The sequence below is a fragment of the Salarias fasciatus genome, chromosome 18 (assembly GCF_902148845.1).
Source record: "Salarias fasciatus chromosome 18, fSalaFa1.1, whole genome shotgun sequence".
In the NCBI taxonomy this organism is placed as follows: Eukaryota; Metazoa; Chordata; class Actinopteri; order Blenniiformes; family Blenniidae; genus Salarias; species Salarias fasciatus.
In genome coordinates, this window is record NC_043762.1 from 5,192,429 (window position 1) to 5,336,607 (window position 144,179).

Here is a 144,179-nt window from a genome sequence, read left to right on the forward strand (position 1 = left end):
CAGCCACTGGACGAACAGACACAAAAAAGGTATTTTTGAGCTTATCTCACTCTGTAAATGATCGGGATAGGGCGTGGGTCCAAAATCTTCGGAGTATTCCTTTAAGAGTAATGTTGATTTATTTCTGTACATATGTATGTATATATACATATATATATATATATATATATATATATATATATATATATATATATATATATATATATATATATATATATATATACATATATATATATACTGTGGTCTCGCCACCCCGGTGGTATTGTGTCTGGTCTGTCTCCTTCAAGCTCGGGTCCTCTACCAGAGGCCTGGGAGCTTGAGGGTTCTGCTCAGGATCTTAGCTGTTCCCAGGATTGCGCTCTTTTGAACAGAGCTCTCAGATGCTGTTCCTGGGATCTGCTGGAGCCATCCTCCCAGCTTGGGGGTTACTGCTCCCAGTGTCCCGATCACTACTGGTATCACTGTTGCCTTCACGCCCCACACTCTCTCTATCTCTTCCCTCAACCCTTGGTATTTCTCCAGCTTCTCGTGCTCCTTTTTCCTGATGTTGCCATCACTTGGGATTGCTGCATCTATCACCACAGCTGTCTTCTGCTGTTTATCCACCACCACTATGTCAGGTTGATTGGCCGTCACCTGCTTGTCAGTCTGGATCTGGAAGTCCCACAGGATCTTGGCTCGATTGTTCTCGACCACCTTTGGAGGTGTCTCCCATCTTGACCCTGGGATCTCCAGTCCATACTTGGTACATATGTTCCTGTACACTATGCCCGCTACCTGGTTGTGCCGTTCCATGTCTGCCTTGCCTGTCAGCATCTTACCCCCTGCTGTGATGGTCTGTACTGTCTCTGAGGCTTCTTTGCACAGTCTGCACCTGGGGTCTTGTTTGGTGTGGTAGATCCCAGCCTCTATTGATCTTGTGTTCAGGGCTTGTTCTTGTGCAGCCATGATTAGTGCCTCTGTGCTTTCCTTCAGTCCAGCCTTTTCCAGCCACTGGCATGTTTTCTCAATGTCAGCCACTTCTTCAATGTGTCGGTGGTCCATGCCATGCAGGGCTTTGTCTGTCCATGATAGCTGCTCTGGTTCCTCCTTACTGGGCTTTTGATGTCTGAGGCATTCACTTAGTAGATCATCACTGGGGGCCATCTTCTTGGAATACTCATGGAGGCTCTTGGCTTCCTCCTGGATAGTGGCTCTGACACTCACTAGTCCTCGGCCTCCCTCCTTTCTCTTGGTGTACAGCCTCAGTATGCTGGACTTAGGGTGGAACCCTCCATGCATTGTAAGGAGCTTTCTTGTCTTGATATCAGCGGCTTGCATTTCTTCCAGTGACCAGGATATTATGCCAGCAGTTTATCTGATTACTGGTAGGGCATAGGTGTTTATGGCCTGGATCTTATTTTTGCCATTCAGCTGGCTCTTCAGGGCTTGTGTTACTCTCTGTAGGTATTTGGGTGTGGATATATACATATGTTTCTTAATGCCTACCTCTTGTCCTGATTGCAGGTTAAGGGATATTGCACATTTATATCTGTTTACCACTGTTTACATTTTGTTAAGTTATGAGTGATGTTTAACTTTAAAAGAAAATGTTATAATTTCTTCTTGAGTACCACTTCATAATTGCCAGCTAAGGCCCATTGCTAATTGCACATTTTGCAACGTTTACAACAATTGAAATTTTATCAAGAAATGTTCAAAACATTTACAAAATAAACAGTATTTTATTAAACTCACTTGTATGCATCAATTTACATATCACACAACACTAAACCAAACATGACAAAAAGAAATTGCCCCTCACTGAAATTCACAGTGCAGAAAAGTATCTACATAGTGCATCTCTGATTATGTGCTGTTGCTGAGGTCCCTGCTGCCATCCCGCTTCATCTCCCTCCTCGGCTTCCTCAACTTCTCTGCCCATGTATTCCTCATTGTTAACTTCACAGAAGTTGTGCAGAACACAGCAAGTAGACACTATCTGGCAAATAAAAGTGATGTGGGTCTCATTTACTTTTAGAAGACAACAAAATCTGCCTTTGAGTCGGCTTATGCTCGTTCCACTGCCATGTGACATGATGACAGTTCACTGTTGAAGTTAAGTTGGTGGGGTGTCACTCCAGGTGCTTCTTGGAATGGTTTCATGAGCCATGTTGATAGAGGGTAGGCCGAATCCCCCAGGAGGAAAATGATAGCATGTCGATGCTCTCATCCCTTCTAAAGTCTTTCATTACTGTCTTATCAGGTCTGTCTCTCTACTTAACAATCAGTTCTGTCTCTGGCTTTTATGTGTCCAAGATGTACTCCAGCTGATGAATGACAATTAGAAAATAAACCAATAAGGCTCATGAAAACACATAACATTGAAATATTAGCTGGGTGGCTGGATAAAATGACAACACTTCTTGAAATTTCCTAGAACCATCAACCTCTATGAGATTTAATACTTACCAGCAGGATGAGTTTGCACTGTCCATGATGCTCGGCATGGTGCTATTTGGTCAGATTTTGTGAATAATTCACATTGTATTCCACATGGGTCAGTGTCTATGAAGGATAACATAAATGAGTCACAAACATATCAGGTGAAAAAAGGAATATAATTTTCTAATCGTACGACCCACCTATTTTTTTTTTTTATCGAAGTGAAGACATTGTGTCTGTGGAGCGATATCACCTGGAAGGGGTTGATGCACTGCAGACTGTCCAGAGGGTGGTGTTCGAAACTCAATGCTGAAAGAATTAACAGCAAGTTACAAGACATGTTTCTCTGACTTGATATTTACAGACCACTGCTTGTCCCAACTCATTTAGGGTGATATCCTGCCAATGATGACATTCACATCCTCTTATTAGCTGTTCCTCCATTAGCGTTGCATTTGTATTGTTTTTGTGATGGATGAGGTTTGTCATAAATAAAATGTAGGTTGAGGGTGCCATGTTATTGAGGTAGTAGTTGTTCTTTTGAAAGCTTGAAAATAGCTGTCCTGCTACCTGACTATATGTGACTCCTGACGTTCAGGGATCAATCTGATCCTCCTTAAGACTTTTTGGGGGTCTCTGGTACTGGCTTTATGGAACTTGTCATATAGCACATAATAATCTGAGGAACCAGTCGGTGGATGACCATCTTTCTCAGGACATCACAGCTTCTCAGTTAGTCACAGCAGGGAGATGCTGAGTTTATTTTGCAGTGCTACTGTAAAATTTTTCTTGAGTAGATATGGCCAGTCTCCCCTCCTGAGATTTAAAAGTTGGTGAGGCTGGAAGCCAGAGGTTTGCAGGAGTAGCCAAGCCCCTTGCAAAATCATACACGCACTCATTCGGTAGATGTTTCCAGGACAAAAGCAGCTAAGCAAAATCCCTTGGTGACTCAAGTTAAATTTTAAACTGTAGACTACTCCATGGGGGTAGAGGATTAAAACAGAAAAGCTAAATGTACAAATAATTCATCTCAATGTTAACATCATCTACTGTTGGAGTAACCCTTACCAGATACTCCCCAAATCTTTTGAAAGATCTGGTCATAGGAGTGCTTCGTCTTCCTTTCCTCCCTTAGTCGGAAAACAAGATCCAGCCACGATCCCTTAGTATCCAGATTGCATGCCTTGCACAGGTTCCGCACCATCAAGACCTTTCGATAATGCATCAGATAAAAATTGAAATAACAAACGACAAAACCTGAAAGGGTACCTGTCCCCACATAGCATTTATCTCAACAATAAAAAACTGAGTGAGGTGAAAATCAATTCTTGCCACTACAATGTCACTGTTTGTGTTTTCCTGAAAGAGTGTGAAGCTACTTTTATGACAAAAAAAAAGATTGCATATAATGGTGAGTTTTTAGTTCATAAAGTGTGCGTGTTGTACCATAAACACTGGGACCCTGGAAAGAAACTGGTGTGGTGGTTTAACACAAGGCAGTCACACTCACGCACTTTCCACAGACAGAAATACACACACACACACACACACACACACACACACACACACACACACACACACACACAAGCATGCCTACCTTCAATAGCTAATCGACAAGCCGGTCCTCTGACATCAGACTGATTCAGCTTCAGCGGAGGATTTTGGGGATGAGAGTTTTGAAAACTCTGTGTTCAACACTCGGACAGATTTATGTGTATCTTTGTCTATCCATGGACTCCAATGTTCAAAACACGGATTCACAGCAAAAATGTTTTTTGTACGACCAAGGGAAAAAAACATACCCAACACAGTATTGATAAAGTCATGATATCACATCATCAAATTCAAAGTTCAACTACAGACACGCTGAGTATGACAGTACTTGGGAAAAATCCACGAGCAATCATTTCAAAATTCATTTCAAATTTCTTAATCCCAGAACTTTTGGATGTGCCCGTCACCAGTGAAGTTCTCACAGGGTTCTTTTATGTCCCTCCCTAACAAGGCATGTAAGTCCATCACTACTACTGGTGGGAAGAAGTCACAGAAAACACAGGAGTAAGAATAGTCATGATTTGTTAAAGCCTCAAAGTGGCAGTATGCATGAAGGATCGTGTCTCTGGCTGGATATTTTACTTTCATCAAGCTTTCAAGTGAGTTTATCACTTTTGACACAGACACGTTCTGGAGGAAAGAAAGAAGGAGAGACAGAAAGAACTGTCACAATATATATATTTGCTTTAAAAATAAATAATTATTAAACCTACTGAAGCCCTTGTTACAAAAAAAAAAGTTCCATTGTACATGCATACCTGCCAAGATGTGTCTTAAGTATAGACAAAACTCAAGAGTCAATATGGTCATCAAAGTTGTGAAGAAGGTGTTGTACTGGCTGCCTCAGTTCTGAAGATGTCTGGGTTGGTCTGGAACAAGTGCGACTTACCGACATTTTTGTGCACACATGACCTTCAGGGTTTTGCACAAGGACAATGCCAAGTATTGTCCTTTGTGTTGTCAGACACCATGACCCTTCCAAAGCAACTGTAATGATGCACTGATGGCTCGTGGATGGGTAAACATGGTAAACAGAAGTGTTTGTGGCTCTCTTGAAGACATACTTGAACACATAGAGGCACATGATTTGCTCTGCCATATCTTTGTCTTTTCAGGCAGATTGTCTTTGTCGGTTCACAAAAAAAAAAAAAATTCAATCCCACCATCTCAGCGAAAACTTCCTCTTTAAGGAATTACTCTGTTGCCATTTCAGTACAGTAGTCCCGTGAACGAACGTGGTCACAGTGCCAGAACGGTAATCCACTCCTAACTGCCATCAGGTGATATTGCCTGCATTCTTCTAATTCCCACATTATTTTGTGAACATCACCCCAGGTCTTCTCCTGCACGTATGTGCACAGAAAATCCATGCCTTGTTTTCTGCACTGCAGAAATCTCATTGGTAGCTTTGACACAGACACTCTTTAAGTGATTACTCATGGTTACGTCGTTTGATTGTCCACTGTGTTTTCTCTGAAAATGTTTGCCCATGTTTTTATTGTAAAATATCATGTGTCATTGAGGGCATTTAACTTTTTTTCTGAGATAATCGTGAACTTCTATTCTCTTTAACAGCAGGTGAAACCAAGGAGGGCACTGCAGCTGTATCTTGGAAATCTTAAGAGGGTGACACTGTGGCTTGCAAGTGTGGACAAAGGTGCAGCTGTTGAGCTTTGCTGCTCTGCTGAAGGTGAACTGGAAGAGGAGAGTTGCGGCACCAAGACCAAGATGGAGAGTGCAGCTGAGGTTGGGAGGAGAGATCTGTTCTGGAGAGGCGGCGGTCATGGCACCCTGGCAAGTCTGCAAGAGTTTTGTCATGTCTGTCCTCCTCAAAACTGTTTTAGAGCAGATAGGGCAATGGTAGTCTCCCCGATCTCTGCAGTTCAGTCCACATCTGCAGATAAGTTTGTCTAGAATAAATTCATGTCCCCCCAAAAAAACATCTTAGTTAAGGACCAATGACACTACACATTATAAGTACTGTTTATACTCTCTCTAGTCACATGTGCACACACACCCCACATTCTAACTTTTTCAACTTTTAACTGAACATTTTCATTTTCTGCTTATGTAACTGTGCCAGCAGGTTCAGTTCTTTCTAGACTCTGCGTTGTGTTTTGTTTTTTTAATAAAAGGAAGAAGACGGTGGTTCAGTCTCGCCCACGCCGGCCGTTTTTTAATGACAATCACCTTGAACATCTCCAACCCTAAACTAACTAATATATATGCACAATATGCATACAGTTACCTGCACAACGAATGAGAATGCCAGTCAGTCTCGGTTGGCTTGTAGCATACACAAAACACACTCTGTAGGACAACGGAAAGATTTAACACTGCATCATATTAATTACTATAGCCTACATCATTCAAATATTCCTACATACAGAGTGCAGAGAGACCCAACCTACCCTGAACGTCTCCAACCCCAAAGTGATGGGAACCAGCGCGCTGAGGCGTGATTACGTCAGGAGAGGGAGGCGTTCAAGGGCTAACGCGAGACTCATAAAACTAAAATAATGACAGCAAGTGAAATAACGGATTACCCCGTTACAATTATCATTTGACTCACATCACTCATGCAAATTCTGACTTGCATGGAATTTGACAACTTAACTTTTTCATTTTTGGAAGTGACTCTCTAATGCTTAAGAGTTCATCATTCCCCGGTTACCAGCCAAACCTCAACCTGCCAGAAGTTAGGTGCTTTGGCTCATACTGAGGTACAGTATGCTAACCTTTAAATAAAATGCCACTTTTTTAATGTGCCTTTACGTGGCTCTGCAACTTAAAAAATTGTGCAGGTTTGAACGTGAGGCACAGTGGAGAGTGAAACTGCTTGCAGTATGTCCCGCAGCCTTCGATTCTGGGCATTGTGTCCCCTTTGATAATTGAAACTTGCATCTGTAAGAGAAATTATTTTCGTGGTCAGTAAAACAAAACTATACAAAATATATGGTGACTCTGTTTTCTGGGTTTTCTAGCAGGAAAATAGCACATTAAAGTGAGCACTATTACTTGCACAAGATAACTTTGGCATGAAATTAAAATGCACCAGACATCATAATTTCTATGCAAATGCTATTTGCAAACGACAGTGAAAAATTTTCTGATGTCAAGCTAATCCCATAGACATATCTAAAAAAGGTGTTTTTGTGCTTTTAGAGGCTAATAAATTTAACCTGGTTAGTGCGAGCCACCGTTAGCCTAACTACGATAACACTGCTATAAGCTATGGTTACGTCGAAGCTCCACTCTCTTGAATATAACTTCACAGGGCAATGTCCAGTGTGCAACGTCATGTTCTACTGAATAAAGGCAACTTTTGTATCTCCGTATAACGAACAGGTGTCACTTGACTTTTACTCACCTTGCCGTCTCCACACTTTACGGGGAAAATGAATTGTTCGGGTGTTAGGAGGGTTTTGGGATTGGAAACTTCCACCTGATTAGTCTTTTATGCTCGCTCTGTCCGTAGCCACAGCTGGTTCAGCTTCAGGCTTTCCAAAAGACTCCAAAAATGAAACTTTGATTTTGAGGTAAATACAGAAAGTCATTCAAATATTTGCTTCAACACTTTGACAGGCTGAGAAAAACTCAATGTTGCTTGTAAATTTCGGAGCAGTATCATAGGGGAGACGAGCGGCAGCAGCTGCTGTGAATTTCTGGACAAATTATTGATTTTTTTTCTGTTATTCAAGTATTCAATATGAACTTGAGACACGTCCTTTACTCATGAGACCTTTATTATTTTTGGGCCAGACTTGTTTAATATGATTGTATTTAATAACCACAAATCTGCCTTTTGTTAACGTATTGTGTTTGCCATGCCCGACGAGAGGGGCGTAGGGTGTATAAAGCAGCCATGTTGGAGTTTGTCAGAGGTCAACAGACTTCACAGTATTTGACCGAGCTGAAAGAACAAGTGCAGGAACTGAGAGAGTGAACTGACTGCAAACGTCTTGCTGTGTTTTTTAGTGTTTATAGGTTGATCTAGGAGCCACGGAAGAGTTCAGAACAGACCAAAGCCTTCTGTAAATACTTTCTTTTTCTGCTTTATTTATTTATTTTATTTATTTATTTTTTTTTTAGTTTTGCCAGTTTTTTTTTCACCACGGACGTTTGTGGAGCGGTGAAATAAACACTTTAAACAGTCATCTTCACCCATGCCCCTATTTTTGAGGCATTTTCCAGAAAGAACCCCAAAGCAATCTCCCTTTTGCTTTTTCTTTTTAGTTGTGATACGAAATGTGGAACCTAAAGATGAAAATTAAAATGCAATCTGAATGATTGAACATAAATTTTAGTGAAAAGTCACATAATGCAGCCAGAACCTTAAAATGTCAAAGCATTTTGACTAATGCATTTTAATTTGATATTTGGACCATATTTGCTTCCTTACTGACGGCCCAGAGAGGTACTGATGGGCAAATGAAGCCAAATGAACCACTGAGGCTTTCCAGCCAACTGTTCCACCAAAAGGTTGACTGCTTGAGACTGGGCAAAACAGGGAACACCGCCACCTGCTGGACAAACTAACACTGCAAACATTCGGAGAGGACCATGAGCTGAAATGCATGAATGAGATCAGTGTGCAGAAACAATAAACAATGGATCTTCTGTGGTAAATTCATGTGTGTTGATTAATTGGCCACCAACACAGACAAACTAAACACAAATATCAACAAAAACTTGTCAAGAGTTTGAGCTATTATTCCCAAAACAATTTTTCCTTCATGCTGGGCTTCAGGAGGTTTGCTCCTGCCTTTGAAAATACTCTTTCACGCGGAACTCAACACGCTGAGCAACACAACCATGATTCTGCCTTCCTGTACAGGTGGGGGTCCTGGCTTTAAGGTTCCTTCCATCGGTTCCAGTCCTCAGGTCCTGTAATGTTCACCTCTGCCAGACAGCCATCCTCTTCAACCGCAGGATCGGCCACAACAGCTGCTGCTGCTGCTGCTGTTGATGGAGTCCAGCGGTTCAGCTGAGGACAAGCAGGGCGGGTGTCATTGACAACACCAACACCAACAACAACAACCACCACCAGGGGCCTGCTGTTCAAAACCAAGATCAGGGATGAAGCCGGGATTTCTTGGTTATCCTGGATCATCTAATCCATTAACTGTGTATGGAGTGTCCAAAAGGGTGATCCATCCCACGAAATCATCAACCCTGAGTCAAATAAACCCAATTTTGGGTAAAAGTGACCCAATCTGCACAAAATCCAGGGCTACTCAGAAAATGGGTTGGGGAAAATAACCCAGCAGTTTCAAGTCCATGCACTTGACTGACAGCCCGGCATCCAGTTACTGTTCAGTCGATTTTATGTTCTCTCAATAATTCTTTAATTTTTGCTGTGTATTTTTCTTTCTGGCTACAGAAATGATGTGCCTGGATCAGTCATTGATCCTGGAGGTCTGAATGTGCAATATTGCACAAACGTAGGATTCAGACCTCCAGGATCAATGACTGATCCAGGATGAAGCCCCCACCCAACCTTCACTCACCCGCACTGCTCCCCCACACCGGACTCGGTCTGGACCGCATTTTGACTCAGTCTTGTCTGGGTCGAGGAAACCAACCTTGACGACGGCTGCAAAGACAGATCTGCCGTCAAAATGGCGTCACCAGTCACACTTTACAAGCTTATATCATTACATGCTGCTGAATAGCTACATCTATACGTTTAATCATTGAAACATTCAGGTCGAGGCTGTAGTTATAGAGAGGGTAAATCAAAACAATTTTTTAAGGTGTTCTGATTGACGACAGTATCTGCTGGAAACCTCACATAAATCTAATCCAAAACGAAATATCCAGAGGCATCTCAGTTCAGGACTTACTGGACCACAAATCTCTCTATAGTCCATATTATTCACTGACACTAACATTTATAATGTGGGGGGAAACACATATGTTATTTCCCTGAAAAGGTTTGTTTTTCTGCAAAAAGAGCAACAATAATTGTGCACAATGCTGAATTTCGTGAACATACAAATCTACTCTTGTCAAAATCAAAAGTTTTAAAATGTATGGATTTTGTTGAGTTTAAAACTATTCAAATAATCTATAGAGCAAAGAATAACTTATTACCTGATAATATTCATAAAATGTTCTGTAGCAGGGAAAATACTTGTTCACTTATTTTTTTTACATGTTCAAAATAAAGTTTTCAAATCAAATATGCCCGTGCGGTCGCCCAAAACCGTTACTCTTGGCTCCTCCCATGGGCGGCACACCGGCGTAGTGAGTGGTACTGCTGACAGACAGGAGTGCCACTATTACTAGTGTTTCCTTTAGACAGTCGCTTCTGCCTGCTCATGACGATCTGTTGGGCTTTCTCTGTAAAAGTGTCGAAACATTACTGTGTTATAATTGACGTTATATAAATAAAGTTGAAATGAAAACCGATGGTCATGAGCTTTGGGTCATAACCTAAAGGACAAGATCCCGGATACAAGTGGCTGGAATGAGCTTCCTCTGTAGCTTCCTAACCCTGCCGTAGAAACAGGGAGAGGAGCTCCGTCACCAGGCAGGAGCTCGGAGTAGAGCCGCTACTCCTCCACATCCAGAGGAGCAGCTGAGGCGGATCAGGCATCTGTTTAGGACGCCTCCCTGGGAGGAGTTCTGGGCATGTCCCACCAGGAGGAGGCCCCAGGGAAGACCTGGGACACTCTGGAGACACTATGTCTCTGGGCTGGCCTGGGATTCTCCACGAAGACCTGGAGGGAGAGTCTGGGGACAGGAAGTCTGACTGCTGCCCCCAAGGCCCGGTCCTGGATAGGTGGTGGAAGATGGATGGATGAAAAAAGAATAGAAGTTAAATTTTATGTGATTTTGGTCTTGACTTGGTCTCGACCCCTCAAAGTCTCGGCCTCGGTACACTGCGTTCTCGGCCATGTCTTGGTCTGGGATTATGTAATCTCCACTACAGAACTACTTCGCAGCAACTGGAAGCCCAGACTGCAGCTGGTCGTGTTGGAGAACCGTACAGGTGACAGGAACATTTATCTTTGAGAACCTGAGACACAAAACACACACCATGAAACCAGAAACACAAACACCAACCGCAACAACAACTACAACAACTACAGCAACAACTGCAACACCACCACCACCACCACCAACAGCAACTGCAACAACACCAACAGCAACTGCAACAACAACAACTGCAGCAACAACTGCAACACCACCACCACAACACAACAAAAACAAGTGTTACTACACTGGCAAGAACACCACCACCAACAGAAACTGCAACAACAACACCACAACACAGCAACAGAAACAACCGCTACTGCAGCAACAGCTGAACCACCACCACCACCACAACACCAACAATAACAACCACTACTGCAGCAACAGCTGAACCACCACCACCAACAGCAACTGCAACAACAACAAAAACAACATGAACTACAGCAACAACTGACAATGACGCCACTACCAACAAACAGCAACAACTGACAACACCAACAACAGAAACAATTACTCCAGCAACAACTGCAACACCACCACCAACAACAAAAACAAAAATAACGGCAACATCACCACTGCCAACACCAACAACAACTGGCAACACCAACAACACCACCAACAACAACAACAGCATCAACAACAAGTGCAGCGACAACACCAACTACAACACGAACAACAATAACAACACAACAATAACAGAAATGGCAACAACAACTGCAGCAACAATAACAACTGCAACACAACAACAACAATGGAAATGGCAACAACAGTTGCAACAATAATAAGAGGAACAAAAACTGACAGTAACACGAACTGCAACAGCAACAACACCGACAGCCTCACCAACACAACAGCAGCTGTGGCAAAAACAACATCAACTGTAATACCACCAACAGCAACTGCAACAACTACCACCTCACCATCAACAACAGCAGCTGCAACACAACAACAACAACAACAACAACAGCAGCAGCAGCAGCAGCAGCAACAATAGCAGCATCAGTCTCCACACAGTGCTCCTCTCTGCTGCAGCTCCTTGTTGTGTAACCCCCCCCCAGCCTGACGTGCTGGCTGACGTTGGAGCGGAGGAGGGGGAGCGGGGGGAGCGGGGGGAGGAGCAGCTCTGGACGGGGAGGACCGCGCAGAGTTCCGTCGGAGCGCAGGAAGGAGCGTCGCAGGCAGCGGGTCCGGGGCGTGAAGCCGACACAGCCCATTGTCTCCACCGGAGAACCGGAGCGCCGGAGCGAGGCTGCCGGGGACGCGGAGCGAGCAGGCCGGGGGACGGGACATGAGTCACGGACGAGTTCTGCTGCAATGAGCCGCGTTTCGCTGCAGCTGGAGACCGACCGTTGATGCGCCGGGAGCGGATCCAGCTCCTCCGGTCACCGCGCCGCTTTTGTTCGCATCGCGCCCCGCTCCAGCCGTGAAACGCTTTCACACACACACACACACACACACACACACACACACACACACACACACACACACACACACACACACACACACACACACACACACACACACACGCGCGCGCGCGCTGAGACATGAATTTCCAGTCCGGAGTCCCGGGGTCCGGCATCTCGCAGCAGTCCCAGCCGGCCATGCCCACTCCGGGTACGGTCCCGGCGCCCGTCCCGGTCCCGGTTCCCCAGTCCATCCCGTCCCAGTTCGGGTCCGGATCTTCCGGCGGTTCCGGGGCCGGACAGTTCGGGTCGGGGACGGTGTCGGGCCCGGCGGCTCAGCCCGGCGGCTCCGCAGGCTCCCAGTTCGTTCTGTCCAACTCGGCGGCCATCCGGGCCGAGATCCACCGGTTCGAGTCCGTCCACCCGAACATCTACGCCATCTACGACCTGATCGAGCGCATCGACGACCTGGCACTGCAGAACCAGATCCGGGAGCATGTGATCTCCATCGAAGGTGAGTCTGCTCATTCATTCAGTCTGATCCGGACCCATCCGGACCCATCCGGACCCATCCGCCCCACAGTCCTCCTGTCCACCCTGAAACAGTTATGACTGTAGGACCAGAGCAGAACCAGGATCTCAGAGAGACTCAACCATAACAAATAGGAATGAGGAATGAGACATACAGCCAGCATGAGGTCCAGAACCAGTTTAATGTGGACCGGGTCAGTTTGGGCCGCAATTCTACTGTGGGTCTGATGGAAAGATTTAAAATGATCACGGTTCACGAAGACACGGCAATTCTCATTTGAATTCATTAAAAATAATGAAACCATGTTCAGTCCTGTTTTCCTTCAGTCGTCAGTTCTGGGGGAGGTAACCCTGGTCCTCCAGGTCTGGTCCTCCAGGTCTGGTTTTCCAGCTCTGGTCCTCCAGGTCTGGTCCACCAGGTCTGGTCCACCAGGTCCACTGTCCTGCAGGTTTACGGTCTTTCTGCTGCTTCATGGAAGTCCGGGTCTCTGCCTTGTTCAGAATCCCCTTTGAAACCAGAATTAATGGACAGACACCCGAGACAGGACAATGTGTTGACCCATGGACTGAATCGGCGCGTCTCTGGACGGCGGACAATTCTCTGCTGCACCAAAACCTCAGATGAACACTTTGAGATCAGCTTTGAGATCTGGATGTTGGGTTCTGGAGGATCAGTGAAGGCAGCACGGGGGTTCTGGAGGGTCAGTGAAGGCACCATATGGGTTCTGGAGAGTCAGTGAAGGCAGCACGGGGGTTTTGGAGGGTCAGTAAAGGCAGCACGGGGGTTCTGAAGGGTCAGTGAAGGCACCACATGGGTTCTGGAGAGTCAGTGAAGGCAGCACGGGGGTTTTGGAGGATCAGTGAAGGCAGCACGGGGGTTTTGGAGGGTCAGTGAAGGCAGCATGGGGGTTCTGGAGGGTCAGTGAAGGCACCATATGGGTTCTGGAGAGTCAGTGAAGGCAGCACGGGGGTTCTGGAGGGTCAGTGAAGGCACCATATGGGTTCTGGAGGATCAGTGAAGGCAGCAAGGGGGTTTTGGAGGATCAGTGAAGGCAGCACGGGGGTTCTGGAGGGTCAGTGAAGGCACCATATGGGTTCTGGAGAGTCAGTGAAGGCAGCACGGGGGTTCTGGAGGGTCAGTGAAGGCACCATATGGGTTCTGGAGGATCAGTGAAGGCAGCACGGGGGTTTTGGAGGGTCAGTGAAGGCAGCACAGGGGTTCTGGAGTGCCAGTGAAGGTAGCACGGGGGTTCTGGAGGGTCAGTGAAGGCACCATATGGGTTCTGGAGAGTCAGTGAAGGCAGCACGGGGGTTCTGGAGTGCCAGTGAAAGCATCACATGGACTCTGGAGAGTCAGTGGAGGCACCACATGGGTTCCGGTGGGTAAGTGCAGGTACTACAGGGGTTCTGGAGGGTCAGTGAAGGCAGCACTGGGGTTCTCGAGGGACAGTGAAGGCAGCACGAAGGGTGACTGGATTGGTTGGTAGAGCTGTCGTCTCCCAATCAGTTGTTGGTTCGATTCCCTGTCCCCCCGGTCTACATGCTGCAGTGTGCTGGTGTGTGAATGTGACTGACAGTGAAGTGCTTGGCAGTGGGGGAGCCAGGTGAAATCTGTTTACTGTTTGCGTTTGACGTTTCGTGGTTCCCCTCAGCATCCAGGGCCGCTGGGAGCTGTGCTAACCTGACAGGAGCCGGCGGCTGAGGGACATGAGGTCCATGAACGTCAGGACTTCATTATGACTGATTGAGTGTAGAAGTTGACTAGAAGTTACTCTGGGATAGTTAGAAACTCTCAGATACTGGCTGAGACTCAGAGGTCCATCCAGGACCTGCAGCTGGATCTAGACCAGATCCATCCAGGACCTGCAGCTGGGTCTGTGTTCCCACTGTCTAAACACCATTTTCAGGAAGTACTGTTCAGTTGTCTCTGGGAGTTTTGTGTTTTTGAGAATGTGGTTGTCTCGTGGGACCTGATGGGGGCTGGACCCTGGTCCTGGTCTGTCGTGTGGCTGTGGGTGTGTGTTGACTGTCACGTTGAGTCGGAGCTCCTCGATCCAGCTGCTGCTGGCGTACATTCAGAAAGCTTCCGAGCTCAGAGCCGACACGCCGCCTTCCTGAGCGCTGTGACTCTGAAGAGCTGCAACAGGAGCTGACTGTGTTCACCTGCGCTGTGAAACTGCAGATCTGCTCCTCTTCAGTGCTGCATCATCACCCGGGCTGTTGCTAAGAGACGGGCGGCTCGCACATTTACCCAAGAAAGAGTGAATAGAAATTACAGCTCTCACAAAATGAATCCTCGTCCATGCTGAGGTCTCCCTGTTGTCTGGCTGATTAATGGGACCTTTATGCGAGGATGACACACCTCGCTGCAGTGTGTGTGTGTGTGTGTGTGTGTGTGTGTGTGTGTGTGTGTGTGTGTGTGTGTGTGTGTGTGTGTGTGCTTTTACTTCAGTGGAAACTGAAGGGAGACGAGTTGCTCTGAGCATGTGCAGTAAAATTGAGAAGATGGAGTGTCGACTGCAGAGACGTCTTATTCCTGCAGAGTGTCCCTGAAGGCATCATCCTGCCAGTTTCCTGCTCAGCCAGCCAATCAGAGGCTTCCTCTGGTTCCTCAACCTCCAGGGTAACTTCAGGCAAATATTCAATAAATAGGCAGCTACAGTACAGATACAACCAGCTACATGACCTCACATCACGACAGAATGGTCACATGACCTCACATCACGACCGAATGGTCACATGACCTCACATCACGACCGAATGGTCACATGACCTCACATCACGACCGAATGGTCACATGACCTCACATCACGACCGAATGGTCACATGACCTCACATCACGACCGAATGGTCACATGACCTCACATCACGACAGAATGGTCACATGACCTCACGTCACCATCCTGCAGTCTGAATCCAGCCCAGAACCAGAGTGAACTTGTCTGAATTCTACTTTTTGTGAAAATTCTGTAGCCGAGCTGTTTGTGCGGCAGCTTTATTCGGTCTTCTGTACGTGTCGGTCGGCTCTGCTGGTGGATGTTTGTCCTGCTGACCGCTCTCCTCCACCCTTGTGAGCTACACCCTCCACACTGTTTAGGTGCTTCATGTCATTTCCTCCACAGGTGGAGTTTGGCTGATGACAGGTGATGGAGCAGGGATCAGTTATCAGCTCAGAGTGAGTTATCCCGGATAACTCACTCTGAGCTGAGATCTGTGTTGGTGGAGGCAGTAGACAGCTGGATGACTGACACCTCCTGATGGAGCAGCTGTTGGAGGTGTGTGGGTCCATCATTTCAAGCTGTGCGAGTTTGGTTTGGAGCTGTGTGGGTCTGTAGTTTGTAGTTTGGAGCTGTGTGGGTCTGTAGTTTGTAGTTTGGAGCTTTGTCAGTCTGTCATGATCATGTCAAAATAGTGACGATCAGTGGAAAGTTGATTGCTGGTTTTCTGAACAGTGTTTCTGACTTTCTGCTCCTTTGTTGCTGAGTGTTGAAGTTGACATGTTTGACTGTGCTGATGACACTGCGTTGACATTGTTGTGTTGATGTTGCTGTGTTGAAGTTGCCGCGTGAATGTTGTTTTTGCTTTGCTGAAGGTTCTGCATCGGCGTTGTATTGCTGCGTTGACGTTGTTCTTTAAATTACCACTAGAGGGCTCTGTCTCCATTGAAATGCCTCATAATGGAATTAAATCAGAAGTATTCATTAGTTATCAGACAGAAACATCGATTAACATCCTCAGCCATGGAGGCAGGCTGCATGTCGAGGGCCTCCGTTTCAGCTAATACATCTCTACAAATGCAAATTTCATCATGCTAGCCTGTGAACTGCTAGTAGCTAGCTAGCGGTAGCACCAATGCTAGCAGCAGCGTCTCCTCCTCCAGCTTGTTGGGGTGTTTCCATGGCAGCTGGTCTCTGGTGGATCCTGCAGCTGTAGTGAAGCAGCTTTGCCTGACACAGCCTCCACCCAGCACTGTTTCCACCGGTAGTTTGTTTGACAAACCACCACGCAGTGCTCTGCTTTTCAACGTGAATGCAAAATTGAGTGTTTTTTTTTTTTAACCTAACATTGCGCCACATGTATCTGTTATGTATTTGGGTAACTGGAGGGAACACTGAAGCAAACAGTTCATGTTATTGTAGAGAAATGAACGAGGAGGAAAAACTGAAGTGTAAACAGTAGGGATGGGACGAGATCTCGTGTCACGAGATCTCGCGAGATCGAATGCCGCGAGATTAAGTACGTTTATATAAAGGCAAAAACTCTTTATTAACTGTAATATTGATGGAATGATACATTACAAGGCGCACAGCCATATAAGCACGTGCAAAACCCTGAATGTGCTCATATTCATATTTAAAAACCCGGTCGAAAAGGACATGAAATACTGTTCTGCGCATGTTCTATCTGCAAGGAATCTTGGTCTTTTGAGTACACAAACTACTTGTGATACAGTTTAATTGATACGACGTAAAGAAAATGTGCGGAAACGATCGTTCAATTCTTCTCTTTTATTGAAAAAACGGTGCATCGCATCAATGAACATTTTACCACGTCTTACCGGCTCACACTCTGTTTCTAACAGCATGCAGAGAGAGCCTGCAGCGGCTGCGGCGCCCTTCTTCCTCTGTGGTGTCTGTGTAAAATAAGGTTGAACATGCAAACAGCGCACCTAGTGGCATGAAGTGCAAATGCAGTCATGGCGTCGTCTGTGCGCCGCGGTTTGAATGGGAATAGGGGAACTAGGCGGCCGCCTCGGGCGCAGTGTAGAGCGGAGGGCAATGTGGCCGTACAAGGGGCACTCCGACCCGACACTCCATGCTCCGACGCTGCATGTGAGTACCGCGCTGCCCCCCCCCCCCCGGTCTCGTGTCGTCTCGATCTGGTGGACTCAATCTCGCGAGACATCTCGTCCTGTGAAATTTGTGTCTCGTCCCACCCCTAGTAAACAGTGATTGATGTTTGTCGGCTGTACCTGTTTACACGTGTTGACGCTGACACGCTGAGTGCAAGTTCCTGCATGGACACTGTTGTTTTGCTGTTGAAGTTGTTAGCTGGGTGTGGTGACGTTGTTGACGGTGCTGCACGGACGCTGTTCTTTGCTGTGTGAGCGTTGTTGTTTTGCTGTGTTGAAGTTGTTGAAGTTGCTGTGCGGACGTTGTTTTGTTGACGTTTCTACGTAAATGTTTTGCTGCTGAAGTTGCTGCGTAGACAGCGCGTTGATTTGTTGTTGATGTCGGTGCGTGATCATTTTTGTTTTGCTGTGTTGAAGTTGCTGCGTGAATGTTGTCGTCTTGCTGTTGAAGTTGCTGCATGGACGTTGTTGTTCTGCTGTTCATGCTGCTGTGTGAACGTTGTTTTTTGCGGTGTTGAAGTTGCTGAATGGGCCTTGTCTTGCTGTGTTAAGTTGCTACGTGAATGTTGTTTTTACAGAGAAGCTGCATTGCGGACATTGTAGTTTTGTCACTCAGATTTCTGCTTTAACGTTTCTATGTGAACGTTGTTATTTTGCTGCTGAAGTTGCTTTGCAGACGTAGTTTTGTCACTGAGGTTTCTGCTTGAACGTCGTTGTTTTGCTGTTTTGAAGCTGTTAAAGCTGCTGGGCAGTCGTAGTTTTGTTATTGACGTTCCTGCTTGAACCTTGTTTTTCTGCTGTTGATGTTTCGTGGACGTTGTTGAAGTTGCTGTGTTGAAGTTGTTTGAGGAAATGGATCTGCGGATGATCTAAATAGGACTGTGAGGGTCTGCAGAGGATCTGCAGCGGCCTGTGAGGACTCTGCGGGGTCACAGGGTCCCTCAGGGGTCCGGCCCAGCAGGCTTGCAGCAGAATAAACTCCATTGTGACCAAACAAAGAGCCAGTCTGCCCTGAAGATTGACAGCTGCTGGTTGTCCTGACGTGTGCCAGGCCGAGTCCGGTCTGGTCCTGACGTGTGCCAGGCGGAGTCTGGTCTGGTCCACGTTCCAGTCACGATCAAAACCCTTCACCCTGCTCCTCTCTGAGGCTCGGTTCTGGATGGTTCTGTCTTGTTGTGTCAGTGTGAAGCCGTGAGCCGGACTCTCTGGGTTCCCTGTCAGCTGACTTCAACGGAGCGTCCAGCCAGCATCCGGGGGTGGGGCTTCTCATGTTTCCTGGGGGGGGGCGGGGCCGGCAGCAGATGGCTGCTGACAGAGGACGGGGGTTTGGAAGGCAGCGAGTGAGCAACAGATGGGACGACACATATGCCTGAGAGTCCACCGCCTGCCAGCAGTCCCGTGACGAACTGTGGGAAGATCCTGTGGAGGTCGGGATGGAGAGAGGATCAGAGAGTCAGGAGGGAGAGAGAGAGAGAGAGAGAGAGAGAGAGAGAGGGAAGCCATGTGAACCCACTTGGTCTGCAGACTCAACTGTTCAAGCGTCACTGAGGAAGAGCGGATGAATCAACCTGCTCACAATATCAGCTGCACACAAGGAACACGAGGCAGACCTGCAGTTAGGAAACCGCTTCAAACCCGTCAGGAAACAAGGCTGAACAGCTCAAATTAGAAAGAAGGTCAGTTTAACCCTGTACAGAATCACTACATCTTTTTAGAAGCATTTTAATAGTCTTTAAACAGAAGCATCAAAACGAACAAGACAACCAGAATACTCCAGACCTGGAGGATAGATGGATGGATGTGTGGATGGATGGATGGATGGATGGATGGATGGATGTGTGGATGTGTGGATGTAGGATGGATGGATGGATGGATGCTGCAAAATGAACTGGGAGTTAGGATTAAAGACACAGAGAAGTTTGCTCGTGTTCGTTCCGAGAAATATGGAATTGAGATCAGACTATTTAAGGAAGTAATTGTGTCACAGTTTCCTTTCTCTCTCTCTCCACCTTCAACCACTCTGAGCTTTTCTGTCCTCTGCTGCTTTTATCTCCACCTGCACTGAGTGAAAATGCTGAACTCTGCAGGTCGACTCATCCTCCTCTTCCTCCTCTTCCTCCTGCTCCTCCTCCTCCTTCAGCTGGACTGCAGGTTGACAAGTGGAGAAGGGAGATTCTCTGTGGAGCAGCAGCTCCTCTGGATGCTTCGCTGCCTCCATCAGTGGCCGTGGCTCTGAGGAGCAGTGGTTTGCCCCGTTGTGTGGGAACAAGACCAGCGGAAGTGGAACATGACCCCAGTTTGACTGTTTACTCCCCCGTTTCCTGCGGTGTGACCCTGGATGGGTCTGCTGTGGAGGACAGGGAGTCCAGCCCCCCTCTGCTCCACCACGGCCTCATGCTGCATTAACGCCCACATTATAGAGCATCTTCCTCTGTGTGTGTGTGTGTGTGTGTGTGTGTGTGCGTGTGTGTGTGTGTGTTAGTCAGATTGTACTCGCGGACGTCAGAAGGCAGAAGTGAAGGAGTCATTCATGGTTGTTTAGTGTTTGACAGCAGCAGCGTTACCATGGAGACCTGGAAGGTCTAACTGAGCGACTGTAGCTTCAGCCGCCCCACAGGACTCTTTCTTTGCTGATCAGATTTCTGCACAAGACTTTCATCACCGTCAAAATCACAATCTGAAACCACGTAGACACAGAATGCCTTTGATCGATCTCCAGCGATCGATTGATCTCCAATGATCAATCGACACCTGTACTGTCACGCCTGGCGGTGTTGGCTTAGCGTCGCGGCTCGTTGCTCTTCTGTCAGTTTGAATGTCCAGGTGTGTGGAGGAGAACGGAGGAGTCGACAGATGTTCTCCAGGTGTGAGAGGAAAGTAGAGAAGTCAACTGGGGAACTGTGTGGTGTTTCTGCTGGAGGCTGTCCACTGTTCCACCGTTCTGCTGTCCTCTGTTCCGCCGTTCTGCTGTCCACTGTTCCGCCGTTCTGCTGTCCACTGTTCCACCATTCTACTGTCCACTGTTCCCCCGTTCTGCTGTCCACTCTTCCAACGTTCTGCTGTCCACTATTCCACCGTTCTGTCTGTCCACTGTTCCACCATTCTGCTGCCCACTGTTCCACTGTTCTACTGTCCACTGTTCACTGTTCCACCGTTCTGCTGTCCACTGTTCCACTGTTCTGCTGTCCACTGTTCCACTGTTCTGCTGTCCACTTTTCCACCTTTCTGCTGTCCACCGTTCCACCGTTCTACTGTCCACTGTTCCACCGTTCTGCTGTCCACTGTTCCACCGTTGCGCTGTCCAACCGTTCTGCTGTCCACTGTTCCACCGTCCTGCTGTCCACTGTTCCACCGTTCTACTGTCCACTGTTCCACTGTTCTGCTGTCCACTGTTCCACCATTCTGCTGTCCACTGTTCCACCGTTCTACTGTCCACTGTTCCACCGTTCTACTGTCCATTGTTCCACCGTTATGCTGTCCACTGTTCCACCGTTGTGCTGTCCACTGTTCCACCGTTCTGCTGTCCACTGTTCCACCGTTCTACTGTCCACTGTTCCACCGTTCTGCTGTCCACTGTTCCACCGTTCTACTGTCCACTGTTCCACCGTTCTGCTGTCCACTGTTCCACCGTTCTACTGTCCACTGTTCCACCGTTCTGCTGTCCACTGTTCCACTGTTCTACTGTCCACTGTTCCACTGTTCCTAAATAATCGTGCTAAAGCTGGCAGAGCAGCAGCAGCTGGGTCGAACCAGACCTGGAGCAGTGGATCAGTGTGCTGTGCCGCCGTGCTCTGCTCGGTTCTGTGTTTTGTGAATCGGTCCTCGCAAGAATAGAAAGCAAAGAGATGTTTTCTTTGAACCGTGTGTTGAGCCGCATTTTGTAGTATCAGTGCATTTTGTAAGAAAAAAAAAACATCCAAAATGTAATGACTGTCATTTCATCCTGTCATAAAGCCGCCTTTCGTAATAAGTAATTCAGTTTTGAGAGGATTGTTACAAAATGCACTTGCATGTTTTCTACTTTGAAGAATATGTAACAACATGATGCATTTTGTAATAATACTGATTATTATTGTTCATTAAACAATGAATTTAGACAAGACTTACTTTTATTACCTTGTCTGCAGTTTCTCTTTCTGCTATATAGCCCAATAAAGCTATGCATAACAGCATATTCCAAATATAACATTAGTTGCCTATTTGAAGTTATAAAAAAAGTACAAACTTCGATAAACTGCCCTCCAAAAAAAAGGGAACATTTAAACCACACATCACAATAATTGTGATATTCTGGTTAAGCATAGATATTAGTTACACAGTGGAATGAGTTGAAAGCCAAATGACATGAAGCCTCAGAAGGAAGGGGGGAGGAAGGACTCACTTCATATGGTCTGACACTGGAAGGAACCCTTCATTAGGGACTGAGCCCCTCTCTCAAGGGTCCTGTTGTATTTCTGGTGTTTAGGTATGAGTGATGTTGTAATTTTAGTGTTTCTTTGTTGTTATTCTCCTGACAGAAATAAGCCCCAATTTGACCCCTGAACCACGCTCCAACCCTCACCAAATTTGGCACAAACATCATGACTGTTGAACCATTTGATAAAATTTAAAAATTAACCCCATCACTGTCAACATGTGCTCTCTAGCGCCACCTAGATGCACTAAAATGGCCACCGCAGCCCCTAGGGATGTCGTAGAGAGATCGAACCAACACTCAGTGATTCATCTCATCTCGACCGAGAAATCTTGTGCTGACACCCTTGACCTCAATCCAGCAGGAAGACCGCAACTTGCCTTTCAATGTAAAATTCAGCTCGAATTGGATCCTCACATAAACATGGCAATGTCCTCGTTGCAGTGTCTGCCCATCCTCACAGAGAGAACAGACCGCTGGATTCCTCCAGAGACTCACCAGAACATCTCCTTGAATTCTTGTGCGTTCAGAAACTGGAAGATGAAACTCCTCTCAACTGGATGACTTTTATACATTTCCTGGGTCTTTGCTTGCTGTTGTCCACGGCGTACAATGAGCCTCATCAGGGTGCAGGTCAGGGTGAAAATCAGTCGACCTACAAGGACGACAATAGAGAGAAACTGTTTAACTCCCAGAACTGAGCTGCATTTTCTGACTTTATTATGCATTTTTATTTTATTCATGGAGTTTCATTGCCTCCTCTCCAGTCCCCTGGAATAGACTCCAGGAAGAGGTGGTGGCGGGATTGAGGAGGTCTTCCAAGTATTCACTCCACCATCTTGATAATATCCCCAGTTGAGTTCAACAGCTCCCCTCTCCCACTGTAAACTGTTGCTGGAGACCTGCTTTGTTGGCGGCCAGTGTGACAGAAGATCGTCCTCCTCCTGAACTCCTCTCAGACCCCAGCTTTTGCCTCCACAACCACCTGGACTGCAGCTGACTCGGCCTGCCGGTACCTGTCAGCTGCTTCTGGAGTCCCACAAGCCAACAAGACTCGATAGGACTCCTTCTTCAGCTTGACAGCAGCCCAGCAGCCCAGGAGACGCTCTCCTGGAGGTGGGAGTTGAAGACCCTGCTGACAGAGGGTTCCACTAGACGTTTCCAACAGACCCTCACAACCCATTCGGTTCTGCCAAGTCTGTCCAGGTTCCTCCTCCACGAGTGAAGCCAACTCACCACCAGGTGGTGGTCGGTCAACAGCTCTGCTCTTCTCTTCGCCCGAGTGTCTGAGACACAAGGTCAGAGGTCAGATGACACAACTGCAAAGTCGATCATCGACCTCCGACCTAGGGTGTCCTGGTGCCAAGTGCACTTCTGCACTTATACATAGTGTTATTCTAACACAGAAGTCCAATAACAGAACTCCTGTCAGGTTCAGATCAGGGAGGCCGTGCGTCCCGATCACCCCCCTCCAGGTCTCCCTGTCACTGCCCACGTGGGTGTTGAATTCCCCCAGTAGAACCATGGAGTGCCCAGTTAGATCACTGTCCAGCACCGCTCCCAGTTTTTTGTTTTTGTTTTTTTTTTTTGTTTTCAAATAACTTCAAATAGGCAGCTAATGTTATATTTGGAATATGCTGTTATATATTGCTTTATTGGGCTATATAGCAGAAAGGGAAACTGCATACAAATTAATAAAAGTCACTCTTGTCAAACCTCATTGTTTAATAAACAGTATTATTATGCAACACATCAAGTTATTACATTTTCTTGAAAGTAGAAAAGTTGCATTTTGTAATAATTTTCTCAAAATTGAATTACTTATTACATAATGCGGGCAAATGTCTTACGAAATGTGGCTTTATGGCAGAATAAAATGACAAAGTTATTACATTTTGGGCATTTTGTTACAAAACGCGGCTCAACAAACATGCTTCTGTCTGCAGTGGGACGAGCTTCCTGTCTGGTGGAACCTCACTTATCGAGAGCCCGTTTTCCAAATTCTCCAGCTAGTGTCACTGCTGCAGTTTCTCGACAACATTTACACACACACACACACACACACACACACACACACACACACACACAGACACACATACACACACACACAGAGTGGATTGAGGAGCTCATGTCATTTCTTCTCTCTTTCTTCATGTCTTCCACCTCCAACTCCGCCTGATGAAACCCCCTGTCATGCACCTCTTCAGGTAGACCCTGTGTGTGTGTGTGTGTGTGTGTGTGTGTGTGTGTGTGTGTGTGTGTGTGTGTGGCTCCTCTTGTTCTGTTATGTAATCGTCCCTCCTGGGATGTCGAGGCAGATTTTCTGCGGGTGTGTGTTGGATATCGACCCTGTGTTCCTGTGCGGAGTGCTGCAGAGCCGCACACTGCCGCGGTTCTCACCTTCTCGATCGACGTTGATTTGAAGTGACTCGGTCCCAACAGCGTTTCACTCGCTGCGGTCTGGAGCCGCCTTTTCACAGAACAGATTAAATTCTACACATCTCCAAACCTGCCAAAAGCCCAGTTTTACCGTCATGATTACTGTGTCAGGACCCCAGTCCGGGTCACGGCTGTGTTCATCCAAATTACAGTTTTCCATCAACACTTTTCTCTCTCAAAACACAAAGAATAGGGAAGGCTTGTGAGGCCGCAAGCCATCCTCTAAATGACAATCGACTGCAGCCAGAGAGAACCAGAAGGGTGAGCAGGACCTCTTGGTTGGATCGCAATGCAGGGGACTTGAGGAAGAGTTTCTTCTGTGTCGGTGGGATCCCCGCCACACTTGCAATCTCTCACACCGACCGAATTGAGCTTTCTCGACTGAAAGCCAAGTATGCATACATGGCAATTTTCGGCTGATCCGCGGATTTCCGCCGATTTAATTTCAAATTGAACCATGAACCATGGACCGTGAATCGTCTATATCCGGTGAGAAAATTGTCGAGGGCTGTTAGAGGGGTTGTCGCTGATGTTAAAGGAATACTCCGAAGATTTTGGACCCACGCCCTTTCCCTATCATTGACAAAAAAGTGAGACAAACTCATCAATACGTTTTTTGTGTCTGTGCATCCAGTGGCTGGATCCCAGCTGTTAGCATCGTAGTTAGCTTAGCTCAACTGCTGGAAGTCAATAGGAAACAGAGCCGGACTGACAAAAGTGGACAAAATCCTCCTTCCAGTGGTCCAGGGGACGGCGTATTAGCATGTGAAGTAAATCCGAATGGTTATAAAACATTTTAAAAGATGTGTTTTCTTTTCAATCCGTTAAAATAACATTTTGATACACACAGATCTGCGCATCCGCAGTGCTCCGCGGAAGGATATACCGGAGCACAGCGCCTGAGTCTCTGACTTCTACTGCTGTGCTCCGGTGCGCATGCGCAGATCTGTGTGTATCAAAATGTTATTTTAACGGATTGAATAGAAAACACGTCTTTTAAAATGTTTGATAACATTATAAAATAGGAGTGTTGCAGTGAACAGACTTGTTTATAGTGTACATAGTATTTCACTAAATTTGCTGAGTTAAACAAGTCCAGTGTATGTTTTCTTTTTCTCTACATTTTTTTCAAGTTTAAAATCCCCTTTAACACAACGCAAGCTCAGAGGTCTTTTTCACACACGCATGTACACACACACACACACACACACACACACACACACACACACACACACACACACACACACACACACACACACACACATATACGTATATATATAAGATGATTTTTTAGCTGAGGAGTTAGGCAAAATATATATGTTCATTTGGACAGAATTCAAAGTTCTTCTAGTTAAATTTGCTGACTTAAACAAGTCTAGTATTATGTTTTTGATCATTTTATCAGTGTAACTGACTTCTATTTTTATCTCAGCTTCAGAGCACACCCCCCGCCCCCACTTTTAGCTGAAATCAGAATTTCCTGTTGCCATGTATGAGTATGAAGCGCACTTCACGGTTTCCAAGTCAGCGCTGATCTTGTACCTCAGCGAGGCAGACTGTGAGTGCAGATCCGGAACAATGAGCCATGTCCACAGGAAGAAGATGAGTTCAGGGCCGGTGTTCTGGGCAACCTGACGACACGGTGGCTTCAGGAGGCGAGCGCCATCGTGAGTCCCGTTCCACAGAGCAGCTGGAGGAGGCTCACAGACGCGCTATGGAAAATAGGACAGAATAAACTGGACACTTGACTTGTTTGAGCAGGGAAAAGAACATTTCATGCCAACTCGTGAGTTGTGGAAAAAAATTGAACAGATTCATGTCGATGACTCAAACGTATGACGAGAATGATTGAAACCCCCGAGCGAACACCACCACAAAGAAAGAGGGAGGCAATACGTCGGAGCCGACGCTGTACTTACTCCGAGAGATAGTTCTGGAAAACAACCCAACTCTATTCACAGTTTAGAAAACAAAGTCAAAGCAGGGAAACGCTGTTCTACGCTGTGAAAAGCGGGGCTGGGTAAAGAGATTAAAGACCGAACATAACTTCACGGATATACTGGTGTTTATTTACACGTAGTCAGGTGTTTTTGACTTGGATTAGACCTGCAGATGGAGTTTTTATAGGGTAAGAATTGAGGTTAGAAGTTAGAAGACTGAATGTTTGGCTGATTGTGAAATCTTTTCCCTTCTTAGTTTGTTATGATGGTTGCACGTGCAATGTATGCTGAGAGAAATGTGGTCAGCTTCCACTGATGGAACATTTGTTTAAGGCGTGATTATGCCACAGCGAAGCAGCTGGAAGACGGTGTATCATGCAGCAAGGCCTTGACCTCTTCCATCAGCATATTTACACCGACGGTGGGACGGAAATGGCAACAGGACTGTGGATGAGAGGAGGGTCTGATCTCCTGTGTGTGTGTGTGTGTGTGTGTGGGGGGGGGGGGGGGTGCTGCAGTGATGAAGCTGACTGAACAGCCTCTTCACTTTCTTCTCCTCTCTGGAGGACCGTTTGAGGGATAAATGTGAGGAGCTGGTTAGAAGGAGACGTTTTACCTGGGGGGGGGGGGGGGGGGGGGGTCAGTGAAGGAGGGATTGAATTCCTCTTTTCCACTCAGTCATCTGGCGGCGGGGTTATGAAGACCAACAAGTTTGAAATGCAGAACCTCCTTTCTGTAAATCGGTGGAGTCTTTATTGATCCCACCGGGGAGATTCATTCGGAGCGTCACTACGCATGTCGTCACTCAGTCACATTGATCAGCGACCAGTCTGCCAAGGAAACATCCTGAAGCCTGTGGCAGAGGGCGAAGGCAGAGATCACATCACAGACAACAGAATGAGGTGAACATAAGGCCTTATAAAAACAAGAAATTACGTCTGCAGGTCATTTCAGTGCATTGTGGGATTTTGTATTTTTCAGTTGAGGTGAGTTATGAAGCTCAGATTCCTCCTGCAGCTTCCTGTGTTGTGGTCTGTTCTATGTTCTGGACCAGGGGTCTGCAACCGGGGTCTCTGGAGCCACATGTGGCTCTTCGCTCCCTCTGTAGTTGCTCCATGAAGCCGTCACGACATGATACGTGAATAAACATTTAACTTATTTTTAAATTATTATATGATTTGTCACTCTTGGTTCAAACGGATTCAAAAAAGGTTCAAGTAAAACTGGGTAAAATAGCAAAAACCACAAGAAATGGGGGGGAAAATGATAGAATAGCTTAAAAAACCTGAAATGTCTACAATTTCTAACATAAGAAAATGAAATATGGCTGGGAAAAAGCATTTAAAACTGTAAAAAAAAATAAAAATAAAAAACAGATAAAATTTCAAAACTGTCAAAAGCTTGAAAATAGGAACAAAACTGTTAAAGGTGCATTAAGGAGTTTTTCAACCTTAAAAATACTTATTTTCCACCATAAATATGTTATACATTTTTAATGATGTGTACAATGTGCCCTGACATATTCATTACCAGAACCTCTAACAGCGCTAAATTGTCACTTGAAAGTCACAGTGCCGGTCCGGCACCAGCATTTTTTTGGGGAGAATTTGAAAGGAATGACGTAATGCGCGCTCCGGCTGGTTAGGTTTCATTTTATCCGCCATTACTCCGCCAGATGCTTAGTGAGCAACAACTGAGCAGGATCTTCCAGAAAGTCAGAACAGACTGGCTTCTAGCACTGCCACAGCTCCACACAGACTCCACCAGGTAGAAGAAACTTACATTTTACTCTAGAGCCACTAAACGAGCGAAGACGGAGTTCCCCTCTTCCGTGCACGTGAGCCGCAGGGACGAGTTTTTCACTAAGCTGCATTATGCCCAAGGCCTGCAGGGGGCGCTGTTTCGCATAAAACGTGCAAACTCCTCAATGCACCTTTAAAATAAGGTACAAAAATATGTTCAGTGTAATAAAATGTTCACTATTCTGAACTGCAGTTAAAACTTTAGGAATGCACCATAGGATATAGTTGTTTTTTTTTTGTGTGCATAAAAACCAAGTATGGAACTTCATAAGCAGCATTCAGCTTATTAAATGGTTAAATGTGATTTTTGGCTCCGGAACAACTTGACCTGACGGAAAATCACTAAAATGACTCTTTTGGTCATAAAGGTTGCAGACCCCTGTTCCAGGCTGTATTCTGGACTGTATGCTCTGTTCTGTTCCGGACTCTTCTATGACTGTTCTGTTTTGTCCAGTTCCCTTCGGTCTGATTATTCTGTCAGTTTTTGGTTCCACTGGTTCTTTTTGTTTTGGCTCACCAGTTTCTCGAAACACTTAGTAGAAAAGACCAAGAATGGTCGAGAAGCTGGAACAGTGGGTGACTTGTTCTGAACGGACAGCGAAGCGAGTTGCCATGTCAGTGAGTTTCAGCTGTGGACTGCAGGCAGTCAAACGTCCTGGTCATGTTTTCAGGATGTCGGTTTGCTCCAGAGTGTTTGTGAAGAGAGCAGTCAGATCCTGCAGACGCGACCTGAAGATGCTCCAGACAGAACTACCTCCTCTTGACATTTAGTCGACAGAAAGCTACAGGAAAGTTACACATAATTGTATTTAGTGAGGAAACAGTTGTTATTTCATATGTTCTCTGCATTTGTAATTAGTTCACGACATTGTGCAAAAGAAGAAATAGTCTGATTTACAACCAAGCGCCCTTTGGGTGGAGCTGTGCACAGCTGGAAACCATACTGCAGGAAACGTACAACGTAGACAGAACGGTAAATCACTCATGTCGCTCCGTCTGCCTGGGTCAAATGGTGGACATGGTGAGGACTCACCGTGGGACATGTCTGCCTGGTTCCACTGTCCCTGTTTACCCCCACTCCACCTGGTTCAGCCTGGTTCCACTGTCCCTGTTTACCCCCACTCTGACCGGTTCAGCCTGGTTCCTGCCTGTTTCCATTCCACTCATCGAGTCTCACCGATAACAACTGAGACGTCACTTGAGTTTCCGGTCGCCTTGCTGTGGCGACTCCGCCCACATCAAGGGGGGCTGGGGTCCTCTGTATAATGGAAAACGACGCAGGCCAAGGCCGGCCAAGACTACCTGAGAGGAGTGGGGGTAAGCAGGGATCAGTGGAAGAGGACCAGCGGTCACATTCCCTCCTGGTTGGTCTGGGACATCAGTGGTTGCTCTCTGTCCAGTTGCTCTGTTGCTCTCTATTACTTCACCAGCTTCCTTTTGAATGATGGAAACCCTCTTCAACCAAGGCCTGTGAGCAGTTCCCTGAGCTGAACTGGAGAGGTTCTCCATCACTCTGTCACTGCGGTCGTGGTGAAGGTTCTCCATCACTGAAGCGCTGCTCCATTGAAAGGGAACACTGTAAAATTGTTTCTTACACATTTCATATCTCCTGGAATCGATGGATTGATGATGGATTTGATGGATTGATGATGGATTTGATGGATTGATGATGGGTCGATCATCTTCTCATCCGTGAAAGTTCAGCTGAGAGCTAAACTTGTATTTAAAAGACATTTTCAGGAAACAAAGATTTAAAAAAAAAAAGCTTGACAGATTTCAGCAGCGAGTTCAACATTCGCGTGTGTCATGACTGCAGCAATGGAGTGACTGTTGGTGTGATAGAGAGCCACTCTGCAGGAGTGGGGTTGATTTGAACTGACAGGACAGGATCACATGTATGAGCTGGAAGTCCTCCAGCTTTCCCAGTTGGACTGATTCAGCTTTTTGTCTCAGGATTTCTGAAGTAAAGCAGCAATTCTGCATGACACTCTTTTTTTTATGAAAAATGGATTTGATGTAAACATTGTTTTACGTTGGCCTACAGGGAGCTGTATTTTGAAAGAAAATCTAAAAGGTGAAAAAGGAAAAATGAACCTGTTCCTTTGTGTTCATTGATTCCAGTCCAGACCTTCCGGTGAGAAATGTTTCATATTAGGGTCTTAAAACAGACTTCAAATGCAAAATAATTTACATTTAAACATGTAATTCAAAACGTGATTAATCATGGTTAACAAAAGTTGTGCGATTCATGGTGATTAAAAACTAATCTTGCGTCAGCTCCAGAATATGGATCTATAAATGGACGATTGCAGAACAGAGAAATCCTGTGTGAGTGCTGAAATGTGAACCGATGCTGTTTCAGCTCTTCACAGAGATGAGTGCCGTCCGGTTGCCATGGTAACTGGCTCCTGGTGCGGTGGCGGCAAGGTGGGCGGGGAGTCACCGGGGGTTTGTGGGCCGGTGTGAGCGGAGGCAGCTGATTGGCTGGTCGATCTGCTGGAGGGGAGCGGGGAGAGGGGGTTGGGGGGCACGTGTTGTCGGCACGACTCTGCAGCTGGAAGGTGACAGCACAGTAAAAACAACACACACACACACACACACACACACACACACACACACACACACACACACACACACACACACACACACACACACTGCTGTCATTACTACAAGCATTGCTAACCGTGTAGATGCTAACCCTGTGTTATTGCTCACCACGTAGATGCTAATTGTGTGCTAATGGTCGTCCTGTGAGACGGGTTAGTTCTACCCTGCTGATGATGTGTTGTTGCAACAGTAATGCTAACTGTGTAGATGCTACTGGTGTGTTGAGGCTCACCCTGGCTGTGTCCCAATGTCCACACTATTCCCTACACAGGGCACTACGTAGTGAAGACGCCATTTGTTGGGCTTTCTGAATGTCCAGATAGCAAAAAAGAAGGGGGCTTGAAATTTCCCACAATGCATCTCGAAAAGTAGTGGGCATCGATGGTCCCGAGGCGGCTCAATGTTACCCATCGTGCATTGCGAATCTATGCATGTATCAATGTATGAATTGAATTTCTTCCATGTTTAGAAAGATGACAGGGAAAGTAAAATGCAGAATAAAAGCACATTTAAAAAAAATGTTACAGTTGTTTTTTGTGTCATAGAATTCTGTCATCACAAGCCGTGCATCTGGTTACCATGGTGCCGGCTGGGGGTCACGTGATCAGCGCTGAGGGAAAAAGTAGGGAGCTGCGTGTCCTAATCGCCAACGGATTCAGGGCACTATGAAGTCCACGACGCAGTCCAGCACTTTATAGTGACTGAGGGGTTCGGGCATAGTGTGGACGTTCGGACACAGCCCCGGTGTTATTGCTAACCGTGTAGACCAGGGGTCGGCAACCCTTGGCACGCGTGGCACTAACACTGGCCACGTTTACATGCCACCCATATAATGGCTTATAAGGCAGAGCGGATGTGTCATGTAGACGTCCGAGTGGATCTGCTTCACTCTGAGCGGACTGTATTTCGGAGCCAATTGTACGAGGTGGTGTAGACCGATCGATAACCCGCTCCGTGTCTCATATAAAAGCTGCCTGACAGCGGAGCGAAAAAAACAGGAGATTATTTTTTCCGCATGCGCGCCCCGGTACGTAGTGACGCGACGACGTGCGCAGTAAACGGGAAACAGGACTGTCGAAAACAAGCAGAAAAACATTTTTTTAATAAAAACCCCGAGAGAAAAAACACTGGAGAGAAGAAATGGAAGCAAATCGCGCAACAGCGAGTTGTTTAAAGAGCTCCAAAGCAAAAAGCGAGTGATCGCCCCGCCGGTGTTATGGATTAACTGGTTCCCGTGTTAACGAGTGACGGCGGACTTCTGTGTGTAAACACCTGCTGATAACAGCAGCTGTTAAAGTAAGACTCATAAAAGACTTTAAACTTATACACTCACTGTAACTGTAGAAAACCGACGTTCGCTAGATCGACTTCAAGTCTCATTCATCTGTTGGTCACAAGTTAACACGGGCACCAGTTAATTCGAAACATGAGCATGCAGAGCACAAAACACAAAGTTTATGAAAGCACTTTTTGGAGTGACAGAAAAAATATCTTTAAAGATATGTTTGTATCTGCTTTATCTGAATGGAATACATTTCCAGGTATTTTGGAAATCTTTTTGTATTTTGTGTTAACTTGCGTTTTATTTGATAATGGCACACACATTGATGAGAAAATTTTAAACTGGCACTCCATGACAAAAAGGTTGCCGACCCCTGGTGTAGACGCTAAATGTTGTGATGTTCTTCTCCAGCGATCCGAGTCCCAAAGACCAGTGAGAACAGGCGCCAGTGTGTCTTCACTCAGACCACTTCCTCAGGTGGTCTGGACCACATATGAATTCATATATTTGATAGTGGAGCTTTACGGTTCTTGAATCCTCGTAGTGAGAGCAGCTGGTCCTCAGCAGAGCTGCTGTTAAATTACCTCCAGCGTGGTTCTAAAGCAGACGGTGATGGACGGGAGAAAATCCTCCATCTAAGGGCTGATCGCTGTAGTTTGATCTCATTCATTTATTTTGCTCATCAGTGATTGGTGGAATCTCTGCTAAGCTCCGCCCCCCTGTGGCTCTGAGCTGTTAATCTGCTCTTGCATTGGAGATTATTGAGAGAAAATGAAGCACAGACATCATTAGTTTAATGTCGTTTAGTATTTATTGGACTTTAGTTTGGATTTTTTTTCTGTTTCTGAGTCGTGGGGGCGGAACCAGATGTCACTCCGCCCACCGCTCCGCTGAGCGCTGGGAAGTGGCCTGAAGGGGTCCCTGGATCCTGATCTGATGATAAGGCCAAGTGGAAACAGTCGTGTCTGGACTCGAACCGTGTGACCTCTCACCGGAGCCCTGTTTAAATGACAGCAGGAAACGGAGCCTCAGAGTTCTCAGCTTCATTGTGTGTGTTCACGCAGCAGCTCTTCCCACTGCTCCACTGATCCACGCACTGAGACACTCGTTGGCCTGGCAGTGTGAAGACAGCAGATCATTTCCTCCCACTGATGAGGAGGCAGAGCGCCGCGCCGTCCCTCCAGCTCCTCACTCAGTCGGTTCTGCTTAGCGAGCGAGCAGCAGCGAGCGTGGGCCTCCACCCTCTGATGATCTGCTTATGTAACCTGCTGCTGGATGCACCTGTCAGTGTGTGTTTGTGTGTCCCTCGGCGGCAGCGCCTCCCTCTGGTGGCTCCTCCACTTCAGCCCTGACAGAACAAACGCAGATGAAGCAGATTGTCTGATTATGTGAGGAATCTCAGCCAGTTTTATGTTCAGTCAGTCTTAAAGTTCAACAGTTCAGGTGATTTTCAGGTTAAGTGGTGAATGGGACAAGTTCCACTGAAAGTAGCGTTAGCATTAGCATGTATCCACAGTGATGGTGTTCGGGTAAGTGATGCAGGACAGCTCTCCTCCTCCTGCGACTGTGCAGCTCGAGAACACTGCAGCTCGGTATCTTTACAGATCTCTATCTCTGTAGCTCTATGTCTCTGCAGTTCAGTAACCCTGCAGCTCTGGATCTCTGTTGCTCTACACCTCTGCTGCTCTGTATCTCTGCAGCTCTATATCGCCATAGCTCTATATCTTGGTAGCTCTATACCTCTGTAGCTGTATATCTGTGGCTCTATATCTCTGCAGCTCTATATCACTGCAGCTGTGTATCTGTAGTTCTGTATCTCTACGGCTCTTTATCTCTGTTGCTCTGTACCTCTGTAACTCTATATCTCTAGGTATGTATTGCCACAGCTCTATATTGCTGTAGCTCTATATCTCCAGCTCTGTATCTGTGGCTCTATAAAGTGTTGCTGGTTTGTAAAAAAAAAAAAAAAGGGAAAAGCAGCAGAGAAACTGAAGTGACGAGGAGTGAATATGAAGTTTTCCCTGCACTCTGCAGCCCTCGCCCACACTCCATGTGACACACACACACACACACACACAGCTCAGTGTTTTTCAGAACAGTGAAATGAGCTGTGAGCTCTGTTGTGCATGTACATTTGAATGTTGTAGCTCCTGTTACATAACACTGTGAAGCTGAGCTCCTCAGGCCCCCCCCTTCCTCAGACCCCCCCTCCTCAGAGCCCCTCCTTAGAGCCCCCCCCCCCCCCCCCCACCCCCACCCCTCCCGGCAGCTGAATTTTAAAGAGCTCTTCGCCCACGCTCAGCTTAGCTCAGCTCAGCTCAGTCACATCCTGATGAATCCTCACTTTCTCCTCGTGCAATGCTTCAGAGACATGGTGGTGGGGGGTCAGAGGAGAGTCTGAGACTGCGGGCTGCGGGGGCTCACACACACACACACACACACACACACACACACACACACACACACACACACACACACACACACACACACACAGAGTTGGGTTTCTGAGGACTTTGACGTTGTGATCTTCGTCCAATCAGCTTCAGCCATTCTTTGCGACATGAGAGAGGATGAGGATCAAGGGGCGGAGCCTCTGAAGTCCATCACCTCCTGTCATTGGTCCATCCGGAGTAGGTCTGTCCAACATGTGGCCTGCGGGTCGAAACAAGGCCACCGTGGAGTGGAATCCAGGTCATGCCGAAATGAGAGAAGTGCAGTGTGTCTTCTGTCCACTAGAGGTCGCTGTGCTCCATAGAACCACAGGACGTTAGTTGTTCCAGTGAGTTCTGTGGTTGTGAGCTGAGAGAGACGCAAACTAGCCGACGCTTCATTTCTATATGACATAACAAACACACACTCCAAAACACAACGCTGTACCTTTTTACAAAAAACGGACGGATTAGCGCACCCCACTGCACCATTTCTCACGGGATTTGATGACGTCTTCTCTTCCTCCGTCACAGAGCGATTCGTTAGTTTTGCAGTACCTCAGTGCATCAACGCTCCTCCACATGCAGGAGATTTTGAAAACAAATGAGGAATGTTTCCATCATATCTACTGCGATCTGCTGGAGATACATAAACTCTCATTAAACATTCGACCTGCAGCCTTCTTCCTCTGGTCAAACAGGAGAACCAGAGGAACCTAAAGAGCAACCCACTTCCTCCTCATAGCACATGTGAGGAGAGAAAGGAGAGAAGACGGCCTCCCAAACTGAAACTGGTTCCACATGGCAGGAGCCTGAGGTTAAGTTTAGGACAGAGGATAAAGTTAGGCTTAGAATGAAGATTAAGACTAATGTTAAGATTAAAATAATGGCTGGTTAGGATGTGTTTTTAGAGAGAAGGAGAGCCAGAAGAGGCAGCCTGAACGGGCTTGAACCTCTCCCCCTGCCAGGACTGGCCTGAAAGCTCCAACTCCCCCAAAGAGAGGAGAGAAGAGTGAGAGGCTGCTTTGTATTTGTTTTGTTCCTATTTTTTGTTAAGATTGGTCTGTTTTGTTCATATGAGTTTTAGGGAGTGATTTTGAGTCTCAGCCTGCAGCAGCACCACTAAGGAAACCGTCCAGGAAGGCCTGAAGCAGTCCTGACTGAAAGCTTTGCTGAATAGAAAGGTCTTAAGCCGAGCCTTGAAAGCAGAGAGTGTGTCAGCCCCCAAATAACTGAATGAATGAAGGCTGTGGGTGAGGGCTGGCCCAGATCTACCATATGGGCAATCTGGGCACGTGCCCAGGGGTCTTCAGGCTCAGAGGGGCCCTCTGCTGGCAGAAGTTTTTATTTATGTATTTATTTTTTTATTTATTTTTTTTTGCAGTAACATTGTATGCATTGGGAGAATGAACTGTTTTGTACTTAGTCATTGTAGGAAAGTGAAACGACACCACAATTCCACAAAAAATGCTACAGAGCAATGGAGCTGTGGAGCTATAAACAGCTGAGCGAGCGGCTCCGTGTGTTGTGTGCTGTGTTGCCAGATTGGCTTCTTTTGAACACGTCGGGCGGGTTGATGAAATGGTTATGTGCTTGATGTGTTTTTTATGATGCAAATAAGAGTTTTACGGTTTTAACAAGCATTTTACACAGAGAGGGAGATTAGGGCTGCTGTCTATTGAGTTCAGCTGGTTTTACAATGTGTCTATGCTGGAAACATGTCAAAAAAAACCTGTGTGTGTGTGTGTGTGTGTGTGTGTGTGTGTGTGTGTGTGTGTGTGTGGTTGGCTTTTTTTGGCGGTATATGAAGTTGTCCAGCTAACTTGGCGATCTTCTAGTCCTGAACTCATTTGTGTTGTGCTGTGGCATCGTTGTATCTGCAGTCCGTGACATTTCAGAAGTGCCGCTGTGCGTTCTGCTTGGGTGATTTTCAGTCAACACTTCATTGTCATAACCTTCCGCCATGCACGGGGTTATTATTTATTTCATTATATTGTTTTGTGATTTATCAGTGAGCTGGCAGGACTTGGTTTCCCATAAAAGGCTCGTCAGACCAAAGGTGGGGGCGTGGCCAACCCTGGTATCGTGTTAAATTCACAGAAAGACATACAAAGTCATCTTCGACAATTAAAACAAAAGCGGGACGGGGCCCTGTGAGCCCAGGGGTCTCTGGAATTACTGATCTGGTGGTCTGGACCTGGACCAGGGTTCTGGGTGATGTTCTTCAGGGTTGCTCCCTGGAGTTTTGGTTTGTTTGGAGTCTTGAATGGGAGGCGTGCAGTGTGTGGTGCAGCCGTGACCTCAGATCGTATACGTGTTTGTGTGTGTGTGCGTGCGCGCCCCCTCGCTTCTTGGTTTTAATCCTTTCATGTCTTTTCCTTCCAGACTCTTTTGTCAACAGCCAGGAGTGGACGCTGAGTCGCTCTGTGCCTGAACTCAAAGTGGTGAGTCACCGATTCCTCAACAGTAGCAGCAGCAGTAGAAGGACAGACGGTCCACGCAGTGGACACTGAGTCCTGATGAAGGGAGAACTGACATTGTCCTACAGAGAGGGACGGACGGACGGAGGGAGGGACGGTGTCCACTGAGGATTTAAGAAGATGATGCTGTCAGACTGTTACTGGCTGTGTGTGTGTGTGTGTGTGTGTGTGTGTGTGTGTGTGTGTGTGTGTGTGTGCGCGTATTCTGAGCCTATGTTGTTTTTGCAGGGCATTGTGGGTAACCTGTCCAGTGGGAAGTCAGCCTTGGTGCATCGATACCTGACCGGGACCTACGTGCAGGAGGAGTCTCCTGAAGGTGTGTGTGTGTGTGTGTGTGTGTGTGTGTGTGTGTGTGTGTGTGTGTGTGTGTCATGACATCCAGACCATCTCAAAGCTTCAACCACAGATTTGAACCCGATTCAGTCGTTGAACTGAACCTCAGACAGTCTGACTTCGCCGTCCTGAGTCGAAGTAGAGGCAGCGAGCCGTGCCCCGAAACGTGCACCGAAACGTGCACTGAAACGTGCACTCAGCAGTTTCCTGACAACATGAAATCTTTCTATCGGAGATCAGAAAAGCCTCTGGTTGCTCGCAGAAGTTGGATTTTCTGTTTCCAGACCTCATTGCTGCACCGTTTTGCTCTGAAGATGATTTGACTGCGTAGTAAAGAAGCAAAAGTAAAAGCAGAAAAATGTAGTTTTCTTCAAACCAGCCTTTCTATGCTCATATATTCTTAAAATAGTGAAATAATCCAATAAAGAATTGAATGATTCTTCAATAAAATATGAACATGCATTATAAGCTTCATTCCATATCGAGTCAGCTCCTCTGCTTCATAAACCCGGAGTTCCCCCCACATCATGATGGTTTGACCCGACCTGGAACGTTTCACATGTTCATACATACCGTAAGTTCATGAATCCAGATGTTCTCTATTAGAACGCCCAAAGACGGCTCTTTAAGTTGATGATTTTTTCGATGTGTGGAAATCTTTATTTATACTTGAATCATTATTTGATACAGTTTCTAGATATTTTTACATCTTTTTTCCAAATTGTTCAAGAAACACCACAACAAATGAGCAATATTTTTACGCTTTTTCCAAAATATAATAAATCAGAATGTGATTGCATAGTGCTGCATTTCATTTATTTACCTGTTTTGTTCAACCAAAACTACTTTGTCCTGATGTGGTGGTACATGGCTGAGGAAAGGTTGAGAACTGCACACTGCTTCAGAAAGTCAGCCTCAACTCTCCACATGCCAGCTCCGCTTTGACCTTCACAGCAACAAATGCAGAGTGTGAGCGACGCTTTCCAACTGATCCTCCTCTCCTCAAACTGAGGGCATGGAAGGGCAAACATTTCGCCCTCTGCTGGACGAAAGTGGGAACGACGTTTCAACCTGGCTATGAAGCATAAAACCAGAATGAAATATTTGTTTCTCCCTTTTTTGGACAAAAACCAAAATGTTAAGTTAATGGCCAAAGAAAACATCCCCAAACTCAAGACTGGATTTGTTTTCCTCCCCGAAAAGAGACGCTTGACTGGAGGTGCAGTTTGACTCTGATCACCTGATGATGCAGCTGTTGAACCACGAACCCAACAGCTGTGAGGTGGACTGAATGGAACACAGTGATCTACTGATGGATGACTGTGATCCAGACAACCTGCTGGGAGTGTTCATCCATCCATCCGTCCATCCATCCGTCCATCCAGACTGTGGATCAATCAACTGTTCCACCTCAGTGTTTGAACTTCTATCATCACAGTCAGTGGACAGCATTAAATCCAATGTTCATCTGCAACATCTGAGCTGAGGAGTCAGGATACACTCATGTAAATCAGAATGACGTTCCACAGAAGACCTGTACAGTGTGAAGCTCAGTGGCTCTTCTGCAGCGTCTTCCTCACCCACCTGTCGTCCTCAGGTGGTCGATTCAAGAAGGAGATTGTGGTGGACGGACAGAGCTACCTGCTGCTGATCCGGGACGAAGGAGGACCTCCAGAGCTGCAGGTACGACTGGAAACCATTCAGGCCATTGGGGGGGTGGGCTGGGGCAGGGGGTTTAAGTTAATTAACATAGCAAGATGCAGTCAGTGTTTCAGTTGCTGGTTTAGTTAGTAGTTTAGTTAGTGGTTGACATCTGTTGTCTTCAGTCTTCTTCGTTCATCCTCTGTCGTATTCAGTCGTTCTTGGTCGTCTTCAGTAGGGACTGGTACCAAATGTGTTTTTGTTACAGGTACTGACTGAATTCCGTCGGTACTACTGAGTACTGATTGCCGTAAAAATCAAACGGTGCCATGTTTCAGTGCCTGAACGCATCCTCGTGACTGTGGGGGAGTGGAGGAGTTGGCAATTTTCTGAGCTGGACTTGAACACAGCATTGCACGCACATGAACGTCCTGACGTCAGTCGCCGAGCGTTCAGTAAACACAAACTGAAAACTGCTAGGTTAAAAATAACCCAATTTGGGCTGTTTTAAAACCCCAGCCTCTGAGTGATCATAGCACCAGCCCAGCATTCCTTCATTTTAACCCAGCAGATGAGTTATACCAAAATGCTGGGTCACATTAACCAATATGCCAGATTAAGTCCAACAAATTACAGTTTATTAATCTACAACAAAATTAACTGCTGTAGTTTACCCCATCTGTGAAATTGTTCAACTAAAAATCTACAACAAAATACATGCTGAATTTATTTGAACATTTCTAAAATATCCACAATATAAGATTTTCTGTCATTCAGGTGAAGAACTGGAACAGTTCAAATCAGCGTCACTGAAACATTCAGTGCAGAAAAACAAACCGCTGTTAACAGGCCCAGTGGCCCTTTAGAAACATGTTCTAAGGTGTCTTCGAGTCGTTGGCTCGACTTCTGTTCTCCTCTGAAGAGACTTTACCAGTCTGGATTCCCCTCCTGGTGATTCATAGAGCGCCCTCTGCAGGAATCCCCACACGTCCACGCTGCTTTGGGTATCGAACGTCTCAGATAAAGAATGCTAGAAGCAGACGTCGATGGATGGAGCAGATTTTTATTGCACAGAACATTCCAAACATTTTCTAGTTTTTATCTCGATGGTTGTTTCATTAAAGTTGTAATACAGGATTTTCTCGAAAAGACGAAGCCTGTTACTCACTTTTGAAAAACGCGCATGCGCCAGACCATCCGCCCGGCTCTCCTGCTTCTCCCAGGAAACGTCTATAAAGGCGGAAGCGTGTGAGCGCGAGCTCATCTTCTCCGGGCGTGCACGGCTCCGTTTACAGTTTCTGCGATCGGCCTCGCTCATAAAGCTTGTTTTCCCAAACAGTTACAGTTTCATTCTGTCAGACTCGCCATCGGTAAGTAGCTGAAACTGAAGCTCACCGGCTACATAAACACTCTGAATGCGCATGCGCAATACGTAGAACGTGATTGGGAGCGAGCACGCAACGGCTTGACGAAAGCAGCTTGTCAGAATGATTGACAAACAGACCCACCAGTTAGATAGATGATCCACCCGGAACTCAAAGCAAATAGAACATCCTGTATTACACCTTTAAGCGCACATGACAGAAGACTATTTAAAAAGGATTCAGACCTGCACTGACCAAAGAAGCCACAAATTAACTGATGATTTATCAATGAACATGTTCTGAAACGGCGTGCCGCTCACCTGTCTGCCTGGTAGCAGCCAGAGGAGGTGGGCTTCTCTAGAGTCAACCTCATAGGGTTCAAACACTGAAGTGTCAACCCTCTTATCAATATGTTAGTTTCACCTCTCAATATTTTGTTGGGGCTGTTTTTCAATTTCATTTCAATTCAGCTTTATGTATGAAGTGCTAATTATATCATAGTTATTTCTTAACAGAAACAGAATCTTAAAAGAGCAAACCCAACAGATCCACAAAGGCAAGCATCAGCGACTGTGGAAAGGAAAAACTCCCCTTTAACAGGAAGAAACCTTTGCAGAACACAATGGAGGCTTGGTGACAGATGATTTTTCCCAATATTGGCAAGCTATTTTTGATGCTTGTAATCACAAATATAATAGAATCACAAATATAATAGAATGAACCTGGAATGTGCGTGCCGTGCACACAGTCTTGAGTGTAGGAATGGCAGGTAGCACCAGATGTGGTGGACTTAAAGGCGTCTCGTCGATGAAGGTCCAGCTGCATTCCTCAGTGGAGTGGTGAACCGTCCTTACTCTGCGGCCACAAGAAGACATGATAGGTATCAGTACCATGTGGAGTGGCGTAGCTGTGATGTTGTCATTCAGTATCCTGAAGGGATCAGACTGATGCTTTGTGTTGTGTGCAGCCAAGTCCTGCCCTGCAGCTGCTCAGTTCATCCCACTTTTAGCGAACCTCAAGCTGGCCGAGATCTCCAGGCGGGACTCTTGGAGGAAGGGGTGTGCCCACTGCTGGGCTCATTGCGGAATCTTCCGGAGCACCGGACGGCTCCACAGCGGCACCAGACCTGGACTGCAACCGCTCAGTGGCTGGTGTGAGCCACCACATGGATTTTAATGACTACTGATTCGTTGCGGTGTCCGGACTGGAGCCACACTGCATCCAGTGTCAGCCCGGCGTGCCCCGGCGTGGTCTCATGCATTAGCTTTAAGTGGGGTTTGCAATATTTCAGACGAGGGTCTGAAGGAAGTCCTGGGCTTACTTAAAAACCTTGGGAAGACTAGAATAATAGACAAACGTCCAGATTTGATTTCCAAGACAGTTCTTGTTAGTTCAGAATTGTAACTTGTGAGAGTCAGAAGCCTTTCATGGAATTATCCTGAAATGTTCATGTCTGTAAAAGCATCCATATAGCCACAGAGAGTTTTTAAAAATGTGTGAACTTTTGGATTCAGCGAGAAAATCTTGCAAAATGCATTGGATGGGAGAAAATTCTGTACTCTCCTCAAACAAATGCATCTGAAGAGAGAACCGTCTGAGCTAGAGAAGAAATTAAAGAATTGTATAATTTTAAGATTGAGCCAGAAATGTGGAAATGTGTTTAAAAGGAGAGCCTCTCACACTCTAACTGCTGTTCTCCCACTCTAGCCCTTTCTAATACACACTATAAACTCCAAAAATGACTGAAATTCTTATCAAACTTTAAAGCTCACAGTTTAAATACAGTAGAATATATTGAAATTAGGTTTTCACATCTGGATAGAGGACAAAAATGCCAACATTTTGATATTTTAATGACAACTGGACATGGAAGTATAGCGAGGCACGATGGACTTATTTTAGGGATGATTTTTAAAAAAATTTTTAGTCGACTGTTTGCATGGGGACAAATTCCCCAGTTTTTAGGAACTTTCTCGGAATTGTTTTGCCGAAACGCAGACAAAAGTCAAGGCACACGGTTCCTGAAATTTTTGCACATTTTATGTACTTCTTGTGGGACTGCTCCAATCACTGTGGGCCACATTTGCTTGGCAAAGCTTTGTGGCCCAAAGCCCTCGGCCTTGGTGAGGACTCTGTTCTGTTGAAGGTGATCTTTGCGCCTTGCCAGAGGCATAAGGGCAGGGGCACGTCTGATGTTAAAGAACTGTTAACCCCTTCATCTCTGAATGTGAACACTGCTCTCGCCATTAGTTCCCTGGTTGATGAATATAATGCTGCTGACATTCAAAGCTATAGGAAGCTCAGAATGTTTTCTTCTGTGTGACCGATGCCTGTTGGTGAGGAGGAATATGATGCTTGGGCAGAACCAACATTTGGTTACAAAACTATTGGCCTTGGTGGAACTTTTTCAAGACATTCTTCCTCTGAGAAATGTTTTCAAATGTCACTTTTTATTTTAATCAGGTGAATTGAATCAGATATCTGCTGCGGACACAATAAAACATCCATTGGTCAAAAGTAATTAGTAGTCTGAGTAGTTTTTGAAATGAGTAATTTTTACTCTGAAGTATCTTTCTAACTGTGGTACTTTCACTTGCAACTGAGTACAATTCCAGCAATATAATTGTACTTGTAGCGAATGAGCTATTCTGCTCGCTAGCGAATGAGCTATTTGGCTAGTTAGGGAATGAGTTTTTTGGCTAGATATTAGGGGTGGGACGAGACACAAATTTCACGGGACGAGATGTCTCGCGAGATTGAGTCCACGAGATCGAGACGACACGAGACCGGGGGGGGGGGGGGGGGTGTTCAGTGCTGAGGTGTGGGGGGCAGCGCGGTACTCACATGCAGCGTGGGAGCATGGAGTGTCGGGTCGGAGTGCCCCTTGTACGGCCACGTTGCCCTCCGCTCTACACTGCGCCCGAGGCGGCCGCCTAGTTCCCCTATTCCCATTCAAACCGCGGCGCACAGACGACGCCATGACTGCATTTGCACTTCATGCCACTAGGTGCGCTGTTTGCATGTTCAACCTTATTTTACACAGACACCACAGAGGAAGAAGGGCTGCAGGCTGCAGGCTCTCTCTGCATGCTGTTAGAAACAGAGTGTGAGCCGGTAAGACGTGGTAAAATGTGCATTGATGCGATGCAGCGTTTTTTCAATAAAAGAGAAGAACTGAACGATCGTTTCCGCACGTTTTCTTTACGTCGTATCAATTAAACTGTATCACAAGTAGTTTGTGGACTCAAAAGACCAAGATTCCTTGCAGATAGAACATGGCAGAGCAGTATTTCATGTCCTTTTCGACCGGATTTTTAAATATGAATATGAGCACATTCAGGGGTTTGCACGTGTTTATATGGCTGTGCGCCATGTAATGTATCATTCCGTCAATATTCCAGTTAATAAAGAGTTTTTGCCTTGATATAAACGTACTTAATCTCGCGGCATTCGATCTCGCGGGATCTCGCGGCATTGCGATCTCGCGAGATCTCGTGACACGAGATCTCGTCCCATCCCTACTAGATATCCAAGGAGCTTTTTTGATAGATAGCAAATGAGCTATTTTTCTAGTTAGCTGTTGAGATATTCGGCTAGTGAACAAATGAGCTATTTGGCTCGTTAGTGGACGAGCTATTTGGCTAGCGAGTAGACAAGCTATTTGGCTAACTAGCGAACGAGCTATTCGGCTAGCTAGTAATATTAATAATGTGTTTATGTGATTTACCACACTAAAGTACCGAAAATTGGTACCATATCGATTCAAATGTGAACAGTACCCATCCCTTGTCTTCGGTCATCCTCGGTCGTCCTCAGTTGTCCTCGGTTATTTTTAGTCGTCTTCGATCATCTTTAGTCATCCTCTGGGGGGTCTCCAGCCCTCTGGAGGGTCTTCAATCCCTCACCCCACGCTCCCCTCTTCCCCCTCCAGTTTGCTGCCTGGGTGGATGCCGTGGTCTTCGTCTTCAGCCTGGAGGACGAGATCAGCTTCCAGACGGTCTACAATTACTTCCTTCGTCTGTCCAGCTACAGGAACACCGCCGAGGTGCCCATGGTGCTGGTGGGAACTCAGGGTGTGTACCCCCCTTCTGCCTCCCACAGGCTAAACCCCACCCTCACAGCTTGTCGACAATGTTGTATTATTGAGACATAAATGAAAGCAGAGTAGAGAAGTCAATGAATCAGCTTTCTGCTCAGGAAGAAATTTTGAACGACCAGTAAAACGGATGATCTTTGTGTTGTGGACACTTCATGCCTCACTGGACTCTGCAGACTGTAAAGTGTAAACTGATGAAGTGAAGTCTTGGTTTTTCTTCATAGATTGATTATTTCAATCAAGAAGAGTAAGTGTTAAAATATTTGATGAAGGAAACGACACAGTGTTATCTGAAGCTTCATGTGAGAAGTAACTGAACACTTTATAGAGTTCATTTCACCTGTTTCAGCTCTTTGACTGTCTTTATGTTCTCGCGCTCACATCAAATTTCTTCTGTTTGGGAGTTCTGTGTCTGAACGCCCTACTGAGTGTTTGTTCCTTTGCTGTGTTCATGTAAAACCGAATGTTTGAATTCTCTCCCTCTCAGATGCGATCAGCGCCGCCAACCCCCGAGTCATTGACGACTCGCGGGCCAGAAAACTGTCCAACGACCTGAAGCGCTGCACGTACTATGAGACCTGCTCCACCTACGGCCTGAACGTTGAGAGAGTCTTCCAGGATGGTGAGATGATGCATTCAAGGACCTCACAATCTAGTCAAAGATTTGATTCTCCAAACTATGTAGTTTCAAGTAATTGACTTCATTAGTAGTTTAGTTTCACACAAACTCTAGCTTTCACTGGCATTATGGGTAAAATTCAACAGAAAAATTCAGAGCCGGTGCTGAGGCCCAGGATGTTCTCTGTAGGACACTTGCTGTAGGACATTGATTGTTTGACATTCACTGTGGGGCGTTTAGAGGACATTCAATGTAGGATGTTCCCTGTAGGATGCTGGAATGCTCACAGAAGGACATTCAGAGGACAATCACTGTGGGACGTTCACTTTGGGACACTGGATGGAACTGGATGTGGACTGGTTCAAACTGGATGTGGACTGATTGGAACTGGATGTGGACTTAATGTGGACTGAGTAGAACTGGCTGTGGACCGGATAGGACTGAATGTGGACCGGATAGGACTTCATGGGAATGGGTTGGACTGGTTGGGACTGGCTGAGACTGGCTGAGACTGGCTGAGACTGGCTGAGACTGGTTGAGACTGGCTGAGACTGGTTGGGACTGGTTAAGACTGGCTGGGAGTGGTTGAGAGTGGTTGGGACTGGTTGAGACTGGCTGAGACTGGTTGAGACTGGTTGGGACTGGTTAAGACTGGCTGGGACTGGTTGAGAGTGGTTGGGACTGGTTGGGACTGGTTGAGACTGGCTGAGACTGGCTGAGACTGGTTGAGACTGGCTGAGACTGGTTGAGACTGGTTGGGACTGGTTGGGACTGGCTGAGACTGGTTGAGACTGGCTGAGGCTGGCTGAGACTGGCTGAGACTGGTTGAGACTGGCTGAGACTGGTTGGGACTGGTTGAGACTGGCTGGGACTGGTTGAGAGTGGTTGGGACTGGTTGAGACTGGCTGAGACTGGTTGAGACTGGTTGGGACTGGTTGAGACTGGCTGGGACTGGTTGAGACTGGATGGGACTGGTTGAGACTGGCTGAGACTGGCTGAGATTGGTTGAGACTGGATGGGACTGGTTGAGACTGGCTGGGACTGGTTGAGACTGGATGGGACTGGTTGAGACTGGCTGAGACTGGTTGAGACTGGTTGGGACTGGCTGAGACTGGTTGAGACTGGCTGAGACTGGTTGGGACTGGTTGAGACTGGTTGAGACTGGCTGAGACTGGTTGGGACTGGCTGAGACTAGCTGAGACTGGTTGAGACTGGTTGAGACTGGTTGAGACTGGCTGAGACTGGTTGAGACTGGTTGAGACTGGCTGAGACTGGTTGGGACTGGCTGAGACTGGCTGAGACTGGTTGGGACTGGCTGAGACTGGTTGAGACTGGCTGAGATTGGCTGAGACTGGCTGAGACTGGTTGGGACTGGTTGAGACTGGCTGGGACTGGTTGAGACTGGTTGGGACTGGTTAAGACTGGCTGGGACTGGTTGAGAGTGGTTGGGACTGGTTTTCTAACCTTCAGCCTGGTTTTGGGCTCGTTGGATTCAGGTTGTTCTCCGTTTGGTTCCAGTTGGTTGATGGATGGTTTTCCTCATAGTTTGTTGTTCTCAGTTGGTGTTGGACTAGCTTTGGTAACTAGTTAACTGCACTCTTTCAAACTTTGGAACATTCTGTGTGAAGTTGTTTATTGTTAAACAAGATTGTGGCTTCATTTTAATTCGTCAACACCTTAAAAAATTCCCTCTGTCCTACCTGCCCCCCCTCCCCACTCCAGTTGCTCAGAAGGTGGTTGCCATGAGGAAAAAGCAGCAGCTCTCCATCGGCCCCTGTAAATCTCTTCCCAACTCTCCGAGTCACTCGTCTGTTCCGGCGGCTTCGCTCCCGTCGGTTCACATGAACCAGGTACAACCTGAAGGAGAGTCCAGAGTCTGCTCCACACACCTCCTCTCCCTCCTCATCGTCTTCCTCCTCCTCCTCTTCCTCTTCCACTTCCTTTTCCACTTCCTCTTCTTCCTCCTCCTCCACTTCCACTTCCTCCACTTCCTCTTCCTGTTCCCCTCCTCTTCTTCCTCCTCCACCTCCTCTTCTTCCTCCTCCTCCTCTTCATCTTCCTCTTCCACTTCCTTTTCCACTTCCTCTTCTTCCTCCTCCTCCTCCACTTCCTTTTCTTCCTCCTCCTCCTCCTCCTCCACTTCCTCTTCTTCCTCCTCCTCCTCCTCTTCCTCCTCTGATTCTCTCGGTTCCTCTCAATCTCCCTCGGTCTCCAGGCAGCCAATGGCGGAGGCGCGTTCAGCGACTACTCCTCCTCCGTCCCCTCCACCCCCAGCATCAGCCAGCGGGAGATGCGCATCGAGACCATCGCAGCCTCCAACACGCCTACGCCCATCCGCAAGCAGTCGAAGCGCCGCTCCAACATCTTCACAGTAAGTATGCGCCAGCTGATGCAAAGCTCCACCCACTCTCAGTACTAGGAGGCGTGTTGTCAGCATGTCCAGCGGAGGGAGCCAGAGTGCCCGTCCAGCTGGGCCTCTGCTGCCCCCCGCGGGCCGGGCGCGGCGCGGCATGTGGGTGGAGGACGCCTCCCGTTAGCCCCCGACCGGCCGTGCGGAGCAGCAGTTTGTGATTGGACGAAGCCTCCGGCGCTGTCTAAACTCTCCCCTCCTCCCCCACCCCTCTTATTTTTGATAGATCCTTTCTTTGCAGTGACTTACGGCACCATCACACTGCCCCTCCACCTGCCCCCGGCCCCGCTAAACCAACCCCCCCCCTTCCTCCTTCTGCTGCTGCTCCTCCTCCTGCTCCTCCTCCTTGGAGCCTGTGGCTTGTTGACATGCTGCTAATAATGCTCCAACAGCCCAGAAAGAGCCCTACCTGTCCCACTCAGACCCCCTAAGCCCCCCCCATCACTGATTTAGCCCCAGTAGCCCCCTGTGTGCCTGCTCTTCGCCCCACTAGCACCCCGCCCCCCCGTGTGCCTGCTCTTTGCCCCATGTCCTGTCCTATTTGCCCTCTGCTCTAACCGGTAGCCATTGTGTGCACTAACCTCTCTAATTTCCTCAGCTTGTCTTTTACTTGTAACCTCTTCTCCTGCCCAGCCTGTTACCCTGACCCCCACCCCCTACCCCCCACCCCCATCCCCACCCCCCCCACCCCCTCAGTCTGCTCTGGTCTCAGGCAGTCGGACTCCATGTGACGATATTTCACCACCAAACAACCAGACTTTCCTCATTTCCACAATGAGCCTCAGTGAACTCATGAACAGCAGCAGGCCTCCCCTCCCCCCCTCCACCACAGTGCACGTTCCCGCTGCCTGGTTTAGAACCCAAAAAACTTAGAGCAGGTGTGGAGTTCCTCGGGGGGCAGTGCTGGGTCCGCTTTACCTTTCATTTCAACCTCCACCTCCCTTCGAGTCAGAGGTCAGAGTCAGCATGCCGGCTGGAAACACCGACGTCTCACCGTCAGAAGGATGTTCACTGCTGAAGTGTACACGAACAGAAACAGAGCCGGCCAGGCCTCTGCAGCCGGGGTCGTCAACAGAAACAGAGCAGGACAGGTTCATTCATTTCTGCAGAACTTGTCTGTTCAAGGTCCGACTACCTTTGATTACCCCCCCATCCTCCCTCCTCCCATCCCCCACCTCTCCTCCTCCCCCCTCCTCCTGCCTCCCTCTCCTCCTCCTCCCCCATCCTCCTCCTCCTGCCCCCCCCCCCCCCCACCCCTCCCCCCTGTGGGGAGCAGCAGCCTCTGTGTGCCCTGAGCTGTGTGCTTCCTGCCCTCTTGTCTCCCCCCTCCCCCTCCCCCCCCCTCAGGTAGTGTCTAACCATGTCCACCAGAGAAACGAGTCTCTCCCCGTCCGGGTCATGGAGATGCCGAAGCACGCCACCTACCCGGTGTGGGTGCCCGAGTGGCAGGCCGAGAGGGAGTTTCAGCTCATGACCTTCTGAGGAGCAGCGAGCCCTGGGGAGGGGGTGGGGGGGTGGGTGGGGGGCAGGAGCAGGAGGAGGAGGAGCAAGAGCAGGAGGAGGAGCCGGGGTGAAGCTTCTTCAGTGACGTCTGAGGAGATCGTCGGGCTCAGGAGAGGAAGACCGGCAGATTCCGGGATGTCCCATCAGACCAGCGCTAGTGTGTCCCAGCAGCTGATACCCCGAACCCCCGCCCCAACCCCGTGTCCCAGCAGCTGATACCCCCGCCCCCACCCCCACCCCGTAAGTTCCCCCACATCTGAAGAGAAAAGAAAGACAAAATGCCTTAAAGTCCTGAGCAGACGCACGTGGAGGTCCAGGCCGTCCAACCACAGCTGAAGGCCTGCGGACACCCCGAAGCTCCGCCCACTCTGAGAGGTTACCATGGAAACATGGAAGAAGTGAAGGATCCCTCCTCATCCTCCACCTTCATCTCACTGTCATCACTGTGTGTGACCACCAGGTGTCAGCAGAGTCCACGTCCTCCTCTCCCAGTGCTTCCATTGCTCAGAGTGTGTGTGTGTGTGTGTGTGTGTGTGTGTGTGTGTGTGTGTGTGTGTGTGTGTGTGTGTGTGCATCCTGTCTGAGAAGCACACGGTTTGAAGACTTTTTATACAAACCTCCATCTCATCTCATCTCATCTCCATTCCTCCGTCTGTGATTGGCTGGATCTCCACGTCTCAAACAGGAAGTTCCCTTTTCTAACATTTGCAGATCTGTGCTTGTGTTTATTCAATCAAAGGGCTTTCTGACTCCTCCCACTGAGCAGAGCATGATGGGTAAACATAGCAGCACCCCCTGCTAGTAGGGACTCTTCTGGAAATGCCCCGCCTATCCGTCTCTGCCCCGCCCCCCGGCCCCACCTTCATGCAGCCACTCAGAAACACTGTACAGCCCCGCCCCCTTCAGGACGCCGCCGTCGCCGCATCACGCTGCCTTTGAGCCGTAAACGAGGACTGGCGGACTCCAGGTGCCACGTTGGGGTTCCGTCGGGGTTCCCCCATCATTTTCTTTGCGAGCTTCATCTGCTGTGTTTTGAACCTGTGCTGTCGTTGTGCCGGTGTTAGCGTAGCGGGAACTTTATGAAGGCCTTCATAAACCAGAGCGTAGGCGAGCGGGAGGTGACGGAGGGACGACCGACTTGTATGAATGTAGTTTGATTCTGTTGTTTTTCTTTTGGATCATTTCTTCGGGTTTGCTTTCTGAACTTTTCTATCATGAAGGGTGATCAATATAGACTGCTGTATATCTCGTATTGTATTTTATTTACAATGGTACTCTATAAAAAGTACATATATGGAATCTATGAAGCAATGCCTTTCTTGTCCATCCTATACTTTGTGGGAACTGCGATGTTTGGCTCACCTGTTGAATATTTTGAAGTGACTTTGTGACTTGCTTTGTATGGTGTCTGTATAGAAGCTCAACAAGTCCTCCTGAAAATAAACTGTTGGAAAAGTGAACTGAGTAAGCAGAGCTGGTGGTTTCCTTCCTCCTGCCCCCCCCCCTCCCCCTCCCGCTCCATCTCTCACCCCCCTCCCTCCTCCGGGTGTGTTTGTCGGGGTGGGCTCACTCTAACCCTTGGTGTCCCTCCGCAGGTCGTGGTCGTGTTGACCCTCAAATGTTTGCAGGTCGCCGGAAAAAGAAGAAAATTTCAATAACGTTTTTCTCTTTTCTCTCCATCAATTAACCTCATGAAACATTTGATTTATTCACTGTGAAGCTCTGCTCAGAGGGGCCCCCGTTCAGGGGCCCGTGTCTCCCCTGGAGCCCCTACTCTCCCAGGGGCCCCCATACAGGGGCTCACGCACACCCAGGAGTCCGCACCCACCCAGGAGCCCCTACCCACCCAGGAGCCCCCATACAGGGGCCCAAGCACACCCAGGAGCCCACACCCACCTATGGAGCCCCTGCCCAGACAAGGGCCCCCATTCAGCGGCCCCGCCCACCCAGGAGCCCCCACACAGCAAAGGGTCCCCACTCACTCAGGAGCTCCCGTTCAAGGCCCCCACCCTCCCAGGAGCCCCTTTCCATTCACGGGCCCCGATACAGGGGCCCCCACACAGCAAAAGGCCCCCACCCACCCAAGGGGCCCCCACCCAGGAGCCCCTGCTGGGCTCTGTGGGGCCCCTCCAGGGACAGCTGTGAAGGGTTTGAGGGTCCGGACTCGCTGTGCTCGTCCCGTGTGTCGCTGTGGTCTTGGTTCTTGGTTCTTGGTTTGGTCTGTTTGCACGTCGCTGTTCGCTCTGTGTCTGCTTGTTTCATTTGAAAGCTTCTTTTTGTTTTTGCAATGCTACGTTTCACCTCCCCCCCATCCCTCACACATGCATCAACACCCCCCACCCCCACCCCCGTCCCGGCCGCCTCTGATTGGCTCTCTTGTTTTCTTGCAGTCGCGGAAAGCCAGTGAGCAGGCAAAGAGCGTTGAGAGTAAAACAGACAGCATAGGCAGTGGAAGGGCCATTCCTATCAAACAGGTGAGCAAACACACCTCCGCACTACACTTCCATAGTTCCACAGGTAAGTGTGATGTGAGGACGGGTGGAGGGACTCACCTACTGAGGGGCGGGGGTTTTATGTATATATGTATATATATGTTGCAGTAGCCAACTTGTCATCAGTGTGCCCTAGGTTCCACAACACCTGATGTGACCCTTGTTAACCCAGGTGACGTTCTGAGTATCACTCATTGTTCACTGCAAAGGGCCTTGTCCAACTACCGGCCTATAACCTGCCTCAGCACTACTTGGAAGCTCCTATCTGGCATTATAGCTTCTAAGATGCGCAGGCCCATGGAGCAATACATGAGCAGAGCCCAGGAAGGAACTGGCAATAACAGCAGAGGGGCCAAGCACCAGTTACTGGTTGACAGGGCGATTGCACAAGACTGTAGGACCAGAAACACCAGCCTGTGCACTGCCTGGATTGATTCCAAGAAAGTCTATGACTCAGTGCCGCACACATGGATACTGGAATGCCTGAAACTGTACAACATCAACAGGGAACTGATAACCTTCCTGGGAAACTCAATGAGCCTATGGGAGACAACTCTGGAAGCTAACTGGAAGCCAGTGGCAGAGGTGGCATATACCGAGGAGACGCTCTGCCCCCCCCCTGCTGTTCTGCATAGGCCTGAACCCCCTCAGCCAGATCATCACCAAGAGTGAATACGAGTACTGGTTTCACAGTGGAACAATCGTCAGTCACCTCCTCTACATGGATGACATCAAGCTGTATGCTAAGAGTGAGCGGGACATCGACTCTCTGATTCACTTCACCAGGATTGGGATTTTTTTCGGACTAGATAAGTGTGAGTGGATGGTATCGAGGAGAGGGAAGATGATCTCTACTGAAGGGGTTGAAATCCCTGAAGGCAACATAAGAGATGTGGAAGACAGCTACAAATACCTGGGGATACCACAGGCAAATGGCAACCACGATCAAGCAGCCCAGAGGTCAGCCACAGCCAAATACCTCCAGAGGGCGAGACAGGTCCTGAACTGTCAGCTGAATGGAAAGAATCAAATCCAGGCCATTAACATGCATGCCCTACCAGTAATCAGATACCCTGCTGGTGTGATATCCTGGCCACTGGAAGAGACGCAAGCTACCGATATCAAGACAAGGAAGCTCCTCACAATGCATGGAGGGTTCCACCTGAAGTCCAGTGTCCAGAGGCTGTACACGAAGCGAGTCCGAGGACTGGTTAGAATCACAATCAACTCCATAACCAGATTGAGGCATAGTATACCGAAACATCTGTACGGACTGGAGACCTCGGAGTAGATGGAGCACACCCCCGAAAGTGGTGAAGAACAACCAAGCCAAGATCCTGTGGGACTTCAGGATTCAGAGACAAACTGGTGATGGCCAATCAGCCTGACATGGTGGTGGATAAACATGAGAAGGGAGCAGTAGAGATGGATGCAGCAATCCCCAGTGACAGAACATCAGAAAGAAGAAACAGGAACAGCTGGAGAAATACCAAGGGCTGAAAGAGCAGCTGGAGAAGTTGTGGGGTGTGAAGGCAACAGTGGTGCCAGTAGTGACGGGGCCACGAGGGGCAGGAACCCCCAAGCTGGATTCAGGCGTCCAGGAAATACCAGGAACAACATCTGAGATTTCTGTCCAGAAGAGCACAGTGTTAGGAACAGCTAAGATCCTGCTCAGAACCGTCAAGCTGCCAGGCCTCTGGTGGAAGACCCGAGGTGGAAGGAGATCCGCTCAGGAAGGAACACAACACAGTTTTTATGTTTATGATGAGTGAATATTAACCATTAATTTATATCTTGAAGAAAAACTTCACCTGGAATCTAGAACAATACTTTTCTAATTTAGGTTTGTCACTTCACTACAGTCATACATCTGGAAATGCCACCAAACGTCCCACCACTCCCCCTGAAGTCCTCTAAACCCCCCCAGAAGACCCGTCACACCCCCTGAAGTAATCTAAACCCCCCAAAATTCCCACCATGCCCCCCAAAGTACTCTAACCGTCCCCCCAAACATGCTGCGAATCCCCCAAAATGCCCCGCTAAGCCCCCTGAACTCCTCTAAGCCCCCCAAAAGGCCCGCCACACCCCCGAAGTTCTCTAAACCCCCCCCAAAGGACCTGCCACACCCCCTGAAGTCCTCTAAACCCCTCCCAAAAGACCTGTTACACCCCCTGAAGTTCTCTAAAGCCCCCAAAAGACTTGCCACACCCCGTGAAGTACTCTCTAAACCCCCCAAAAGCCCCACCATACCCCCTGAAGTACTGTAGACCCCCCCCCAAACATGCTGCCAAACCCCCTGAAGTCCCCAAAACCCCCAAAATGCCCCGCCAACCCACCTGAAGTGCCCCTAAAGGAATACTCCGAAGATTTTGGACCCACGACCTATCCCTATCATTTACAAAGTGAGATAAGCTCATAAATACCTTTTTTGTGTCTAGGCATCCAGTGGCTGGATCCCAGCTGTCAGCATAGTAGTTAGCTTAGCTCAACTACGGGAGGTGAAGAGGAGACAGAGCCGGACTGAAGAAAGTGGACAAAATACTCCTTCCAGTGGTCCAGGGGATGGCGTATTAGCACGTGAAGTAAATCCGAATGGTTATAAAACATTTTAAATGACGCGTTTTCTTTTCAATCCCTCAAAATAGCGTTTTGAGACACACAGATCTGCACAAGCATAGTGCTCCGCGGAAGGATATACCGGAGTACAACAGTAGAAGCCATAGACTCAGCCGCTGTGCGCTGGTTTCTCACTTTCATCAGTCCGGCTCTGTCTCCTCTTCACCTCCCGCAGTTGAGCTAAGCTAACTACGATGCTAACAGCTGGGAGCCAGCCACTGGAGGAACGGACACAAAAAAGGTATTAATGAGCTTATCTCACTTTTAAATGATAAGGATAGGGAGTGGGTCCAAAATCTTCGGAGTATTCCTTTAACTCCCCAAATGCATCCCTCAAGTCCCTTGAACCCCCTCAATTGCCTCACCACGTCACCTGAAATCCCTAGAATCTCCAAAATGCCCCACAAAACCCCCTCAAGTCCCCGGAAGCCCCCAAATGACTCACAACTCCCCCTGAAGGCCCCCCCCACTCCCCAATGCCCCGCCACACCCCGTGAAGTCCCCAAAAACCTCTAAATTCCCCACCACACCCCTTAACCCCCCCCCCCCCCCAAAAAAAAAAAAAAAAAAGCTAAATTCCCCCATAACATCTCTGAAATCCCCTTGAAGCTCCCCAAATGCCCCGAACCCCCCAAACCCCCATAACCGCTCAACTTTCCCCTGAACCCCCTGGGAACCCCCCCACCCCCGCCATCATCTGCAATGCCTCATGCTGTCATGTGTGAATTGAACCACTAGATGGAGCCAAAGTGCTACAGATCATGATGAGCAAATCTAAAGAACAGGAAAACACACTCATGCATGCACACTTACACGCACACACGCAGGACCTTTTTATCAGTTTCTAAATCAAATAAACTTCATTGATCAAATTTTAAATGATAAAATTTAAAATTAATTCTTTATTCTTTTTTCTTCATTTTCACAGTTTTTTGCACCATAATTGTTGAAACCTAAAAATAGTGAAATGATTTATCTCATTTTACAGGATCAGGGAATCACTGAAATAAAATAAGCACACACACACACAGACACACACACACACACACACACACAGACAATCACTCCTGATTATTGGAGAGCCTTTAAAAGCAGGTCAGCTTCCTGTATTATCCCCTCTACCTGCAGCTGATTCCCCCCCCCCCCCCCCCCCCCCGCAATATAATTTCATCGTGATGTTCTGAAGTAGTGTGTGTGTGCGTGTTCCCTCAAACTGACCAGTAATTGGTTCTCTGCGGAATAAATTGAGACAGTTTTAGTTCGTTTTATTAGAATGATATAATTAAATGTATTCATTTTTGTTACGATTTAATGATGTTTATTTCCTTTAATAATATGATTATGATTTCATTTTATTTCTTTTATTACAAAGATTTTATTTATTTATTTATTTATTTATTTATTTAATAGTTTTTCTTAAAAAGTTTTGACTTGATTACATTTTTTTTAAATGACTCAGATTAAAAGTTGTGGATCAGAGAACCTTCAGACAGAATGTCATGCGGACTGCACTTTCATTCGTTTTTATTGATGAGGTGTAAAATCCTCTCCAGTAAATGAATTGAGGAGTAGAAAATAAAGCAATGAATAAAAAAAAATCAGATGTTGGAACTGAAGTTAAAGCTTTTCACTTTCCATTTTCATTTTTACAGTTTTTTAAAAGAAAACTAGAATGAATATTAAAGCTGAACTATTGATAAAGGAAGTGCAACGTCACTAAACCTCACTGTAAATATCACATTGATCTATTTTAGAAATTAAACTTTGAGACACACACACACACACACACACACACACACACACACACACACGGGTTCTTCTGTTCTTCAGGCCGGTCAAATGCGCAATCAAAGAGATCAAAGTATCATTGTGAGCTTAATTGCCCCTTTAAATACCCCCCCCCCCCCCCCCCCCCCCCACCGCCGTTTTAAGGAGCAATGAGAACAATGACGACCCTACACACACACACACACACACACACACACACACACACACACACACACACACACACACACACACACACACAGGCACAGGGACACACTCTAAACCCGGCGAGCTCTTTTCTCCTCCCCGATCTGAATCTTAAAACTCAGTTCATTGAACACCGGATCGTGTTGCTTCGATTAATTTCTGAGAAATTAATGATGCAGCTGAACTCTGAAATATGAACCGAAGAAATGGAAATCTGGGGGAGAGAGAAGGAACGAGACGAGAAGAGAGAAGATGTTTTGTTTTGGGGGACTGAAGCGCTGCGGCTCCACTGAACGTGAATAAAACAGAAGCAAAGCAGTGTGAAGAATAATAATCAATATAAGAATCAATAAAATAATCACAGTGATCAGATGATGTAAGAACCATCGTGAACCGAAGACGTCGTGATCGCACACTGACAACGTCACTACTGTAGTGAGAACCCTAAAGTCTCAATCACTCTAAAAACTGAAGGAAGTGTTTCAGATTCAATGAGAACATTAGATCCGATCAATCTGATCGATAGGCGAAGGCATGGATCTGTCCGCGGGGCCACGCCGTGTGTGTGTCCATCCAGGAGTGTGTGCGGTGATCTCAGAGGTGTGTGTTACCGATTAGAAAAAAAAACACTTATTGACAAGTCGAATTGAGTCTGCAGCTCATCGATTCAGCGAGAATGTTTTTTCCAACACACGCGCGCACACACACACACACACACACACACACACACACAGTCTCGTATTTCTATCCTTGTGGGGACCTTCCATTGACTCCCATTCATGTCTAGCCCCTAACCCTAACCCTAACCCTAACCCTAACCCACACCACAACAAAGCCGAACCCTAAAGAAATGTTTTTGCACTTTTACTTTTTTCAGTAACAACAACATGGTCAAGAAAACACTGTTTCTCCTACTTAGGACCGGAAAAAGGTCCCCACAAGGCACGTCGTTTCATGTTTTGCTATCCTTATGGGGACATTTGGCCCCAACAAGGATAGAAATACGAGAACACACACACACACACACACACACACACACACACACACACACACACACACAGAGTTGTTGTTGTCCTTTTAAACTGACATAATTTGAAACATTTCGTTCTATTTTTATTTGTTCACATATCTGCCTTTTAAAAATGTATCATTTTTTCCTGGTGAGGGTTAGATTATTTAGGGCTGTGAAAAGATCTTTATTTTGAATTTGGAATTAGTCCCAGAATTCCCACAGTTAATCATGATTAATCACGTTTTGAATTACATTAGTTTTACATCATTTTTAAGTCCATTATCAGTGTGCTTACATGGGACTTTATAATCCCCCCAAAAAAAGTTAATTCTGCATTAAAATGATTATATAAACGTCTACAATCTTTATTTGGAATTAATTCTATAACCAAATACAGCAGCTGGTTTATCCTCAATCTGGAGCGGGATTATATGTAATTTAGACGTGACTTTATTTCAGCCGTTCTGCTCGTCCGTCGTACGTAAACGATGTATTTAACGGGAACAAAACTGTAACATCAACGTTAATCCAGAACGAGAGAGAGAAAGATCACCACCAAAACGCCTTGTTTACGTCTGGTAGACGTCACTACGCCATGAGAGGATTTATTTCATTCAGAATAAACTGTTCTCGAATAAAAGCGCCATGTAACCACACGCCATGTGAAACATTTTGTCACCAGAGAGTCCGAACGGGAATCAAATGAACACAAAGAAACCGTTCCCTTTATCGTCTTTTGGATTTTCTTTCAAAATAAAGTTCCCTGTAGACCAACTCGACGCAGTGCTTACATGAAACTCAGTTTTCAAATGAAAATGAATTGTCGTGCGGAGGACTGTGTTTTATGATCTGATGTGCAGCTGTGAGGGTGTAATCTGATGCAGTCCGTAATCTCATTCATCTGATGCAGTCAGTGGTTTGCGATGTCAGTAAAGGTCAGTGTGAGGTCAATAATCTGTGATACAGTCAGTAATCTGATACAGTCAGTAATGTGGTTTAGTCAGTAATCTGATGCTGTCAGTAATGTGGTTTAGTCAGTAATCTGATGCTGTCAGTAATATATAGTGTCGTCAGTAATCTGTGATATAATCAGAATCAGAAACAGGTTTATTGCCAAGTACAGTCGTCTATAGGAGCAAGTATAGAAGGAATTAAGAGACAAACAGATAACACAATAGCAATAACAATAAATATGACGAGGATTTACAGAATCAACATAAATTTAAAAAATTACCAAATTAAAAAGGTAATTAAGTAATAATCAGGCATACAGTCAGTAATCTACAGTGCGCTCAGTAATCTGATTCAGTCAGTAGTATGTGATACACTCAATCTGTTTCAGTCAGTAATCTGGGGTACAGTGAATTTTCTGGAGCAGTTAGTAATTTGGCATTCAGTTAGTAAACCGTCGCGGTCAGTAATCTCATTGAGTCAGTAACTTTTATTCAGTCAGTACTCTGATGCCTGCAGTAATCCGATGCGTTCCATAAATTAATGCACTTGGTCTGTATGCATAGTCTGTCATGCAGTCTAATTTGTGAATGTGGTCAATAATCTTATGCTGTCAATAATCTAATGCAGCCAGTAATCTGATTCAGTCAGTAATCTAATGCAGCCTGTAATGTGATGCAGTCTGTAATCTGTGATGCAGTCAGTAATCCTATTTAGTCAGTAATCCGAGATGCAGGCAGTCATCTGATGTAGTTTTTAATCTGATATGTAGCTAGTAACCTGATGCGGTCGGTAATCTGTAATGAAATCAGTAATCTGATAGTCTGTAATCTGCAGTGCAATCAATGACATGTTACAGTCAGTATTTCGTGATACAGTCACTAATCTGATTTGGTCAGTGATCTGTTGCAGTCAGCAACCTGATCCCTCACTCATCATCTGATTTGGTCTCTTTTCAGGGAATCTTGCTGAAGCGCAGTGGAAAGTCTCTCAACAAGGAGTGGAAGAAGAAATATGTCACTCTGTGCGACAACGGCGTGCTGACCTACCACCCCTCCTTACACGTACGTCTCTTCCTCCTCCTCCTCCTCCTCCTCCTCCTCCTCCTGCCCCTATCATGACACCTCCACGGCACTTGTAATCTAATGTGGTCCGGTCCGGTCTGGTCCGGTCCGGTCCGGTCCGGTCTGGTCCGGTCCGGTCCTGGGGAGCCGCTGGAGTGCAGCTAGCAGTTGGCCGCAGCAGCCGATTCAAGGCCTCTGCCGACCTGCAGGACGGAGCGTGTGGATCCCTCCGCTGGGTTCCTGCTGCTGGACTGAAACACACGGAGGGTTCAGGCAGACTTTCATTCATCACCTGGGATTGACGAAGTGTCGATGAGAGCAGGATGACGGCTCGATGTCAGCCTGTGATCGTGTGAACGAGACGATGGAACTGAGTAATGGTGTCAGGGAGTAACAGTGTAACTGAGTAACGGTGTAACGGGAGTAGCGCTGTTTGGGCGTGAGTGAGTAAGAGGGTAACAGGGTAACAGGGTTCAGGGTACCATGAAGAGGCCTGCTGCTCTGACACTGTGTTAGCTCTTTAATTTACAGGCTCTGATTAGTGTAGCCACACGGCTACAGTGATGTATGTAATGATACCAGGTCAGAGTGTGTGTGTGTGTGTGTGTGTGTGTGTGTGTGTGTGTGTGTGTGTGTGTGTGTGTGTGTGTGTGTGTGTGTGTGTGTGTGTGTTTGTGCGTGTGTGTGTGCGTGCTTCCACAGGGAGGTGAAAGGAGGCAGACAGTTACATTAGCTTCAGCTCATTGTGAGCAGCGGAGCAGGCAGGGAGGGGTTGATGGGGGAGGAGGGGGGTTGGGGTGTTGATGGGGGTTGGGGGGGGGGCTTTAATTTCGCAGTCAGCCACGCCATCCACACAATCACCTTCTGTTAATTCTATCTGCTACATCAATTAAATTGTTTGTAGAAACTAATTGAATGTGGCTTAATCACACATCTTAATAGCTTTGCACGCTTCGATCTGGCTGTTAATTCAGCAATAAAATGAAATGAGCGCCTCACTGGGTAATTAGTGAGGAGGCTGGGGAGAGAAATGACTGCTTTATGACACGGTAATAAAGGTGGGGGGTCCGGGGGGGTTGGGGGGTGGAGGAGGGGGTGGGGGGGGCGTCCGGCGCCCGGCCCGCTCGCTTTCTGCTGAGCTGATCATTTTCATCCCCGACTCACACCCGCACGCTTTAATCCGGCCAATCAGAGGCCGGCAGCGAGCGGAGCGGCCAGTCACATTCATAGACAGCAGGAGGAGCACAATTCCTCCTGCTGCTCCTCCTGCTGCTCCTCCTGCTCTCATGAACATCCCCACTGAATATGCGAAATCAATTTAACTGTTTTTATTCAGCGTTTAAAAATAACTCCTCCTGACGCCTCCTTCTCCTCCTTCTCCTCCTTCTCCTCTTCCTCCTCTTCCTCTTCCTGTCTGTAGGACTACATGCAGAACATTCATGGGAAGGAGATTGACCTGTTGAGGACCACAGTGAAGGTTCCTGGGAAGCGTCCCCCTCGTGCCGTTGCCCCCGTGGCGCCTGCCGCCCCCGCCGCCACCGCCAGCCCAAAGACCAACGGCCTGAGCAAGGACCGCAGCAGCCTCCAGCTCGGCATTGGGAGCACAGGTTTGAATCCCGCTGTTCCTCTTGACAGGGTGTGGGGGTGTCTGAGGCTTCCTGAAGGAGGCGGGGCTTCCTGAAGGAGGCGGGGCTTCCTACAGGTGTAGATCTGACTCTGTCACCCTGATCCTAAAAAAGATCCAGACCCAGACGACATTCAACTCACCAGAACCAGATCAAACCAGAGTGTTAGTTCCAGGGGCGGAGTGTCCGTGAGGTGTTGTCTGTCCCTCCGATTGTCCCGTTGTCAAAACACTGACTGCACCATGAGGTCAGGGCTCTGTCACGCTTTAAAGTTAGTCTGACAGCAACTGGTCTAACTGGTTTTTGTGGGGTTGGCCTGGTTCTGCACTGGTTGGGACTGTTCTGGTCTGATTTGGACTGCTTCTTGACTGGTTTGGCCGGTTTCTTGACTACGTTGAACTGGTTGTGGACTGGTTTGGTCTGGTTTAGCCTGGTTGTGGACTGGTTTGATCTGGTTTAGCCTGGTTGTGGACTGGTTTGGTCTGGTTTAGCCTGGTTGTGGACTGGTTTGGTCTGGTTTAGCCTGGTTGTGGACGGGTTTGGTCTGGTTGTGGACTGGTTTGGTCTGGTTTAGCCTGGTTGTGGACTGGTTTGGTCTGGTTGTGGACTGGTTTGGTCTGGTTTAGCCTGGTTGTGGACTGGTTTGGTCTGGTTGTGGACTGGTTTGGTCTGGTTTAGCCTGGTTGTGGACTGGTTTGGTCTGGTTTAGCCTGGTTGTGGACTGGTTTGGTCTGGTTGTGGACTGGTTTGGTCTGGTTTAGCCTGGTTGTGGACTGGTTTGGTCTGGTTGTGGACTGGTTTGGTCTGGTTTAGCCTGGTTGTGGACTGGTTTGGTCTGGTTGTGGACTGGTTTGGTCTGGTTTAGCCTGGTTGTGGACTGGTTTGGTCTGGTTGTGGACTGGTTTGGTCTGGTTTAGCCTGGTTGTGGACTGGTTTGGTCTGGTTGTGGACTGGTTTGGTCTGGTTTAGCCTGGTTGTGGACTGGTTTGGTCTGGTTTAGCCTGGTTGTGGACTGGTTTGGTCTGGTTTAGCCTGGTTGTGGACTGGTTTGGTCTGGTTGTGGACTGGTTTGGTCTGGTTTAGCCTGGTTGTGGACTGGTTTGGTCTGGATTTCATTGATGTCAGTTCTTCACTGATCAGCCCTCAGAGCAACACTGCTGGTCACATTCTCTTGCCGCAGGTTGACCCTCCAGCTCTGCAGGGCTCAGCCGTCCACTGGAACAGCTCAGTGTCCTGAATACTGGACACTTCCACACGTGGGCAGATGGGAAATCAAACTGGCAACCTCCAACTGGCAGATGTCCCGCTTTACCACCGGAGCCACAGCCACCTCGCACACACGATATACACACCCCAACACACACACACGTACACGTACAACTATACATGTTATTTTGTCCCATACTGATGACATCATCTTTTTGACAATGTCAACATTTGTTTATCGATAACATCATCGACGTATCAGTGATGTCATCGGTGCATCCAAGACATCATGTGTCAGTGACATCATCGGTGTAGTGATGACATGATGATGATGGAAACTCTTCCTCGGTGACTCTGGCCTACTTTCTGTGGGCGAGTTTGGTTTGTCCACCTTCACCTTTAGAACGGGAGCGCTCCTCCTCCCACCGGGTGGAGGGGGCAGATTACGAGTAATTAATCCTAATTAGGTCCCTCTGGTTGGGAGGCGGTCCCTCTGGGCGGGAGGCGGAGCCTCTGGTCCAATCAGCTGCAGCCTGTCTCCTCTCACTTCCTGCTCCGCTCGCCTCAGGCTTCAGGAAAGAAACAATCCCAGGACGCGAGGGAACAATGAGGGGAGATTCGCCTTTAATCTGCACTTAGAAGAGAAAGGTTACAAATCACATCAGGTCTTCTCCAGGTGGAGGACCCTCTTCTGATTACACCACCCAGATTTTGATTTCATTAGACATGCAATTGATGGAGGGAACAAAGGGGTAATTTTTCATTCACCGCATCCAAATCACAGGCCTTGTCTTTGCCTTTGGTAATTCATTCATCCCTCAGATCTAAAGACCTTTATAATCACCGGCAGAGGAGGAGGAAGGGGAGGAGGAGGACGGGGGGGAAGATGAAGAGGACGAGGGGAGACGACACCCATCTTTAATTCCTCTGCAGGGTGCAGAGTGGAAGCACTTTAGAATATGACGGCGGCTGTTAACATGCACGACGCTGCCGACAGAAACAGCAGATCACGATTTTAATGAGCGCCGTCACCTTTAATCAATCTGCCGGAGGTGACCGGCCACACTTCCACCGATCCTCAGGCAGGACAAGGAGAGAAGTGTTTCAGGTCACAGCTGCTGCTGCCGGAAGAAGAAATCAGACGCTCAGTGAAGAACCAGCACGACAGGAAGCTTCAGTGCTAGCATTAGCATAGCAGCATGGAGGAGCTGGTGGTGGATAGCATTAGCGTTAGCAGCGTGGAGGTGGAGGTGGGTAGCATTAGGATTAACAGCGTGGAGGTGGAGGTGGGTAGCATTAGCGTTAGCAGCGTGGAGAAGGTGGAGATGGGTAGCATGAGCGTTAGCAGTGTGGTGGAGGTGGGTAGCATGAGCATTAGCAGCGTGGAAAAGGTGGAGGTGGCTAGCATTAGCAGCATGGAGGAGGAGGAGGTGCGTGGCATTAGTGTTAGCAGTATGGAGGAGGCGGCGGTGGAACCCACAGACACAGACGATGTGTAGACTGGTCCACATCAGCATGAATGCTTCATTATCTCTGTACTTGTACATAATGATGAGCTCTGTTGGGGGTTGGAGGTGGGTGGTGTTGGTGGGGGTAAGGGTGGGGGGGTGGGGGGGGGTCGGCTTGTCACGGCTCATCAGCTCACTGACGCCCCGAGAGGAGAGCAGCTCCATCCACAGGCAGCCAGGCCGCTCCCTGCTAATCCATCGCCTCCACTTAACGGGCAATAGAGTCCTCCTCCTCCTGCCCCCCCACTTCTCCTCCTCCTCTCCCCCCCACTCCTCCTCTCCTTCTCCCCCCCCCCCCCCCCCCCCCCCCCCGCGCTCCACCTTCTCTTTTAACTGTGATTTTGGCTTATTCATTTATGTTAATTGCTGGAAAACAAGCTAATGAAGGATTTATTTTAATGTGTTGTTGAGAACAGAGTTTCTGGTTCAGTTCGTCTCAGTCCTGGTCCTGGCGGTCCAGTAATCCAGTATACTGTAGGTCTTCTCAATTAGTTGTATGTTGATGGTCCATTGGCGCTGCGTTGGCGGTATGTTGGTAGACCATTGGAGGTACGTTGGCGGGTCATTCACGGTATGTTGGTGATCCGATGGTGGTATGTAGGCATGTGCCGATATGCAAATTTGATATCACGATATTGGTGGCCTAAAATATCACGATTCACAATATTATCACGATATTGGCGCCTAGCTTTTAATACTATTGAAAATGCCCAAAAACACTGTGAAATCTATCAACAACACTGTGGATTTTAACATGCCTGAGCAAATTTTGATAAAGTCGAGGAAAAAATGAAACTTTTACTCTCGCCTATTTTTTTTTTCAGATTCCACATTGAAAAACCCCATGATGACAGTGAAGCAGCCATCATGCTGCCACTGACTGACATGACTGACATGAGAACAGCGCAAAGCAGAGATTTTATGAAGTGTTTAGTTTGGATAGAACCGGGCGAACCCTCCATTTGGAGACCAACCTGTGCCAAACTATACTAATGTGTTTTTTTAACTTATTTGAAAGGAATCTGACTTTTAAATACTTTAAATTTCCACTACAGGAGTCTGGATATAAACAATGCGCCCTTTGGCTCTGACATTTAGCCACAGTTTTTGTGCAAAAGCTTATAATTATGCACAGTATATAATACATTTTAATAAATGACTGAGCCTTAACATTTAGTTTCCAACTGAAATAAATTTATAATAATATATAATCATACAAAAATAGCCAATTATGTCACAGGGAAAACAAAAAAAAAAAATCCCCTTTGCAACATGTAAACACATCAAGAATGTGCAATGAGCTGTAGAAACGCCCAATAAAGATAAATGTGCATGTTTCAGAATAAAAAAATTGCCAAATAAATAAATCACAGAAACATTGCCATTGGCGTGCGTCTGGCTCTGCAGTGCGCACCGCTGCGTCATAGATCCAAGATGGCGGCGGCGCTCCTGCGGTTACGCTCGAAGATGTCTCCCAGCTGGATGATGCCTCAGTCGCGTGTAACATATCGTTCGAAAGCTCGCCAGACGTAGAACGTCAACAAACTTTATTTAAACTCCCAAGATTAACGACAAGCCCACAAGATGGCGACAAGGGGCAGCGCATAAACATTCAGGCGCATGACGCTCTTTCACTACTCCAGACGATTGTGAGGTTATTTTTGGTCAGAGGAGCGTGGATGGAAGGAAAATGACCACAAAGCGGTAAGAAAATAAAATATGTTGTGTTTTGTTTCAATATCTTTGAGATTTGGTGAAGTGTGCGATCTGAGGTGCTGCCTGTGAAATGTGAAGCTGGGTTTCGGGTTTTTTTCGCCCCTGATGGGAGACGGTCGGCTCAGAGAATATGCTGCCTGCCGTCATCTTAAAGTGCAGCTTTTCTATGTTGGGGTGGAGCAGACGGATCTCTGGTTCTGTTGCGTTTTGTGTCGGGAGTTGTAGCTGAGGGGGGCGGTACAGTGTCCGTCGGGCCAAACGCGTTAATGCCTCGTTTTTATCATCCTGGCATAAAATTACTTACTTTAAGGGTTTTCTATGGATGTGGGACTTTGTGGTGGTTAGTAGTACATTTTGCTGCAGAGGCTTTGACACCTTGGCTAAGACCAATAGCTGTCTGTTTCAGTAACGGGCTTGTCTCCAAACGAAACAGACGATATGCTGTACATGACGAGATATGATCATCTCGGCTGTGCAGTATCGTAAATCGCGATTATATCGTAAATTGGCACATCACTAGTGGTATGCTGGGATCCGGTAGTTATCCATTGGAGGTACGTTGATGGGTCATCCACGGTTTGTTGGTGAGCCGATGGTGGTATGCTGGGATCCGTTGGTAATCCCTTGGCGTACGTTGGCGGTCTTTTGTCGGCCTGGTTGCTCCGTTGACGCCACAAGCTGATTATTTCTGCACTGTAATTACATTATCGTCCCCGTTATGCAGGAGTGGTCTGTGGGGACTGATGGATGCAGCCATGTTTAATTCATTCTTCATTAGCATCCAATCTGACAATTAGACCTGATTGTTGAATTTTAAATCTCCCACCAAGTTAGCTGGCAGTTCTCTGTTGTCGCCTGTTAAACTTTGTGACGACAAAACGTGAAACGTTCGAAAGACCCTGAGCGCAGCATCGGTTTGAGGATCGACGCCGCAAATTCAGCTCTTGGTCCACTCCTCACCTCCGAGGCTCCGCTCATCCATCTCTCTGAAAAACAAACTTTTCCGTGTTCTTCTCTGCTCTCCCCCTCGTCCTCCTCCTCCTCCGCTCTGATTTCAGCGTGCTAATTTAGCCGGCGCTCCTCAGCATGATTCCCTCGCTCTCTCTCCCGTTCTGGCTGCGATGTTCTCCCTCCCCCTCTGGGAGCTGAAGATTAATATTCCCGGGCCCAACAAGATAATTACTGATACTAATTAGACATGATTATGTGAATTTGATACACTTATTACTCCAGATAATGAGTAGGACATATTATCCTAACAAGCACCCGTGCCGCTTAGTTTACTTTACACACCAGACACACACTATATTTTCTGTTATTGTCACCTCAATCACAAACTGATATTCTCTGCTAATTATTGCATGAAAGGCCCTGATGTGTGCTACCTGAAGGATGAGCGCACATCGAGAACCAGAGAAGAAGAAACAAACAGAGCCTCAACTTTTCAACAGCTGCAGAGCAGAAACATAAGAAGCAGAGCAGGGTCCTGGTTAGTACTGGGAACCTTCAGCACCAGAAACCTTAATTACCGGGAACCTTCAGGACCTGGGACCTTAATTAGCAGGAATTTTAAGTCCCATCAACCTTCGGTACCAGGAACTTTTGGTTCCAGGAACCTTCAGTACCCAAGACCTTAGTATACAGGAACCATCAGTATCAGAAACCTTCAGTACCAGGAACCTTTAATACAAGGAGCATTTAGTTCTAGGAACCTATTAAAGCTAGAAAGATTCAGTATCTGGAACCTTTAGTTTCAAGAACCTTCACTACTGGGAACCTTTAGTACCACTAACCTTTAGCACCAGGAAACGCTCCAGGATCCTTTAGTTCCAGAAATGTCAAGGAACCTTTAGTACCAGCAACCTTCAGTACCATGAACCTTAAAGGTGCATTAAGGAGTTTGCACGTTTTATATGAATCAACGGCCCCTGCAGGCCTTGGGCGTAACTGCATCTTAGTGAAACACTGCCTGTGCCTTGCATTCATGTACGTGCACGGAAGAGGGGAACTCCTTCCTCACTCTTTTAGCAGCGCTCAAGCAAAATTTAAGTTTCTTTTGCCTGGTGGGGTCTGTGCTGGAGCTGTGGCAGTGCTAGAAGCCGGTCTTTTCTTACTTTCTGGAAGATCCATCCTCAATACTGCTCAGTTGTTGCTCGCTAAGCATCTGGCGGAGTAATGGCGGACAAAACGAAACTTAAGGATATCAGGTCAGCGGGAGCTTGCATAACGTCACATCATCTCAAATTCTCCCCAAAAAAATTCTGGTGCCGGACTGGCACTGCAACTTTCAAGTGACAATTTAACGCTGTTAGCGGTACTTACAATGAATATGTCAGGGCACATTGTACACATCATTAAATATTTGTAACATATTTATGGTGGAAAATAAGTATTTTTAAAGTTGAAAAACTCCTTAATGCACCTTTAAGTACAAGGAATCTTGAGTACCAGGAACCTTTAGTTACAGGAACCTTTACACCTGGGAACCTTTGGTTCCACTAACCTTTAGCACCAGGAAACTTTAGGGCCAATCCCACTCCTACCCCTTCCTCTTAAAGTTGTGGAGAATTAGGATATCCCGACACTCGACATGCCTAACCCTCATCTCGTGGTTTGGCACGTCGAGTGTCGGGATTTCCCGATCGTTTAGTTCCAGGAATTTGTAGCACCAGAAACATTTAGTTTCAGGCACCTTTAGTTCTGGAAACCTTTAGTCAGGGGTGAAAGTAAGTCGGTGTGGACCGCTTGGGTCCAGTCCGGTACTGCGTACTTCTAAGAGATTGAGCGGTGGTCCGCAGTACCAGGAAGAAGACAGAGCGGCGGTGGTTTAGTTTTGTGTTCTTCTGCTAAATATTTAGCGATACAGAACAGCTCAGAAGAAGAGCTTCTATCAGCGAATGACCGGAGATTTCCCTCAGCAGTGCGTAATTGCGCACCTGCCTCTATTTCCCAAACACTGCATTTCCGCTGGCGATCGGTGTGTTTGGTTTAATGCACTGGGACGTTTTCCACAACAGATCCCAGATGTGAAGACACGTGGCGTGCACCGGGACAGGACGAACGACAAATTAAACCAACAAAATGATCTCATCATCTGGAGCCTCACTCATGAAACATTGAGTGTGGTTACATGGTTTATTTAATTTGGAATAAAGTAATTCAGAATTATATTCATGAGCTTGGTGTTTACATGGGAAACATTAAATTAAATCCTTTCTCGCGCTGGGGTCAGCAAAGCGTTCTGATTGGACAGTGACGTACTGACGTCTTCTGAAGTAAACAGCGTTTTTCTCTTCTTTCTTTCTCAATTTACTTTGACACTACAGATTTGAAAATGTCCACGTTGTTAAGCGCCCGTCGATCCACTCCTTTCTTTATATCCAATTCTTCTAAAACTGTCGTTAAATAAATCGTCTCTGCACGAGTCAAAACGCGGACTGGCCGCGGCCATCTTGGAATATTGCGTCATCACGACGGAGCATGCACAGAACGACCAGAATGAAGCCGTGTCTAAATGGCATATAATTCCGCTTCCAAGTGAGAATAAACCCGCCGGTCTATTCGGATTTTAGCTTAAATCTGAATAAACTTTTTCAGACGTTTACGTGGTCATTTTAGAGCGGAATTAGGCTTCATTTGGATTTATAGAGGAATAGAGACTGAAACCAGACTGAAAGTATACGTGCACTCACAACTAGGAAACGGTGTCTGCCAAAATATATTAGGATTAAAAAAAAAAAAAACCCTGCGTAGTTCCAGGAACCTTTAGCACCAGGTATATTTTAATTCCAGGAACTTTACACACCAGGCACCTTTTGTTCCAGGAATCTTGAGCATCAGTTACCTTAAGCTCAAGGAACCTTTAGTTTCAAGACACTAGTTCCTGGAACCTTTGCTTCCTATAGCCTTTAGTTTCTGTAACCCTTAGTTCCAGAAAACTACCAAGAAAAATACCAAGAACCGTTAGTTCCAGTAACCTTTAGGACAAGGTACCTTTATTTCAAGTAACCTTTAGTCCAAAGAACCTTGAGTACCAGGAACCTTTATTTCCAGAAACCTATGGTTCCAGGAACATTTAGTACCAGCAACCTTTTCTTCCAACAACCTTTAGTTCTAGAAACCATTAGTCCCAGTAACATTTAGTTCCTTCAACCTATAGTACCAGCAACCTTCATTTACACGACCCTATAGTTCTACAAACATTTAGTTGCAGGAACCTTCGGTTCCAGCAACCCGGAGTTCCTTCAGTACCAGAAGCCTGGAGTTCCCTCAGTTCCAGTAGTTGGAGCTGAGGAGCAGCAGCTGACTGGAGGACGGTCTCTGGACGTTCAGCCTGTCAGCCGGGTCTGGTGTCTGGAGCTTCACGGGCGTCTTCTCTTCAGAGGCAGGGGAGCCGATGGTGGCGAGCAGGAGGGAAGGACCCCACGCTGTGCTGCCGGCTCCATGAATTAGTAAAGAGAGGCGGGCGTCCGCGGCTCGCCTGATTGGAAGTCGGGGAGCGAGCGGCTGCTGACGGCGGAGGAGATGGATGAGGCAGTCAGAGGGAAGAGGAGAGATAATGAGCGTTCAGAGTGTATCTTGTTAATTAAGGGCTAATTAAAGGCAGAGGGAGTGTGTGTGTGTGTGTGTGTGTGTGTGTGTGTGTGTGTGTGTGTGTGTGTGTGTGTGTGTGTGTGTGTGTGTGTGTGTGTGTGTGTGTGTGTGTTTGCTTCACAAACTACCCAAAACTGTTAACTTGATGACATCATTATCACTTCCTGACGGCTTTTTGTTAGATTGAGGAGAATAAAATGGCAACTGCAGCGTCTGACTGTGTGTCTGTGTGTGTCTGTTTGTGTGTGTGTATGTGTGTGTGTGTGTCTGTCTGTCTGTGTGTGTATGTGTGTGCGTGTGTGTTCAGCTCCTCACTCCAGCAGCAGCTCCTCTCTGCAGAGCGGCTCCATGTTCACAGGGAAAGATGCCGTCGCACATCAGCGCTCCTTCTCCATGTCCAGCACCGAGCAGTGGAACGAGGCGGTGAGCGGCGGAGGTGAGTGACACGCAAAAACACACGTCACACACACACACACACACACACACACACACACACACACACACACACACACACACATACACACACACACACACACACACACACACACACACCACACATACACACACACCACACATACACACACACACACACACACACACACCACACACACACACACGCACACACACCACACACACACACGCACACACACACAACACACACGCACACACACACACACCACACACACACACACACCACACACACAAACACACACACACACATGCACACATGCACCCACGCACACACACACACACCACACACACACGCACACACACACAACACACACACACACACACACACCACACACCACACATATGCACACGCACACACACACACACACACACACACACACACACACACACACACACACACACACACACACACACACACACACACACACTACAGGTCACTCTCAGCCCCAGGTTTGGGATTTGGGATTGACCTTACCACTTCTGTGTTGCCCCTGCCCCATCCCCCCCCCAGTGCGACCCCTGCTCTGCAGACAGGGTTGGTGGTTGGGGGGGGGAGGGGGGCTTCAGGCTGACGATCATTTGGACCGCGGGGCGCCGTTCTGATTAACGCGCTCGCTGTTTGAGAGCGCGAGCGCCGGCGAGGGGGCGTGGCCTGCCGAGCTCCAGCTTCACCTCCATCAGAGCCGCCTGATTTTCATAATGATGATCGCTCTGACCTTTCAAGTTTGATGGCGGCGGCGTCTTCCTTTCCACCGCTGCTCCAGTAAAATAAGATCATATATTCAACACGTCCTGTCTTCGCCTTGCATCTCACTCGCCCCCCTCCTCCTCCTCCCCCTCCTCCTCCTCGTCCTCCTCCTCCTCCTCCTCCTCCTCCTCTCCTTCGTGGCGAGGAGGAAATGGATCTTTTCGGGGAGCCATTCATCACCAGTTATTTCCCTCTCTTTGTGGTTGGCAGTAAAAAAGCACTTAAATGCACATCAACAGAATAACAGTCATTTCCATGCATGTTTGCACTCTGCTAGTTCTCATTAGTGCGGCGGCGGCGCCCCCCCTCCGTCCCCCGTCGAACCCCCCCCTCCCCCGTCAGCCCCCCACCCCCCTTCCCCCCGTCAGCCCCCCCCCCGGGGGCCCCGGCAGTTTAAAGAGCGACTTTATGAGCGCCGCTGGAGTCCAAGTGAGCGGCGGCCATCGCAGTTCCACCGGCGCACGCCGCCTCTCATTTAGAGCCTCACAGCCATCAATTCAGCGCAGACACACACACACGCACACACACACACTCGCGCGCGTACATATCACACGCATACACCACACACCCTTTACTGTCATCAGCACCACAATCAAAGCAGTCACTCTAATGTGTGTGTGTGTGTGTGTGTGTGTGTGTGTGTGTCTGTACGCGTGCGTGCAGTGTTGAGTTTAAAAATAAAAGATTATAGTTACTTATGACTTCTCCAAAAAAAGTCACTGAGTTACAGTATATTAAAAGTAACTAATTACTAGGCAAAGTAACTACCACTAACACTGGACTGGACCGCTTCCCAGGTGTCCGGATGAGGAAGGTTCAGGAGGAGATGAGCTTCACAGATCGACGCCGCAGTTTCAGGATGATTGAGAAACATTTAATCTGATCTGAAGAACCGCTCTGATTAAATCCACACGCGCGCGCACACACACACACACACACACACACACACACAGCAAGTAGTTGATACTGAACTCTGAGTTAACAGGTTATTTCACTGGTTAACTCACTGATTAGTGACCAGCTTAAGTTACTGGTTAGCTACCAGGTTAATTCACTAGTAAGTTCACTGGTTAGTTGCCAGGTTACCCCCCCCCCCCCCCCCCCAATTAACTCCTGGGTTAAGTCCAAGGGTAACTCCGAAGGTGACTCACTGGTTAACTCCCCAGTTAGCTCCCAGGTTAGCTTTCTTGTTAACTTCCTGGTTAACCCCCAGGTTAAGCCACTGGTTAGCTACTAGCTTAAGTCCCCGGTTAACTCCCTGGTTATCTCCCAGGTTAACTCCCTGGTTAACTGTCTGTTAACTCCTATGTTAGCTCCCAGGTTTAGCCCCTGGTTAACTGCCTGGTTAGCTCCCTGGTTTTTTCAAGGTTAACGCCTTGTCTTGCTCCCAGGTTAACTTCCTGGCTAACTCCCTGGTTAACCCCCAGAGTAACTTCCTGGTTAACTCCCTGGTTACCTCCCTGGTTAACTCCCTGGTTACCTCCCTGGTTAACTCCCTGGCTCATGCCCTGGCTTGCTCCCAGGTTACCTCCCTGGTCAACTCCCCGGTTAACTCCCCGGCTTGCTCCCGGGTTAACTTCCAGGTTCTCTTCCAGACTGTGGGTTGGGTTCCCTGCAGCTCCAGGCTCTTCAGCACGGCCTCCCGATGTGAGCTGATGGCGTGCGGGGCGTTTGATTTCTGCGGCGGGCCGTAATGAAGTTTGACATTTAGTTTGGAGAGAGCAGCAGAGCGCGATCAGGCCTTGATTAGCGCGCTCTAATTGAGGATAATAAGGGGGAGGCGGTGATTGTTTCTAATTTTTGCCATTAATTGCAGCCGTTGGCTCTGATTGAGGACAGGCAGGGCTGCTGTGGAGGGGTCGCTCTCACCCCCAGCCTCTTGAATAACAATGAAACCTCTCCTCAACCCCCACCCCCGTGAGGAGGCGGGGGGGGGGGGGGGGGGGGGGGGGGGGGGTAATCACAGGTTAGCCTAGCACTTTTCCTGCTGTCCAGGTGATGAAGGCCACGTACACGTGGAGCTGCGCATCAGCATGTCTGCTCCTCACCGTGCATGAGCACGAGCACCGTGCACTTTCAGAGCTGCATGTGCAACTTTAACCTCGGGCCTTCAACACAGAAGTTCTCTGCCGTTTCCTGGTGGAGTTACTGTAGACCAGGACCAGAACCAACGGGGTTGACCACTGACCCATAGACCTGTTCCTTCTGTCCCCTCACGTTAACTGGAATAGCAGGAGGTCTCCTCCTCTGAGCCTGGTTCTACAGGGTCTACAGGGTTCTACAGGGTATACAGGGTTCTACAGGGTCTACAGGGTTCTACAGGGTATACAGGGTTCTACAGGGTCTACAGGGTTCTACAGAGTTCTACAGGGGTCTACAGGGTCTACAGGGTCTACAGGGTTCTACAGGATCTACAGGGTTCTACAGAGGTCTACAGGGTTCTACAGGATCTACAGGGTTCTACAGGGTTCTACAGGGGTCTACAGGGTCTACAGGGGTCTACAGGGTTCTACAGGGTCTACAGGGGTCTACAGGGGTCTACAGAGTTCTACAGGGTTCCACAGGGTCTACAGTGGTCTACAGGGTTCTACAGGGTCTACAGGGGTCTACAGGGGTCTACAGGGTTCTACAGGGTCTACAGGGTTCTACAGGGTCTACAGGGTTCCACAGGGTCTACAGGGTTCTACAGGGTCTACAGGGTTCCACAGGGTCTACAGGGTTCTACAGGGTCTACAGGGTCCACAGGGTCTACAGGGTTCTACAGGGGTCTACAGGGTCTACAGGGGTCTACAGGGTTCTACAGGATCTACAGGGTTCTACAGGGTTCTACAGGGGTCTACAGGGTCTACAGGGTCTACAGGGTTCTACAGGATCTACAGGGTTCTACAGGGTTCTACAGGGTTCTACAGGGGTCTACAGGGTTCTACAGGATCTACAGGGTTCTACAGAGGTCTACAGGGTCTACAGGGTTCTTCAGGATCTACAGGGTTCTACAGGGTTCTACAGGGGTCTACAGGGTCTACAGGGTTCTACAGGATCTACAGGGTTCTACAGAGGTCTACAGGGTTCTACAGGGTCTACAGGGTTCTACAGGGGTCTACAGGGTTCTACAGGATCTACAGGGTTCTACAGGGTTCTACAGGGGTCTACAGGGTCTACAGGGGTCTACAGGGTTCTACAGGGTCTACAGGGGTCTACAGGGGTCTACAGGGGTCTACAGAGTTCTACAGGGTTCCACAGGGTCTACAGGGGTCTACAGAGTTCTACAGGGTCTACAGGGGTCTACAGGGTTCTACAGGGTCTACAGGGGTCTACAGGGGTCTACAGGGGTCTACAGGGTTCTACAGGGTCTACAGGGGTCTACAGGGGTCTACAGGGTCTACAGGGGTCTACAGGGGTCTACAGAGTTCTACAGGGTCTACAGGGTTCTACAGGGTCTACAGGGGTCTACAGGGTCTACAGGGGTCTACAGGGGTCTACAGGGTCTACAGGGGTCTACAGGGGTCTACAGAGTTCTACAGGGGTCTACAGGGGTCTACAGGGTTCTACAGAGTTCTACAGGGGTCTACAGGGGTCTACAGAGTTCTACAGGGTCTACAGAGTTCTACAGGGTCTACAGGGGTCTACAGGGGTCTACAGGGGTCTTGCTTTTGCAGAACTGTTGGGTCCTCTGGAAGTGACCGTTGTTCCTGCTGAGTAGAACGTTCAGTGATGTCTTTCAGAAGTAATGTGATTACAGTGAGAAGTCGAGTCACTACAACCAGAAGTAATGTGATTACAGCTGCAGTGCCGTGCCTCTGCAGACAAAGGGAGGTGCCCGTGGCCCCGCCGAGGGTTTAGGTCACTTTCCACCACATTCGGGGGCAGAAATGGATAATTAGAGGTGTTTATGACACGACCGGGGGGGTTTAACCTCCAGCGACATTAAACAAATGCTTTCTGTCATGTCGGAGCTGCCATACGGACAGACGGCAGCGTGGAGGGGGGAGGGAGCGCGCCCCCCCCCCAGCTGTCTGAGCCAGCTAATGACTGGTCTCAGGGGGGCTGTTGGAGGAGAGCAGGGAAATTGAAACAGACGCCTCGACGAGGAGCCGCTACATGTGTGGCTGCTTGCTGCCGTTCACAACACACACACACACACACACACACACACTCACACACACACACACACACACGCACACACACGCACAAATCTGACTGACTGAATCGTAACGCCATGTGAATACAGTCCAGGTAATCTGATTACAAAATGGTAATCTGATTACAACACAGTGATTACAGTTCAGGTAATCCGATTACAACAGTGATTACTGCCCATGTAATCTGAATACAACACAGGGATTATAGTAATGTGAATAGAGTCAGTTCCATCTGAAGTAATCTGATTACTGTCGAAGTCACAAGTAGTGTGATTACAAGCAGGAACAGTGTGTGTGTGTGTGTGTGTGTGTGTGTGTGTGCTGTCTCAGGTGCCCCCCCTCATTGTCGTCAGCCCCCCGCTGAGCCCATCTCTCTCTCTCCCTCCCTCTCTCTCTCTGCTCCCCCCCAATCTCCCTAAAGGTAATGACCGAATTAGGCCTAATGTTGTACACTGGCTAATGGCACAGCGCCGCACATTACAGCACGGGCAGCAACCGGCAACGACAACACCAATAATCCCCCCCGCCCCCCGCCCCCCCCAGGCTGGGCCAGTGTGAGGGGAAATGAATGGACTTCGCTACACTACAATGAGCTTTTGATGGGAGACAATGGAGGAGGCTGCCAGCAGCCACACGGGGAGCTGAGAGCTGAGCAATATGGAGCCCATCTACCCCCACCCTACCCCCCCAGGCCCCGACAGCCCCCGCTCTCAGACTCATAATGGCATCCGCGGGGGGAGAAGGGAAAGTGATGTCAAATGTCAGGAAATCAGAGCGATGGCAAGCCGACGACCCCCCCCCCCCCCCCCCCCCCCGCCCCACCCCCCCACCCCCCTATCGGTATCACAGGTTAATATCACATTTATAAAATCACTTACAAGAAACAGAGCTGCTCTCAGCCGCCAAACTCCCACACACCCATACAGAGAGGGGCCGCCGGCCAACCCCGCTCTCCATTTGTTCCCAGGGAGCCTCATACCTGTCCTTCATGCACACACACACACACACACACACACACACACACACACACACACACACACACACACACACACACACACACACACACACACACACACACACACACACACATACCTTGGACCATCAGTATTTGTCGCTCTTCATCCTTTCCCATAATTCCCTGTTCTGAGGGCAGCTGCGGTTGTCAGCTGCAGCGTGTCTTCATGTTCTCCTCAGAGAATGTTCCAGATCCGGTAACTGGAGCTGTGTGTCGTCGTGTGGCTGAGGTTTACCTGTGATTGACCTTCGACCTCTCGGTGGAGGGACGTGCAGTGGGGCTGCCTCTCCGCTCTGGGAGTCTTTGAAACACCAACGTTCTCTGCTTCACTCTTCCAGCCAATGAGACGAGCGACCCGGCGGCGCCCGGCGCCACCGCCACCAGTCCCAAGCTGGAGCCGCCGCCTTCGCCGCACGCCAACCGCAAGAAGCACCGACGGAAAAAAAGCACTGGCATCGCCAAACCGGAGGGCCTGGCAGCCGGAAATGAGGGTAAGAAAACCCCAAGTTCCTGAAGGAAGACGTCCGAGAGTCACAGACTTCATGATGGACGTCCAATAAAATAATCTGGTCCTGTTCCAGTGACGAAATCTGACACTCTGCTGACGATGACAATCTACTGCTCTAATCTACTACTGCAGTTTCATACTCTGCACTGCTCTACACTGCTCTACTCCTTTACTCTATTCTACTCTACTCTAATCTAATCTAATTTAATCTAATCTAATATCTAATCTACTCTATTCTACTATAATCCAATCTACTCTAATCTGATCTAATATCTAATCTACTCTATTCTACTATAATCCAATCTACTCTAATCTGATCTAATATCTAATCTACTCTATTCTACTATAATCCAATCTACTCTAATCTGATCTAATATCTAATCTACTCTATTCTACTCTAAACTAATATCTAATCTAATCTACTATAATATAATTTAATATCTAATCTACTGTAATCTTTTCTAATCTAATGTAATCTAAATTAATATGTAATCTACTCTAATATAATCTAATCTAATATCTAAACTACTCAAATCTGATGTAATCTATTCCATGAGTACTCTGTGTGTGTGTGTCAGTCTGTGTCCCCCTCTTTGTGTCACCCTGTGTGTGTGTGTGTGTGTGTGTGTGTGTGTGTGTGTGTGTGTGTGTGTGTGTGTGTGTGTGTGTGTGCGTGCGTGCGTGCGTGCGTGCGTGCGTGCGCGCGCGCTCGCTCAGCAGGCAGTGGCTTCAGCCTCTCCTCCCAGTTCATAGTGATTGTGGCGTCCGGTGATGAATGGAGCTCTCTAATTGGACGTCTCTGTGAAAACACTGCGACGCCTTTCAGAGTCATAAAGTGATGTGAAGCAGAGCCTCGATCAATCAACATGATTGATACAACAACAACAAAGATGTGACGCCTCCTGAATGCAGCTCCGCATTTATAATCATTACACCTTTTATCACTCACACTGACAGCTCCTCCTGCCTCCTCCTGCCTCCTCCTGCCTCCTCCTGCCTCCTCCTGCCTCCTCCTGCCTCCTCCTGTCTGCTCCTCCTGCCTCCTCCTGCCTCCTCCTGCCTCCTCCTGCCTCCTCCTGCCTCCTCCTGCCTCCTCCTGTCTGCTCCTCCTGCCTCCTCCTGCCTCCTCCTGCCTCCTCCTGCCTCCTCCTGCCTCCTCCTGTCTGCTCCTGTCTGCTCCTCCTGCCTCCTCCTGCCTCCTCCTGCCTCCTCCTGCCTCCTCCTGCCTCCTCCTGCCTCCTCCTGCCTCTTCATGCCTCCTCCTGCCTCCTCCTGCCTCCTCCTGCCTCCTCCGGCCTCCTCCTGCCTCTTCATGCCTCCTCCTGCCTCCTCCTGCCTCCTCCTGCCTCCTCCTGCCTCCTCCTGTCTCCTCCTGCCTCCTCCTGCCTCCTCCTGCCTCCTCCTGCCTCCTCCTGTCTGCTCCTCATTCTGCTCCTCCTTTTTCCTATGCAGCATCATCAGGAGGCTCAACTGAAGCATCAGTTGTGTGTGTGTGTGTGTGTGCGTGTGTGGTCCCTGCACAGGCCCCTGTGGAACACCCCACACAGCCTTGAAATGAGTATTATGGGATGCAAAGCTTGTCGGGTGAGTGACGGCCGACGTCGCCGTGTCAGGTGTGACTGCTGCGGGAGGCGTGAGAGTAATCTGAGTACTTTTCACATCATCACACACACGCGCAGCTTCCTGTCTGAGTGTCGGCGGCGGTTCCATTAGCATCAGCTTGTCTGTTCTGCTCTGGAATACAGACTTAAATATGAGCAGCAGCCGACTCAGGACGTGAGCAGCTGCTGGCGGAGCAGCAGGCGGAGCGCAGCCCGCATCCTTCAATAAATTGCTATCAGTTTATCTCATTTACGGGGCAATCAGAGGCAGGCAAGGCGGCGGGAATTGAATTTTAGTAGTTGTGAAGCATCATAAATCAAAACAGCGTGAGCGTCTTTAAGGTGAGGAATCATTTTGGGACGTGTAGGATGCAGCAGGGAGGAACTGTTGCTGCAACATCATTTAAAGTGTGACAGCACAGAGCAGGAAGCATGCTCTGCTCACACTCTCCTCACTTACTCCTCACTTCATTAATGTGATGATGATGAAAAGCCGCCACACACAATCCAGCCTCACACACCATTCTGACCTTATTACTCTCTCAGTTTTTTCAAAGCTCAGTCCTCAAGTCTGTCAGTGATCTGGACCAAGTCTGCGGCGCCCGCTGTAGAATAGATCTCAGTGATGTGGATCATGTCTGCGGCGCCCCCTGTAGGATGGATCTCAGTGGTCTAGCTGCCATGCTGTATTAGGTTTTGTGCTGTGGTGGCCCCAGAGGACGAGACATGGGATCAGACATTCACAGGTTTGATTCCAGCAGCTGACATGTTACCACTGGGGGTCCCCGAGCATGACCCTTGACCCCAATTGGCACCCTACAATGCTTTACTGGGGCAGCAGGGTCAGTGAGTCATTGTGGAAGAAGGAATTTCTGCATGGAGATGTAATAAGTATGGTTGGTTGGTTATTTCTTGACTGGCTGGTTGGTTGATTTAGTCACTGGTTGGTTGGTGGGATAGTTGATTTTTTGACTAGTTGGTTAGTGGCTTAGTTGTTTTTTTCTTTTTTTTTTGACTGGTTATTCACACGAAACTTAGCAGATAAAATCTTCAATAGGATCCAGTCTAAAGTCATCAAAAGAATTTTGCTGACAAAATATGCGCAAATTATTCTTGACTAAACTTTACTAGCTAGCTAGCTAAACACAAACTTTTGCGTATTTCGGTCATAATGAATGCTAACACCAACAACCCTGACATCCTTGGTTGTCATGCAACTGTGGGTGTATAAGCCCAATATGGCGAACATTGGCCACTAGGTGGCGCTGTAACTCATAGAAATGCATTTTGACCTGTAATGTTCACATTTTAAATCATATCTTCCTAAACTTTATTTCAGCGTGTTCGCTTCATACAGTGGCGTCATGTGACATAGGCCACGCCCACTACTGCTCATAAAACACTCCAAAACTTTTGACTAAACAATTCATGGTTCATGTTAGGTGTAGTACCCCAACTTCGCCACACGATGGAGTTACTGCTTGTGAGCATCATCTGTGGAGCATTGTTTCTGTCTGTTCAGTGACCTAACATGAAAAAAAACCAAGCAGCAACTCATGGTAGGAATATGGTGTCTGAAAGAAGGATGGGAAACTGCATAATCTATGAATAATTTACTCTTTTCATAGTAGTTTATGTATGGTTAAAACATCAGAGTTATCAACATTGAACTCAATTCACTTCTGTCTGAAGTCAGCCAGAGGCTGTGTGTTAACTTTGGTCAAAATTGGCCAAAAGGGGCGCAATAAACAGAGACATCAAGTGACATGAAAGCTGATCAGAGTTGCACTATGTATGGTGAGCATGACATGGGCCTTGCTGGCGAGGGTTAGACGTCAGCTCTTGTCCTGACGTCCGCCCTGAGCCCGTGGTCCCTCGTGGTTGGTTGGTTGGTTGGTTGGTTGGTTGGTTTTTTTGACTGATTAGTTGGCTGGTTGGTTGGTTTTGACTGGTTGATGGATTAGTTGGTTAGTGGCTTGGTTGGTTTCCTGTCTGGTTGTTTGGTTATTGGGTTGGTTTCTTCACTGGTTGAATGATTGGTGAGTTTGTTGTTTTTGACTGGTTGGTTGTTATTGGGGGGGTTGGTTTCTTAGCTGATTGATAGGTTAGGCAGTGGATTGGTTTCTTCACTGGTTAGCTGTTTGTTTTTCTTTAATAGGTTTGTTTGGTTAGTGATTTTGTTGGTTTCTTGACTGGTTGGTTGGTTGGTTGGTTGGTTGGTTGGTTAGTGGGTTGTTTGGTTTATTTATTGGTTGGTTGGCTAGTGGGTGGTTTTGTTGATTTCTTGACTGGTTGTTTGGTAGGTCTGTTTTGAGGGTGGTTGGTTCTTGACTGGTTGGTTGGCTAGTAGGTGGGTTGGTTTCTTTACTATTTGGTTGGTTGGTTAGTGGGTTGGTTGGTTGTTTGTTTGGGTGTTGTTTTGACTGGTTGTTTAGTTGGTTGGTCTCCTGACTGTTTGGTTGTTTGGTTGGTTCGTGGGTATGTTGGCTTATTGATTGGGTTGGTCAGTGGGTTGGTTTGTTCGTTGTTTTTTTGACTGGTTGGTTGGTTACTGGGTTAGTTTCTTCACTAGTTGATGGTTGGCTGGTTTCTTGACTGGTTGGTTGATTGGTTAGTGGGTTACCTTTTTTTGACTAGTTGGTTGGTTAGTGGGTGGGCTGGTTGATTTTTTTTTTTGTCTGATTGGTTGTTTGGTTGATTTCTTTGCTGGTTGGTTGGTTTTTTTGACTGGTTGGTTGGTGAGTGAGTTTCCTGGTTTATTGACTGGTTGGTTGGCTAGAGGGTGGGTTGGTTGATTTTTTTTTTTTTTTTTTTTGGACTGGTTGGTTGTTTGGTTGATTTCTTGGTTGGTTGGTTGTTTTTTTTTTTTGACTGGTTGGTTAGTTAGTGGGTTTCCTTGTTTATTGACTGGTTGGGTGACTAGTGGGTGGGTTGGTTGGTTGATTTTTTTTGACTGGTTGGTTTTTTGGTTGATTTCTTGGTTGGTTGGTTGACTGGTTGGTTAGTGGGTTGGTTGGTTTTTTGAATGGTTGGTTGTTTGGTTGGTTATAGGGCTGCCACGATTAGTCGATTAATCACGATTATGTCGACTATTAAAATCATCGACAACTAATTTAATAGTCGATGCGTCGGGGTTTTTTTTTTTTAATGTTTGTTTTTGTCTCGAAACTGCTGCGGTACCTTCCACTGCTGCGTCTGCCTCGCTGTATTTGACACACATGCGCAGTCGTGTCAGCCGCGACAACACCAGACTGGTGTCATGGCTACCCGGCAGCAGCGGAGCTCAAAAGTGTGGGAGCATTACAAGAAAACGTCAGAGAAAAGTGTGCAATGCAGTATCTGCCTTCCACGGCAGCACAACTGCGATGCATGAGCACCTGAAAAGGAAGCACGTCGTGGCTCGTGACAAAGATCAAGAGGGACCGTCGTCTCGGTAAGCTAATAATTAGGGATGTGCGATACCACTTTTTTTCAGACCGATACCAAGTACGAGTACTTCATCTTCAGTACTCACCGATACCGATACTTGCATACCGATACTTTATATACATAAAATGTAAAATAATGCAATGAGATTATTTTTGAAAATTAATTTTATTTCCAATAAAAAGGCAGCCCAGCCACTACGTTTAAGTCCAAAATAATAGTCTGAAAAATAAAACAAGCAACTCTGAGTTTGCACTTATTTAAATGAAATTAAGTGCAAGATAAAACAATTTCTCTGAGTTTTACACTTTACATAAACTAAGGTTTTTAAATGTACTAATTTTAATGATTTTTTTATGAACTAAAGTCAAAGATAGAAAAACCCCTGAGTTTAAAGAGTTGCTCGTGTTATTTGTGCTGCTCTCGGATCTCTGCTCTTCAGTGTCTCGGTCTTCTGCAGAGTTTGCCGTCGAGTTGCTGCCGGAGTTTTCTTTTTTCCAGCACAACAGCGTCAGACTCTCGTCCACAAGCTTCGCCCTGAGGTGTTTAAACAAATTACTAGTGGTAAATGAACAACATCGCGCACCTCCTTTAGCAATTTTAGCATTGCAGAGTTAACATTCTGCAAAGCTCGGCTCGTTTTCACTTGTATAAAAGAATTTCCACACCGGCGGAGTTTTGGTGAGACGAGCAGCCGTTCTGGATTCATCCTGTTGTCTCTGCTCTGGATGAGACTCATGGAGAAGTCAGCCCGCTGCAGTGTAGCCCTGCGCCTGTCAGCGCTCCAGAGAGGAGCTTCTTCCTCCTTCATGTTTGTCGGCAGCTTGCATCCCATTTGGTTGCACTACCGCCAACTGCTGGTGAGGAGGGCTTACTACGTGTGGGGTTTTCTTGCCGTGAGTATCGGCGGCTGGCATCGGTAGCCTTCACGAGTACCCGATACCTTGAAATAAGGCCAGTATCGGCCCGATACCGATACCTGGTATCGGTACTCGCACATCCCTACTAATAATGTTAGCATAGAGGGCTAACTTGCTGTTTACTCATAGCTGTCAACGTTAACATTAGCGGTGACGATTTGATTTATTAGCTGCCTTTAGCACACATTTCATGTTTTCTGTAACGTTCTAACAGTGATGTGTTTTAATAAGAAGTGATGTCAGGCTAATATTTTCTAATGTTACGTTTCAGAGCTTCACCCCATCGGAGCGGATTTTCTCCGCAGCAGAACATCTGCTTCAAAAAGAAAGCAAGCTTGTCTCCAACACATGTAGAAATGCTGACTTTCCTGAACAAGAGGCGTGTGTAGTTTGGGAGTATGTAGAGTGAGAGTGTAATAAAATTGTATACAGTTGAGCACTGAACACAAAATGCACTTTTGTTTTATTTGAGTCAGTGAGATGAAAACTTAAATAATTCCGTAGTTACAGGTGCCTCCCTCATTGTTGCTGTGCTTGATGCCAAACACAAATTAAGGAATAAAAAATTAACAAAGGATTTATTTTTGTGTTGTTTAGGCAAGTGCCTTTTCCGTATTTTACTCAAGTATTTGCACTTTATGGTACACAGTAATATTTCAATAAAGGTTTAATGAACTATCATCTGAATTGTCTTTATATTTATTTAGTATATACCTTAAACACTTAAAGCTGAAATATAATTACGCTTATATAAGAGCAGCTTCTTGGTGGTGCGATAAACTATGTTTTACATTTAATTTACATATGATGCGATTAGTCGACTAATCGAAAAAATAATTGGTGATTAGTCGACTACCAAAATAATCGTTTTTGGCAGCCCTAGTTGGTTAGTGGGTTTTTTGGGTTTATTGACTAGGTTAGTTAGAGGGTTTACTGGTTGGTTTTTTGGTTTTTGACCGGTTGGTTAGTTCATGACTGGTTGGTTCATTGGTCGGTTGATTTTTTCACAGGTTTGTTGGTTAGCCACCACCTCTGAGCCTGGTTCTGTCAAAGTTTCTTCCTTTTAAAAGGGAGTTTGTCCTGTCTACTGTTGCTTACGCTTTCCCATGTGGATCTCTTCGGTTTTCTCTGTAAAAGTGTCTTGAAATGACAATGTTGTAATTTGCACTTTATAAATAAAGCTGAATTGAATTGGTTAGTTAGTTAGTGGTTTTGTTGGTGTATTGACTGGTTGGATGGCTAGTGGGTAGGGTGGTTTCTTGACTGATTCCTTAGTGGGTTGGTTTATTTCCTGACTGGTTGGTTGGTTATTTGTTTTTTTGACTGGTTGGTTTGTTGGTTGGTTGGTTGGTTGGTCTACTCACTGGTTGGTTGTTGGTTGGTCAGTTGGTTAGTTGGTTGGCTTCTTGACTGGTTGAATGGTTAGTGGGTTGGTTGGTTTCTTGACTGGCTGGTTGCTTGGTGGGTTGTGTTGTTTCTTCACTGGTTTGTTGGTTTTTTGATTTCTTGACTAGTTGGTTGCATAGTTGGTTGGTTGGTTTCTTAACTGGGTGGTTGGTTGCTTGGTTGCTTGGTTGCTTGGTTGCTTGGTTTTTTGAGTAGTTGTTTGGTTGGTCAGCGGGTTGTTTGGTTTCTTAACTGGTTTGTTAATAGGTTGTTCGGTCGGTTGTTTGGTTAGTGGGTTGGTTTCTTGACTGATTAGTTGTTTAGTAGGTTGGTTGGTTTCTTCACTGGTTGGTTGCTTATTGGGTTGGTTGGTTTCTTGACTGCTTGGTTAGTTAGTGGGTTGGTTTCTTCACTGGTTGGTTTGTTAGTGGGTTGATTGCTTTCTTCACTGGTTGGTTGGTTGATTGGTTGGTTGGTTTCTTGTTTTTTTTTTTTTTTAGTTTCTTACAGGCATATTTCATCCACCTGTATGACAGGAAGTTGGACTGTACACTGTCATTCTGCCCTAACTCGTACGTGACCACGCCGACTGTGTTCGCTGGTAGGGAGGAATGTCCTAGTTATTGTCAATTTTGTATGGGTGAAGGAAATAATCGGGGTTACCAGAATCAGATATGATCCAACTTTTGACCTCCTCCACAATCAGTCTATAATGTTTTTGATCATGATATCAATTCCTGCTTCATTTCTGCTGGCTGTTAGCAGCCTTAGCTGCAGGTAGCGGCTGCTAACAGCCTTAGCTAAGAAACCAACTGTGGACGCTGTCTGTCCGACTGTCTGCCATCGCCATGACAACGGCTGCCTGTGAGCTCATCTTCCTTTCAGCAGAGCAGCTCAGAGCTGAATCCTGGTCAGGATTGCTTTTCTTCAATCTAAGTGTAAAATCCCACCGTGTGCAGGCGTGCAGTGTAATGAACTTCTCATGTGCTTAAAGAATGATGCAGGACGCACGGCGAGACAGCTGACAGCCCGTAATGTGTTTCCCAGCAGCCGCCCGGCGACCGGCACGCCGGCTGTGTCGCTCGTCGTAAACCCACAGGAAAATCGATGTGCGATAAGGAGCGGTGTTCAGGGGGAGCCCCCTCTGATTAATGCAGACTGTCAGCCACCATCATTAATGTGGTTCTGCTTTAAAGAAAGTCTGCCGAACGCTCCTCGTTTAGGAGGAGGAGGAGGAGGAGGAGGAGCAGTGGAAGGAGGAGGAGGAGGAGGAGAAGGAGGAGGAGGAGAAGGAGGAGGAGGAGGAGGAGCAGTGGAAGGAGGAGGAGGAGGAGAAGGAGGAGGAGGAGGAGGAGGTGCCGCAGAACAGGGATCAGTCTCTTTGAGGCTCTTAAATGATAATTACTAACTTAAACCAGAGCTGGTCTCTGGTCAGCTATGAGCTCTAGAACCTGGTCTCTTCTAAAACTGGTCTCTGATCCAGACCGTAACCTGATCCAGAGCTGGTCTGCGATCCAGACCATAATGATCTATGGTGATTTCATACCATTAAGGTAGAAGTTGCAGGACGCTTCTTAGAAACTTTGGTTGTTTGTGTGTGTGTGTGTGTGTGTGTGGTGTGTGTGTGTGTGTGTGTGTGTGTGTGTGTGTGTGTGTGTGTGTGTGTGTGTGTGTGTGTGGAGCATCAGAGTCAACAGTCAGTGTTTTCTCGTTGTGGAATGTTATTCTCGTTGTCGTGGTTTGATTGAAGCCGGGTGTGTGTTGCGTCTCCAGTCCACTGACTGTGTTTGTGAACCGCCGCCGGGAGTCCGGTCACATCTGGAGCCCGTGTGGTCAATCTGCTCTGTGATTGGACGCTCGTCCAGCAGACGTGAGCTCTCTTCACGGGGCTGCCGGGGCTGGAACCCAGTCCGCCCACTGCTCCACGGCGGCTGCGGTCCTGTGAGGGTTTGCGGCGCGTGGCGCGTGGCGTGTGGCGTGCGGCGTGCGGCGTGTGGTGTGTGGCGTGCGGCGTGCAGGAGGGGTGAACCTGCTGCCGGGTCCAGCTGAGGATTAGGCGATGGAGCTTTAACAGCCCGGCTAATGGAGGGACTTTATCTCAATACTTTGTTTTGTCACTCTCATTTCCCAAAGCTGTCCCTGGAGCCCGCCGCGCTGTGTGAGCGCCTCCGATCGGAGGCTCGGCAAGCAGCACAGAGCTGTGGAGCCCCCCCTCCCACACACACACACACACACACACACACACACACACATAATTGGCCCTGCTCTCATTGGCCTATGTTGTTCAGAGCAGCAGCTTTCAGGGCGGCTTCTGCCTCCACGTGTTTGTTTATTGTGTGTGTGTGTGTGTGTGTGTGTGTGTGTGTGTGTGTGTGTGTGTGTGTGTGTGTGTGTGTGTGTGTGTGTGTGTGTGTGTGTGTGTGTGTCAGACAGATAAAGAGCCCGCTCCATCTCGGGGAGTGTGTGGGTCCCCCGGGGGCCCCTGTGGCAGTAATGGCTGCTCCTGATTGCTCTGATACAGGTTAGAATATCGTCGTTAATGACGTGTAAAATGAGCAAGAAGAGCCTGACAGTTACAGATGGAGCCACTGCACAACCACACAACTGCTACACAACTGCTACACAACCACACAACTGCTGCACAGCTACACAACCACTGCACAACCACACAACTACTGCACAACTAAACAGCTATTGCACGACTACTACACAGCTACACAACTACTGCACAACTATTGCACCGTTACTGCACAACTAACCAACTGCACACATGCTACGCAACTACTGCACAACTACTGCACAACTACACAACCACACAACTACTGCACGACTACACAGCTTCTGCACAGCTACTTCTGAAGTATACAACTATAAAACATAGCTACACAACACCCATACAACTACAGGACTACTGCAGAACTACACAACTGCACAATGCAGCTAGACGCCACCTACACAATAACTACACAGATACTAGACAGTTGCACAGCTACTACAGAACTGCACAACTATTAAACACCTAAAAACACCTAAAACACCTAAAAAACTATGACACAACTACCGAGCAACTACACAACTACTGCACAACTACATAAATACACAACAGCTACACAGCTACGACCAATGCACAATAACCACATAGCTACACGACAATTACACACCTGCACAACAACTACACGTCTACAGAGCTACACAATTACACTACAACTACACAACTATACATCTACACAGCTACACAACAACTACATAAGTCTACACAATGACACAACTGCACAGCTGCACAAGACTACACTACAGCACCAAACTACACAAGTACACACCTAAGCAAGACCACACAACTACACAACTCTGCATAGCTACAAAACTACACAAGACCACATAACTGCACCACACAGCTAAACCACTACACAACACCACACAGCTACAGCTACACTACTTCGGAACTCTGTAAGTACAGCTGGATGATACTGCACAACTAGAACTACACAAGTACGCTCTCTGACTAGACAACAACACACAACAAGGCAATGCTACACAACCAACGCTTGGTTTCTGTGTGAGACGATGAGAAAGTGTCTGCAGACTCTGCTGAAGCAGGAAACTCTTTCTCCACTTCTTTATTGAAATGAAATTCTGGGGAAAGTTTGAGAGCGTAATCAGTCGCTGTGGGAGGTGAAAAAACATGAATTATTCTGAGACGGAACTGATCAAAACTCTAAACAGTCTTCTAAACTCCGAGGAAGGTGATTGTCTCTGCTGCGCTGTCACTAACCTGAACGTGAAGCTGAGCGTTAACGCGGACCTGGTCGACCCGTCCCGTTGTCATTAACCCGGTAAACCCGTCTCGTTAACGTTGACCTGGTGGAACAGATGTCGTCCGTCTGAGGTGGAAGCTTATGTGAGCATGTTAATGCTGTCAGTGGTGTGTGTGTGTGTGTGTGTGTGTGTGTGCATGTGTGCATATGTGCCCGTGTGCGTGCGTGCGTGCGTGTGTGCGTGCGCTCTTCAGTTTAAGGGAGCAGCCATGCGCAGCTTTTTTAATCTCCATAATGAAAGTGTTTTAATGCCTCCAATTTATTGTTTGGGCAGCCAACAGAATAATTAGCTTTGTTCAGGTTCTTAGAGAGATGGAAACAAACGAACAGTACAAGACAACACACCGTTCACCAGCTACAACCGTACACAACAACACACCGTCCACAAATTACAACAGTACAAAACGTCACACCGTTCACGAACTTTCATGTCCAGGATGGAGGCAGCAGAATGGAGGTCCGGCTGCTGTTTGGCAGCTGACAGATTTTCTCTTCCTCTTGCTAACATGCGTTCTTACTTTATTTTATTTATTTTGAGTACTGATACATCATATTGCTGGACCTGACAGGGGGGCAGAAAGACAGGTGGAGAGACGGAGAGTGAAACAAACAAGCGAACAGACAAGCAAACAACAAACAAACAAACAAAAAAACAGTGCAGAGGAGGAAGAGGGAGCAAAGATACGACGGTCTTTCAATTAATATCGACAATCGAGACGACCAGCTGCTGCACCTGCATGAAGATATGACAGGGGGCGTCCTACGGACTGAAAACAACACACTGTTAATGAAACATATCATACAAGACACCACACTGTTCACAAACGACAGCAGTACAAAACAACACACTGTCCACGGAGCACAGCAGACGGTCCTCCTCGGACCTGGAGAGACGTCGCAGCAGAACAGCAGATTTCATCACCTTCGGTTTTACTTGGAGTTGTCGTTTACTCAAACTTTTTGTGTGTGTGTGTGTGTGTGTGTGTGTGTGTGTGTGTGTGTGCATCTGTCTGTTTCTGTGTGTATCTATTTGCATGTGTGTCCCTCTGTGTGCGTGTGTGTAGATTTGTCTGTAAGTGTGCACGTGTCCGTGTCCCTCTGGTTGTGTGTGTTATTGTATGTCCATGCGCAAGGGTACATTTATCTGTGTGTGTGTCTATCCCTCTGTGTGTGTTTGAACGTGCGCGTGTGCATGTGTGTGTGTGTGTATTGATTGTGTGTGAGCTGCAGTCGATTCCACAAACTGGATCAGATAATTGAAGTTGCTGTCGAGCTAATTGGATTATCGCTTTCAGCCTGAAGAGACGCTCTCTGCCGCCGCCGCCGCCGCCGCTCACTGATCGCCACATTAACGGCGTCTTATCACATGTGGGCGAGCGGCGGCCATCGATCCCGATCACACCCGGTCACGTGACCTGTTCGGGCCCCGCGCTGAAATGCGCCCCCCGCTCCTGCAGGGGATTGTGGGAGATGCGGGGGACCTGCGGCATGTTTCTGATGTTAATGAGAGACATAATGAGGTAATTACAGCTGCTTGGGCTGTGAGCGCCAACACGCTGTACAGTGTGGAGTTAATGACGGAGGCAGGACGGCGTGGGTGGAACATATGTTGTGTCAGAGCGGCGCTCGGCTCCGACAGGTGACATTTTCATGAATCTGAGTGAAACAGTGAGCAAACGAAACACATTCAATTGTCTGCTGTATCCTGACGTGTGTGTGTGTGTGTGTGTGTGTGTGTGTGTGTGTGTGTGTGTGTGTGTGTGTGTGTGTGTGTGTGTGACGGACCTTTTTGAGGGTGAAGATTTGATTTTTGGGTTCGGGTTCGGGTTAGGTGTAGGGTTCGGGTTAGGCATTTATTTTTGATGGTTAGGGTACGGGGCTGGGAAATGCATTATGCCAATGAATGTCCTCACAACTATAGAAGAACAGACGTGAGCGTGTCCGTCTGCGTGCTGGGAGATTGTCTCAGTGGATTTGTTCCTATATCTTCTTGTCATTTCTAAATGTTTATAGAGCGTCTTCCTCTTCTAACATCAGATTACAGCAAATCTTCCTCCTGTAACATGTCCATAGAGCGATTACAATAATGCACGACTACTTGACTGAAATTGAGACAACGAGAATTGTATTATCAGTTCTGTTGAACATACCAAACACAATAAATTCCCTCTTGCTTGCCGACCAACAGAACAATCGTATAACATCTAGAAAGAAAAGGGAATAATAGACAAAGACATTAAAGTTAAAAGAGTAGTTAAAAGAGTGTGAACTAGAGTGCAGTAGTCGTTAGAGTTGTTCTGGCTATTCAACACCATTTAAATCTCCTCTGCGTGTGTTTTGATCTTCCAGAACCAGAGGACTCCTTTGAGTTTGTCATCGTGTCTTTGACGGGGCAGACGTGGAACTTCGAGGCCTCCACCTACGAGGAGCGGGAGCTGTGGGTCCAGGCCATCGAGAGCCAGATCTTCGCCAGTTTGCAGTCCTGTGAGAGCATCAAAAACAAGGTAGAGGAGGGCAAGACGGGGAGCAGCAGGGCTCCACAGGTGGCCTCAGAGCGACTGTGGTGTAATGTTCTGTGTGTTCGCGCTCTGCAAATTTAAGTGACAGAGCTTAAAATATGAAAGAAAAGTTCAATTAATAACAACAGATGATCCATATTGGCTTCGTGTTTCATCCAGCTAGACTTCCTGTTTCAGTTTTATCCAGCTTGACTTCCTGCTACAGCCATGTTGACTCGGCCTTGTCTTCCAGTCTCGGTTAGGAAGCCAAAGTGATGCCATGGCCATTCAGTCCATACGGAACGTGAGAGGGAACAGCTTCTGTGTGGACTGCGATGCCCCCAGTGAGTAAAACCGCCAACCTGACTTCATTTAAGTGGCTGAATTCACCTCTAACCTAACCGCACCTAACATCCACCTTAGCCTTCCTTCACTTATCGAGGCTCACAGTGATTTGACTTCTTTACCTGACTGAAGGTTATGAAACAGTGCAACCCACGGGACGATGCACGGCAGGGGCAGTCCTCTGCCGTGAGTCAAGGCTGACCGCAAACCTGGTTCTCAAGTTAAGGATGGGATGGTGGGGGGGCTAGTGAAAGGTCACGCTCTTGACCTTTGTCCCTCTGATCCCACTTCCCCCTGACAGATTTTATCCCTCCATCCTCTGTCGAGCATCAGCTGCCAGTTCTTCCAGTCTGGGGGCGTGACCAGCTGTCCAGCTTCTGGTGTGGTGGGGAGCGGTTGGCCTTCTTTTGTCCCGCTCAGATGAATGATGGCGTTAAGCTGCGTTCACGCCGAACGCGATTTTGCGTCAAAAATCGCGTCAATGCGAGAAGCTGAACGCACGTCAATTCTGAGGTCCGACGCTGAACAACGCGGGGCCAAAAGCCGCGTTCACACCGAATGCCTCAAACGCGTCGCGTCTGGTGGGAAGGCGGGGCTTCCGACCGTATTTCCTGCGTTAGCTTAGCATTATGGCTAACCCTGTTGAGCGGGTGGTTTGGCTTTATTTGCATAATAAAGACAAACAACGATGCCGTCGGCGGACAGTACACCATGCCTGGATGCACGATATTATCCACAGACGGTCAGAGTTTGGTGAGTTTCACTATTTGCTCCAGGAGCTGCGCCAGGATGAGTTCCCGCTCCCTGACCTACGTCACCATAGACGAGCTCTCTGATTGGTTTGCCGCAAAATCGTGATGCGTCAAAGTTCAGATTTCCCAACTTGAGCATCGGATGCAAAATCGCGCCGCCGATGCGTCAACGCCCCGACGCGCTGCGAAAACACGTCGCGTCTCGTCGCGGCTGGAACGCGCGTTCCCATTTCTTTTCAATTGTATTTTTATGCAAAATCGCGGAAAGCACTTGGCGGTGTGAACGCAGCTTTATAGTAGGACTGCTTGCTGCCGGGAGTTGATGGTCTCTTAAAGTCATCTGGAGTCTCACCCTGGATCAGTCAAGCCTGGTCCATGCTCCCCATGTCTCCGTGTCTGCATCTGCGATCCACCGATGCACACCCGCTTTCTCTCATGCTGCAGTCACAATGCTACAGGGCTCACGCGGTGCACGTTCCATGTATGCACGCTAATCCACGCATCCTCGGGGAGCTTTCCCGGCACTCCAAGGTGTTTATTCGCTCTTTTATTACAGATTATTTATAGTAAATGAAACACATACATTGTCAGTATATTATCTAGAGGTATCCCCGACTAAGAATTTCCATAGTCGAACCTGATTCGTCCGATCCTGCCAACTGATAGTCGAATCTATCATCTTGTTTGGCGGAGTGGGGGGAGCGCGGGGGGGGGGGGGGGGGGCTACGGAGCGTGCCTACATGGGGCGTCGGAGCAGCACAGCACAGAGCGGTGCTCACGGCACAAGGAGCGTCGGAGCTCCTGACACAACTTGCATTTGACTTTTTTTGGATCAACTTTTCCTTGTCTGAAGTTCTGGGTTTTTTTTCCCCCCCGACATTGTGAGCCTTTTAAAGTGAAGCCAAATCACCACCAAGATGCTGCTCTGTGACGGAGCTCTGCGCAAAATGGGATTGTGCCACTCACCATGGTGGTTCATTCACAAACACTAAATAGATAGAATATTGAATAAAACTACAAGTTAAGTAAATTTTTCCACAGTGTATTTGATAGGCTAACATGTATATCAAATAGGCTTTATATCATGTTTATTTGGTAAAAAAACCAAGCAATTCTATGTAAAATCAGTCATTCAGCACCCCCATACAGCTGGAATGGAATGGTCCTCGTTTAATAACCACATTTTTTCGATGCTTCGACTGCGTGATTGGCAGTCGAATCAGGCCCCTTCGAACGAATCATCAAATCGTCGACTATCTAAGGACACCCCTAATATTATCATTTAGTATTAGAGTTTATTTTGCCTTTTTCTGTTTCTGTTTGTTTCTGACCGCCACAGTGATCACTAGGTACTCTCACTTCTGGGGGCTGGCCTTCTCATCCCACCAGACAGTGTCTGCTCTCTCTGTCCATGAGTTTTTCTCAATCAGGATGTCTTTGTAGACTGAGCTACAGCCTGATGGCTTCACAGAGTCTCTTCAAAGTCAGCGTCCGTCATGATTGGTTTGCTGTGGTGCTCTGGCGCATGCATATACCGATGCAACGGGCGCGTACGTGCATTGCTGTCACAAAATTTGGGCTGCGCGCGTACGTCCACGGAGTGGTCCGTGTGAATTCTTGGGGACAGGAATTGATGACGATTTTTACGTCACAGCGGCCAATGCAGAACGTGCATCCACGCTTACATGGGCAGCGTGAACCAGGCTTTAGACTCTTTGGTGCGACTCATGAGATGCAGTTCAAGAACCCCTTTACCACAGAGGTCAGTCAGACAGTGTGCGACCCCGAGCCATTTCTTCACAGAAGTAGTCTTAGTTCACTCCATTTTCTCCACTGTTGTCATCGGGACCGGGTAGACTGTGAGGAGTCCATGTTGCAGACACCACATCTTCAGCCTCCCTCCAGTGAGGTCTTGATCTCCTGCCCTTTGGTGAAGTCCTGCATTAGTTGCTGTACGTGGTCTTTGTCCCTGAGGCTGGTGTTAAACCATCTGAACAGACTCTCAGCGGGTTGCTCAGACACCATTGGTCCTGGGTCGTCACCACAGCAGAACTTCACGTTCTTTAGCTCTTTCCTCACTATCGAGATGCTCCGTGACTCATTAGGCTTGCCTACTATCTGAGACATTTTGATGTTCTCCTGCTGCGTTGTAAGTCACCGCCGGGTACATGGCACACTGTGGTCAGAGTGGTCATGTATCAGTGTTTGCTCGGATAGCTGGAAGGTGGATTCTGTTCTTGGTTCACTCGGCCCCCCGCCACCCATCTGGAGGCCCTGATGACGACCTCCTTTGTAAAGGCCCAGAGTGAGACTGTACCACAGCCATGATGTCCTCCTCCACACTCTGCCAGGATGCTGTTAAGCACCGCTGCAGGAGCATGGAAGGAGTTGACTTCTATTTTAGGTCATGGGGAACTGATCCAAAGGCTTTAGCAAGGTCGAGAAAGATGACCGCCGCTGTGCTGTCATGCTGAACAAGATTTTCCTTCAGCGTTGAGAAGTCGAGGTCAGACTTGGCTGACGCTTGTCACGTCCTTCTCTCTGGGAATTAGCCCCCTCCAGCCCTCCACCGTGCCTTAGGTATTATCCCCTTTTACCACACTATTATGAGTCTCCAAACGAGAGAACCTGCTCGTCATGCCATCTCTCATCTTGGTGGATGTTTTCTAGATGGTCTTCCACCACCTTCCACCTAGGTGTGTTTCTGGTGTTTTTGAGGTTAAAGTCTGGACCGGGAATTGAGGAGTCGTGTTTTCTTAAGCGTTTTGATTTGTTTATGAAGTGAAACCGTTAACCTCGAAGCCCCACACAGTAACTCAGCAGTCCCTCTGCAGTCCCTCCTCACTACCTCACAGTAGAGCTGGGCGATATACTGAGTTAATTCGATTAATTCAATTCTATTTTTTCAATCGATGTGAAAAAAATGAAATTTCAACATCGAGTTTAATGTTTTCTGTCCCTCCGCCATTTTGACCGGGCGCGTGTAATACACACAGTCGCCACACCAGGAGGACTGGCGCTGTAGCACAGACTACTGTCAACTTTCTCTTACAAATGAGAAGAGTTGTATCTTCCTGCCCCCAGCCGGGGACAGAGAATGCACGGTCCTGCCCGGGATTCAGCGCTCTCCCCCAGCGATCCCGGCCTGATCTCCCCCGGCGACCCGAGAATCCCAAACCATGCTCGTGCAGAGCGTCATAAGAGCGCAGATGCCCACGGCGCTTTTTACGGTGAAACACGGTCCATTCCTCATCTTTTGCCGTAATGCATTAGGCCAAATTATCAGAAAAATAAAAAGGAAAAGGCTGATATACGGCACAAAGTGAAATAAAGAGCGCAAATATGATAAAAGTGAAAATGAAACTTAAATCGTGTGTTTTGTCGGCGCTTAAATTTGATCTGTGTGGGATTTTTTTTATAAATTGTTTATTTCTTCTCCAGTTTTCCTTTGATTTATTTATTTCAAAGCAATGCCCATGCAAGTGTTTTTGTTAAAATTACCTCAGTAATAACTAGGGATGCACGATATTGTTTTTTTGCCGATATCCGATATGCCGATATATCGAAACCCCCTTTTGGCCGAAACCGATACTGATACTGATAATCACAAGGATTTTTTTTTTTCACTGTAAAGAAAGCGAAGTCTCTCCTGTACTGGAATTTACATGTTACTCTTATTGTGACAGTCCCATTTGTTTAAGAAACACACATAAAACAAGACAAAAAAAACTTTTGATTTTACCACAAATAAGAAATTTATTATTTTTTCAAGCTCAAGACATTCAGTATTGAAATACAGAAAAATAATTTCTTTAGATCACTTGAACTTTAAATGTACAATGCTTATTTAAACATAACCAAGTTGCATTTGACTATAGAGCTACTGTAACAACCTGGTGACCAGAGTTGGGTATGTAACCACAAGTAACCACGGAGCACAGCTTCACGGAGCACTTTGCAGTAACGAGTAGTGTAACTTCTTTACTATTTCCATGGAGTAATCAAGTAGTGTAAGGCATTACTTTTTTCAAAAGTAACGAGTAACGGGTAACTCTTTACTTTTTTGAGTAACAGACCCCAACTCTGCTGGTGACAGACACAGAGCTCTGCAGTGCAAATAAATGAAGCACTACATTTTATTTAAAGGAGCACAGCGCAGTTTGCTCATTTTATGCGAAACACCGACCCCTGCAGGCCTTAGGCGTAACTGTAGCTTAGTGAAAAGCTCGTGTCTGTGGCTTGTGCCCATGCACGTGCACAGAAGAGGGGAACTCCTTCCTCGCTCTTTTAGCAGCGCTCGAGTAAAATGTAAGTTTCTTTTGCCTTGTGGGGTCTGTGCTGGAGTTGTGGCAGTGCTAGAAGCCGGTCTTTTCTTACTTTCTGGAAGCTCCATCCTCAGCACTGCTCAGTTGTTGCTGCTAAGCGTCTGGCGGAGTAATGGCAGACAAATCGAAACTTAAAGGTGCATTAAGGAGTTTTACAACCTTAAAAATACTTATTTTCCACCATAAATATGTTACACATTTTTAATGCTGTGTACAATGTGCCCTGACATATTCATTACAAATACCTCTAACAGCGCTGAATTGTCACTTGAAAGATGCAGTGCCGGTCCGGCACCAGCATTTTTTTGGGGAGAATTTGAGAGGAATGATGTAATGCGCGCTCCGGCTTGTTAAGTTTCGATTTGTCCGCCATTACTCCGCCAGATGCTTAGTGAGCAACAACTGAGCAGGATCTTCCAGAAAGTAAGAAAAGACTGGCTTCTAGCACTGCCACAGCTCCACACAGACTCCACCAGGTAAAAGAAACTTAAATCTTACTTGAGCGCTACTAAACGAGCGAAGACGGCGTTCCCCTCTTCCGTGCACGCGAGCCACAGGGACAAGTTTTTTACTAAGCTGCATTACGCCCAAGGCCTGCAGGGGGCGCTGTTTCGCTTAAAACGTGCAAACTCCTTAAGGCACCTTTAAGGATTACCAGGCCAGCGGGAGCGCGCATTACGTCAAGCTCAGAGCGATTCGTACCCGAATCACTCATATTGCTGTGCCTTCAGTGCCCTGCACAGGAAAATAGGAGCGACTGCGATCTTGCAAAAATAGCTCTTGCTGCCCATCAGGCAAAGGTGAAAACGTGTGTGGGTGTGAATAATTGAAAATTTTATATTTAACACTGCGCTTTGCCCCTTTAAGGAGCTTTTCCGGATTGAAAACAATAATAATCCTAACTGAACAGCCGACTTGCAGGGTGTCTCCCTGAAATAATACTAACAAAGTGCTTTAACAAAAAACAAGCAGTGCAAACATTTAAAGTAGCCAGCTCAGACCTAAAATTCCAGTCCATTTCAGTATCAGGAATGAGGATAAAGAACAAAACCATTTCAATGAAAAACTTTTTTTTTTTTTTGGCGCACTATGTATGGATGTCACCACGCTCGCCCAATTACTACGTCACCTTATCAGCTGTGAATTTCGGCAGAAATTTTCATATCTGCCAATACTGATAAACGTGTTTTTAAGCTTTTATCAGCCGATACCGATATTTTGCCGATAATATCGTGCATCCCTAGTAATAACTATATTGCCTATTTAGTTAAATGCTGGTGTTTTGGCATTCAGTAAAAGATCCTATTTTTGAAAAATGTTTAATTGTGTTTCTTCACACAGAAAAAAAAAATCGATTAAAATCGTTTATCGGGTTTCAAGCAACAAACATCAAGATTTATTTTTGTGGCTATATCGCCCAGCCCTACCTCACAGTCCCTTTACAGTTCCTCTACATTCCCTCCACACTCCCTGTCAGTTCTGACCTGGTCTCCCTCTCCCTATCCAGACCCGGACTGGGCCAGTTTGAACCTGGGAGCCCTGATGTGCATCGAGTGCTCCGGAATCCACCGGAACCTGGGAACCCACTTGTCCCGCGTGCGTTCTCTGGACCTGGACGACTGGCCGCTGGAGCTCAGCACCGTCATGACGGCCATCGGCAATGCCGTGGCCAACAGCGTGTGGGAGGCCGGCGTGGAGGGCTACAGCAAGCCGGGCAGCGACAGCAGCAGGTCAGAGGTCACCGCCTGAGGACACGCATACGCACACACACACACACACACTTCACTCTTCATTACAAAGTAGTAGATGAAGTGAAACATGAAGAGAGAACTGTCCCATGGGGGGTGAATGAGTGCTGGACTCTGATGTTCTTATACAGCTGACCCCCCCCTCCCCCCCCCACCGGGGCCTGATCTGGTGGGATTGTTTATCTCGTGTTGACAGGTGAGCGCCGGCGTCCCGCTCTGACTAATGACCTGCTGTGTGGCTGTGCAGGTAATTAAGCCCACCATTACAGCCGAAGCCTCCCCGAGAGCCGGGCCCCGGGCCCCCGGCCCCCCGTCACATATCCATCAGCCGGGCCGGGTCATCACTCCGCCTGTCTGTCGGCTCGCGCGGCGTTACCTCCACCTGAGCATCAACGTCTCACACACACACACACACACACACACACACTGACACACAGCTCCACCCTGCTCCGGCTTTACACCACCCTGTTCTGTAGACGGAGCTGCGACTCCGCCGTCAGGTGACGGGGGTTCTCTGGGCGATGCGTTCAGGTGCTTTAATTGCGTCACGTCGTCGACGCGCGGCGGCTCGGCGGCGCCGCCCAGCACTCACGCGCTAAACATTAGTGACAGATCATCTGAACGAGTCAGTGAACCGCCGGCGCTGATGGAACGTCTCCTGCTCGGCCAGGTTCTCACATCCATCCCCGGCGTTGGTTTACATCCTGACGCTCTGCATCCGGAGAGCTTATAGATTTGTCCTACGCAGATCTGCACAGCCGGGAAATTACTGCTGCACGCCACAGACGTGATGGGAGGCTGGTGTGTGCGTGTGTGTGTGAATCCAGAGGAAATGTTGATGAGCAGCTGAACGCTGAGCTCAGGATACTGAAGTCCTGTTAGATTCCAGTGATTCTCCAAGCAAACAGCAGAAAGCTCCTGGTTTTGAGCCAAACAGACGGAACAGGCTCAGAATAAAGAGCCTCCTGACACTGGAGACACGCAAGAGAACAATCAGTGAATAAAATCGACAGGTTAAAAGGAGACGGTGGTTCAAAACCTGATTAAGATCTTGAGCCTGAGAGTGAGAGTGTGAGAGTGAGAGGAGTGTGTGAGAGTGAGCATTCTCTGCTTTCCCTTCTGGCTGTTTCTGGGATCCATGGTGACACCGAATTACAGAAAAATACAAACAGTTTTAAAACAGCTTTATTTCAGGTTTGTTTCTCAAAAACATGTGAAAGAAGGAATCGTGGAAGTGTTGGAGGAATTGAAGGAGGAGGAGGAGGAAGAGATGAGGGAGAAAAAGGAGGAGGAAGAGGAAGAGGAGGAGAAGCTGAGCTCAGAGTGAATGTTAGAAGTCAGCAGCTCACATCATTTCATTATCACCAACCAGTCACTGTTTCACAACTCTGACAGAACACACACACACACACACACACACACACACACACACCCACACACACACACACGCGCGCACACAGTAACACAAGAAGGGGTCCAATTACACAAACACACACAGATAAGAGACACAAATCGACACAACAATACACTCAGTGTTTCTCTCGACTCCCACACCCACACACACACACCCACACACACACACACACCCACACACACACACACACACACACACACACACACACACACACACACACACACACACACACACACATGCACGCACACAGACAGAGACAGGTCTCATTTGGTGAGATGTCCCGGAGCATGCTGGGAAGTGGACGGCTATCCCTCACTGGCGTCCTCTCACTGTCAGGCCGGGTGGCTGCGGCGCGCCGCCGGCCAGCAGCAGGTAATGATAGGTCTGATGAGAGCGCCACTTTGTTTCAGAAATAATTTGTGGCTCCTGCCGCCTGCAGGCGGAGCGCTAATAAAAATGAATCACACCGCTAACCTCGGAGAGCCTGGCCCCGCCCCCTGCCGCCGCTTTAACCCCCGCCGCTCCGGAGCAGAGTCCAGCCACAGGAGGAGGAGGAGGAGGAGGAGGAGGAGGAGGAGGAGGAGGAACATGCAGCATCTTCAGTGCTCGGCCCCCGCTTCCCCCTGCCGGGCCCCCGCCTCCCCCTGCCGGGCCCCCGCCTCCCCCTGCCGGGCCCCCGCCCTCGCTCTGCCACAGCCGACCAGGCTGGAGGTGAGGATGGAGACTGGGGGGTCCCGGAGGCCAGAGGGGACCAGGCCCAGACTGCTGGACTCTGAAGGCTGGGTCTACATCTTGATGCACATCCGGAGAAAGTCCTGGTCCTCTGAAGACTTCCCGGTAACAAAGACCACTTCGGGACTGTTGCCCTGACGACCTGAGGAGGACCATGGAGACCTGGGACTCCCGGTGACCCCCTGCGGCCGGTGGACGGGGTGGATGATCTGGACCGCAGCTGGACAAGGATGGGGACAACAACTGAGACAGGGACAACAACAGGGATGGAGACAACAGCAGAGACGAGGACGGGGACAACAACAGGCACGTGGACCGGGACAAGGATGAGGAGGACAACATAGACAAGGACAACAAAAAAGGATGGGGTCAACAATGGAGACGAGGACTGGAACAGCAACAGGCCCAAGGATGGGGACAGCGACAAGGACGGCGCTGGAGACACCAACAGAGACAGGGATGGGGACAGGGACAAGGACGGGGGCAACAACAGTGATGGGGACAAGGATGGGGACAACATAAGAGAAAAAGACAGGTATAACAACAGGCATAAAGATGAGGACAAGGACATTGACAGAGACAAGGACAGGCACAACAACAGGGATGAGAAAAACAGTCAAGACAATGACAGGGACAACAACATAGACAAGGACGGAGACAACAGTGGAGACAAGGACATACACAAGGAAGGGGCCAACAACAGGCACAAGGACGGGACAAAGACAGGGACAAGGACAGGGATGACAACAATAGAGACAAGGATTGGGGCAACAACAAAGATAAGGACGAGGATGGGGACGACAACAGAGACTGGGACAATTACAAGAATGAGGACAGGAAGGGACTCAGTAAACGAAGAGAGTGAGTCCTGTCCTGAACTGTCCACTGATTTTAGTTCAGAGCAGAAGTTCCTCAGAATTCTTTACTTTAAATGTTCCATTCAGTTCACTGGAGGCTCACTTCCTCCACCTCCAGACTATTTTAACATCCAGATTACAGAGCATCTTCCCCCTCGAACATCCAGATTATTCAGCTTCTTGTCTGACCCACCCAGCACTGACAGCTCAGTTAATTTCATCCGAACACTACAATGTTCACTGTACAGTAAAGGAAGTTTCCATTTTTTCCTTAACTAGACCAACTCTGATCCTTTTTTCAGCAGTTAGTGACGTTGAACAGTTTTATTTTCAACTTCTTGCGAAGCTTTGCTCCTGATGCCCTCTATTAATCTTAAGACCTCTCAAACTCACAGTCTCCTCCGTGACTGTCACATTTCATATCAATATAGAGGGATGATTTGTTGACCAACACGGCGGATGCACAAGCAGCTTGACTGCAGACGGAGCTGCCCCACTTCCCAGTTGTTGTTCGTCTGGTTATGTGGTGTCTGCCTTCTGCAATAGTTTATCACCCAGTGACAAAATCAGTTCTGCTGCTCAATGAACGTTGATGAATCAGATATCTTAATGAGCCGTAGGCGTCAGATGCAGCTGAGTGGATAACGGAGAAGCAATGGCCACGTTTCAGAGACATCCATTCTTACCTTTTGTGCTTTAGAGTTATGATGCTCATAAACGACAAACAACCCTGTACCGTGGAAGACCACTCGCTGGTGACTTGGTTGTATGCAAACGTGTGTGTGTATAGATTACTTATTGATTAAATATGATGTACCGCTGCTGGTTCTGCTGTCGTCCTGATCAATATCCTCCCACATGGTTCCTACCGCAGCCTCCAGGACATTACACCGTCCAGCCGTTCCAGAGAAAGACAAACTGTTGTGAGAGAAAGGCGCTCGGCTGACTCTGCTGCTCGTGTTACTGCTCCGTGCTAACAGAGATGTATGAAGGGGTGCGAGTCGATGTTTTCTATAAAACTTGCACATTTTGTTGTTTGTGTCACTGACAGAAGATCGCTGCTCTTCCTGCTGCAGACATGAGCAGTAGAGCGAGGAGTGACGGACACTGATCATCCCTCTGTAGTGAAGGGGAGGAATGGTGGCAGGGAGGAGGAGGAGGAGGAGGAGGAGGAGGAGGAGGAAGTTCTTGGGGTTCGACCAGCCTGAATAGACTTGACAGAGGGGGGTGGGCAACTTGTTTGGAGTCATTCCTATGCAGTATGCAGCTTCACTTCCACCAACGGAGGGGGCTGGAGGGCCTCCAACCATCAAAGGTTGCTATGGGCCAGAAATGAAGCTGCGGCACAGTAAAACTGACCTCCTGTGGTCAAAGTGCTTCCTCTGCTCCTGCAGAAGGAGGTATAGGAGGAGGAGGAGGAGGAGGAAGAGGGGGAGGCCCTTCCTGTCGGCTCCAGCACCTCAGAGATATTGTGGATCTGCTCCGTGGCGCCGCGGCTTCTCCGTGTTTGTGGGAGGAAGAGCGTCTGTCTCACATCCTGGGAACTCCTTGTTGGATGAGTTTGTTGGAAGTGAGGAGAGGAGGAGCAGGTTGTCGTCCCTCCTCTTGCTCCTCCTGTGGCCCACTGCTCTTCTATCAGCCTCGTTGTGATTGGTGGAGGCTTTGGCCCCGCCCCCTATTGACTCCTGTTGGTCTTTTGTGCTTCAGGCTTGACTAATTGAGGCTGTTTGTCCGTCTTTGTGTGGAGGCGCTCATGTGTTTGTGGCGCTGTGGGCTGTTCAGGAGAATCATTCTGCCATTTGCCACTTAATTAAGTAGGTCTGAGGGTGGAGGGCAGAGGGGCGGAGCTGCGAGAGGACGCCACTTCACTCCAGCTGTGAGAGGACGCCGCTGGACTCCAGCTGTGAGAGGACAGCTTCCTCCAGCCGCTGGACAGGCTTCATGCTGTCCACAGAGTCTCAGTAGTCAGAAGCAAAGCGCCATGACTCTCAGGACCGGTTCACAGGGTTTCCTCGTCAAGTCAACATGTAAAACTGGAGACTCCTGTTAAACACCTGGAAGACTGCAGAACACTGGAGGAGGTTCTACTGAAGTGAGATTTGTGTTTTGAGGAACTTTTGTCTTTTTGTCACTCTCTGGAAACACCAAAAGGTCAGCATGTTCTGGCTGTCGGCTCTGATTTTGTCTCATGTTCTGATGACAGCTCGACGTTCCTCAGTGAGATGAGTTCCAGCAGGATGACATTCTTGAGAAGAGCAGCAGAGCAATTTGAGATCAGTGTTTAAACTCAGCTGCTTGTTTTGGTGAAAACAACTGAAAGGAGGTTTTTGAAACAGCCATCACCTCAGCAACACACACACACAGCACAAGTATGCAAACCTGTGTGTGTGTGTGTGTGTGTGTGTGTGTGTGTGTGTGTGTGTGTGTGTGTGTGTGTGTGTGTGTGTGTGTGTGTGTGTGTGTGTGTGTGTGTGTGTGTGAGATGTTGCTGAAGTCGGTCTCTCTTTGGATTTTTTTCTGCTTTGCAAACACCCGGGGGTTTCGAACCGGTTCACCTTGTCTCACTGAGGCTCACGGTGTCATTCAGGTCCGGTGAACACTGCAGCAGCACTGAGGGAGCAGGTCCCGGTTCTGGTTCTGCTCTGGTCCTGCTGGACTCCGAGCTGCAGACATCAGAGCTGGACGTCTGATGGAGGTGTGACACCGCCAGATGGAGGCGGCAGTGCTTTAGTGGATGGTCGTCCAGCGAGCCCTTCCTTGTCCTCACCTCGGCTTCCCGCTTCAGTTTTGTGTCGGCCGTGGTTAATGAGAGCGCCGGTCCGGCGGCCGGGCGGGCTGCCAGTCCCCCCCCCAGAAGACGGACTGCCGGCTGAAGTGCAGCTGGCAGCTGACATATGAGGCTGAACACGGCGGCAGTGACTCCGGCTGTGAGGGCGCTAATGGAGAGCTGTGAGTACAGCTCACAGGAACCAGGGGGCCGGCAGGAACCAGGGGGACCAGCAGGAACCAGGGGGACCAGCAGGAACCAGCAGGAGCCAGCAGGAACCAGGGGGACCAGCAGGAACCAGCAGGAACCAGCAGGAACCAGGGGGACCAGCAGGAACCAGCAAGAACCAGCAGGAACCAGGGGGACCAGCAGGAACCAGCAGGAACCAGGGGGACCAGCAGGAACCAGCAAGAACCAGCAGGAACCAGGGGGACCAGCAGGAACCAGGGGGACCAGCAGGAACCAGCAGGAACCAGGGGGACCAGCAAGAACCAGCAGGAACCAGGGGGACCGGCAGTAACCAGGGGGACCAGCAGGAACCAGGGGGACCAGCAGGAACCAGCAGGAACCAGGGGGACCAGCAAGAACCAGCAGGAACCAGGGGGACCAGCAGGAACCAGGGGGACCAGCAGGAACCAGGGGGACCAGCAGGAACCAGCAGGAACCAGGGGGACCAGCAAGAACCAGCAGGAACCAGGGGGACCAGCAGGAACCAGGGGGACCAGCAGGAACCAGCAGGAACCAGGGGGACCAGCAAGAACCAGCAGGAACCAGGGGGACCGGCAGTAACCAGGGGGACCAGCAGGAACCAGCAAGAACCAGGGGGACCATCAGGAACCAGGGGGACCAGCAGGAACTAGCAAGAACCAGGGGGACCGGCAGTAACCAGGGGGACCAGCAGGAACCAGGGGGACCAGCAGGAACCAGCAGGAACCAGGGGGACCAGCAGGAACCAGGGGGACCAGAAGGAACCAGGAGAACCGGCAGTAACCAGGGGGACCAGCAGGAACCAGGAGAACCGGCAGTAACCAGGGGGACCAGCAGGAACCAGGGGGACCAGCAGGAACCCGGGGGACCAGCAGGAACCTGGGGGACTGGCAGGAACCTGGGGGACCAGCAGGAACTAGCAAGAACCAGGGGGACCAGCTGGAACTAGGAAAACCGGCAGTTACCAGGGGGACCAGCAGGAACCAGGGGGACCAGCAGGAACCAGGGGGACCAGCAGGAACCAGGAGAACCGGCAGTAACCAGGGGGACCAGCAGGAACCTGGGGGACCGGCATAAACCAGGGGGACCGGCAGGAACCAGAGGGACCAGCAGGAACCAGGTTGACCATCAGGAACCAGGGGAACCAGCAATAACCAGGGGGACCAGGAGAACCAGCAGGAACCAGGGGGACCAGCAGGAACCAGGGGGACCAGCAGGAACCAGGAGAACCAGCAGGAACCAGGAGAACCAGGGGGACCAGCAGGAACCAGAGAGACCAGGAGAAGCAGCAGGAACCCGGGGGACGAGCAGGAACCAGAGGAACCAGGGCGACCAGCAGGAACCAGGGAGACCAGCAGGAACCTGGGGGACCGGAAGGAACCAGCAAGAACCAGGGGGACCAGCATAAACCAGGGGGACCAGCAGGAACCAGAGGGACCAGCAGGAACCAGGTTGACCATCAGGAACCAGGGGAACCTGCAATAACCAGGGGGACCATTAGAACCAGCAGGAACCAGGGGGACCAGCAGGAACCAGGGGGACCAGCAGGAACCAGGAGAACCAGCAGGAACCAGGGGGACCAGCAGGAACCAGGAGAACCAGCAGGAACCAGGGGGACCAGCAGGAACCAGGGGGACCAGGAGAACCAGCAGGAACCCGGGGGATCAGCAGAAACCAGAGGAACCAGGGCGACCAGCAGGAACCAGGGAGACCAGCAGGAACCAGGGGGACCAGCAGGAACCTGGGGGACCAGCAGGAACCTGGGGGACCGGAAGGAACCAGCAAGAACCAGGGGGACCAGCATAAACCAGGGGGACCGGCAGGAACCCGAGGGACCAGCAGGAACCAGGTTGACCATCAGGAACCAGTGGAACCAGCAATAACCAGGGGGACCAGGAGAACCAGCAGGAACCAGGGGGACCAGCAGGAACCAGGAGAACCAGCAGGAACCAGGGGGACCAGCAGGAACCAGGAGAACCAGCAGGAACCAGGAGAACTAGGGGGACCAGCAGGAACCCGGGGGACCAGCAGGAACCAGAGGAACCAGGGCGACCAGCAGGAACCAGGGAGACCAGCAGGAACCAGGGGAACCAGCAGGAACCAGGGGGACCAGCAGGAACCAGGGGACCAGCAGGAACCAGGGGAACCAGGAGAACCAGGGGGACCAGCAGGAATCAGGGGAACAAGGGTTGAGCAATAAGAATCAGGGGAACCAACAGCCACCAGCAGGAAGCCCTCCTGCAGTTCAGACACTGTCTGTGAAGTTGATCAACAACACAACGTGATGAATTCAGACTCAAATCTAGTTTCAAATCAATCAATGGTCATTAAAGCTGTGAACAGCGCTAACAGGTCCTCGTCTACCCACAAACGTCCACCGACACGCATATCATGAAATTTAGACAGAACTTCCTGTTTGATGGCGAAGGTGGAGCATCAGTGGGGCTGCCATGGCCACGCCCTTTGTTTCATCAACAACATTCCATGTTCAGTTGACACAGAGTGGTGGACTTCCTGTTGGTGTGACGGTTCGGCTGTTGCTGGTGTTCTGGTGTTTTTGTGTGGCCGACATGCTGCGTCTGCTCATCAATTTTCTTGAATGTACGTGAAAGTCACTGAGCAGAGTAGAGCTGACCAATGTGTGAAATTATAGGGGGCACTGTTGAGCCATTTTGCCATACTAAACTGAATAATGTTGCAGACGCTCATTGAGGGTGAGAGTCTGACAAAATGTGACAAGTTTGGTGTTGATTGACCCATTTTCTGTGAATTTTGTAATACTTTGCTTGTTGGCGGCAAATCGGAAGTCCACCAACTTTAATTTTCTTAGTTCAAACCATTGATTTTTCATGAATTTTTGGAAATTTTGTACGTGGCGCTTTAGTCTCACCCATGTCTGGATCCAATGAAATATGTAAATGTTCACCAGGCCTGATTTTTGTGCCAAATGCGGTGAGTTTTAAAGCATTTTCAGGCCGTCAAACGGCAGCACGGCACATTGAAGCTGGCGAAGCCCTCAGAGCCATGCCCTGGAATGTACAGCAGCCGTGTTCTCAGGATGTCATCATGAAGGCTTGTAGGTTGTTTTCACCAACTCTGAGGCTGATTGGATCGATCATCTTAGGTCTATGGTGTTCAGTCAAAAATAAGATGTATTCTATTGCCAATAGATGACGCTATCACTATAAAAAATAATGTTCATATGAATGTGTTCAGGGATGGACCTTCATGAATCCTGGTGAGTTTGGTGAAGACTGGACAATGTACGGTGAAGCACAGCTGTTTTGGTTTCACTTCCTGATTTAGCAAAACCCCCAAATTTTCTCACCATGCTGAGATGAGGAATCACCATTTAATTTATTCTGATTAATCAATGCTTTCAGATGATTTTCAGCAACTTTCAGGTCGATAGGATGAACTCTGAGTTAAAGCAGTGGGTAATGACTCGAAGAAGTGAAACGTGAAGTGAGAAAGGAGAGAAGAGAAGCTCAGTGCAGGTCCTCCAGCAGTCTTAACCTCTGACAGCACCACTAAGAAAATGGTCCAGGAAGGCCTGAAGCAGTCCTAACTAAGCTTTACTAAATAGAAAGGTCTTAAACCAGAGACTGTGTCATCGTCCCTCACTAGCCACATTTACATGAGCCCAGTATACCGTAAATCCTCTTATAGTAGCCGGGGCTTTTCTTTGTCTCAACTGGAGCTGGCACCAGGCTTTTAATGGAAGGAGGCGTGTATATTTTAACATTTTCTAAAAGAGCAGAAATATCTTTTGACAGTAATGCAGTTTAAAGCTGGGGGATATATTGAATTGATTCGAATAATTTGATTTTATTTTTTCAATCGATGTGAAAAAAATTTAAATTTCAACATCGAGTTTAATGTTTTCTTTCCCTACGCCATTTTTACCGGACGTGTGTAATACACACAGTGGCCATACCAGGAAGACTGGCGCTGTAGCACTGTCAGTACAGAGCCGTAACGCTTCACAGAAAAAAAAGAAAAGACAAAAAAAAAGAACAGGCTTGTATTGGGAGGTGACTTTTATTAGTTTTCTTCACAGAGGCACCCGGTCATTAAAGGAGACGGGCTTTTAATGGAATACAGGTCATTATTAGAGGATTTACGGTAATCGGATTGTAGGGCGGAGCGAATTGTAAATGTGTCACATAAACACCCGAGTGGATCCGCTTCACTCGGAGCGGATTGCATTTCAGATCCGATTGTACGAGATAGTCTACGCCAATCGATAATCCGCTCCATGGATAAACATATAAACACTGCCTGACAGCATAGCCGATTAAATGAGGGATCGTTGGTTCTGCGCATGCCTTCCCTCATATGTACTGACGTCATGACGTGCGCAGTAAACGGGAAGCAGGAAAGTCAAAAACAAGCAGAAGACTTGATGGTAGTTGAGAAACACTTTTTTTCATAAAAATCCTGGGAGAACAAACACTGGAGAGGCCAGATAACCGCAGTTCGCTAGAATGACTACAAGTTTCAGTCCGTTTTTCAACATCTGCCGGTCACAACTTAACACGGACACTAGTGAATTCAAAACATCAGCAGGCAGAGCGGAGTTCACACACCGAGACGTGCTGCTCGGCGGGGCAGTGCCCCGGCCAGGGGAGCGCTCGCTTTATGAGTAGCCTCTCATGGAGATGTTGGAACATTTTGAGCAGATATCCAGCAGATAAAAACACCTTGCTCGGCGCTGAGGACTGCTGGCTGCAAAGCTAAAGACTTCAAAGTTTGACGAGAGACTCACCCAGGACCCTTGTAAACAAGGATTCATCCTGGATCGCTTTGTACGCCATCCATGTATACACATGCGTTTAACACAATTGTTTTCAATCAGATTGAAAAAACACCCATGTAAACTGGGCCACTACTGAAACTGGGAGCTGGTTCCACATGGCAGGAGCCTGATAGCTGAAAGCTCCGACTCCTGTTCTACTTTAAGAGAACCTGGGAACCTCCAGCAGGCCAGCACTCTGAGAACGAAGCGTTCTCCTGGGTTAATATGGGACTAATAGCTGTTTAAGATATGATGGGCCTGGTTATTCAGGGCTTTTTTATTTTTAGAGAAGGATTTTTAATTCTATTCTAGATTTAACAGGAAGCCAGTGAAGAGAAGCTAATACTGGGCTAATGTAATTTATCCTGCTGGTTCTTGTCAGAACTCTTGCTGCAGCCCTAATTCTAACCAGTCGAAGACTTTTTAGGCAGTTGTTGGGCCCCCTGATAACAGGGAATTACAGTAGTCTAGTCTGGAGGGAACAAATCATGGATTAATTTCTCAGCATCACTTTGAGTCAATATGTTCTTAATTTCAAAAATATTACGCAGGTGAAAATAGAAGGTCCTGCAAACCTGTTTAATGTGGGAGTTAAAGGATAAGTTCGGGCCTAAAGTGACTCCAGGTTTCCCACAGTGTTACTGGAGGTTAAAGTAACACCATCCAGGGTCATGATCTGTTTAGATAATTATATCTCTCTCAGGTGTTTTGGGCCAAATGTATTAACTTCTGTTTTATCTGAATTTCAATAAAATGACTACTCACCCAGGTTTTTTAAGACAAACTTGTAGTTTGACAAGTTGATCAGTGTCTTCTCACTTCAGAGATAAGTAGATTTGTGTTTCATCTGCATAACAATGGAAGTTGGAGTGTTTCCTGATCAGATTCCCTAGAGCAGGGATTCCCAAAGTCAGCAGTGAAGCATCCCACTAACGGATCTGACATGTTCACAGCGGCTCACCCCACAGCAACACTCAATTTTGAAGGGCAGCGTTACAATTGGTTGTTACTCTTGGAAGCATTTATTTACACTGGAGAAACTCATACGGTGTCAACCCACAGGGACACAAGCACAGAGAGGAACATTTGTTTTGATGAAGCTGCTGGAAATGCTGGAGCTCGCCACAGCGCCGGGGATCTGCTGATCTGCTGTGCACAACAAGTCACGGAAACTATGGAAGGATCCAAAGTTGTTTTGCACCACCCTCTGATCCCATAACTGAAACTTTCTTATTGTGGCCTCAGTGTTATTCTGAACTTAGAAAACAGTCACTGCTTTCCCCTGGAGCGAGAGATTGATTCCGTTTAAGTAATAACAGCCAAATACACCAGTGCAGAAAGCCACTCAAAGTCACACAATGGAACAGACAACTCAGAGAACACTCTCATCTCGTCTTACAGCTCATGAAGCAGTGTGAGCACTTTACCACAGGGAAAGCCAGAGGACCTCAGTGTGCAGGAGAAGCTGCCGATGTTCACTTCCCACCCTGGCGCACAGGATCCCAAACAGGCGGGACTGCAGTGGACGACTTCTGATGAAGTTCAATGTATTTACAGCTTCATCCAAATCCTTCTGTAGGTTTACAGGCAGCCTTAGTGGCCAGCGCCTCATGGTGAATGCTGCAGTGGACAGCTGGAACCAGTGGGGCCACATAGCTCGCCTCACAACTCCAATCAGTCCTCCCTCTGTGGCCCCCAGTCCTCCCTCCATGTCCCTCCCTCCATGGCCCCTAGTCCTCCCTCCATGACCCCCAGTCCTCCCTCCATGGCCCTCCCTCCATGGCCCCTAGTCCTCCCTCCATGGCCCCCAGTCCTCCCTCCATGGCCCTCCCTCCGTGGCCCCCAGTCCTCCCTCCGTGACCCCCAGTCCTCCCTCCATGGCTCCCAGTCCTCCATGGCTCCCAGTCCTCCCTCCATGGCCCTCCCTCCATGGCCCCCAGTCCTCCCTCCATGGCTCCCAGTCCTCCCTCCATGGCCCTCCCTCCATGGCCCCTAGTCCTCCCTCCATGGCTCCCAGTCCTCCCTCCATGGCCCCCAGTCCTCCCTCCATGGCCCTCCCTCCGTGGCCCCCAGTCCTCCCTCCATGACACCCAGTCCTCCCTCCATGGCCCTCCCTCCATGGCTCCCAGTCCTCCCTCCATGGCCCCCAGTCCTCCCTCCATGGCTCCCAGTCCTCCCTCCATGGCCCCCAGTCCTCCCTCCGTGGCCCCCAGTCCTCCCTCCGTGGCTCCCAGTCCTCCCTCCCTGGCTCCCAGTCCTCCCTCCGTGGCCCCCAGTCCTCCCTCCGTGGCCCCCAGTCCTCCCTCCATGGCCCCCAGTCCTCCCTCCGTGGCCCCCAGTCCTCCCTACATGACTCCCAGTCCTCTCTCCATGGCTCCCAGTCCTCCCTCCGTGGCCCCCAGTCCTCCCTCCGTGGCCCCCAGTCCTCCCTCCATGGTTTCCAGATTTCGTGTGCAGCCATAAATTCAGCAATGCTTCAATCACAGCTTCCCCTGTACTGATTGTTGACAGTGTGTCACTGTCAGTTGATTCATCGATTTGCAGAGCACAGAAACGACTGGCTCTGACTGGGGAGTCATGTCTTCCATACGGCGCTTCGCTGCATTATCAGACACCCAGATCACTTCCAGTTTTTTGACCATTTCCTTAGCAACAGGTAGATGAGGTTCTCTCTGGTAATGTGTTGTTTTCCAGTCTGTGCGATGAACTTCTTCTGTCTCTGTGCAAGATGCTTCCATGGCTCTGGCATATTCACCACCACACATGGTGTTTCAAGAGCTTTTTGACCAGTCACATATTCCCTTCACTTGTTTTCAACGAACTCCTTTGACTCAGATGAAAATTTGTCCATGTTTGGTTTGTAGATGTGACGTAGTTTGCATGAGTGCAGGGCTTCATTTGACAGGATTTCAGGCAGGCTTTCAGTGGAATTCTTGATTAACCTGCAACTTTTTAGAGCTAAATGTAACATTCATTAAAGCACTTTGCAAAAAGAAAAGCTCTGTTTTTAACTTTTCTGCTGGAGATCAGATATCATCTGGATTCTGTCATTTAGTCTAAAAATCAGAAGGCCTTGAAATCTTTAAAGATCTGGACACTTTCTGACACCGATCGCTCTTATTAACCCTGATGTTTGTGCTAATAAATTAAAAAATAAAAGATGACATGGTGAAGTCCAGGAATCACTCTTACTGACCAACAAAAAACAAAGAGAAAAGATCGTCGAAGTGTTCTCTGACAGTGAGAGATTCACTTTGAGCTTTGGAAGCTCTTACTTTAACAGCAGACATCTGTTTAGTGGAGTAGTTCTGCTATCTGTAAACATTATTATTGAGATTGTAGAGCATCCTCCTCTAACATCCAGATTATTGAGTGTGTGTGTGGCTATTTGTGTGCGTGTGTGCCTGCCGTGTTGAATGGTTTTGTGTGTGTGTGTGTGTGTGTGTGTGTGTGTGTGTGTGTGTGTGTGTGTGTGTGTGTGTGTGTGTGTGTGTGTGTGTGTGTGCAGTGGGGTGTTCTTGCTGGGACAGTCTCAGGAGGTTCGAGTCCCTGTGGCTCAGCGTGGGTGCTTGCCGTTATCCGATCGGAGCGCGCTGTCAGTCACACTCAGACTCGAACAACAGCTCTTTTCTGCGGTCTTATCGCAGCGGCCGGCGGGGTCGCGGGGTGAGTGCCGCACTGAGCATGCTCCGTCACTCACGCATTGACGTGGCCCAGCTCCTTTATGCGTCCACAGAAAGAGTGTTGGTGCAGATGGGGAGCGATAGGTGGAGCGGGCCGGCGGCCGGCGGGGCGCTCCGTCCCTCCGTCCCCCTCCGGCTGCCATTCAGCCCCATCGATCGGACTCGGGACGGGCGTCCCCAGGGGAGGCGGCCACTCGGAGACACGCCGCCTCTTTTGTGGCACGGCCGGCCGGGTGGAGACTGACAGCCGACGGCGCTGATAAAAACGCCGGGTGCATTGTGGGCAGCAGACATGCTGTTGAGGATGTAACCTTTACGAAGGCGGCGGGTCTCGAACCGTAATCACTGGCAGCAGGAGGAGTGAGAGCGCTCCGCAGCCATCTCCCTGCCGGATCTGCCCCCATCACTCTGAATGTCACACGACTCCACCAATTACTCTAATGCTTCCCCCGTGTGTCTCTGGCCTCCTTTAAATCGCCGCCCTCTGAATTAGGGCCCGAGTCCTCAGGACGCTGCGACCCCGCCTGACCCCCCCCCCCCCCCCCCCCCCCCCCCCTCGTCCCTCCACAGGGAGGAGAAGGAGCGCTGGATCCGAGCCAAATACGAGCAGAAGCTGTTCCTGCTGGGGCTGCCGGGCTCCGACGTGCCCTTGGGCCAGCAGCTGCTGCGGGCCGTGGTGGAGGACGACCTGCGGCTGGTGGTGCTGCTTCTGGCTCACGGCTCCAAGGACGAGGTCAACGAGACGTACGGAGACGGGGACGGACGCACCGCCCTGCACCTGTCCTGCGCCATGGCCAACGTGGTCCTCACCCAGCTGCTCATCTGGGTGAGGCTGTCCTGAGACCAGCAGGGACCAGTACAGACCAGCAGGGACCAGTACAGACCTGTAAAGACCATACAGATCAACAGGGACCAGTACAGACCAGCAGGGACCATACAGATCAACAGGGACCAGTACAGACCAGCAGGGACAAGTACAGACCAGCAAGGACCAGTACAGACCAGCAGGGGCCAGTACAGACCTGTAAAGACCGTACAGACCAACAGGAACCAGTACAGACCAGCAGGGGCCAGTACAGACCAGCAGGAACAGTACAGACCAGCAGGGACCAGTACAGACCAGCAGGGACCAGTACAGACCAGCAGGGGCCAGTACAGACCAGCAGGGACCAGTACAGACCAGCAGGGACCAGTACAGACCAGCAGGGACCAGTACAGACCAGCAGGGACCAGTACAGACCTGTAAAGACCGTACAGACCAGCAGGGACCAGTACAGACCAGCAGGGACCAGTACAGACCTGTAAAGACCGTACAGACCATCAGGAACCAGTACAGACCAGCAGAGGCCAGTACAGACCAGCATGGACCAGTACAGACCTGCAGGGACAAGTATAGACCCGCAGGGACCAGTACAGACCAGCAGGGACCAGTACAGACCTGTAAAGACCGTACAGACCAGCAGGGACCAGTACAGACCAGCAGGGACCAGTACAGACCTGTAAAGACCGTACAGACCATCAGGAACCAGTACAGACCAGCAGGGGCCAGTACAGACCAGCAGGGACCAGTACAGACCAGCAGGGACCAGTACAGACCTGTAAAGACCGTACAGACCAGCAGGGACCAGTACAGACCAGCAGGGACCAGTACAGACCTGTAAAGACCGTACAGACCATCAGGAACCAGTACAGACCAGCAGGGGCCAGTACAGACCAGCATGGACCAGTATAGACCTGCAGGGACCAGTACTGGCCCGCAGGGACCAGTATAGGGACCACCACAGACCAACAGAGATCAGTACAGACCAGCACAGACCGGCACACATGTGAAGGCTTGTGTGTGGAAGAGAGGAGGAGGAGTGACTAGAAGTGTTTGTACCATTAAATATCCTGTTAAACTAGATCAGTTAGATGACATTAATCCTCTTAAAAAAAAAAAAAAACAGTTCCACACACACACACACACACACACACACACACACACACACACACAGTCAGTTATGAACAACTTTAGAATTATTTAACCAGTAAATACATCCCAGACAAACTTTTGTGATAAACACTCATGATGAACCATAAAGCTAATTAATGTCGTTATAAACCAGATAAAACCAAGTTATACCCATAATGGACCAGATAAAATTAAAATCATTATAAACCAGATAAAATCAGTTTGACATTATGAATCAAATTAAAGCTAGTTAAACTCATAAACCTGATTAAACCAGTTAAACTCATAATAAACTAGTTTAATGTCCTTGTAAACCCTGTAAAATTAAGCTAATTATAAGCCAGTCAACATCAGTTTAAACTACTAATGAACTTAAGCTTAAGCTCATTATAAACCCGGTTAAAATGAGATGAAATCATAAACCACAGAAAACCATTTTAACTCATAAACAACATAAAATGAGTCATTATAAACCTGTTAAACTTGTTATAAACCAGATGAATTTAGATAGTCACTTTTAACTCGATAAAGCTAGTTTAACTCCTTCTAAAAGAGATCAAATCAGTTAAACTCATTATACACTAGATAAAACCAGTGCAACTCCTTATAAACCAGATTAAACCAGTAGAACTCATAATAAACAAGTTAAAACCAGTTAACCTCATAAACCAGATAAAACCAATTAGTCATTTTAAACTGGTTAATATAAATTAAATCAATATTAACCAGATGAAACCAGTTAAAGTCTTCATAAACAAGTTAAAGCCATTCTAAACTAGAATAAACCAGTTGAACTCTTTATAAACCAGATTTAACCATTTAAACTCTTTACAAACCAACATGACTCAGTTAAACTCATTATAAACCAGATTGAACCAGTTAAACTCGTTTAACCAGTTAACCTCAGAATTAACTATTTTGAAACAGTTACATTCATAATAAACCAGTTTCAAACAGTTAAACTCATTAGAAACCAGTTTAAACCATTTAAACTCATTTAACTAGTTAGTTATTATGAACCAGGTTTAACCAGTTAAACCCATTTAACCAGTGAACCTCGTTATTAACCAGATCGAACCTGTTAGTCATAAACCAGACGGACTCAGTTAAACTCATTATAAACCACTTTAAACCATTTAAACTCGTTTAACTAAAGTTATTAGAAGCCACATTCCACCAGTTAAACCCATTTACCAGTTGACCTCTTTATTAACCAGATTGAACCAGTTAAACTCATTATAAACCAGACTGGCCCAGCTGAACTCGTGATAAACCAGCGGGTCGGTCTCTCCCAGCCTAACCCCAGTGCAGAGCGACTCGTGATGAGCCCGTCTCCCTTCAGGTGTTGCTTTTGTTGATGTCTTGTTGGCTCGTCTCTGTTCTCAGTACGGTGTGGACGTGAAGAGTCGGGACGCCCGCGGACAGACGCCGCTGTCCTACGCACGGCGGGCAGGAAGTCAAGAGTGTGTCGACATCCTGCTGCAGCACGGCTGTCCCTGTGACGGCGGCGGGCTGACCGCCGCCCACACCCCCAACATGAGCCGCCGCAACCCCAACGTCAACAACAACAACACCCAGTGTGAGCTCAACCGCAGCGTCAGCATCATGTAGGAGGCCCCGCCCCCAGCTGTGGGAGGGGGCGTGGCCGAGAGGAGGCCACACCCCAGCTGGTCCACTCGGTGGGGTTAAACTGGTCCGGTGAGCGGAGCTGAGAGGAGACCCCACCCCCCAGTCCAGCCATTGGGCGGGGCTGAGAGAAGACCCCCCCCCCCCCAAGAGCCGGTGCTTCATAGGCCGGGAGCCGGGCTGAGAGCAGGAACAAGGGCTTGTTTTCAATCAGGAGTCCCTCTCTCTCTCCCTCACACACACACACACACACACACACACACACACACACTTGTACTTCTATAGTTGTGAGGACATTCATTGACATAATGCGTGTCTAGCCCCTTACCCTAATCTGAACCACCAGAAAGAAGGCCGAACCCAAACCAAACCCTCAGCCTGAACTGAGCCTTTTAAAAGTGAGGACCAGCTGAATGTCCTCACTTTGTTGGTTAAGAACTCATTCTAGTCCTCACAATTCAGTATGTACAAGAACACACACACACACACACACACACACACACACACACACACACACACACACACACACACACACCAGTGCCACCTCTGTCACACTCATTTTCTCAAATTGTTCTCATAATCATTCCACACATCTTCTGTGTGTGTGTGTGTGTGTGTGTGTGTGTGTGTGTGTGTGTGTCTGTCCGTGTCTATGTGTGTGTGTCCTCCATGCGTCTCTTGGTGTACACACTGTGTTCACTGTGAGCAGCACTTGTTGCGTTAAGCGAGCGTCTGACTGAACATTCAACACTTCCTCCTCCTCCTCCTCCTCTGGTACGTGTAAACTGATGTACATTGAACATATTTATAAATCAGTGTGTAAATATGGCTGCTGCGGTTCTTTTCCCTCCATTCAGAAGAACCAGCAGAAGCTGCAGAGTGACTTGTTGTGTGCTCGGCCGACTGTTGACCTTTGACCTGTCGCCCCAATAAAACCAAGTAGCTTCCCTGACGTCACACGTTTCCGCGTCTTTCTTTGTCTCCGTTCACATCTTTACGACACATATGAGGAAGAAAAGTGTGTTTGGAGGCCTGAAGGTGTGCCGGTTCGATTCCCACTGCAGGAGAACAGAGAAGGAGAGAACAGGGGAGTCGACAGATGTTCTCCAGGCGTGAGAACAGAGGAGCTAACAGATGTGTGGAGAACAGAGGAGACACATACAGTATGTTCTCCATGTGTGAGGAGAACAGGAGTTGACAGATGTTCTCCAGGTGTGTGGAGAAGACAGATGTTCTGGAGATGCTGTGATGGAGATGGAGGAGGAGCTGATGGAGGAGGAGGAGGAGCTGATGGAGGAGGAGCTGATGGAGATGGAGGAGGAGCTGATGGAGCTGGAGGGGGAGCTGATGGAGATGGAGGAGGGGCTGATGGAGCTGGAGGAGGGGCTGATGGAGCTGGAGGAGGAGCTGATGGAGATGGAGGAGAAGCTGATGGAGATGGAGGAGGAGCTGACGGAGCTGGAGGAGGGGCTGATGGAGCTGGAGGAGGGGCTGACGGAGCTGGAGGAGGAGCTGATGGAGGAGGAGCTGATGGAGCTGGAGGAGGGGCTGACAGAGCTGGAGGAGGAGCTGATGGAGGAGGGGCTGATGGAGGAGCTGCTCGATGTTTCATGAGGAGCAGCTAATCGGAGAGGAGTCTCGGCTCCACCCTCCTCCTCCATCCCGCCCTGCTCCTCTCAGACAGATTAGGGAGGAGGTTCTGAGACTGATGGATGACCATGGTCTCCTCTGAGCAGGAGCTCACTTCTCTTTTCTCCTCCTCTCCTCTCCTCTTCCTCCTTTCCTCCTCTGCTCTGTTCCTCTTCTCTCCTCCCTGCTCCTTTCTCCTCCTCCCCCTTTCTTCCTTTTTCCTCCTCTCCTCTTTTTCACTCATCCTCTGCTCCTCTCTCCTCCTTTCCGCCTCCTGCTCTTCTCCTCTCTACTCTTTCCTCCTCTTCTCTCCTCCTCGCCTCCTCTCTCATCCTCTCTCTCCTCCTCTCCTCCTCTGTGTTACCCCCCCACCCCCCCACCCCCCGTTAATTTGCCTGAGAATGCATTAGGTGTAATGAAGGCTGAGGGCCGAGGGAATCCTCCAGGGTTCCATTAATCATCCTCCTCAGACAGCAGACCTTGATTACAAGTGGCAAGAAATTCATTAGAGCTTCGCCTCTGACAACTCTTATCTCCGCCACTGGATCGGACTCATTAGGCAGCCAAATTAAAGCTATGATGGCCCTGATCAAACTCATCGCTTGTTTATCTTGTGCGATTTGATGCATCTACCCATACATCACTGCAGCCGGCCGTCCCACCCCCCCGCTGAGCGCGTGCACGGCGCCCGGTAATGAGCTGCGGGGTGGGGGGCGTGCACGGCAGCAGAGCCACTTCACACGTTTCAGAGAGAGAGAGGAAGAGAGAGACAGAGAGAGGAAGAGAGAGAGAGAGAGATGTCACTTGAAGAGAGATGATTAGAACCATTTAAATGAAACGTATGAGGCTAATATAGAACCATATTCATGCCCCCCGTGTGTGTGTGTGTGTGTGTGTGTGTGTGTGTGTGTGTGTGTGTGTGTGTGTGTGTGTGTGTGTGTGTGTGTGTGTGTGTGTGTGTGTGTGTGTGTGTGTGTGTGTGTGTGTGTGTGAACACTGGGCCTCCTCTGATCACTTATCCTGCCTTGACCTTCAGATGGTTTCAGATGTTCTTCCTCCTCTCAGCAGCGGAGCGTCTCTGGACTCTTCCTCTCTGCTGGAGAGACGAGAGGAAGAGTCGTCCGACAGGCGCACGAGGCTGAGCCTATCAGATCAGCAGCAGGGCATTGAAACACACAGATATGCACAGACACACACACACACACTGGTTGCCCTCTGAACTGCCCCTTATGCTTTTGGAAATTTCAATCTTGCATAATCCCTGGAACCATGTTGTTTGGAGCTTCGTACCCCTGGTTCGTCCCTCTGGTAGGTCCCTCTGGTAGGTCTCTCTGGTACGTCCCTCTGGTAGGTCCCTCTGGTACGTCCCTCTGGTAGGTCTCTCTGGTACGTCTCTCTGGTACGTCTCTCTGGTAGGTCTCTCTGGTACGTCTCTCTGGTACGTCTCTCTGTCGCCTGGTATGGCGCAGGCAGTTCCAAACCCTGGAGCCAGGCCTGGGGTTGGGGCTCGCATGTGAGCACCAGGTGGTCGGGCCTTTGCCCACAGGGTGACATGGGCCTGACCTCCGGTAGGCTCACCACCGAGGCAATCGTAGGGGCCGGGTGCAGTGTGGATTGGGTGGCAGCCGACGGCAGGGTGCCCGGCGACCCGATGTCCGGATGCAGAGACTGGCTCTAGGGACATGGACTGTCACCTCGTTGGGGGGGAAGGAGCCCAAGGATGTGAGGGAGGTTGAGAGATACCAGCGAGATATAGTCAGACTCATCTTGACAGCCTGAACTCTGGAACCCAACCTCTCAAGAAGGGCTGGACTCTCCACTTCTCTGGCGTTACCTGCGGTGAAAGGCGGCGGTCTGGCGTGGGTGTGCTTACAGCCCCACAGCTCGGCCGCCATGTTGGAGTTCACCCCAGTGAACCAGAGGGTCTCGTCCCTGAACCGTCAGGTCAGTGACAGGTGACTCACTATTGTCTCGGCTTACGGGCCCAAAAGCAGTGCAAAGCAGTGCCTTCTTGGAGTCCTTCTGGGAGGGGAGCTGGACAGTGCTCTGACTCAGGACTCCATGGTTCTACTGAGGGACTTCAAGGCCCATGTGGGCAGCGACAGTAAGACCAGGAGGGGGATGATCGGGACGCAGGGCCTCCGAACGAACGAACGAACACCATGTTTGAGCACAGGAGGGTCCATAAGTGCACTTGGCACCAGGACACCCAGGACACAGGTCAGAGGTTAATGATCGACCCTGTTGTCATGAAATCTGACCTCTGGCCTCGTGTCTTGGACACTGGGGTGAAGAGAGGAGCAGAGCTGTGGACCGATCACTACTTGGTCGTGATTTGGATTCGCTGGCGGAGGAGGAACCCGGACAGACTTGGCAGAACCAAACGTGTTGTGAGGGGATCCGGCGCCTCAGGAGGGAAAGCGGGTCTCCACCAAAACTGTTTGCAGTGGAGGAGGGGAGCTGCTGGCCTCCACTGGGGATGTTATCGCAGATGGAAGGAATACTTCGAGGACTTCCTCAATCCTGTTGCCACGTCTTCCTGGAGGAAACAGACTCTCAGGTCTGAGAGGTGGACTGAAGTCTCAGAGGTGGTCTCTAACATCACATGGCGGTGGGGGACAGTCCCTCTGGACCGGCAGACCCTGGGTGTTAGTTCCCCTTTTTTAAAAAGGGGGACCGGAGGCTGTGCTCCAACTATAAGGCGATCACACTCCTCAGCTGATAGTCTGGTTCAACCGATCAAATCTCCGATCCAAGAGGAACAATGTGGTTTTCGGAGGAGGAGGAGGATCTCATTCGCCGTTGGTTTGATTTGTTCCGCTTTTCTCGGAAGATTAAATCTCAGCTGATTCCCTTCAAACTGTCTTTATTATCATTCATCTGACCGCAGATCAATAAGTGAAGAAAGTCGCAGCTCGTCGATGAAATCATGACTAACATTCCTCTCCCATTCTTAGCTGAAGTTTTTCAGAATAAGAGTTCAGACTGGATGTTCTCTGTTCAGGTGTAGCAGCCGCTCATCTGGAGCGTCGGTTCTAATTCAAAGATTTTCGGATCTTTGCTCTCTCTCCCTTCTCTACACTCTGTTTGGTTTGTTTCCTTGTGTCTCTTCCTGTCTTTCTGCCCCCCTGTCAGCTCCAGCAGTATCATGTATCAGGATTAAAATAAATTAAAGTCAGAATAAAATAAAGTCAGAAATCTTATCATCAAAAGGAGCTTTTTACCAATAAGCTGAAGAGTCAATCAGTCTGGAAGCAGCCAGACCGCCGTTCTGCTGCTTCCTGCTCAGCCACAGGGGAAGGAAAAAAAAAAGAAAGGAAAAGACTGAGATTGTTTTACCTGCTGATTTGATGTTTTAAACACTTTTAATTATTTTATTTAAATCCTGAAGGAGATAAAGCTAAACTGAATCTTCTTTATGCACTTCTTTTATTCTGTTTATTTTTACTTTAATTTATGCTCTTTTATTTACTTCACTTGATTTTTGACACTTTTTGGAGGATTTAACAGAATTAACGTTTTTGTTCAAAGGAAAAGGAGAACTGCTCATCCTCACCAGGCCCGAGATGCAGCCTGGAGGAGGAGGAGGAGGAGAAAGAGGAAGGGGAGGAGGAGGAGGAGGAGGCCCTCAAACATTGATCATGATGGGAAGTGAAAAGTGATCCTTTAAAATTCACGTTGTCACACTATTTTGAAAATCAGAGAAATATCAAGCAGCTCAACTGGATAATTTCAAAATACAAAAACTTCATGTTTGATGAATATTTTATGATAATAATTTTTTAAATGTCTTTAAAACATATTAAAGTGTTTGGAGCTATTTTATCCGTTTTATGAAATATTAAATTGACAGCGCTTTCCTGCATCAGAGTCAAACCTATCAATTTGTAAATAACGGAAATTAGAATGGTATTATAATAATAATAATAATAATAATAATAATAATAATAATAATAATAATAATAATAATAATAATAACTGCAGCTGATCCAGAGCTTCTATAAAAGCATTTATTGTTCTTCAGACTTTACAGCCGCTCTGCTTGTTTCCGTCCTTTAGTTTCATGCAAACACAAAAACAGAAACATGCACTGAACCAACAATATAAATACTTAGAAAATCTTTACAGCCGCGTCTCCTCGTGCCGTGTCGCCACCGATATGTACAAATATTTACAGAAGACAATAAATAAACGCCCCTCGCTCCTTTTTCTGCGCCATGCGCGAAACGTCTCTGTCCGGTGTCAGTGTGCCGGGGGCCGCCGGGACTCACCGGGAGCCGCCGGGACTCACCGGCGGCGCGTGGTGCGTTCACGGCCTGCTGCCCTGCTCGATCTGTTGGTGCTGACTCCTCACCGCGAACCTGTTCACGTGCACCGGGATGGGCACCACGATTTTGGGGTTCCTGACCGGCTCCCCGGACCGGTTGTTGACGTTCCCGGCCTTGATGCGTTTCCACTTGGCCCTGCGGTTCTGGAACCAGATCTTCACCTGCACCTCGCTCAGCTTGAGCGCGTGCGCGATCTGCGAGCGCTCCGTCAGCGACAGGTACTTTTTACAGTGAAACTCCTTCTCCAGCTCCAGCAGCTGCTCGCTGGTGAACGCGGTCCGTCTGCGGCGGCTCTTCCCGGCCGCCGCGCCGCCGCCGCCGCCGCCGCCGCCGCCCCCGCCGGGCAGCGCGTCCGGTGAGGCCGCCTTCAGCTTGCTCTTCTGGGACAGAGAGCCGCACGTGTTCCCGTCGGAGAAGCTCTCGTTCTCGCTGTCCGCGGAGCTGTCCTCCCGGTCGCTGCAGGCCGCGTCCAGCTTCAGCTCCAGCTTCTCCTCGTCCGAGCTGTAGAGCTTGGTCTCACCTGGAGGAGAGAGGAGCGCGTGAGGGCGAGACAGCAGAGGCGGCGGCACGAGGACAGCACAGTCTGACCTCTGGAGGCCCAGGCCAAGACTGGACTCTGCGTGTGTGTGCGTGTGTGTGTGTGTGTGTGTGTGTGTGTGTGTGTGTGTGTGTGTGTGTGTGTGTGTGTGTGTGTGTGTGTGTAAAACTAAAGGTGAAGTGAATACAGTTCAGGAAAAAAAGGAAGTTGTGAAATAACATCATGAGTCCTGCAGGATTTATTCTTATAATTTCTACAAAAGATTTATTATAAAACTCTAAAAATTTACTCCGAAAAAATTATTGAAACCATTTATTTCCAAAACTTATTCTAAAAAAAAATTCTAAAACATTTATTCTAAAGACTTATTCCAAAAAAAATGTGTTCTAAACATTTATTTTAAAAAATTCTAAAATATTTATTTTAGACATTTATTCCAAAAATTATTCTAAACATTTACTCTGAAGATTCATTCCACTGGATTACTCCTAAAGCCTCTTCTTCAGATGTCCCTCCATGTTCATTTAAGGTGTGTTTCTCATTTATATGAAGAAAGTTTTATTTAAGACGTAAAAACTGACTTTTTTTCTCCAAACGTTCAGATCAAATCCCTCCGTTAAAAGAAGATGAGGAGTTCAGGGTTTAATTCGGATCCTCACTCTGGAACCTGGTTCTGCTCGGTGTCCTGCTGCGGTTGCAGGTTCGAACGCCCCCGTTCTGCCGTCCGGCCTCCAGCCCGGTGTTGCGCCCCCGGACGCAGCTTTTACGCGCGGGGACTTTTTCGGGTTTAGAAATGAGGCCGGCCGGCGGGCGGGCGCGCGCGCGCGGGGAAGCTCACCTGAGATGCCGTGGTGGAAAGTTTCGGAGAAGTTGAGCAGCTCGGAGCTCTTGTCGCGGCCGTGCAGCTCCTCGGGGTGCGGGCTGTCCTGCCGCCGGGCCCCGGGGTCAGCGGCGCTCAGGCGCGGGCCGGGGAGCTCCTGCGGCGGGTAGAAGCTGTCGGGCGGGTCGGAGAAGCTCGGCATGGTGGTGGTGAGCGCCACCATGGACGGGACGCCCTGACCCAGGCCGGCGCAGAAGGTGTTAGTGAGCCGCCCCGCGAACGAGGCCAGCGGCGCCAGCGGCGGGATCCCGGAGGACAGCGGCGAGTGGGACAGCGCCTGCGGGATGACCAGCGGCCGGTACGGCATGAACATGGGGTAGCCGGTGTAGAGCAGGTGTCCCGGCCGGGGCTGCGGGGTCCCGATCAGGGAGTCGATGGAGAAGGCCGTGCCCTGTCCGCCGGGCCGCTGCATGGTGCGGGCGTGCGCTGCGGGGCTGACTGCGAACTGGAACTCGTCCCGCTCCTCCCGCTCCTCCTCACAACTTGTGGCACGCGCGCGGAGTGGAGTGGAGCGTCCCGAGCCGAGCTGTCATCCCCGGGTTCGGTCCGCAGCTCCGGATGCGCGTGAGGCTGCGGCCGCTTTGTTGTGTGGCCCCGCGCTACCTTTCTCTTATTGGTGACACATAAACTGTCTCTCCGTCTCCCTCCCTCTGCCTCTCTCTCTCTCTCCCTCCCTCTCCCCCTCCCTCTCTCTCCCCCCGCCCCGTCACACACAGGGTTCGACAGTTATCATCTGCAATAGAAGAGCAATGAAAGGAGGAGTTTCCCTGGAGGCTCATCCATCTTCCTCAAATTACGCTTCATTTCCTTATTCAGCCCGAGACTCCGCGGCCGTCCTGAGAGGCGGGAGTTTCCCAGTGAGCCCCAACAGAGGGGACCCCCCCCCCCCCTCGAAAAAAAAAAAACCCACCCCCCTTTTGCCAGGTCCACATTGACTGCTCTGAAGTGTGAGAGCCTGTTGCGTCCTTCCCCTCCTATAAGTGGCGGCCACACCGACCCAATCAGCTATTATTAATGCTGATGGATGAGGAGTAATTACTCCGGACTGCAGGGCCGGTGTCAGGCCCGGGGGGGCCCGGGGGGGGGGGGGGGGGGGGGGGGGGGGGGGGGGGGGGGGGGGGGGGGGGGGCGAGGGGGCCGGGGGGCGGAGACACAGATGGTAAAAACAATGCGCGCCGTAACAATTGTTCCCCGGAGAGAGATTTGATGTGGGGTCAACTGCTGCGTGCACGCGCACCCCTCGGGAGCGATGTAAATCTTACAAACTTTTTTTTTTTTTTTTCCCAGCGGTCAGTGAACGAGCCGCGGCCGCTTTAATCTCCCGGATTATTACAGAGGAAAAAAAAGGCGTTCTGCGCTCTCCAACTCTCTCCTGGAGGATGTTCCCACTTTTTAAACGGAGCTCGAGCTGATGATGATGATTGGCCTCATCGAGTCCTCGTGCGGCTCTCCAACTGGCCGCTGATTGCACGAGGACGTGAACGCACCACTGATGAGCTGAGGAGGCCGGAGCGGCTAATTCCCATAATTATTATCACTGAGACCGACGGCCGGCGGAGGGCCGTGAAGGCAGCACGCGGCCTCCTCACCCCCTCCTCTTCCTCACCTCCTGCTGCTCTTCCTCCTCCTCCGTTTTCTCCTCGTGCTCTTTTATTAAATCACTTGAAGGATTGCAGTTCCACATTAAACTCCAGAATGACACTCCTGATTAAAATATTTAATTTAAAGACAAAAATCATAACATTTTACATTTTTACGAACTGTCTTGATAAAACACAGATCAACAATTTAGATGCAAACGTTTTATTTTAACTTTGAAAGAACAGGAGAAAAAAAAACAATTTCACACCTTTAAATGAATTTTATTTCAAAACTGCAGGAAATTCAAACTTTCAGCTACAGATTGGAAAGTGACATTTTCCATCAGCCTCCAATAATTTAATTAAAATGTTTAATCTGGATTAGGGCCTCATTACAGCGCGTGAACGTGCAGACTGTGGAGATCAGCGCCAGCAAAACGCACGAGAGAGAGACGTGACGATAGTCTGCAGCGCTCCCTGCCGGAGAAACACACACACACACACACACACACACACACACACACACACACACACACACACACACACACACACACACACACACACGCACACACACACACACACACCCCTATCTAATGTGAGATTTAAAAAGAGGAAATCACAGAAAAATCTTTTCCCCCCGTTTTTCTTCCGTTTTCCGGCTCGTTAATCTAATTGAACTTGTAGGCGCAGTAATTTGTTCATTTACCAGAAAACAGGTGTAAATCATCGGCGACGCAGACACGTGCGCGCGCACACACGCACAAAGTGTGTAATTACATTGAATTAAAAAGACAATAACAATCCCGGAACAGTTTGGAGAAACGATGCAGCAACGCTGAATCCACCGGAGCGTTGCAGAAAATCTCAACATTAAAATATGATTATTATTTATTCTACACTATAAACACGTTTTAAACATTAAATGTGATCATTTTGATTTTTAGCTGGAAAAAAAGAAACAACAAATGCATCAAACAGTGTTTTATTCAGAGAATGTTCTTTAGTTGCATGCCTTAACGACTAAAATGATCTAAAATAAAAAAACCTGGAATAAAATTCTAATGAAAAACATGAAAATTCAGACAGAACCCTGAGGGCGTGTGTGTGTGTGTGTGTGTGTGTGTGTGTGTGTGTGTGTGTGCAGTGCCAGTGGAGCCCCAGGTGATCCTCAGCTGTCTTGAAGAATATGAACAAAATTGTTTTCCAATTATCAGACGTGAGCGAACGACAGCAAAGAAACATTATTGTGATTTGGTGAGCAGTGTAATAACCAGGTGACAGTCAGAGCAAAGCTGCCACCCAGCTAGTCGAATGGTTCAAGGACCATCCATCCCGGCGCTGTGGGGGCGGAGCTTTTTGAGATGCCGCTACGTGACCCGTGTAGGGGTTTGGTCCATTTTAATTCTATGACTTTTATCAATCTTATGGGTTTTTATTTACCAATTTGGTTTTTTTAAAGGAATTTCAAGATTTTTTAATCCTCCAGTCCCCGAGAGCATCGCGCCTTGCAGTTTGTTCTTATCCGAACCCAACCCTCAGTGAAGAGGAGTCTGAAGGAAGAAAAGCTGGTGGATGTGAAGTTCAGGGAGAAATTCCTCTTCGTGATAAGATGTGTTTGAACCCAGCTGATCTGAACCGAACTGTCAGAATCACAGAAGATTTCTCCGTTTTTATTCTTCAGATTGGTGCTAACGGTCTCTGACAAACAGTCTGGTTTCTAAACAGACACTGATCTTCAGCAGCAGCTGAGGAGTCGCTGTTCGGCCCTTCTTCGTTTTTTACACTGAACCGACGGGAACCATAACAGAGAGGAACGACAGAACGCCACAGGGAGCCTCAGTTCTGACTCTCCTGACGGCTGGCGCTTCTTCATCTGGGCGATAACTCACTCCATCACGCTGCAGCGTGTGTGTGTGTGTGTGTGTGTGTGTGTGTGTGTGTGTGTGTGTGTGTGTGTGTGTGTGTGTGTGTCAGTGGACGTAGCCTCTGTACTCCAGCAGCAGGTACTTCCTGATGATGTCGGGCAGCTCCAGTTTGGGGACCACCTCGTGGACTCGACCCTCCAGGAAGCTCCTCAGTCTGCAGCGAGACAAATGCTGCAGAGAGCGAGGGGCGTCCTGGAGACTGAAGACCGACTGGAAGAAGACGGGATGCTCCTGGAACACACACACACACACACACACACACACACACACACACACACACACACACACACACACACACACACACACACACACACACACACAGACTATAGCAGTGAGGCTGATCTTCTCCTGCTGGCCTGCAGACTGACCCTGGCCCTGCGCTGCAGACCGACCTCCAGCAGCTCAGCCGGCACCGCCTCCCTCCAGGCCTCCGTCACCTTCAGCCGGCTGTAGGCGTTCAGCAGCACCTCGATGGTGCGCGGCGACGGCGAGCAGTGCTGCAGGACCTGGAGCACAGCAACAGGATTCATACAGTCATCAGCAACGCCACCGCACAAAGAAAGTAATTAAACACTTGTGAAATGAACAGATTGGTCTTCCCTCCAGGGGTTTAACTGGAAATTATGCAATTAGTGCTAATTAATCTCCTATTAACACTTGCCTAATTAGGAAGCAGGCACTTTGCGTGGTGCACGTGGGTTCACTGATAGTTGTAGTCTGTTTCCCGCAGAGAGTGCAACACTTCATGTTGTGTCATGAGCTGGGAGTGATTTCATGAGCCGAGTTCTGCGTCACACTGCTGCATGTGCGCCTCATTATTCTCCGACTGCCACTTCACTCAACGACCAGGCCACGCTGGGCGGTCACATGTTCGATTCCCACAGCCGGGGCCAACTTTTCCTCTTCAACAACTCAGATACACCTCGTTTCATCACGTGTGTGTGTGTGTGTGTGTGTGTGTGTGTGTGTGTGTGTGTGTGTTCCTAGAACTGATCATCAACTAGGGCTGCACAATTAATCGAATTTTGATTACGATCACGACTCTGGCTGCCGCGATTAAATTTTGATGATCGTTGCGATTTTTAAATTGAAGAAGCGGCTCTGTTGTGTGTCAAATCAAACACTTTCTAAATCCAACAGTCAGCCAACCACCAGGGGGCGACCGAGGTTAGGGCAAATGAAGCGTGTTATCGTTGATGACGAGTGGGCTCGGGTCCAGTCCCTGCCTGTATGGAACAGAGCGGTGGGCCAGGTAGCCGCGGTGAGTTGCTTCGGAGCAGCTCACAGCGGCTCCTCTGTGACCGATGATCTCGTTTGGGTCTCGCGAGTTTTCGATGCCCTACGTAGGTCCTACGTATCAGTGACGCCGGGCCAAATCTGGGCGGGGCGGCTCAAAAGTCTTAAAAGTCTGCCTCTGGCTTTCTCACGTCGAACGCACCTAGTGCTGAGGCATCTGGAGGTGAGGAGCCGCTAGAGCCTCGTAAAGGAGCATCATCTACTGCAGCGGCCGGCAACTGGCGGCCTGATGCCCCTTTTGGCCCGCGAACAACAATATCTGGACCACCAGATGATTTTGCGAATCTGAGGCACCTGCTTCACGCCGGCAGTAACTCCGTCCATTAACCTGTCAGTATTCAACTCCTCCTAAACCCCTTCATTACCTGCGGAACACCTTGAAACCCTCTGTCAGCCGTGCAGCTCCTGCTGCCTTCAGGGACACTCCGTAAAAGTAGCCTGCTGTTGGACGCCACCCTGGTGTCTCAGTCAGCTGTTAGCTTAGCTGTTAGCCACCGACGAACTAGCTGGATTTGAACGATTCCTTCGTGCTCAAACATCAGTCAGTGGGACGCGATGTCAACTTCTGTAACGGTGGAATTAAAGCTCGTGTCTGGAGTTTTGAAAGAAAGAGGTTTTTTTAATCCAACGTCTGGAGGTTCCGCCCTCCCTCTGCTTTAGTGAGCGACCAAGCCACGCCCCCTTAATTGTGCACGCTATTATCTGTCGGGTGAAAATGAGAGCCTCCGAGTCCTACAGCATCCTCCATGTTGAGGTGGATGTTCAGCAGACAGTGGATATATCCGAGTTAAGCGCGGCGGCTGCTGCGGAGCTAACTCTCCTCTGCCTGGGCGAGCGGCCGTGCTCTCTGGCTGCACACGTTGATTGACAGCAGGACAAAGCGGACGCTTGAAATCTATTGGCTGAAGCTGACTGGCACTTTTTCGGACAACATGGGGGTCTATGAGACGAAGGCGGAGCTCATAAATAAAGTTTTATAGAGCTTTTTGCTCGTACGTATTATATTATAGTATCGAACCAGACTAACACATTTAAGCTCTGTTAAAAAATGATACATACGTTGGAAACGAACGGAAACTCCGGACACGAGCTTTAAGATTTAAACGCTGAGCGTCTCGGACAGAATGGGAAAAGTTGTTATGACAGACAGTTCAGTGTCTGAGCGGCGTAGCGGCGGCTTGGAGAGAAGGAGGGAATCATTGTTCTGGTAGGTTTAATTTCTGGGTTTAGCGTGGCTGTTTACTGTTCTCTTTTTGTTTTATCTTCATCTTGTTGTTCAGTGATCATGTGTTGCTCTCAGGATGCAGCAGGTGATGGTGCTCAGCTGTGAGGCGTTCAGGTTCCAAAGTCATAATCCGGCTCTTTTCAGAACAGAGGTCTGGTCAAACATTTGTAAAAACTCACAGTCGGTGCTTCTATATGTTCGTTTCTAAGGAAAAGCGACCATTCACAACATTGAAATGGTCCTAAATAGTTGTTTAGATTCGAATTAAAACATCTTCGATTTGTTTGTGTGTTTGTTTGTTTGTTTTTGGGGTGTGTTTCTTAAAGTGTTTCTACTTTTTTTTTTTTTTTTTTTTTTTTTTTTTACTCTGTTAAGCGCCTTGTGCTCCGTTTGGCAGTTGGAAGGCGCTTTAGAAATAAAATTTGATTGACTGATTGATTGATTGTGTTTTTTTGTTGTTGTCTTTTTTATGTACTTTTTTGTGTTTTGTGTGAAAAAGATTGTGCACAGGTTGGCACAGAAGAATAGTACCTTTCTATAATTGTGAAGAAAATGTATAAATAAAGAATAAAAAAAAAAAAATCTTCAATTATGTGCCAGGGCATGCACACCCGACTTCGCTGAAGTGCTGAAGACACACGTCTTCAATTTGAAGACATGTTTGTTTAAAAAAAAAGTGCAATAAAAAGATAAGTGTTACCTAACATAATGAATAATTGCGATGAATAATCGTGATTACAATACTGACAAAAATAATCGTGATTATTATTTTGGCCATAATCGTGCAGCCCTATAACAGTTCAATTCCCTCTGAAGTGAAGCATCGCTGCACTTCCTACAAAACCACCTCAAATATTCTGAGACGGAAATAAACTAAAACAGGTGAAAGCATCAAAAACACGAAAAACAAAGTAATAATAAATCAGACAGAAAAACCAGTGAACTGGAACTTAAAACAACTGCAGAAAAAAAAAGCTGTACTTAAATTCTGTTCAAATCAGGAGGCAACGTGCACGCGCTAGTACCTTCGGGAGCGCGCCGGGCCACACGCGGATGGAGCCGTAGTTGAGCAGCGCGCGCACGATCCTGTGCGGCTGGTGGTCGACCTTGAAGCAGACCACCTTCAGGATGTTGTGCAGCGGCGCCTCGCCCCCGTAGTCCATGTCGTTGACGCACGCGCCTTTCGCGAGCAGCAGCTCCACCACGTCCGGGTTGGCGCTCTTGCAGGCCAGGTGCAGCGGCGTGCGCCGGTCCTGGTCCATGGTGCGCGCGTCCGCCCCGCCCTCCAAAAGCCGCTTGCACACCTGGAAGTAGCGCGGCAGGTCGCGCGCCTCCTGCGGCTGCGCGCACGCGGCGTTGAGCGGTGTCAGGCCCTCGCGGTTGACGGGGTCCACCGGGGCCCCGTAGCGCAGGTACAGGTCCACGTGGTCCGCGAGCCCGCCGCGCGCCGCCACGTGCAGCGGCGTGTCGTCCTCCTCCGCACTGCGAGCCCCCACCACCGCGCCAAACTGGAGCAGGTAGCGCGCACACCTGGACACACAGTATGGCGGGAAAATATGAGTTTGTGTGTAAACGATTAAATGAGCAGAATATTCACAGTAATCTCATGTTTTTACAGTTCTAGATGAAACATATCCTCAGATTTAATCTTCTCACTTCAATTTGGTTCGGAAATGTTTGAAAATGTTCTCACTTTTAATTAGAAATAATAAATTCTGCAACCAAACAGAAGGAAATGAAGATGGGTTTTAAGGAGCCCGCTCAGCTCTGCCCCCTGCTGTTTGTCGCCGGTACTGCGTGCTGAGTGAGGGCATCAGTTGGATTCAGTCAGACAACCTGGACACGTTTGGATGCAAATCGTACTGACAGTGTGTGTGTGTCTGGGAGTGTGTGTGCTCTCACTCCAACGACTGTGGCTCGGTGCAGACGTGCAGTGGCATGAGACCGTCGTCGGTCATGGCGTTGGCGTCGGCGCCGTACATCAGCAGCAGTTTGGTGCATTCTGGCTGGCAGCTGTCGCAGGACTCGTGCAGGGCGGTGGATCCCCCGGGGGCCCGGTCCACGTCGGCCCCCCGCTGCAGCAGGTGCTTCAGGCAGTCCGCAAAGCCTCGGCCGGCGGCCACGTGCAGCGGCGTGGTCAGCTCCTGCTCGTACGTCAGAGACCACAGTCCTGCAGAAAGAGGAGGCCAGCACAGGTACTCACCTAGTGGGCCCTGGACCGGGACACAGTTCTGGACTGGGATGCTGGTCCAGACCAGGATGCAGGTCTGGACAGGGATGCGGCTCTGGACTGGGATACAGGTCCAGACAGGGATACGGGTCCGGACTGGGACGCAGTTCTGGACCAGGACACAGGTCTGGACAGGGATGTGGTTTTGTAGCGGGACGCAGATCTGGACAGGGATGCGGTTTTGGAGCGGGACGCAGATCTGGACAGGGATGCGGTTTTGGAGCGGGATGCAAATCTGGACAGGGATGCGGTTTTGGAGCGGGATGCAAATCTGGACAGGGATGCGGTTTTGGAGCGGGATGCAGATCTGGACAGGGATGCGGTTTTGGAGCGGGATGCAGATCTGGACAGGGATGCGGTTTTGGAGCGGGATGCAGATCTGGACAGGGATGTGGTTTTGGAACGGGATGCAGATCTGGACAGGGATGCGGTTTTGGAGCGGAATGTAGATCTGGACCAGGACCCATTTCTGGACAGGGATGCGGGCCCGGACCAGACGTGGTTCCAGACCGGAATGCGGTTCCAGACCAAGGTGTGGGTCAAAAGTGCTACAGGAGCCCCCCGAAGCACCAGGGGGCAGTGGGGAGTCGGTGGTTTGACGCTGCCATGTAAAACTGGACTGACTGCAGCTAGCTGGCTAGCATGCTAACATCAGTACATAGTGATCAACCAGATTAAACCGGTTTGAATAAAATCAAACTAGATTAAACCAGAATAATACAGGGTACTTAGAAGAAACTAAATTAAATCAGATCAAACTGGTTTCAATTCGATCAAACTGGTTTAAACTTGATCAAGCCAGTTTAATCTTGTGTAAACCAGATTAGCTAGTTGTGACTGAACAACAAAATAAAAGCTTTTTTGAAAGCAAAAATCAAAGTCGTTATTGGGACAAAAAAAGACACAATTACTTTTTGTTCACTCTGTTGTAGTGTCCTGTTTACTGAACATGAACCACACAGCAGCAGTCCTGAGGCTCAGGGGCCTCCTGTCTTGGAGGAGCCTGTGAGGAGAGGAGAACCTCTGACTCAAACCTGTGACTAGAACCAGGGAGGAGAACCTCTGACTCAAACCTGTGACTAGAACCAGGGAGGAGAACCTCTGACTCAAACCTGTGACTAGAACCAGGGAGGAGAACCTCTGACTCAAACCTGTGACTAGAACCAGGGAGGAGAACCTCTGACTTGGACCTGTGACTACAACCCCGCAGGTGGCGGTGCAGTGCAGTGGGGGGAAACTGAACACCTACTGAGGCCTCTGTAGTTGAACCTGAAGTTCTTCCACTCCTCGATGTCGCTAGTGTCATACACGGCGTCGATGAGGTAGCTGAACTCCTCCTCGTCTGCGATGCTGACCATCGTCGGCCCGTCTCCCACCAGCAGTGCGTTCCAGAAGCGCAGCACGTCTCCGGAGGCCTTCGCCGTGGCGATGACGTCTTCGCGATACTTTTTGGGTTTGCGCCACTTGACTTTGGGAGCTTCGTAGGCCATGTTGGAGGTTTGGACCAGGAGAACCGCTCTCGCTGTGGACCGGGCTTGTTTGTGCAGGGCTATTTCAGGGAGCTGATATCTGATCTGGTGGGTGCAGGCCGCCAGCGGGGTGGCGTCACGGCGGAGTGTCTGGAGTGTCTGGAGTGTCCGGAGCTTCAGCTGGACTGAAGATTCAAACTTCAGCACAGGGTCAACTCTCTAACAGACAACAGCTAAAGTACATTATCCATCCTGACGGGGGGACAAACAGGGTTTCCATCATCCATCTACCCACCCATCCATCCATCCATCCATCCATCCATCCATCCATCCATCCATCCATCCATCTTTTGTGCTGCTTCAGCCTGTTCAGGGTAGGGTGGCACTGGGTCAGGTCCCAGGTAACTATTGACGAGAAAAGATACAGCTGGACAGGTGAAAAGAGGTGAGGACAGGTGCAGACAGAGGAGAACAGGTACACCTGGACAGGTGAAGACAGGTGAGGACAAGTATACGAGGACAGGTGAGGACAGTTAAGGACAGGTATACCTGAACATGTGAGGATAGGTGAGGACAGGTGACAACAGGTGCAAACTGAGAACAGGTACACTTGGACATGTGAGGACATGTATACCTGGACAGGTGAGGACAAGTAAGACCAGGTGAGGACAGGTATAACATGACAGGTGAGGGCAGGTGATGACAGTGGAAAACAGTTACACCTGAGAAGGTGAAGACAGGTGAGGACAGACATACATGGACAGGTGAAGACAGGTGACAACAGGTGCAGATGGACAACAGGTACACCTGAACGCGAGAGGACAGATGAGGACACGTATACCTGAACAGGTGACAACAGGTACAAATGGAGAACAGGTACACCTGGACACATGAGGACGGGTGAGAACACGTATAACTGGACAGGTGAGGACAGACATACCTGGACAGGTGAGGACAGGTGAAGACAGGTGACAACAGGTGCAAATGGAGAACAGGTACACCTGGGCAGGTGAGAACAGGTGAGAACAGGTGAGGACAGGTGAAGACAGCAGAGAACAGTTACACCTGGGCAGGTGAAGACAGGTGAGGACAGGTATACATGAACAGGTGAGGACGGGAGAGGACAGCGGAGAACAGTCCCCTTCCTGAACAAACTGCACCTATTGAGCAGCTTTTGAAGGAAACAGTCACTTCATTGCCTTCAGTCATTTTTCCTTTCAGTATATTTACATGAATTTTCACTAATGCTTTACATGAATCCTGAGCTTTGGGACTCCCTGTCTGTTTTCACACACACACACACACACACACACACACACACACACACACACACACACACACACACACACACACACACACACACTGCTGAGCATGTGACGAGGCCAGAAATAGCTCCCCATGTCCTGTTGCGATGAGTGGTTTGTGTGTTTGTGTGGGTCTGTGCCGCTCCTGGGGGGCTCCTACCGTCTCCTGCTGGGACCCATCGCATGTCGCCCCCTCGCGGCTCCAGTGTGACGTCGGCGGAGGATCCTGCGGGAAACAGGCGCTGCAGAGCCTGCAGGTCTCCAGTGTACAGCGCGTTGTGGACGACCACGTCCTCACAGAGGACGGGGGGCCGGACGGAGCCGGTCCCGGGGGGCTCACGGGCCCACTGCGGGACGTAGCTGCTGACGCGGTGTTCCGCCAGCTGCCTCCTGTGGCGGTCTCTGTCCAGCAGGTCCTGATCCCGCTGTAGAGAGCGCAGAGCAGAGGACGTGAAGACGAAGCTTCTCCCCGCCATGTTGACTGACTGCTGCCTGAAACCCCCCGACTGCTCAAGTTATTTTTAACATCTGTCGACCTTCAGCGGCACATGATGACTCTATGTTTGTATTTCACCTGTGTTCCTGCCGCCTGCTGCCTCTCTGTGTTTCCCAATGCCTTCCCCCTCCCCCCACTCCCCCATGCTGGTCTCTGGTGGTCTGGCCCCCCCCCGCTCTGTTGTTCTTGGCCCCCCTTCTGGAGGTCTTGTCCCCAATCTGACCCCCCCCTCTGGTGGTCTAGCCCCCTTCTGGTGCTCTGGCCCCCCTTCTGGTGGTCTTGCTCCCTCTGGCCCATGCTCTGGTGGTTTGGTCCTCTCTGTGGTGGTCTTGTCCCTCTTCTGGCCCCCGTTTTGGTGGTGGTTTGCCCCCCCACCCCCCACCCCCGGTGGTTTTGTCCTCCGTCTGGTGCTCTGGCCTCCCTTCTGGTGGTCTTGTCCTCCCTCTGGAGGTCTGCCCCCTCTTCTGGTGGTCTTCTCCATAATTTGTTCTCCCTTCTGGTCCTCTGGCCTCTGGTGGTCTGGACCCTGCTCTGGTACTCTGGCTCCTCTCTGGTGGTCTTTCCCCCCTTCTGGCCCTCCCTCTGTTGGTCTTGTCCCCCCTCTGGTCCTCCTTCTGGTGGTCTGGATCCCGCTCTGGTGGTCTAGTCCCCCCACTGGTAGTCTCGTCCTCCCTCTGGTCTTCCCTCTGGCAGTCTTGACCCCCCCCTCTGGTGGTCTGGCCCCCCTCTGGCCCCCCTCTGGCCCCCCTCTGGCCCCCCTCCGGTTGTCTGGTCACTGAGGCGAATGTGGGTGTCCTGGCGGTGCGTTCGAGGAGCGGAGGAAAGCGGAGCGATGTCGGCGGCTCGAGCCTTAACGACTGCTCCGTTGTGGAAATGGAGGTCATTTATTTCATCTTACAGTTTGGTAATAGATGCCACATTAAACTGAAGGCGAGTAAGAGTTTCAACTTTGAAAACACACATTACCAGAGAGAGACTAGGAACATTGTTTTTGCGGCTGGAGAACATCCTTTTTAAATGATATCCATAATGAGTTTATAATATGCATCTGGGCTACCTCCTCTCTACTTCCACGTCTTCCAAATGGCCCGGGTGTCATCAGCAAAACATGTAGGCACTTTCCCGCCTCATTGACTCCCAAATGTATTTTAAATATCATTCCTGGTAACGCAATTATTTAAAACGCTGAACTAAACACTTACTAATGGGGAAAAAGACAGCCACTTCCATAAATTCATTTCTCAAATGGTGGGCATTCATGTTTCCCTTCTTTCCCCCTCTGTGAGCCCCCCCGCCCGCCCTCACGCCTCCCCGCCCGCCCTCACGCCCCCCGCGGACACATTAAATCTGCTTTTCTCACATTAGCAGCCAGGAGGTGCCTGTGCACGCCGGTCAGCCCGCTTCCTGCCCCCCCCCCCCCCCCCCCCCGGGGTGGCGAGGGGCCGGACATCAGCGCCCACGCTTCGTTTATGCAATCAGAGGCAATTAGTTCCCTCTGATTATGAGGCTCTTAATGCTGTTTTGAGTACTGTGGCTCAGAGTGACGGAGAACCAGCTTCAGCCGTGGCCTCCCTCCGCCCTGCTCCCTCCTCCACCCACAGCCACATGTACTCGGTAATTACAGCAGGATGAGACCTGAGGAGCTGCTGCTTCGCTCACAGCCGCTGGAAACACAACGTTTACCTTCAGTGTCATTAACTCAGCAACACCTGAACAGGTACGCCTGACACCTCCTCCTCTGACTCCTCCTCCTGACTCTACTTCCTGACACCTCCTCCACTGACTCCTCTTCCACTTGACTCCTCCTCCTGACTCCTTCTCCTCGTGACTCCTCCTCTGGCTCCTCCTCCTGACAACTGACTGGTTCCTGCTCAGGAACCTGGTCTAGATTCTGGGCTGGTGTTGGGACTGTTCGGTTCCTCTGGTTAATCCAGTTCCTGCTTGGGAACCTGATCTGGATTACGAATACGAATATGAATACTTTATTGTCCACCTCGGTGGACAATAAAGCCAGCCACATTAAGAAACATGTTAAGAACACTTTACATTGGCACATGACATAACAAGGCACTACATTCCATGCAACAATTCAGCCAAGAATATTACCCATATAAAGAGTTAACCGCTTTGATTGCATTTGGCACAAAAGAGTTCTTGAAAATATTTCTCTTAGCCATTTTCAATCTGTACCTCCGTCCCAATTCTGGTCTGCTGTTGGGACTGTCTGGTTTGCCAAGGTTCCCCCGTTTCTCTGGTACCCCCGCTCCCTGCTCAGGGACTTGGTCTAGATTCTGAGCAGCTGTTGGGACTGTCCGTTTCCTCCGGTTAGTGCAGTTCCTGCTCGGGGATGTAGTCTCGATTCTGGGCTGCTTTTGAAACTGTCCAGTTGCCCCGGTGTCCCCTGGTAGCCCCGCTTCCTTCTCAGGGACCTGGTCTAGATTCTCAACTGCTGTTGGAACTGCCCGGTTACTGCTGGAGGACCTGGTCTGGACTCTGGGCTGCGGTTGGGACTGCCCGGTCTCGGGGACCTGGTCTGGACTCTGGGCTGCGGTTGGGACTGCCCGGTCTCGGGGACCTGGTCTGGACTCTGGGCTGCGCTTGGGACTGCCCGGTCTCGGGGGCCTGGTCTGGACTCTGGGCTGCGGTTGGGACTGCCCGGTCTCGGGGACCTGGTCTGGACTCTGGGCTGCGCTTGGGACTGCCCGGTCTCGGGGACCTGGTCTGGACTCTGGGCTGCGGTTGGGACTGCCCGGTCTCGGGGACCTGGTCTGGACTCTGGGCTGCGCTTGGGACTGCCCGGTCTCGGGGACCTGGTCTGGACTCTGGGCTGCGGTTGGGACTGCCCGGTCTCGGGGACCTGGTCTGGACTCTGGGCTGCGGTTGGGACTGCCCGGTCTCGGGGACCTGGTCTGGACTCTGGGCTGCGGTTGGGACTGCCCGGTCTCGGGGACCTGGTCTGGACTCTGGGCTGCGGTTGGGACTGCCCGGTCTCGGGGACCTGGTCTGGACTCTGGGCTGCGGTTGGGACTGCCCGGTCTCGGGGACCTGGTCTGGACTCTGGGCTGCGGTTGGGACTGCCTGCCTGCCTGAGAGCTTGAAATGAAGTGTATCTGCTAACTGTTGGCTGTGAGCCTGATTACTTGGGGAGTCGTGGTTCCTGCTCTGATGTGTCTCTCTGTGCAGATTCCAATTGTCTCTGGATGCTCTGATCACCACACAAATAGTCCTCAGTTTCATCACCACAATCCGCCGCTTCATATTTCACTCTAATAGTCGCGTATAACTTTGCTCATCCATCACAACCTCATTTCATTGCAGCTGCAGTTAATACGCGCCTCCCTGCCAAGTGGAACATTTTCTAATGATGCACTCTCACATGAAAACACGGCTCTGCATCACTCACTAATGCACTCATCCATAATGTGTTCATCGCCGCCGCCGCCGCCGCCCGAAGGAGGCGGCCTTGCTGCTGCCGGGCCCTCGCGGCGGATACAAGGAGCAAACACATCGCGGCTAAATGACCGCCATCACCGCGCAGACGGTCGTCATAACGACTGGCATCATCGCCGTGGAAACCGTGTGAAGCGAGCGGCTCCACCCGGTGAGCCCGGCTTGGCAGGATGTTGATAAGTGCAGTGTAATAGGTGAATGTAAAGGCTGATGTAAACACGGCCTAATTACAGAGACCTTTATCATCTCCAGCGTTTTATGCAGATTGAACCGCGACTGTCATTATCCTGTAATCAAAGTACTATTCAGTCTGCGCAGCGCCTGATTAAAAACACAACCAGGACACAATGCTGCATTATGTCCTCCGTCACCTCTTTGTAAAGATGACTGAAAGAAACCGCTGCATGCAGCTCATCAGAGGTGAAGAAGTGCTCAGATGTCTCATTAGTGTGTGTGTGTGTGTGTGTGTGTGTGTGTGTGTGTGTGTGTGTGTGTGTGTGTGTGTGTGTGTGTGTGAGGGAGAGAGAGAGAGTGATCAGGTTACAGCTCCACTGTACTACCACAGTTGGACTCTGCTGCCACCTGCTAGCTGTTAATATGTACTACAACCCATGTATCCAATATTGTCATTTTACTTTTTTCCTCTGTGTGTGTGTGTGTGTGTGTGTGTGTGTGTGTGTGTGTGTGTGTGTGTGTGTGTGTGTGTGTGTGTATGAGAGAGATCAGTATGCTCAGCGTTAGATCACAGTGTGTTCTAAAATCCCAGTTCCTCCAATCCACATGTTCCTGCAGGACGGGAGCAGCGGGGGTTCGATGACCTGACAGCAGAAGTGTGCCGGAGCAGTGGAGAACAGTTGGTCTCCCTGGACCTGGTGCTGGACCGGCTCAGGGTTCAGTAGTAATCCAGTGTCTGGTGCTCTGCAGACAGTTTCACAGAGACTCCCACCAATGTGCAGTCCTTCCAAACCTCCATCAGGACCTGTGGGGCTGAGGCCAGAGACCAGGTCCTTCATGCTGCACACACTGCAGCAACCGTTCTGCACTTTTTCAGGCATCTGGGAGGTTCTGTGTTTCTGGAAGGTGAAGTTTTCTTCAGGTTATGGAAAGCACATAAGGTTTATCTTGTTCTAGATCTTTACTTCCATCCATGTTTAAGCTTCACTGAGAGCAGTGGGTGGAGATGAGTGTCAGCGGCTGGTTCAAGGTCCTGGACCTCCTTCTCTTTGACCCTGACCAAAAGAGCATGTTGTAGGTCCATGGACTGACCCGAAGGCAAGGCCAGTCATCAGTTCAGGTTGAGGTTAAACTCCTGAAACTGCAGTGAGCTTTAGGGACATTAACAGAGTCCTTTTTGATCCTGTCAGGACCCTGTGGGTCCTGCTCTTTTGACTGGGTCTCCCTTGTCCCCTGTGTCCATGTCTGCCCTCTGTGTATTTGCCCCTGTGTGTCTGTTCCTGTGCTCGCCCCTGGACATGCATGCACGTCCGGGTGCGTGTGTCTCTTGTGCACGTTCTCTTCTCCCCTGTTTAAAGCAGACAGGTTCCACTTCATTAATGTTAACGATGACTCTTCAGCTCAGATCAAAATCTAACATGGGTTCCACAGGGTTCTGTTATAGGACCTATACTCTTCACTTTCTACATGCTTCCTGTAGGGAATATCATCAGGAAACACTCCATTAAAGGTGCATTAAGGAGTTTTTCAACTTTAAAAATACTTATTTTCCACCATAAATATGTTACAAATATTCAACGATGTGCACAATGTGCCCAGACATATTCATTACAAGTACCACTAACAGTTCTAAATTGTCACTTGAAAGTTGCAGTGCCGGTCCGGCACCAGCATTTTTTGGGGGAGAATTTGAGATGATGTGACGTAATGCGCGCTCCCGCTGGACTGATATCCTTAAGTTTCGTTTTGTCTCCGCCATTACTCTGCCACATGCTTAGTGAGCAACAACTGAGCAGTGTTGAGGATGAATCTTCCAGAAAGTAAGAAAAGACCGGCTTCTAGCTCTGCCACGACTCCAGCACAGACCCCACCAGGCAAAAGAAACTTAAATCTTACTCCAGCGCTACTTAAAGAGCGAGGAAGGAGTTCCCCTCTTCCGTGCACGTACATGGACGCAAGTCACAGGCAGTGTTTCACTAAGCTTCAGTTCCGTCCAAGGCCTGCAGGGGCCGCTGTTTCGAATGAAGCGTGCAAACTCCTTAATGCACCTTTAACTTTAATTGTTATGCAGATGATACACAAATCTATTGAACTCTGAAGCCAGATGACACTGATCAACTTGTCAAACTTTGCCTTAAAGACATTAAAACCTGGATGAGTCCTAATTATCTGCTCCTAAACTCAGATAAATCAGAAGTTATTACATTTGAAGAGAAGTGATCTAAACAGACAGTGACCCTGGATGGTGTCAATTTAACCCCCAGTATCACTGTGAGGAACCTGGGAGTCACCTCTGACCAGAACTTATCCTTTAACTCCCAAATTAAACAGGTCTTCAGGACCTCCTTCTTTCACCTGTGTAATATTTCTGAAATCAGGAACATGTTGACTCAAAGCCATGCTGAGAAAATAATCCATGCATTTGTCCCCTCTAGAGGAGACTATTGTCTGTTATCAGGGGCCCCAACAACCGCCTAAAAAGTCTTCAACTGGTTCAAAATGCTGCAGCAAGAGTTCTGACAAGAACCAGTAGGAGAGATCACATCGGCCCAATATTAGCTTAAAATAATAATAATGACTTTTATTTATCATGCACTTTACATTTGTAAAACAAATCTCAAAGTGCTTCTCTTCACTGGCTTCCTGTTAAATCCAGAAGACAAATTAAAATCCTCCTCCTAACCTATAAAGCTTTGAACAACCCGGCCCCATCATATCGTAAACAGCTATTAGCCCCATACTGTCCCAGGAGAATGCGTGATTCTGAGAGTGCTGGTCTGCTGGAGGTTTCTAGGTTCTCTTACGGTAGAACAGTCAGAGCTTTCAGCTATCAGGCTGCTGTTATGTGGAACCAGCTCCCAGTTTCTATTAGGGAGGCTGACACACAGTCTGCTTTTAAGGTCAGGATTAAGACCTTTCTTTTTAACAAAGCTTACAGTTGGGACTGGTTCAGGACTTCCTGGACTGTTTTCTTAGTGGAGCTACTGGGCTTTGGGATCTCTCTCTCTCTCTCTCTCTCTCTCTCTCTTTCTCTCTCTCTCTCTCAGACAGTTTATTCCACGAGAGACTAAAAGTCGGAACACCAAAAACCCTAGAAGAAGAGATTGTCTCTTAGATGAATTGAAGTCGCGATTGATCCTTTCCACAGTCATTTCTGCTTGGGTTTTCTCTATGTCGAGAAATGATTGTGTTGTAGTTGGCGCTATATAAATAAAGCTGAATTGAAATTGAATTGAACACTTTAGAAAGACACTCAGAGGAGGAGACCCTGTAGAACCAGAGTAAGAGGCAACATTCTGCAGAACCGGAGTCAGAGGGGAACTTTTGCTCTTTTTCAAACATCAGAGTAAAATCAGCTGCAATGTGCTACATACCAGAGGAAGGTAAGGAAGGACATCGTCCTTGGTCACAACCACCAGATAAGCTAGGTGGCAAAGTGGGGCCTCATGATCCTTCTGACTTTCTGGCTTTTAAGCAGGAGGTGTCAGAAAAGTTACCACAGGGATAACTGGCTTGTGGCGGCCAAGTGTTGATAGCGACGTCGCTTCTTCCTCGTCAGCTCTTCCTATCATTGTGTAGCAGAATTCACCAAGCGTTGGATTGTTCACCCATTAATAGGTAACGTGAGCTGGGAATAGACCGTCGTGAGGTTAGTCGTCTCGGAGACCTGCAGCCCGGGCCAGCTGTTCAGCCACCAGCGGGGGTTTCTCTCCGCTGACCCTCCAGCCTGTGAATCACCGAACAGATTTGCGACACTGCCCGCTCGCTGTTTTAGCAGGCGAAGCCTCAAGAATCCATTAGAGCTGGTGAGGTGGAGCTCGTGGCCCCGCCCAGTGGGTTTGTGACGTAAGTAATCCAGTCTGTCTCATTCTGCATTTTCTGGTTCACTGCGATTTGAGCGCAGAAATCCTCTGAAATGCAAATTTGAGCATAGTTTTCTCAACAAATTTCCTGTAACATCAGAAAAATGCTACATGAACATATAAACAAGAGGATTTTCGCTTCTTTCTCATCGCTGCAGCATCATGTGATTGATATTGTGAGATGAAATAAACGCTGTAGCTGTTGCTACCACTGCTACTGCTACTGCCACTACAACTGCTGCTACTGCGACTTATGCTAATGCTGATGCTACTGCTTCTCGTACTGCTACTGCTTCTGCAGCTACTGCGGCTAATACTTCTACTGCTGCTGCTGCTACTTCTGCTGCTGCTATTGTTGCTACTACTGATGCTGGTAGTGGTCGTCTGATTGCTCCATGCAATCGATCAGATCCGCGGTGGAGGCACGCTTCCTCTTGCTTGCGTAAAAACACCAAAACAGTGATAGCTTTCAGTAATGATTCTCTATATTCATAGGCTGTTGAGTGAATGTTACGTGCAGCCATGACTTTGTGCTTGCATAATCCACACAAAACTTACTGGGTCTGGTCTGTGAGGACGACTTCGAGCCCAACGTCCTGCTGGAGGGACCGGTGAGCCGCTGGCTGGAGAAGGGGAGCTGCAGTATGGAGATGGGGAGCTGTTTGGTGGGAAAAAAGCACTGGTCGATGGGACCGGTGAGCTGCACATTAACAGTCCTTGCCCATCGCCAGGAGCAAACAACTCTATAAAAACATAATCTGCACAAATTGTAGCGGTCCCAGACCATCCGCCCGGCTCTCCTGCTTCTCCCAGGAAATGCGGAAGCGTGCGAGCGCGATCTCCTCTTCTCCGGACGTGCACGGCTCTGTTTACAGTTTCTGCGATCGACCTCGCTCATACATAAAGTTTGTTTTCCGAAACAGTTACAGTTTCATTATGTCAAACTCGCCATCGGTAAGTACTAGCTCAGAAGCTCACCGGCTACATAAACACTCTGAATGCGCATGCGCAAACGGGAGAAGCTTATTGGGCGCAAGCACGTAGAACCGCCTTACGAAACCAGCTCGTCAGAATGATTGACAAACAGACCCACCAATTATTTAGGTGATCCACCCGGAAATCAAAATCCTGTATTCCACCTTTAACATATCCATTGTAGCCCTACAGCGAGATGGTCAATGAATATAATCACCAGAATCGTGGTCGGGAGTCTGCACGGCGCGCTCGTCCACCATCAACTCCAGCTGCTGCAGCAAATCCAGAGATGTTCTTTTAAGTCCTCTCCAAACATCCCAAGTCTTGTTCTGGGCCGGCTTCTCCTCCAGCTTCCTGGCATAGTCCTTCTTGGCCTGCCTCATCCTCCATTGGACGCTCCTCTGCTCCTGTCTGTCCCGTGAGGTGAAAGCCCTTTCCTTTTAAATTAAGGAGGGCTCAGAGGTGACCTCGGGTGGTTGTTGGAGAAGCACCGTACCCTCCGGGTTGGCACAGTGCTGTCCACACAGAAGTTCATGTAGTCTGTGATGCAGTGTGTGAGGCCGTCAATGTCGTTGCCAAAGGAGTCACAGAACATGCTCCAGTCTGTGGTCTGGAAACAATCCTGCCGCCTCTCATTGGCCTCCTCAGTCAGAGGAGTCTTTCACAGACCTCTTCTGCGCAGGTCTTTGCACCTTGGGTGTGTATTGGCGGAGCAGATAGACCAGGTTGTGATCAGAGCGACCCAGTGGGGAGAGGGGGTGGAGATGTAAGCGTCTGGTAGTTTAGCATACAGAAGGTCAAGCGTCTTCTTGTCTCTTTTGTGGCACGTGACGTACTGTGTGAACGTCGGGAGAGAGGCGGAGAGGGAAACATGATTAAAGCCTCCGCTGATCAGCAGCAGGGCCCGGCAATGACGGGTCTCAATTTTACCTGATGGTGCTGTGGAGCTGCTCACACGTGGTTGCACCCTCGGCATATAGGATGGTCTCATGCTGACTACAAGCAGCTCCAGGTCCCACGTGCCCAGCTGTTCCTTAACGTGCACGTTTGCCGGGTTGCACCATTGCTTGTTCACAAACACCGCCAGCCCCCCTACTTTCTTTTTACCACTCTCCATGGCGCGCCGGTCCGCACACACAAGAATGAATCCATCCAGGGAAACTGCAGAGTCCAGTATAAGTCCATTTAGCCACATCTCCGTGAAGCACATGAGGCTGGTCCAAAAAG

At 48.8% G+C, this 144,179-nt stretch overlaps 3 protein-coding genes across 3 annotated transcripts; 1 reads left to right on the forward strand and 2 right to left on the reverse strand.

Annotated features, from left to right (window-relative positions):
- Nucleotides 1-12,472: 12,472 nt before the first annotated feature.
- agap3 (ArfGAP with GTPase domain, ankyrin repeat and PH domain 3) lies at nucleotides 12,473-116,483 on the forward strand. The gene is made up of 18 exons (XM_030114722.1): nucleotides 12,473-12,876; nucleotides 37,044-37,102; nucleotides 37,367-37,454; nucleotides 39,069-39,154; nucleotides 44,408-44,549; nucleotides 45,060-45,194; nucleotides 46,914-47,041; nucleotides 47,407-47,562; nucleotides 51,495-51,578; nucleotides 59,106-59,210; nucleotides 60,631-60,817; nucleotides 70,166-70,294; nucleotides 76,570-76,722; nucleotides 90,237-90,391; nucleotides 90,639-90,729; nucleotides 97,315-97,537; nucleotides 112,584-112,839; nucleotides 115,351-116,483. Exons 1-18 carry the CDS (start codon nucleotides 12,504-12,506, stop codon nucleotides 115,573-115,575), a joined length of 2,775 nt encoding a protein of 924 aa, XP_029970582.1. The 5' UTR covers nucleotides 12,473-12,503; the 3' UTR covers nucleotides 115,576-116,483.
- Nucleotides 116,484-121,505: 5,022 nt separating this feature from the next.
- gbx1 (gastrulation brain homeobox 1) lies at nucleotides 121,506-123,377 on the reverse strand. The gene is made up of 2 exons (XM_030114730.1): nucleotides 122,924-123,377; nucleotides 121,506-122,067 (listed from the first exon to the last, which is right to left on the reverse strand). Exons 1-2 carry the CDS (start codon nucleotides 123,375-123,377, stop codon nucleotides 121,529-121,531), a joined length of 993 nt encoding a protein of 330 aa, XP_029970590.1. The 3' UTR covers nucleotides 121,506-121,528.
- A 1,440-nt stretch (nucleotides 123,378-124,817) lies between these two features.
- asb10 (ankyrin repeat and SOCS box containing 10) lies at nucleotides 124,818-134,470 on the reverse strand. The gene is made up of 5 exons (XM_030114727.1): nucleotides 134,155-134,470; nucleotides 130,894-131,161; nucleotides 130,017-130,521; nucleotides 126,863-126,976; nucleotides 124,818-126,701 (listed from the first exon to the last, which is right to left on the reverse strand). Exons 1-5 carry the CDS (start codon nucleotides 134,468-134,470, stop codon nucleotides 126,516-126,518), a joined length of 1,389 nt encoding a protein of 462 aa, XP_029970587.1. The 3' UTR covers nucleotides 124,818-126,515.
- Nucleotides 134,471-144,179: the final 9,709 nt, after the last annotated feature.

Excerpts from the sequence above, each read along its gene's own strand:
- agap3 (XM_030114722.1), top strand. The coding sequence starts at position 12,504 with ATGAATTTCCAGTCCGGAGTCCCGGGGTCCGGCATCTCGCAGCAGTCC. Across the intron at positions 44,550-45,059 it reads GGTGCTGGTGGGAACTCAGG|ATGCGATCAGCGCCGCCAAC; the intron begins GTGTGTACCCCC and ends TCTCCCTCTCAG. Across the intron at positions 45,195-46,913 it reads TGAGAGAGTCTTCCAGGATG|TTGCTCAGAAGGTGGTTGCC; the intron begins GTGAGATGATGC and ends TCCCCACTCCAG.
- gbx1 (XM_030114730.1), bottom strand. The coding sequence starts at position 123,377 with ATGCAGCGGCCCGGCGGACAGGGCACGGCCTTCTCCATCGACTCCCTG. Across the intron at positions 122,068-122,923 it reads TTTCCACCACGGCATCTCAG|GTGAGACCAAGCTCTACAGC; the intron begins GTGAGCTTCCCC and ends TCTCTCCTCCAG.
- asb10 (XM_030114727.1), bottom strand. The coding sequence starts at position 134,470 with ATGGCGGGGAGAAGCTTCGTCTTCACGTCCTCTGCTCTGCGCTCTCTA. Across the intron at positions 131,162-134,154 it reads ATGGGTCCCAGCAGGAGACG|GACTGTGGTCTCTGACGTAC; the intron begins GTAGGAGCCCCC and ends CTCTTTCTGCAG. Across the intron at positions 130,522-130,893 it reads ACCGAGCCACAGTCGTTGGA|GTGTGCGCGCTACCTGCTCC; the intron begins GTGAGAGCACAC and ends CTGTGTGTCCAG.